Source organism: Takifugu rubripes, chromosome 6 (genome assembly GCF_901000725.2).
Source record: "Takifugu rubripes chromosome 6, fTakRub1.2, whole genome shotgun sequence".
NCBI classification, from domain to species: Eukaryota; Metazoa; Chordata; class Actinopteri; order Tetraodontiformes; family Tetraodontidae; genus Takifugu; species Takifugu rubripes.
In genome coordinates this window covers 7,442,043-7,582,342 of record NC_042290.1, presented here as the reverse complement: position 1 = coordinate 7,582,342, position 140,300 = coordinate 7,442,043, and the positions used below count along the sequence as shown (strand labels likewise).

Below are 140,300 nucleotides of genomic sequence, written 5' to 3'. Positions count from 1 at the left end.
ATGGGGTGTCTCCTGTGATAAACAGGCGCGTGTTTACACAAACGTTTGTCTCTGCAGGACGTTTTGGGTTGAGCGTGCGGCATCTCAAGCAGGGCTGATCTGTGCTGGGAGGACCACGTGTCGGCCACATGCATGCGGAGGCCCCCCACCCAGCCTGGGTGCTTTTGATGCATGCTTAATTAACCCACCTCCAGCCCCTGACTGGTAATTTTCATTAACGTGGCGAGGATCTCATCTTCGCCGGCTCTTGACAGCAGGCGCAAGGCCACCCTCTCCCTTATCAGGCTTTTTTGTGTTGTTTTTAACTTAATTTCTGCATTACCACGGCCCCCGGGGGCTTCTATTTTTCATCAGCTAATGTATTTTATAAGAAGGGAGAGTTATTTTGTATTCAGCGCTTTAAAGATTCAGCTGAGGACATTTAATATGTCTTTGAATTGCTCTGACAACTGTGCGTCTACACTAATTGCGTATAGGAATCTATTTTTTATACCAAATGCTCACTCGGTTTGACGTTCCCATTACTGTTTTACTGGCTGCGCGGTTGAATCTATACAGTGAATAATAGTGTGCTTGTTCAAATTTCATAGATGAAGATGCAACGACTAACAATAGCTGCGTCGTAATCACCCCAAACAAAAATATAAATGAGACATGGCTCTCCTCTATACGTGAGAAGCAGCCGGCAGGCGTGCAGGTCGTCAATATGTCTGGAAGTTGCTCCATATCTCCACAACAACCACCTAACCACTTAGCCGCTGCATTTCGAAACACGACGCTCTGACTTCCGAAGTCCTATCTCGGATTCTCTTTCAAATTACAGACGCGCACGTGTCCTGATTTCCACGTCCTTTCTTCTAAAAGGCTGCGCGTGTCCGCACCCACTGGTGGGCCGAGAGCGCCGTGTTTTGATAGGAGAGCGGGATAACGTTGATGTTAGCCATCAATAAAAAATGGCACCATCTGCTCTCCTCGCTGTGCCAGTGCTGAATATGTTTACCTCGGCGCTCCCGTGATGGACAGCTTTTCAATATTCCGCCTTAGAATAACCGAACTGGGGGGGGGGGCGCCGGGAGGGTAATTCTCCAGGAGCAGTGACACAACGCGATAGCTGACCCTCGCACGATCGATAGCATCACGGGAGCGGGCCTCTAACATCCACCTCTGGTCTGCTTGGTTTAACTTAAAATTCGATTAATCAACACAGCGGTTAATTGATTTGGGGGGGGGCTAAGGAGACCACCGCTACTGGAATAAGAAGGGTTTTGGGGGTGTGCAGATCAGTTTCTACTGGTCTGCTTTACAGATGACGGAAAGAGTCGGAAAGTCATTAGCTGCTACAAATTTAGTCATGCTCGCAGACATAAATAAGGTGCTAATTAAACAAGTCTGAGGTGATTAAATGTGCGTTTTTCTTCTCAAGGAAGCGAGTTTGTCGCTTCTTTTATTCATAGTGTTTGTGCTAAAGAGTGTGGAGAGCACAGACTAACGGCAGCAGCGCCATAAATATTTGTCATATTCTTCCCGTGGTGGGTGAACGTGCCGCAGAGCTCGTGGGCATTTCAGTGTTTTGGGTGGTTTTAATGAACAGATTCATGAGGTTTTGGAGGGAAGCGAAGGCCAGCCTGTTAGCGAGCAGCAAGCGTTCCTCCTGGAATTACGCCGGCTACCTTCTTAATCAATAATAATTATTCAACAACGAAGATGATTCCAGCGGCGTGCGCGTCTTTCGATTGAGAGCCGGCTGTCAACACAAACTCCACTCGCTGTGTCACACCCGATTAGCATTAGCGCACATTCTGCCGTCTGCTCGGTGCCAAGTTTGTTTCAGCCGACACCGACGACTCTGTGAGCCGCAGATTCTACGTATTAGCTGTTTGTAGGTGCGACCCATTGTTGCCTCAAGTTTTAAATTCAAACACACCCAATGATGATGATGATGATGATGATGATGATGATGATGATGATGATGATGATGATGGGAGACTGGAGTGTGTTTACAGCCACTTTAAATTTAACCCATTTAAATAATGTCTCTATATTTCCGTTTCTTTTATTTCCATTTCTTCTATTTAGACAGGGCTGATTTGATTTTATAGAAAATCCCACGACGGACCCCAACCCCTGCTGCAATAAGTGCGTCTGATTTTCCACTTCTGAATGGTGGAATAATGGAGGTGTGATTCATCACGGATGTAAAAAGGCTCCACAATTTAGGCCAAGGAGCAGAAAATGTATACATAATGTGGGGAAAATGGAGGGCCACGTGCTACATGGAGCCCACAGAGAGGACATCAGAACCGTGTTTTAAGGCTTCTGGTACCAGCAGACATCACCAGAACCTCCCTTCAGATGATGGGCTGCTAGTGTGCAAAGATATGAACCAGTAGTTTATTCTATATGTGCAGTAGAAGAGTATGTTTAATCTACTCTCTCTATAGGTTTTAATAATTGATATGAGCATGTATGTAGCATGATGGGGGGACTGGATTCAACCCTGCAGGCTAATACACACATACACAGCAGTACTGCTTTGAAACAAACACAAACACTTTTGAAAATCTTAAATTCTATATTTGCACAAGGTTCCCAAAGTTAGCGCTGATGCTTAATTCTTCGCCGGCCAAGGTGACCACACCTGTATGGAGCTATCATACAGCAGGTATCGAGTCACCAAACGTATCTATATCAGCCTCTCCTGTCCCTCCCCCGGTCTTTATTTGAGGCTAATGGCACATTGAGGTAAAGGACCATTAGCCGGCTCCCTGGACTATAGCCGCGCCTATTATAGCACTTGGGTATAGCTTTCTCCAGTAGGCTAACCTTACTTTATCACTGCTTACCCAAGACCTTTCCCAGAAGGTCAGGCTTTTCTAATGACTCGTGACTTGAGTCATGAGGAGGAGAGAAATAGTGAATGGAGAAAAGAGCCTTTAGAGGGAGACGGGATAGACGGGCCAAGAATGAAAAGCGAGGAAGGGGGAAATGAAGAGGGCGCGGTAAAGGTTAATGCCGGTGGAAAGGACTGTATCACAGGGACAATAACGGCTCTGATGCAGACACGCCGCGTAATTGGCCTGTTTAGCACTCGCAGGATCCCTGATTTAATCAGGGGAGGAATTCAGGAGGCCAGCTAAAGATGTTAAAGTGGAATCCTGTCGCACACTTGAAGTTGCGATTGTGTGATTATGCAATCGGCGAGCTGATTTTTGGCGCGACCACGAGGGTCTTGGGGGACAGGGACGAAGCGTAATGGCGTGTTTCAGGTCTTGACCGCCACTTGGGGGGTAACAACTCATAGACTGTGCAATTTAGAGTCTTCAGGACACTAGGGTTGAATTGAAACCGCTCCTTTCGGAATGAGGTAAAGATCTTCCCCAGCGCTCCGACGACCCGCTCCCTCCACCGCCGCCGTTTCAAAATGGCAGCGTTTAAACAACATCTAGAGTTTTCTGAGCAATATTTGTGCAGCTCCAGCCCCCTGCTGAGGGCCTCTCCCCCCGCAGCCTCTCCGACCGGCCGTTTCCACGGGAGACCTGGGCTGCAGCTGCGTCCAGGCTCCTTTCAAAGGCGGGTGAAGCGATTTCTCGGCGGCTGCTCCTCCTATAAAAGCAGCAGGTTTTATTTCTAATTGTCAACAACTTTGCAGGAATCAGCAGCATGATTTGGGTTTTAAATGGGGGGGTTAAACCGCCGCCCTGACGGCTTCTCTGGGAGGAAGGAGGAAGAGCGAGGAATTCCTGCACCTCTCTGGTCTCGATCCTGCATTGGTGTTATTTCCGGAACCCAAAAGGGGGGTGGGCTCTCCTCGCCGCCACCTCTCAACTATATTACGTGAACCTGGACCAAACCCTCGGTTCTGCCCGCCTCGGTCGGCACCAGGATGTCACAGATCGGTTATTTCCGTGTCTTTGCGTCGCTCTGAAAATGGAAATGCAGATAAATGCGGCCCAACCAGAACGGAAGCTCCTCAGCGCCTCAGTTGCAGCAGCAGACGAATTCTCCCACTATTAACTTAACGACGCCGCGCGAGGGGGGGGGGGGGGGGGGACCTCAGATATAAAGATGAATCACTTCATCGGCTAATGTCCCGTCAGGAGGCTTCCTCGTCCTCCTGCGTCTAGTTATTCCACACACGGCCGCCCGGAAGACACCTCTGGCGCACGCGCAAAGCCGGGGGGGGGGCGTCATAACTCATTGGGGCCGGGACACCGGGGGGACGGCGGGGCCCAGGCACGAGACATCTGTGCAGAAGACACAGCAGAGGACTGTGTTCCGGGAAATGTGAGAGCCATCAGTGCGTTTACAGGGGGGGGCTTATCAGCCGGGGGGCAGCGTGTCACAGCTCCCTCGGTCCGGCACAGGGGGCCCCAATTATTGACTAAATGGAAAAGCGATAAGCTGAGGAAAGGTGTATTGGAAATGTGAAAAGGAATATTTTCTTACACGGGACGAGGCGGGTTGATGGCGTCATTGACGGGAAATAGTTGCATTCTAATCAGAGGAAGGCGCGGCGCGTCCGGCGTGAACAAACCCCCGGCTCTGCTGATGCTTCCTGTGTCCTCCCCGAGTTCCGGAGACCAGCAGAGGGAGAGGATTATCTTTAAATGGAAGGGGAAAGTGGCAGAATTCATAATATTGCATTAGGTGTGTGTGTGTGTGTGTGTGTGTGTGTGTGTGTGTGTGTGTGTGTGTGTGTGTGTGTGTGTGTGTAAAGCTGCTTCATGGTTGAAGCAACATGTTGGAAAAGACTGTTTGTGCACGAGAACTCTGTCAGCTTTTGGAAGCTGCGTCGTTCTAAATCTCCCTTTCGGCTCCAACATCCGCATTAGATGCGTTAAATGAACAAATCTAAAATAAATAATAAATGTGCCGCCTCCAGGCGCAGGTGAAGCAGCAGATTTCCATCGCAGACCTCACGGAGCGCTGGTGCCATCACTCTGTCCTGCAGGGCTGCGGGAGAGCTGAGCCTCGCAGGGACGCGGCGGCGCTGCAGAACTGGTGATTTCATTTCCCTCCCCACATCCAGGGGGGCAATGAAATAAACCCGACGCCCCATATCTGGAAAACAATGAGAAAACAGCAGCGCAGAGGCGGTACATGCACGGGGCACCGGTGCCTTCAACTACAAAATCAAACCGCGACCCACGAAGGCTTCAAATTGGCATATGAAGCCCAGCGGGGGGGTTGGACGGGAGGGGGGGCAGAAGCAATATCAGCGCAGGAATGTTGACGACGCATCAGAGGGCACTGATGGAAACCTGAGTGACATTTTTGTAGTGAGGCAAAAGGAAGCCGTGACACGTTTGACAAGCAAACACCGGCCCCCGAGGAGACGGTCCGGGGGCGCGCGCGCGGGGGAGGACGGCGTGTACGGGCGTGGTCACGGCCGTCCCCCTCTGCCGAGCGCGATGGTGGGTGCAAGATTTAAATGTGAGAGCGGCTCAGGCCCCCATCCATCACGTCACACCTTCCTCTGCCAACAGCTCCTCTCACCTGCAGCATCCATCACGCGCCGCTGCCTGATAGCTGAGCGCGCATCCGTTTCTCTGTATCACAGCAGCTGACATCTGTCATATATTCACACTATAGGAATAAAGACGTACCCTTGAGCAAGGCACCGAACCCCCAGCTGCTCACGTGGGGCCCCGCGGCTCCTGTCTGGGATAGGCTCCTCCCCTTGACCCCCAAACCTTAAATATTGTGTCTGCTGCCGCTATTTAAGCTAACGCTAACGCCTCTCTTGGTGGGGTCATTACTATAGAATGGAAATGCACGTACAGCTGGGATCCATATAGAGGCGTCCTGCTTCTTGTGATTGGTCCAAAAAGGAGCAGGTTTGGGGGCCCGTTTGGCCCCTTTTCTACCTTTTTGCTCCCGTTTTTGCTCTTGCAGATGTGACAGCTGCTGTGGCAAATTGAAATTGATTGGAGCCTCGGCTAAAATGTCTCAGGTTGTGACCCCCGGAGCTCTAACCTGCTTCCCGTGTTGGTATTCTGCTCCCGTCTGCCAGCGGAGGCTCCCGCAGCCTGAATCGAATCAGGTTTACTCAGCTCCGCGTTTTTTTCTGGGAGCAGTTTTTGAAACCTCTTTCCTCTTCTTCGCCACCGTCATCGCAATGTTACGTAGCCTTCGGTAATTTCTCCAGAGTTGACCGACGCCCCTCGAGCTGGAAGGGCGTCGCCTCCGCAGGAGCCTCGCGACCCCAGAGCTTCACCACCATTTTATCCCAGCTTATTTTTATCTGTTCGCTCTCTTTTCTCTCCTGGAACGTCACACCTGAGGCCCCCGCAATGGTCCGGAAGCAAGTCGGCGGCTTGCTTATTCCCAGGCGGCGATAAGGGCGGGGATAAGCGACGTGACGTTTCCAGGCGTGAAATTTTCTCCACCCTTTGAACTGATACGGCCGCTTCCTCCTCATCCCTCTCTGCTCTTGCCCCAACATTTGGATTCTCCTCCCTTTGCGTGTGATGTGAATGTGACCCGCATTTTTTTTCCGGTTAGCATTTAGCTCGTCTCTCTCGCTCCAGGCGGGTCAATATTGCTCACATAGTCAATACTTTCCCATGTCACACCACTAGGGGGCAGCATGTCACGACAGAAGACGTCGCTGCCGCTGCAAGGCACGTGTGCAGGTGCCTCCCGATACGGAAATCAATCAAATCAATCATAGAAACGGAGGTTGGGATGTTTCTGGGAATATCCATCTTCTGGTTCTCCCTAGAGGGGTTGAGGAGGGCCGGACAACGTGCACCCTCCACACAGGAATACCCCGGAATACCCTGGGAATGGAACTTCTGTGTAGGGGCCACAGGTTAACCGTCGTCCCCCTGAAAACCCTCTCGTGACCAGATTTGACCCGACGGGTGGATCTGCTGGAACAGGCGCACGCGTTGGTGGCCAGAGCGGAGGAGGCGATGGAGGCGACGCACGAACACCTTTTTCCTCACAGCTTCCCTGCAGATTCCCACGCCAGCACAGACGACACAGCCAGCGGCGACGGCGTGCGCAAACATCCAGTGACGCCGCTCCCAGTGCTGCTGTTTCGGTTGTTCGTGGAGCCCCCGGGGCCACGAGGCGCCGTTCATAAAACATCTGGGGCGACTTTGGGGGGGAAGACGGGGGGGCAGAGGCAGGCGAAGCAATTTAAAAGCTGAAATGAGAAACACAGTTACTGGGGGGAGGAAGTGATGATGTGCATGAGTGGGGGCGTTTGACCCGTGTGCAGGTGGAGGCCGGGCTGCAGAGGAACCTTTTAGACAGCAGACGTTGACGATCAGTGTTAAATCTGCTTTAACGGGGGGGGGGGGGGGATCCTTGAGCCGCTGTGCCATCTGACACCCCCCCACCACCACCCCACCCCTCCACGGCAAACACGCAAATACTGAAAGCGTATAACTGCCGCAGGAGTTTAGATTTTAATGCGTTTGTGCCAACACAACAGCGGCGAGCCCGGTGATATTTTACTCTGCCAACAGGTGTGTGTGTGTGTGTGTGTGTGTGTGTGTGTGTGTGTGTATGTGTGTGTGTGTGAGGAAACGTCACACATGTACAGCAATGATGGATGGGAGCTGCCCCTGCATACTAATGAGTGAGGTGAACTTATTAATATTTATCCTCCCTCCATCCCTTTCCGTTCACTGCTTATTCCTAATTAGCATCACGGCTAACCCGTAACTGGGGACACACCCCGGACTGGTCTCCAGGCCATCACACTGCCCCCTAAAGGGTTAGCGGCACCAGTACACATAACTGGAAATTACTCACATTATTTTATTAATTTTGTGTTTACATTTCTATCAAAGTTGGACTTTAAGCCGCTCGTCAATCGTGTGCCAGCCCAGCGAACCCCCCCCCCCCCGTAGCATTAATTAAAGATGGAATCTCTCCGGCGGCCTTTGTGGGCGCCGAGACCAGGTGTCATTCATCCCTGTCGACATTTTGCGCAGCGGACTTTGGGAGAGGTAATTGGAATCAGGGAGGGTTCAAAAGGCAGAAGGCCGTGAGATCAGCGTCCGTAGCGGCGGTGTTAGCTTTGCTGGCGTGCGCTTGATTTTTACAGAACAAGTGTCGTCATGTTCAGATATTTGGGATTTATGCTGTTTTATGCTGGAAACTTGCTCTCTTTCCTATCTAAAGTACTCAAATTCACTTCAGATGGTTCTTAGTTTATTTTAATTGATGCTTTTTTTTAATCCCGAACATTGAATCGATGGTAGTTTAGACTGCTATTATTGGAACGCAGCTCTTGCTAGCATAAATAAAACATGTAAACAGCCTTCCTTCTGGCCTGAAAACTAGGCGTTGTAAATTAATTACAAATGGGGAGTTGAATTTAGAGTTCTTACTGCAAAATGTCAAAGGTAATAGTTTAGCGCTCGCTAACATTAGCATTCACATCGGAGTCACAAAAGGAACTTTCTCTCGAGCACTAAAACACTAAACAAAAAAGCAAAAAAACAACTTTATGGGGGAAAATGGAAATTGTAGCATCTTGCTGACGCACTCCTCCTCGCCGCGGATCCAGCCAGCAGTCACACGCATGGTCGATGATGTCTGAGCGTTAATATCCTGTTTCGTGACTGAAAACCTCCTCGACAGTTTGCACACACCTGCCTCCTGACGGGCCGTTTGTTTGTTATGCTAATCTAGCCAAGAATTAACATATCTGAAACCCCATCGCCAAAAAACAAGGAAGAGCAAAAGTAGATTTAGCCGCCACGTTTCTAGGTTTACCTTGATTATCATCGCCACCAGGCTTTCCATCTCTGGAGTGGAACATCTGCTGGCTCTTTTTTTTTGTTGCTCCACTGACAATTATCGAGGCAAAGACGCTGTGTTGGTGCCACTAATCGCCACCTCATCGTCACACATTCATCATTCCCACGAATCTGCCGCCGCCATATTTCAGAACGGCGCCGAACATGATATAACGCCGGACGTTTATTTGATTTTGCGCTGAACGCTTTGGCCCCCTTCCGCTCTTCTGACGCTTAGCGTGACTTTTATTTTAATTGCGGCTGCCGTTATGATTTGCAGCCAACTTTAACGGCCCGAATGCTACATAACAGTAAAGCAAAGGACAGACCAGCGATTAGCGTCGCTTTATGTGACTCGGGGAGTGAAAAAGAGGAACAACTGCGGCGCCGTTTTTGTTTAAGTCTGCACAAGCTAGTGAATTTATGACAGCGATGTGCCGCGTGGCGGCAACCGCTAGCGCCGCATACAAAGTGTCTGCTCATCAAGACACGTGAAATCATTCGGCTTGGGAGGACGCCGAAGGACGGCCGTCCACCGGACTGTTGATGGAAGCCAGTCATTACAGTCCTTTAGTCCGTGTCTCTGCTACTTTGACATGTTTTGATGAGCAGTCTGTTACCTCAGAACAGCGGGGTAACTCTGGGCAGGTTTTTTTTTTAATCTCCGCGGAGGAGCTGTCAGTAACGCCAGCGTGATTAACAGCAGAGCATCTGCCAGCTGGACGTCCGTCCTTTGGACTTCAAATTCAAAGCATCGATTAAACCATGTAAATTAACGTTAAACTTGCTTACTTTGATTCTTTTATTCTTAAAAATAATCCAAATGAAGGTATAGAATGGATTCCAGCATGTATGTCAGCAAGGTCACACCAGTAAAGGTGGACAAGGACACTAGCAGAGTGCTGCAGCGCCCCCTGTTTGTGGATAACCAGCATAGCAACAGTGTTAAGTGGTTAACTCTGCCCGTGAATGCGCTAAGCTAACCAAAGTGGGGGTCTGCACACTAGTGCCCCTAGTGGGTAATTGTAGGGTTCAGGTTCGCAGCTCTATTTCATCCACCAACAGCGAGCCCCCCCCCCCCCCCCCCCTTAACACTCCTCCAATACAAAGTTCAAGGCTCAGGTTCTGTTCAGCTGTTACTTTTGTGAACACAAGCTAGCTCATACGCACCCGCCAGACAGGACGGGCTTCGTCCAATGGGGCTCTGATGGTGCGTTTGCTGTCCAGCAGCTCCTTATTATCATAAATTCTGTACATTTGAAGCATCAGCATCTGGATGGAAACGTCGCCTTTCTGTGGAAGCGTAATCTGTAAAAACGTCCCTCACGTCCCCGATTGTCCCATTATTACGGCTCTGGGCTTCAGCAGCTTCTCCTCCGGCCTCAAATTCAGGTCATTCCATTGACTTTTATGAACCGCCGCGACCTCTAATTACAACGTTTGGCGTTTTCCCCACAATAAAAACAGCGGGGCGTAGAGCGAGGCAGGAAGGGGGGTGGGGGGGGGCTCACAATGACAATACCAATGATGAAGAGCAATTTCGGGGAAAATGGTTTCAGAGCCGAGAGGGAAAGTTTTGGGAGGCCCCCGTGGCTTCGGCAACGTTCCCCCGCTTGGACCTCGATCCTCTCAGGGTTGTTTGGACGGCGAGATTGATTTGTTCGACGTTTCCATCACGTCTCGACAGCTGTTGTGACGGGGATGATTGACAGAGCGGGCGTTGATATCAGTCCACCGAGTGACGCGTCACTTCCTGCTCTCTACAGTAACCCTACGCAGCGGCGCGATCACTCGCCTGATGTCATTTAGAGCTACGAGGGAGCTTCTTATTCGCGAGGGTCCTTCAGGAGGGAGATTTTTACTCAGCTAAAGTAAGAAATGACTTCTCGTAAGAGGGAGATCAATAAAAATCCCAGGAACACAGAAAATTTCTGGAACTTTTTCATTTTCAACAGAGAGTTGTTGTTTTGGGGGGGGGGGGGTATATGTGTTTAAGGCTCCTGGCTGCAAGACGAAACCAGCAGAAAACAAAAGCAGATTCTCCAACATCCAAATCTCCCACAGAGGAAACGAAAACCAATCTTTTAAGGGAAGAACCGGCAGGTATTTCGAGACGCCTGCCGAGCGGCAGCGCTAACGCTCCACGGCGAGATGCTCGGGCGAGCGCCACGATGACAAGGAGCGCGGTAAACATCCACACATTATCATATAGGCGGCGCAGCGGCGTGGATCTACAGAATGCTGATGTGGAATTCTGCAGTTTATTCAGGAAGAACGCTTTAAAGTAAAAATGAGGATGAGAGATGTTCAACAACAAGATGTTTAGCTCAGCACCACTGTGGCCCACGGCTGCTTCACCTCCGTGTTGGTGGGGAGTCCACTCATTGCCTGAACACCCAGATATAAATATATATATATGTGTGTGTGTGTGTGTGTGTGTGTCGAGCTCGTCTTTGTCTCACTTAAATCCGTGTTCATTAGATGTTTCCTTTTAAATGATTTACTCAGATTATCTCCAATCTGCTTGCTAATGTGGGAAACTTCAGCTCTTAGCTAACAATATTTAACACTCTTCGTACAGAACAGCGGAGTAACCGGGCGTGTGTTGAACAACACGAAACACTGAAATCTGCAGTTTAGGCCAGAATATTAAATACAAACAGGCCTTTTGTCAGAAAAACCTGTTGTCTATTCCTCCAATATGGGTTCAAGCCCATTCTTGGGTTCATAAAAACAGGAAGTGTGGTTCTAAACACCGAAACACGCCAGTAGAAGCATGTGAGATGGAACCAAAGGGATCGTTGAAGGTTCCCTGTGGGAGGAACTTCCAATGGTTCCTGTCTGAGACCCAACTGTGGCTAATTCCGGAGAGAAATCACATCCGGAGCCGACGACCTTCACCAGACCTCCCTGCAAAACAGACGGAATAAAAACTTGCGGCAACGACGCCACCGCCATGCATCAGGCCATCGCCATAAAGGCAGCCGCTCGGCACGTCAGAGGATCTGGATCCGAGAGCCGACGGGTTCCTAGCTTGTTTAACCTTTCCCGCTGTGGCCCCGCATGCTGATGCGCCATATTTTTCCCTGTTCTGGCCTGTTCCTGAATAGTAATGGACTAATATCAGCATGTTCCGTTAAAAGGTCAGCATGCTCTTTCATTCAGCAGTTGAACTTCCACAAAAAAAAAAAAAAAATCCCGACCGGTGAGGCGAACGCGCCCGCTGCTGCGTAATGACGGGGAACGATGCCGTCGTGACCAACGCTAGCTCCTGAAAACATCGGCCGATCACTCCTTCATCTTTTTTTTAAAAAAAAAAACCCTCATTTGAAAGTCCAATTGAGCGGCCAGCGCCGACCAGGGAACGCACACGTTTGTTCTGCTTCTCGCGCCACGACGGACAAACACGGCGGAGCAGTTTAAAGCTTCATTATGTCGTACGTACAGGAAACGGGCCTGCAGCCGTGCACGCCGTCTCCTAAAGAGTACACACCGTGGACGGAGCTCCAGTGGTCTCATTAGTCGGCGCTGGAAGCTCAAACAGACATTATAGGCCTGTATATGCATGAGATACGTCTCCGAACGTGTGGGCCGGAATACCGAATCAGCCGGAGGAGCTTCGACTCTGATATTTTAACACTTTTTCTTCAGTTAAGTGTGGATTTTTATTAGTGTCTTACACCACTTTTCTTCTGCTGCATTTAGTGTGATTTGATATTATTGAGCGGAAAGTTGGAAGTCTAAAGAAACATGGAGGGTTCCAGGACCTAGAATCCATTTTTCTATACCAAGAAGGGTGGTGGAGGGTGGAGCGTAAACAAGCATATGGCGGCTATAGAACCCTCCAGGAGCCCTCAGACTGTTTTCCATTTCAAAGCGCACATGTGTTGTCTGCAGATGTTCTTCTCCAGTTTCCAACTTTACTGAAGGTAATTTCAGCTTTGCTAAAATCCCACTTTTGCCGAATTTGTCTTGATGTCGGCGAGCCCGATTACCTGACTGAAATAATCCGATCGTGACCCGATTTCTGATCAATCAGATTGTTCACGTTGTTAATAACCAGTAGAGAACAGAACACAAAAGAGAGTCGGACTACATACATACGGAATCACCTAAACCCTGTTTTTCTTTTATTCCACTTCCTGACTAAGTGTGACAGATGTAATTATTAGTAATTACACAGTTACGAGCAGTTATCAGAGTTTTAAGGGTCTTTAATTACCTCTAAAATCAGCAGCAGAAGCATCAAAGTTGTGCCGTGTTTCCAGAGTTAGTGAGAACCAAGCGGTGGTCCTACTGACCCAAACAGGAATAATATGGACCCCCTCCAGCCTTTGTTCATTTATAATTTAGCTCTGCAGGCAGCAAAGTTGCATTTGCATTCAAGGGCGTCAGCAGCGATTCCAACATGTCTGATTGGTGATATTAGCAGACTTATTTAGTTTAGATTCTCAGGATCGCACCAAATTGACAGTCGGAATACTTATTATCCCTTCTCGGGGATTTGAGCTGGACATTGATGCTATGCTAATGCGGCTGCGCTTTCCTGACCGTGTCCACACTTGCCGAGCACCTCCTGGCATTAGCAGTGAAATTTTATACAGCCCGCAGATAATAAAAAGCCATTTTTATTCAGAGGAAGAGGCCAGCGTAAATAATGAGCTTATACCCGTTCACCTGTGCTACCGATGCTCCCTTCCCACCGGCCGCATCTAAATCCTAAAGTCTTTTTAAGGGGAACAAAATAAGAAACGCGACCGTTTAATATGAGTCAGATCAGCCGCTGCTCCAGTCTTTAAACCTAAAGACAAAGGAACACTCGTATGGATGGAAAGTTCACCCACAGATGTGAAGACGAGTCCAAACTCAACCGAGGAGACAAACTGGGCTAAATACTGGGCTGATACACCAGCCATTGATCAGGCGCCCTCCTTTATTCGCCCTCACTGTCACGACCTGTACATCGCGCCCCAAAAGTGCAAGTCGGGGCGATTTAAGCTAACCTGAGATAAACCCCCAGCCTTCATCTGGCCGTTCCCATTGCTCTCATTTGCTGAGCGAGGCAGGAGAGGAGCTTAATTATAGTGCACTCTGAGATAATGATAACACAAATAGTCTCCTAACCCCCAAACACACACACACACACTTACACACGCACACACACACACACACGCGGTTGAACAAGTAAACAAGGTGAAAGCATCTTTAAACAAGCAGCAAAGTTGGCGCATTATTTCCTGCTTCCTTTATCCGGATTAACAGCGGCATGATACTTTCTGACTTGAGAGATTAGTCAGGACTTCAGAGTCACCACCACTACACTCCTTTCTCCAGCGTGCACGGCTGGATTAACTGTTGTGGGGATCCAGATCTCTCCACCACCTTAAACCCTCAACCAGAACACAACTGGATGTCTCGAGCAGGTCGCTGTTTAAGTTAAAGCTGAAGAATCCTGAAGAGATTTGCTACACTGAAGACCAACTGTGGTTCTCTCCACTGTCTATGGTGTGTGTGTGTGTGTGTGTGTGTGGGGGGGGGGGGGGGGGGGGGGGGGGGGGGGTTCTGGAGGGTATCCCAGTTTTGGTCCAGAGGTGAGGAACACTCTGGACTGGTGGCCAACTCATGCAGGACCTATAGAAACACAAACCCTCCCAGCCTTTGGGCTGTGGGAGGTAGCTGGAGTTACCAGGACTCAGAGGACCCAAGTGGACACGAGGACAACATTTAACCTCCACGTGGACCAGCCTCATTCTCCCTCAAAGATTCGCCCGCCAACCCCAGCGAGACTTCTGCCCAGTAAAATACTGGCAAGTGGAAGTGGAGAGGGAACGTCTGACATCCTGACTCGGCCTACAGCCATTTACAGCCCACATTTGTACGCATCCATTACCAGCACGACGGCATTTAAATTGAATCTGAAGTGATGCCTGAGGGGTCCCATTGCGCCCTATTGCGTGAAGGAGGTGGCACCCAATCAGGGATCACTTGATGAGCGGCACCATCCGTTTCTACCTTCGTTTCTTCAGAACCTCCATCTTCGTAAGAGGGAGGCATTTTTATTGAAAACAGGCGTGTTTCTTCCCGAGCTCGGCTGGTCAGGAGCAACATGCGTGCCTCGGCGCGGCTCCTCCTCCGGTAGGATGTGGTCTTTAATTGAAAGGAGAACGAGTTGATCCTCCATCTCAGTAACTTCTGTCAAAGGCAGCAGCACTACTAAGCCGTACTCGGTTCACTCTGGCTCTATTGCCTTAATAATGAGGCTGTCCCTACGCCAACACACACCGGCGGTGAAAACTAAGCTGTTATAATGAGATAACTCCAGCCCTGACATGATTAAGGTGTGATACAAGTGAGACTACCACGAGTGTGGCATCAGAGCAGTTTCCCTCTCTCTTCAAAGAACTTGGGGGGGAAAAAGGGACTGAATCTTTTCATCCCTCCAATTTAATTTGTGTCAGAGCTGATATCCTAACAGGACTTTACTGAGACCACAATTACTGGCTGCACAGCTCGCCTGGAACTGTTTCGCTCCGGGAAAAGGCTGCCGTGCTGCTTGTGCAATAACAAAGTAGCCTCGCTGTGGCTGCCTTCTGATAGACTGACCTGAGATATGTGCATTCAGGCATGTCATACTCATATTTTCGCCATCTTTCCAGGGCCAATAGAAGCCAATCCACCTTCTCTGGCTTCTTATCTCCAAAAACCGCTCTTTGTAAGATTCACTGATCAATTGAAATAGTCGTTGAGAGATAATTGAGCTGTGTTTTTCTTTTAAAGAAAATAACCAAGCATCAGCTAATTTGCTCAATGTGTTTCCATTAAATGACAGTTTGGATCCATAGAACAAAGATAAAAGCAGGCTAATAACGTTGCTTGACCCCCACGGATCCTCTCACGGAGGATTTTTGACCCTTGCTCACATAAATGAACATTTGCATTACAACATGCAATGACACGGTGACAGGAAGTCATGGTGGAGAACATTTTGTGTTGCTATTTTTACCTCTCATGAGCTTAAAGGACCTGGATAGAACTGGAGTGTACCCAAAATAGACCCATGTGGAACCCCATACAGAGAGCTCACAGTTTACAGGGATCCCAGATTACTTCTCCCTGCTAATCAGCTCTTCCAGTTTAGCATTCAAGTGGAGCCGGTTGTCAACTCTTTCTACATCCTCTCTTTTCTCCCGCTGGCTCAAAGCCTGACCTCTGAGTTGACCTGGCGGGTCAACCTCTTTCATCTAAAGTCCTGAGGGTGGCTGCCAACGAGGATCGCACCACTGGAGATTCTGCTGCACTCGCCATTCGTCCAGGTGTGACATTGGCTTGGTTAGCATCTGCACCTCCCCCTGGCTGCAGGAGTCTGCCTCTTTCTCTCTGGGTGTGTGGAAGAACTGGACAGAATAAACAGCACATCTGGGCCAATGTGGTCGAGCTAAGCCGTCAACTGTAAAGCATCTGCCACAAATGGTTCCAGAGTACACGTCTGTACCACATAACTGCTCCAAAACACCTACGAAGACGTTCTATAAGTCAGAGTGGAACCCTCGGAAACAGAGTGACAAATAAATACAGAATAAAACTGAATTCCCCTTAACTGGAAATACAGGAAAGGGAGTTTTTGATGTGAATTCTAAACCTATTTTGTTGCATGGAATATATTATTTATTAGCAGGAAAATAAAAGGTGCGAGACAAACATGGCAAGGACGTATCTGTCCTGTAGAAAGCTGTTAGCTGAGTGCTGCTATTGAGGGAGACGGTCCAGTAATTGCCTGGCAGCCAATCAGCATTCACCGTTCCCGTCTTTTCCCTTTAACCTTTGAGGAGCAGCAGGCAGCATAATGAGCAGGCTGGAGCAGCCACTCATCTGACCCAATTTTCTAAACTGAAAACTCACGTGAAACCAATGGTGAGTGTGCGGGAAAATTAAAGACGCTTCCACACCGACGTTTCCTGCGATTACAGGAGGGTAAAAATGTCTTTTGCCACGAAACGGCGCGCGCGGTAAAAGTATCTAACGCGGCAAACATCCTTTCAGCTTCCTGCCGGAACATTTTATGCATTTGCAGGCAGAAGTGCCTCCCTGAATCAGAAACACTGCTAACTACGTCCCCCTTTTCAGGACGCCATGTGCTACTTAAAAATACTCCGAGGGCGAGCGACTGTTCCCGAGTGCTACGTGCAGTCACGCCAGAATTCTTCCGTTTGTGTCCTCTATCCTCCTGTTGACAGTTAGCCCCTGACAGATGGATGATATCTATTGTTCCCAAAGTAGAATTTTCTTTGGGAACAATAGATATCTGGAATTTTCACAGAGGCACGATTGTCTCCATTTCTGCTGAATCAGAAGTTCGCACAGATGACACGTGGTGTGACTGTAGCGTTAGCTAATGCACCAATTATGGGGGGAGGGGGTTTAAAGGAAAGAAAGCTCTTCCAGGGTGATGACATCATAGAATGGAGACATTTTCAGTTTACTCACTATTGTCACCGTGGCCCTTTTTGAGGGCCTGGGCTGTTCGTCACTGCTGGGAATTCAGTTACACTCTGAAAGGACATTCAGCGGGACAAAAGGTCAGGGGATGTTTGCGCCACCGTCGCACAACAAACACGCTGGTCTTATCGCTGACGTGGAGCTCCATTAATGCTCAATTAGGACCAGAAATTTCGCCTGGAGATGTCAGCAATGACATTTTTCCCCCGCTTTTGAATCAAGGAAATCCATCCATCAAATCCTACAAAGGTTTAAACTTTAGAGACGGCTGTTTGACATTTGGAGTTCCACTTTGGTGTGACCTTTGCAGCAGTTCCCCAAATATACCCAGAGTCAGTGTGACCATTTCTCTCCTCAACTCTCAACTGCCTCGCAGTTGTCATGGCGAAGACAAAAGGGGAAAGCGTAGACAGTAATAATCACTCGTAGGTGAGCTGCAGGTTGGTGTGCAGCGTGAATTTGCACCATCTTCGGACTGAACTTGTTCGACGACCCGCTGAAGTCGGGTGGAGACGGTTGACCAACAGTGCCACCGTGCGGCGAAATACTATAACAGCGCAAGGCGCCGCGGCACGTTTAGACAAGAGTTCTTTTACTTGCAAGTTTTTAAAATAGTTTTTGTGAGTGAAGCATGACCAAATAACGAGAAGGGAGCATCGAAAAATGTGATTTCAGACCCAAGTCGGGGCTTCTTTTCAACTTCGATGCTCCCTTCTCGTTCTCCAGAGTAAATATGAAAGTTTTCAAAAGGCAGCAAAGATTTTCTGACTTTGGCCTCTGGAACCTGTCAAATTTTAGCTCCTAAGCTCTGTCTATTTTACACAATCGTCTTGCCTCTCGCCTTCTTCAAGGCCACGCAGCTGCACTATGAGGACTCACTCCCACTCGTCTTTTTAGTCTCATTTTTGAACATTTCTTTACTGAAAAAAATCACCTTTCTGAATCTTATTGGGAATTGATATTGGTAATCATTTGTTCATGTGACTAAGTAGGTTTCTGTCCTCACATTCTCATACCATAGCCAGATTTTATCAGTGCAACTCTTTTCTGCATTAGGTTCTTCTCATTCCATCACTGCGCACAACAATTTGTGCTACAGCAAGAGAGGAAAGCACGCAAGTATGGAAAGGTAGAGGAGTGATAAGGATGGAATGAACACAGACCGCATTTAGAGGAAGAGAGCTCACGCCCAAAACACACACACACACACACACACCCTCACACACACACACACACACACACACAGATATATACACTCAAATGCATACACACATGTAGATAGATAGATAGATAGATAGATAGATAGATAGATAGATAGATAGATAGATAGATAGATAGATAGATAGATAGATAGATAGATAGATAGATAGATAGATAGATAGATAGATAGATAGATAGATGACAGATAGATGACAGATAGACAGATAGACAGATAGATAGATAGATGACAGATAGATAGACAGATAGATAGATAGATAGATAGATAGATAGATAGATAGATAGATAGATAGATAGATAGATAGATAGATAGATAGATAGATAGATAGATAGATAGATAGATAGATAGATAGATAGATAGATAGATGGATGACAGATAGATAGACAGATAGACAGATAGATAGATAGATAGATAGATAGATAGATAGATAGATAGATAGATAGATAGATAGATAGATAGATAGATAGATAGATAGATAGATAGATAGATAGATAGATAGATAGATAGATAGATAGATAGATAGATAGATAGATAGATAGATAGATAGATAGATAGATAGATAGATAGATAGATAGATAGATAGATAGAGAGGTGCGTGCGTGCCACTCAGAATGGGGCTTTTGTGGAGGTGTTTTTGAAACTTCCTCATGAGATTGAGCTGTTTAAAAGGTTGTTTGTCTTTCTTTTCCTGGAGGAGCTGCGTGTGAGCCACAACACGGAGCTGCAACGTTGCATTTTTTCATGACACTTTTGATATTCAAATTAAGTTGTGTGTTGCTCTAACGTGCGCGGGTGTGAAAGGTGCATCCAACCCACCCAGATGTGCAGTGATAATGGTGAGAGGGCCGACGGCCCGGGGGATCTGGTGGCGCTGCGCTCTCCAACCTCTGACATCTTGCTGGTCTCTGGAGGACGCCTCAATAACAGACACAGGAGGATCCTGAAAGCGTTGCTAACCACACGTGTTGACGCCTGCAAGCCTAATGATTTCACAGTGAAAGACCCAGCTTTACTCTCCTCTTGTTCGAGTTGTCATGAAGGGTTTTGTTTGGAATTTATCACAAAGAAAATGATATTCCTACTCTCTTGTTTATAATGGCTTTTTGTTGTCCTGAAACTCTCAGAATGCTACCCAACGTCACGATTGTTCTGCATTCCACGTATGTTATGATAGAGAAGGAAGTGTTCTGCCTAATCACACACCAGATAAAGAGATAGTGATGTGGATGTGGTCCGACCTGTCCTACCTGAGGGTATGAGGGTGTGCAGCTCTAAGGTTGTGTCAGGGCTCTCCTGACTATAGTTGTTTGGTTTTCAGTTTTTCCTGGAGTTAAAATGTTTCATCAGACTGCATCGTACATGGCAACACAACGGATCCCGAACGAGTCTTTCCACTCGAGCCGCTCCACCAGACATGTCTGAGCCTGGCCCGGCTCAGACGTGAAGCTAGCAAAAGATTCACTGCAACTTTCTGTATCTTTCTGTTGGAACTGTGAGCTGGGAGAAGCAACTGATGCCAGAGGCCTTGACAAACGAGGCCTTCGTCATACTGATTTAACTTTCAAAGTGTGAAAGAAGCACTAACAGGGCTATGAGCTGTGAACCGGACCTCCCAGCACCTGCAGAATGGGTTATGCTTGACTCAGCATATTATCCACACGCAGGATTGAAAATAAACTGGGATCCTTCAGGGAGCTTGGTCAGTCTAACAGCTAAAGACAGCTAATAGGAAAGTTGTTGCTGCTCCTGCAGGAGCCTCAAGAACGGGATCAATAGTTTCTTCTGCATTCCGCGTATGTTATCATACAGAAGGAAGTGTTCTGCCTGATCATAGTTCAGAGTCCACCCGACTGTTTGTGCATGCAGTCAATACGCAACAATACCGGAATCTTCCACCAAATACCAACAAACAACGCACCCTTGCATTCCTAACTTTCATTTGTTTCTCACTATTTGGCTCATTGTCCGCACCGCCCATTGTTTCCTGGCGACAACAGGCCACCGTGTAGTGCAGCTATTTGGACTTCAGGTGACAAAACAAGGATGTTGGGCCAAAGAATGCCGACCTGTCTGCATAGCCGAACTGCCGGAAGGCTGAGCAGTAAATTGTGGGAGGAACATATGAAAAATGCTGAATTTGTAGCATCGGGTTGAAATATCTGCATAATTAGGGCCAACAGGAACGCCATTGTCTGCTGGCGGCCCCACTGGCTGCTGGATTTATCATTGCTTTATTATTGAATCGTGCGTTGGGAAACATGGCCCAGCTGATATCTGGTTTATTCCAACGGTCAGAACGCAACTTCCTGTTAGCAGGCATCCAGAATAGCATAATACCAGTTGTCACTCTGCCAATTTGCAGTGATTATTCCTGCAAATGCCACAGGAGCAGGTCGGACTGGTCCGGCCGCCGACACCTAAGCAGGAATACGCCTCCAACATCAACACACTGATTTCGGAGCCCCGCGGAGGAAGAGCAGCCTGGACGGCAGCGTGGTGATATGATGTGAAAATCTTCCCAATGGACTCACAGGTGAGCTCCAGTACCGATGATTTGATGCCTTATTCAGTTACTGTTGCTTATAGACGGTATGTTGACCCAACAAGCAAAAACGTCTGATGTGTTTGTCAATCAACGGTCCCAACAGCGTCAGGTGTGTGTGGGCTATTTCAGGTACGGACCTATAGGCTTTCATCTGTGGGTAAATGTAGATATCCCCTTCATTTAGGGTCATATAGGGATGGTGTACAGTGCCGTTAAGGACTGGGAGGCCAGCGAGCCGTTGTCAGAGACCGCAGAGACAGAGAAACTGTTCCTCAGAGAGCTCTACAGCTACATGAAGAAGAGGGATTCGCCCATCGAGAGGATCCCAAATCTGGGCTTCAAGCAAAGTAATGACACGTGTTTTACACGTCTTGTTGCAACTTTCAAATATTTTAGGCGAAGAAGTGCCACAGCTCTTGTGATTCCAGCTTCTAACTGCTTTAATAACATTAAAAGTCTCCCCGATGAAGGGCTGAAAATGTATCTGAAGTGTTCTTCTGCTTGTAGTTGACCTGTTTTTGATGTTCACCACTGTCAGAGATTTGGGAGGATATCAGCAGGTAATTGACTATTTATTCCTATTTCTACTCCTATCAAAAATAACAACTTATTATATCAAAAATTGGGCATTTTGTTCAACGTAAAGGGTTAAAATGACTAAAGTAAAGCATCCTCCGCTCTTGCAGGTGACGGCGCAGCAGCTGTGGAAGCAGGTGTACAACACGCTGGGAGGGAACCCGCGCAGCACCAGCGCGGCCACCTGCACCCGCCGCCACTACGAGAGGTAACGCCGGCGGCGCCTCCTCAGGACCACGCTGGCTGGATTATTCCTCAGTATTCCTAATCCAGTCCTTGTTTGTTGGATTTGGTGCAGGCTGCTCCTGCCGTACGAGTTCCACCTGAAGGGCTTGTCGCTGAGCATGCTGCCTCACCATCAGCACAAACACTGCCACTCCTCAGACTATGGTTGCTATGGCTACGACGGCCCACCTGCCAAATGCAAGATCATCTCAGTGCCTCAGCATCAGGTTGGTCCCCCCCCCCTCCCCCCAGCGATTTGTTTAGATAAACCGCAGACTTGAAAAAGGTGTGTCCCAAATTTACTACAACAGTCCCTTCAGCCTCTAACGGATATACTTTTTTCCCAGCAAAACCCACCTCCCTTCCACGGAGACCAGCATGGGAGCGCCTTCCGCATGCCGCTCCAGTGCCCCCCCTACTACCACTCCCCGGTGTTACCTCCTGTGTTACCTCCTGAGCTGCCCATGGCTCAGCTGCCACAGCCAGCCGTTGAACCCTATAGCCAAGCGGCACCAGCTCAGGAGCCCCTGGATAACCTACGTTACCTGGCCGAGTGCTACAAGAACTCTTCCGGGCTGACCGAGCCGCTCAACCTCAGCATGAAGGGGCCAAGACGGGACCCCGACACCAAGCCCGCGTCTTCGTTTTCCGCGCCCCTGTCCAGCAAGAACCCTAAGTTTCTGAACAAGCCCTTCTCTCTGTACAGTTCCCAGTGCACGCAGGTGGTGAGCGGAAGGCGAGAGGCCCAGAGTAATGAGGCCGGTTCTGGAGGCTCGATACATTCATTTCCCGTGAATGGCCAAGAGGCCTACGCTGGCGCCGCAGACTCGAGCAGCATGGCGTACGCAGCCGCTGCTCGGGGTCAAACGGACATAGGTGCTGACTTTACAGCGCCAAAGCCAAGTTCTCCAAAAACAGACCTCGTTGTAGAGGTAAAACAAAGTAAAAGCTCAAGTCCAGACGTTAGCAAGCTCCCCCTGAGCCACTTCCTGCCCGGCCCGCCTCGCCGGAACAAGGAGGGGGAGGTGGAAATCGAGGTGCCGCTGTCGGCGCTTTACAACTGGCTCAAGCAGTGCAGGTCTCCGGCCGCAGAGCCAGAGCAGAAGCCGGAGGAGCCCTCCAGGCAGAGGAGATGTTTTGAAGCAGAAGACCAGCCCACCACCCTGACGCTTCCCCCGAACCTCCAAAATCCCCCCCAGATCAGCAAGGATCCGAGGCCGAGGCAGAGGACATCGCCCGTCATCCACCCTGGTTATAGGCATCCACACATGAGCCAGTCAGCTTTCACCGCCTCCTTACATTTACCTCCGGGTTGCCACCTAAAAAATGCCACCGGCCAGGATCTGTATGGTGAGCAGGATGCTAATATGTCACGCAGCTCCCAACGCCCCAACAGTTGGGATTCCGATGACCCAGAGATCACAGGTCCGGCGGTCCACAGGGGGAGCAGGACGTGGGCGCCGGGCCCCTCGTCCGTGCACCTGCTGGACTCCAGCTCCACGCCCGTGTTGCAGCTCTCCTCTGAGGAGGTGATGAAGCTGAAGAGAATCATCTCCAGCTCCCTGTGATCTGTTCATGTCTGTGGTGATTGGAAGCCAATTTACAATGATTGTAAATGGACTTTAAGATCTTTGTGAGTTTTTTAATTTTATGAAACTACTTATTTACCTCCAGTAAAACTTTAACAACACTCTTTCCTGCTTTATGTGTGTTTTCACACTAGTTGCCAACTGACCTTCCCCAACAGGATGAGCTTTTCCTATTTAAGATTCGGTTCATTATTCAGTTTTTAGACTGTAACGCACTGTAATTGTTTTAAATGTGATCATATAAATATATATAAGATTTTTCAATAAATTTTGCAAGTATGGGGCAACTTCTGATTGAGATGGAACGCTTTGGGGCTCTATGTGCAAAAAACCCCCACAATTTGTTAAGCTTTCGTAAAGCTGGAGTTAATTTATTAGTCCAGAATACCTATACATAGTATATATAAATATATCATCACACACCATCATGTCCATGTGTGCTGAGGCGAGTTATTTAGGTCCTGGCAGGTCCAGTGAAAGCTCAACAACTGCAAAGTTAAGAGGAACAAAGTGAATGTTAAATCTGCTGGACACACACACACACACACACACACACACACACACAATTAGCTGACAGAAAGATAAGGCCCTTTATTAGGCCTATTACTCTGAAGCGAAGTGTGAAGTGTTACTACTGTTGTGCCAACGGCTAAGCAGGGCTGGAACCTTCGCAGGCGGAGGCTGAATTCTTTAAAATGTTCCTATTACACCATGCCCTCTCTGTGGAGAACAAAGAGACAATGCCCAATAGGTGATCACAACAACATTCTTGAAAGCAATTGAGAGATGATTTCAGGCCGTGCTGCCGGTTACCTTCAAACAAATAAATCTGTGGATGGAAAAAGACCTCACAAGTGACAGTTGTGAGCCAAGCAGAACAGTCCCATTCAGAGTGTTCCAAGTTTACAAAGCCCACATTGTACGGAGCCAATCACTGGTTGTTTCACACGGATCCGATGTGAGACTCGTCCCCCAGGTCATCATTTCCACTGATCTCTGGCATTATTCTGTCAAACCGCAACACCCTTGAACAACATCTGTAGCATTCAACACCGGCGTGCTTTGTCTGACTGTTTGCCGTTCACAGAAGTCAAATTAGGTGCCAAAAAGACAACATAGGTTTCTCTGTGGTGATCGATTCAGAAGGCATGGGAGGCCCATTGAGGCGAGTCATTGTGCCTGTTTGTCTGCCTCTGCAGTGATTCAACTCCTGACCTCATCAAAGGCAAATAGACAATTCATCAAGCTTCCGATTGTTAACGTTTGTATTGTCACGAGCGGACCGACCCAGCAAGTAGTCCCAGCCAATTATGGCTGAGCCTGATCCTTCGCACGGGTCTTATAGGAGACGGAAATCTGAAGAAACGGCCACTGCAGAAAGAGATTTAAACGCAGCATTGTTTGCCAGTTGTCAGCATTCAGGAATTTTGCTGGACTGTGTCATTATTTCAGAGGTAGCTGGTTGCGAAATGTGTACATTTCTATTCATAGACGCCGGGGGCAGATGCCGTTCATGCCCCCCCCCCGTGCTGCTGTGCTACAATCAGGTGCATCTACATTGATGTCAACAGCAGCTGAAACATGCCATCCACCTTTCTTAGAATAAGAATGCAGAAAAGCGCGGCCGGTAAATCCTGATACGAGCCCTCCTCTGGGGCACGGCGGAGGCGCTAAAACACAAGACATCAAAAGTCCGTTTCAGATAAGAACTGCATGTCGCGTGCGTCACAATGGCAGCCGCGATATTGCTTCACTGCTGCCGCGGTTTATCGGAAACATTCGACGTATAATGTGCTCACTCATGGTGGTGACGTCTGTGCAGAGACTGATATTTATCCTCACTCACATCCTGCTATTAATGCCAACTCGTTTGTTGGGTTTACTGTCTGCAGGTGATGAAAGGAATGTGATGCAATAACCCTTGTGATATTTAAAGTCGCTCTGTGGAACAGCAGCTACTCTATACCATAGTTCCATAGAACTCTAAATTGCAGGGTGAGCAACACCCTGTTTTTCTAGGTTTTCTTGGTCTGTCATCCCGCAGCGGACGCCTCTTGAAGATGGTGGCTTTATGGGACCCGGCGGTGTCGACCTTCACGAGGAGGTCGCAGCACTGTTTCCACTGACCTGACAAATGATAATAAGAATGTCCATTTAATCTAAATGTGATATGAAGTGGTGAAGATCAGTATATGCCTGAGGTGGCTGCAGCTACAGTACATACATACTGCTACCCGATAGCTTAAAGTCTGCAGACACGTACAGAACATATAGGAATGATAATTAAGTACATACATCTGCAGTATATCACATGTCAGAGCCTAATAGCACGCTGCAATTATCTTGATTTGTTGTCTGCTGCAGAAAGATTTCAGCATGAATGTGGACTGTGAAGAGCACTCGGGCTGTGATGAGGCGGCGGCGTGCCAAAAGATCGGGTCGGGCTTTGAACACACCTTCGTGCTCTCCTATAGATGATCTGTAAGACGACGATTTGGATGGAAACTCTTGACAACAGAGCGCACATCTGTGGATCCTAATTAGAAAATCTCATTCAAGTATTTGTGAGACTTTTCCCGTTTAATCGTTTGGGGGTTATTGACATTAGTTTCTGTCACTCAACAAAACACTCTCTTGCTTGGCCACAGGCCAACATGGACCCATGGGACTCTTGACGGCTTCCCCTACTCCCAGTGTCCACCAGCAGGTTCGGGGGTCACCGCCCCGGCACCAGAGTCCTCGTGGCCGTTACAAACGTGGTCCACTACAAACCCCCACGTATTGCAAGGGTCTGCCAGGTCCAACTTGTTCCCCTGCCAGTGGATCCGACTCAGTACCAGTGATGAGGTGACAGCTCAGCCCGTCCCTTTATCAACACTGATGAACGGCCTTATGCTCGACATGGTGTTCCTTATGAACAAGCTGTGACCAGCACAGAATGGTCTCTTTTTTAAACCGTCCTCTCATGAGGGGCCGGTGCAGTGTGGTTTGGGTGGCAGTCTTGGCCAGGACGACCCAGACCTCGGACCAAAACTCTGACTACAGGGACGTGGAATGTCACCATGCTGGGGGGGAAGGAGCCCGAGCTTGTGTGGGCGGTAGAAAGGCACCAGCTAGAGCTGGTCAGGCTCACCTCCACGCACCTTCTGGAGCCCGACTCCTTGAGAGGGGATCCAGATCCACACCCGTGCTGTGTTCTGATTTTGAATGTGTGATTTTCCTTTACAGTAGAATAGTTTCAACACTAACAACAGGAAACCAAAGACCTTTTTAAAACACCCCGCTGCATCATCATGTCTGCTCAACGAAGACTTTATTAGTTTTAATTGTGCAGGCCGTTTTTGTACACATTTACAATTTGTATTGTTTTTAAGACAGCATTCTATATGTCCATAATTAAAGATAAACCTTTGAAAAGATGTATCCCGATGTGTCATTGAAGAATGTCAATTGATTGATATCAGTTTTCTTTTGATGAGCAGGTGAAACTAATGAACACGTTTGGCTTAGGGGCTAATTTCACCTCTCAGCAGAAGGAATCTTTGGTATACAGGTGCATTCAAACATTTCTTTTGACAGCAGCTAATGAAAAAAATATCTGTCTGGATTTTGACAGCAGAGGTAAATGTGTCTGTCAGCAGCCTTGATTGAAACCTTACCGCAACGTTGTGTGTGCTGTAATGAAACATATTATCGTGTGTGTGTGTGTCATCCATCCCCGCCTCATAGTGCAACAGTTCAACATTTGACAGGTTTCTGCATTTACACAACATTGAGTTTGACTGTGACTCAGCTCTCAGCGTTATTGGGGTTATTAAGTGCTTCCAGCGTAGGCCACAAAGTGACAGAAGCAGACGCGCCAAGAACAGCATTTCACATTCAAAGAGACAAGGTCTCATTCTCCGAGCAGCATGCTGGCGTCATGGTTTGTGCAATGGGTCCCAGCCTGAGCCCCCGGGGGCCCACTTGACCTTATCTGGGAAGTATGAGGCTACTTTTGCTTAATTGAAAATGGTTTAGATGTTCTTGTTTTCCTTTTCTTGCGTTATCCCTTTCAAAGTCACAGGGAGGGTGCTGGAGCCTCTCCCAGCTGCATACGGGCAAAGGCAGGACAACCCCCCAGGCGGCTCCGTCTCCTGGATCCTGAAGTCCGCGTGGACGGGTTGTTTGCCACAGAGCTGCTGTAGAGCTGAACACAAAGCAGAAAGCCTGGACCTACGTTGCTGCTACACACACACAAACACACACACGCACGCACACACACACACACACACACACACACACGTAGTTGAGGTGCCCATAAAGTGGACGTTCATCAAATGCAGACGTAGAACCAAACCGCCTTACTAAATGATTGGGTCTTCAAAACAGATGTTGGTGAGCGTCTTGTCCACCATCACCAGATCAGTGTCCTGGATCTCTGTTCCACACAGAAGCACGCAGAACACGACACAGCAGTGTTTTTCTGCAGAAAATATAAATAGAAACTTCCTCATCTGTGTTCAGGAATCAAGCACATTCAAGGAAGTCAGTGAAATGCCATGGGTTTGCCAGCCAGGCTTCAAATTCCTTAAACTATTGTTGATGGCTTAATTACATGTTTCCGTCATCACACAAACACCACCTGCCTCAACTGTTTCTGAAGTAGTCTTTCCACATCAGTGGGATTCTCAGATCTGTCGAAATTACATCGCCAGTGTGAAATATAACACTGACATTAGTTTGTTTAAATTCCATTTAATTGTGCATCGGCTGACCTGAAACTGCAATTGTCCCCAAACAGGGTGTTCGTTCTTCAGGGGGCCTGCAGGAGAAAAGCCTTTTTAAATGACGTTAGGGTGGGAGAGAAAACGAGCTCATCTGCCCTCTAGTGGCTGACAGGAGACACATCACCTTTTTTGAATTTACTGGTTTTGAGCCTTTGCCAGAATTCCCAGTCCAACCGAGTTGCGTCGCATCTCCTCCGAGACTCGATCCGTCCTCATCTGCTGCAGGTGGCTAAGCAGGGCCAGAAGGTGGGTGTTGGAGGTCAGGGGGCTCTTGGAAGCCTCCAGGGCCTGATCCACCCTGGAACAAGCCGCCAGCAGCTTCGCGGCCCCTCTCGCATCTGCACCTCCCTCTCCATCTTCATCACTTCACCATCCCACCAGCTTTCAAGAATCTATTTAAATGGGGGGGCAAGAGACGCTCTAGGTTGTATTTTTCATCATGTTTGCTGAAACAATAGCTATATAAATATATACAATTATTAATGCATAACACTATGAGCAGCAAGATGAGGTTCTTGGACTTGCTTTTTTGCAGAGCATGGGGAGATTTTCCCGTCACTTTAAGACAATTGTAATCTGAAAAAAGGATCAGAGGCTCTTACATACCGGCGAGGCTCACTCTGCCTTAACCACCCACATCAGGGTCCAGTTCTCGGGGTCAGCCGCCTGTTGCGTAACTCATATTGCCTTGACTCAGCCTGTTATTGGGCGGATTCCTAGAGCCTGCTGTCTGTTCAGCTAGTGTGACTGAATCAAGCATGTGGCCGTGGGGTCAAAGGTCGCTAAGATGCCTACAAGAGTGACGTTATTTCAAGCTCCCTCTCTCTCAAACATTATCCAAAGAGACAAAGCATTCCTGGGGGTCAAAGTTTGAAAATGCTGCAACCTTTTCAAGCGGTCTGTTGAACCTTTGAACTTTTAACTGGCTCTTGTTGCTGAGTCAAGGTCAACCTCGCACGAGCTGCAGACTGATGTCCAGAAATAAGAGCTGGGCCCCCCCCCCATCCCTTTTTAAAGGCTGCTGTCTCGTTTCCATCACTCTCTTCAGTATGATGATTTGAACAGATTATAATCCTTTCCTGTCAGGTATTGCAAACATTTAAAATAGCTCAGTCTAAATCTCCAAACCCATAAAATAACACTGCATTTAACTGACCGTGCCGTTTCCACTCATGTCCACCCCTGTGGTGGCTGAGGTCCGCTCCCGTCTCCAGGAAATGACCTGCACGATCTCTACAGTTGAACCAAAGCGAGAGGCGGACCTAGTTACCCAACACCGAGATCCCTCAGTTTCAGTCCCGACTGTGGGAGCGTGCTCAGGATTAGCGTCGCTTAGTAACAGAAACAGGAGCTACATTGTAATAAAATAACCAGGAAAATGCTAATATTCAAGGATTTTTAGGGTCAGTTTAAGTCGCAGAGGGCTGGATTTTGGGCCCGGTGTTCCAGCCCGGTTTTCTGTCCTACCAGGTAAACGCCGCCTTCGGCTGGAATCCCACTTTGGAGAAAGCAGTTTGTGCTTCTGGTTGGACAGAAAACCCGAGTGGACTCTTGCCCTTGAGGACTGGATTAATTGGCCCTGATTGAAGGCTTCATTGAAGTCTGCATAATAAATTCAACACAATTATTGAGAGTTAAAAACATTTATTTACAACAATGATGTTCAGGAGATAAACCTTTCCTGAGTCCAATGATGCGGGTGGACATCTTTTATCAGTCTATATTTGACTTTAGCAAACCAATAATTGAGCTGTACAAGGACATTTTAATGTTTAACATATCTACACTATATACACGACAGTTGTGCTGCGCATCAGGCAGCACAGGTGAAGGATTAGTAGGGAGGTATTCGCGAAACAATAATGGGACAAGAACTCTCACTATAAATACTAACTATAAATTAAGCGTTCCTTGAAGTCAACATGAAAAAAGGCACCTGCTGCCACTCATCCATCTCTACGGCCGTCACTCATCCTCCACTTCTGTAAAAATGTCACTTAGGAAGTACTGAGACACGCCTGTGGGCGGCTGCTCCGTCCCGTCGTTCTCCTGTGGAACAGAAAGACACAAACGCTGATGAAATCGGCCAAATTACACACGGCTAATGCTTCATTTAAAGTGGTCCTGGATCCACCTCTGTGTCTGAGATCAGCTCCGCGTCCTCTTCGGCTGGTGGTGGCGGAGCGGGAGGGGGAGCCGAGGCCGTGTCCTGCTGCGCCGCCGCCGTTTTAGCGATGCTGTGTGGTGGGGAGACTGCGGAGTGTTTGTGTTCATCACACGGAGAACCATGTGAAGAAGCACGGAGACGCGTTGTCCTTGTGAGTGTGGTTCCTGCTGCTGAGCGGGCGTCTTTGGCGTCCGTCCCACCTCCCGGAGTCACGTTTCGAAGGTGTCCTTCTGGCTCTGGCAGAGGTCCAGGAAGCTCCGAGGCGCCCCTGCCGCGTTTCTTTCTTTGATGCTGTTTGGCTGCTTTGGAGATAAAGGAGGACGTGATCAAAGGTGTGCGCTGGCTCTGTTAGAGCAGGTTTCATGGCTGAACTCATGTACCCGCTGTGCTCTGACCGTGCCTCCGTCTCGGTCTGGGAGGCCGACGTTCAGCTGCTGGTGATGTGGACGCTTCCACGGCTACGCTCTCTGTTTCAGAGACATAACACAGTTACCATTTCTGAGCGGACGGCGTGACCAGGTTAAAGAAAACAGAACATTTCATCACTCTACCGTGTGGATCCACTGGGTTGTCAAGGTCAGAACCCTAATGAAGGTGAGACAAGTAAGAAATGAGAAAAACTGTTGCTGAGTGACAGCTCTGTAAGTTCCTACTTTATTTACTTTATGAGCTGCAGGGTCTGGAGGGACACCCCCCACCGTGACCAGGCCGCCCTCTTTAATGGACACAACGACCTGGGCGGGCGGCTCGCCCAGAGATTCCTCTGAAACACTGAAGGGGATGAAGAAATGTACTGAATCGAAGGCCAAACTGAATCCAGGAGTGTGCAGAGTGGGGCACAAACCTCTGCTGCTGTTGGGACAGCTCGGCTACAGGAAGAAGGGGCTCTGAGGTGCTGTCCCCCATCTCTCGCAGCGAGCACAGCGGAATCTCAGTCAGGGACAGGATGAAAAATGTCTCATCTGGGTCTGCGGGGACTTGACCTGACAGCACTGAAGAGGGAGAAGGGTTTAAGCTACTATCACCGTCAGGATAAAGGAAGGTGATCTCATGACTTACTCTCCGAAAGCATGAAATCTGCCGGAATTTGGTGGCCAGCTGCACTGGATGTGGTTAAATCCTAGGACAGAGGTTAAAAAAAACCCTGAAACCAGCTGAAACAGCCTTGAACACATGGCTGCTGCTCTGAAGCTCACCTGAGTATAACTCACTTCGTCTAAACTGCCCAGAGGTGGTCCAGCGACAGCGTGTGGCTGATCCACATGATCAAGAACCTCTGATGACGCGCCAGCAGCAGGATTTTCTTGTTCAACGGCGCCCCCTATCGGTCGCTGTGTGGAAACCTGCGCATCGCTGGAGCTACAATCTGTGGATTTACAGAAGACAGCAGGAGTAAAAATACTGTTCCTGGGCAGCAAAGAAAAGTCAAACCTTTATGGCCCTCAAACCTCCTTCTCTCTGTGTTAAAATCTGGCTCTGTTTGGATCTGCTGCTGGGTCCCAGGTTGGGTTTTGGCCTAACGAGCCGGCCTCTTCGAGCCAGAACTGCTAAGGCTTTTGCAAAAGCCACAGGCTCTGACTGATCACCCCGCCTGCTTCAAATGGAAACAATGCCTGTCATCTTTAATAAATCACAGCAACAAAAGTTACTCGTTAAACTGCGTCACCTTTGGGTCACTGAAGTGGCTTTAGCTGTTCCAGAAGTGTGTGGATCTCCACTTTTCCGCTCTGAACAGGCCTGCTGGGGGCTTTCTTTCACACCAGGCGACGGTTCCACGCGGACAGATTTCATTTCTGTCCCAGCTGAGACATTTTCTGGATGCCGGACCTGAGAAACGTCAGCTGCATCGTCTGATGGAGTGTCTGAGTCTGTCCTTGCCGACCGGTTGTGGGCGACCCCGTGGATTGCCGTGGCAACGCGATGAGAGGCCATGACTTCATCATTTTGGCTGTCTCCAGACTTTCCTGTTGACATGGAATGCTCACCGTCTCGTTCTGTGGGTGGCAGGAGTATCTGTGTGTCCTCATGATGCTGTTCTGAGGCTTTACTGGTGTCACTGGGAGGTAGTTTTGCTGGTACATTTCTAGCAGATGACCCAAAATTGGGCTTTGCTTTGGCAAAACGTCGCCTTCTTTGCGGTTCGTGTTTTGCAGGGCACTCTGAACTTCCAACGTTCTTCCCCTGGTCCTCAGCTAAGGTCAAATCCATCACGGGACATAGTTGAGAGGTCGCTGAGGGGGCTGCCATGTCTGGCGTTCCAGCAGGACCTGCGCTTGAAATCTGGTCATTCTGTGATGCTGAGACATCACAGGAGAGAGGTTTCTCCACAAGCGTGGCTGCGACAGGTTCTTCTGCGCTCTGAGGTTTACACCGGGCCCTTCTCGACGTCTGCGGCAGGTTGGGTTTGAGCCTCTGACCTTTTCTCGTCGGGCAGGTAGTAGCCGTCCCTTCCTGAGTGACAGGCAGGTCTTTGTTTAGCGAGGTGCTCGGATCAACACTCGATTCCGCTTGGCCCTCGACACCCACACCTGTCTGTTCTGCCTCAGTCATAATAGGATCCTGGGGCGCCGTGACACTTGAGCTGGTGTCAGGTGTTGGTAACAGACCCGACCCAGAAGCAGCACCGTCAATGATCCTAACAGGAGAGGTGATCGCAGGTGGCCCTGTAGCCTGGCCCCCTGTTGCCTCGTAGCTCCGTGGGGTCGAGGGTGGGTTCGAGGTTGTTGGATTGGACCGCACGCTTCTGGCTATTGACACTAGGTTTGGTTTGGGCCTGACTTTCTGGAATCGACCCTTCCTGACAGGATTAGTGGATGAAGATTCCATTGCTCCCCTCTGACAGACAGCTGGGTCTTCCCTGTTGATAGGACATGAAGCAGAAGGGTCACTGGATGTAACTGCTGCAGGTTCTGGTAACGGTTCCTTTTCACCCATGTGGGAATGTATTTGTTCTCCTACAGCCTCAGTTGAGCCGAGTTCTGTCGTGGCCTCTTGTGTACGTACAGTAATCTGATCCGAGGCTGCTACACTTGAGAGCAACTGACGCACACGTTCTGGCTCAGTTTTCTTCTCTGCTGTCAGGCCCGTCTCTGATGGGAGCGAGTCAGAGCCCAGGTCCTGTCTGCTGCCAGGGGATGAGATGTCCGTCTCAGCCGACTTCAGCTCAGGGTCCGGAGTTGATGCGGAGCCTTGTGTGGTTTGAAATCTTGAACGTGCCGCTCTTGGTGTCGTCGGTAAGTTGGGTTTGGCTTTCTGGAAGCGCCTCTTCCTGGTGTGAAGGGCATTTCTGCCCTCTTCCTTTTGACTGGCAGCTGAGTCGTCTCCCATGTTTGGATCTGAAACAGAAGCATCGGTGGCTGGCTTGTCTGAAGCTAAACCTGCACTCTCAGATGTCCCCGGCGTCACAATTTCATCTGTGGTCATCGGCTCCAAACTTGTTTCCATTCCAGTCGATGCGTCCTTCTCCAGACTGCCAGCTGCTGCTTCAGGGACTTTTCCCTCACAAATTTCATTGGATGATGAATTTTGACTCATTTCTGTCTTGTTTACTTCAGTGGCTGATGGAATCTCAGTGGTTTCAGAGCTGCTGGGAGCAGCCGCGTTGCTCTCCACACTTCCTGGAGGTGTGTCTGCTTGGGTTTTTGACCGAACAGCCCTCGAGGTTCGGAGGACAGGATTTGGTTTTATCTTAGACGTGCGTCTTGGTTTGGCCTGTGAAGAGATTTGTTCTGAGTTCTCTGCACTTGGTGGCAGCTGAGGAGTCTCAGTCTTCTGATCACCAGCTGAAGCTGCATGGCCATTATCATTTAGACTGCTTTGTGGTTCCGTATTGCCGACAGACTCTGATGAACCTGCGACTCCATGAGTAGCCATTTCCCTATTGTCGGACATTGATGCAGTACCTTGATCCGTCTCTAGGGTTCTTTCACCCTCACTGACTGCCTCTGCAAGTGAAAACATCATCAAATTTCAGTCCTTTAACACGTGATCTGAATGACGTGACACGGGTGACTCACCTGCTTTTAAAGCAGAATGATTTTCTGCAGACGTTGCACCTGGAGCGAGGTTGCCGATGGCCAACAGAGTCTGAGCAGCCTCATTGTAGCTCTCCTCCTCAGACACTAAAAAAGTATTTCAGCAAGCATTAAATGGAAGGAGGAAAAGAACTCCATATCAAGGTTGTTTGTGAATGACCAACGTGCTCACCTGTGTACTCAGAAGGGAGGCAGTCTATAACATCCTTCAGGAGAGAATGAATGACAGTGAGAGGCGAGCTAAATCTATTATTAGAACCTTTATTTATCTAGGTTTGTTCCAATGAGACCAAAATCATTTTCTGATATTTTAACAGAAAATGGTTCAGTCCTGTCTGCGCTGGGGGGGTATATAGAAGAAAAATAAAATACAGACTAATAAAGGCCATTTAACAGACTGAGAACATCCCTCACGTTTTTCCTGCACTACTGTGTCTGAAACCATGCAAACAGGTCTACTTCAAGATATGAGAGACATTATTTAGGCTGAGGATTTAAACTAGGGGTAAACATCTGTTCCATTGGCATCTTCTTCACTTACAACTAGCAGGTCCAACTGATGTTCACGTGGTTCTGCTGAGCATGTCTCATTTTCAACCGTCTTGACATCAGAGCACAAAGCATCTTGGGAGATGCCAAACACATCGGGCATACTGGCCAAAATATCCAGCTAGGTTTGGGGTGAAGGATTTGAAAATGGAACGTGAAACCATGCACAAAAAATGAAAACTAAACAAAAAAGATGGTATTTTCTAGAAATAAAATGAATGGATGGCGTGCGTCTGAGTAGTTTTAAATGGCAGGACTCATCATACCTCCTCCATCGTCTCCTCCACTTCTACACTCAAGGGGTGGAGGGAACACAGGCTCGCGGGCACAAAAGCTGCAGCGCTGTCCCCGCTGGACGCACAGCCCAGCTGCTGCTGTGGTCCCGCCCACTCCTGATTCTCCTCACCATCATCATCACTGTACTCTGACTGGGAGGCCCTGAGGGTGATTAGTTTGGGCCTCTTGGGCTCCTGGACCGAAGCTTTTCCTTTCTTCTTTGCTGGACATTTGCTTTTAGGCCGCGGAGCAGACGGCGCTGTGGGTGAGGCAGGAGGGGCCTCTGAGGGGGACGAAAGTGCGTCTTCTTTGGTGGGGTAAGTCAAGGGTTTGGTAGGTTTCGGCATTCTCCCATACCTACAAAAAGACACAATGGCGTAATTGTTGGCTGGAGGTCTGACGTTATATATGTCGTCTGGTACCTGGTAGGTTTTAGAGGTTGACACTTGGTCGCTTCTTCATCAGAGGAAACATCATCTGCCTTCCGTTTCTTGCACTGCTGTACAGATGGCTCATTATTTGCCTAGAAGGATGGTTTAAATTTTGCCTAAGTCACGTCCAAACCGGTGGAAGGTCGGCAGTGAAAGCTATATAATAACCCACCTCGTCTGTGGCTGCGTCGTTCCCAGTCACGTCTGCTTCCCCACTTGTATTGTTTTTGCTGGTGGTGGACGGCGCTGGAGGCTTTTTCACACATTTCCGGTCCAAACGCGGCAGTGGTCGTGCTGCTCTGCCCGGTGAGGGTTTGTCCGGCTTGACTGCGGCATCTTCGGACGCAGTCGGATCAGCAACGGGCCTTGAATTTCAGGAGAAAACAGTGAATTTGACGGTAGCGAAACATAAGTCAACATAAACGTTTAAAACATTAAACAGTGCCTTCACCTGTCTGTGCTGGCATCATCATCGTGGGGGGAAGCCTCAGCGGCTTCAGGGATGCAAACCTTGTCTGATGAAGCAGAGGGACGTAGTGAAGTCACAGACAAAGACAACCTAAAGGAAAACATGTGGCTGCTGCTCTACCTTGCTCACCGTTGTCTCTCGAGTGCCTTCCCCTCTCATCAGTTGTGGCTTCCTGTCCGTGGCTCATTTTACGCTGCTTTTTCGGTGGGGAAACTGCAGCTTGGCTCTCACTGCAGAGATCCTCATCCTCATCGTCCTCCTCTTCCTCCAAGTCAGGAATTTCATCCTCCTCTTCCTCCTCAACATCGCTCAGCTTCTTCTGAGCTTTCTTGCCTGTGGAAGGAATAACAGCAAATGAATTGATATTGAATGGATTAATGGACCCTGAGTCATGGAAGGAAACATGGACAGATACCCTTTCCCTTTCTCTTCTTGGTGCCGTTTCTCTGGGCGAGTGATCTGTGCTTTTTTCTGTTTTTCTGAACTTCCAAAATCATCTCGAGCAGCTTGGAAAAATACTCAATGTCCAGCTTGCGCCTCTCTCCTGCAGACAAAAGCAGAGAAAGCACTCAGGGTCTGCAGATGATCACAGAGTCCCTACAAGTTTATTTGCTTCTCCTCACTGAAAGCTTTGTCAACCCTCCAGGAATTCTGTCGTTCCTCTTTTTTAAATTTGTTCTGAAACACAAATATAAGTATAAGTATTGACCCTCGTGTTCTGTTAAAACTCTGCTGTCTTTACTGACCTTAATCTCTGAGCGCGCTCTGTGAGGAAACAGCTGACAGATCATTGTGAAGTCTGTGCCCACCATGCTAACCGCTAGGAAGAACATGTCTGTCTCTGAGGGATAAAAAAAACAAACAGCATGAGAAAACCAATCCAAAGACACATCTGAGGAACTATTTTAGACGAGTTCATTCGGGTAATTGAACGTGGGTTGGACCTTCATTAGACCAGGGCTTTGAATAGCTCCCTTTCCTGAAGCTGGAATACGTGGTGGTGGATCCGCGCTCAAATATGGGGTCACGGTCCTGAATAAGGTTGGGTCCTTTGGCTCGCTGGACTTCCACCGTTAAGCTGAGAATCACAGTGAAAGGATCATTTAGCTCTGGCAACTCCAGCATCACAATATTATCGCTACTGCGAGTTACCTCTACAGTTTCAGTGAGGGTGCACTAACCTTGACTCATCGATTATCAGAGACCCGTCTTCTGCTACTTTGACCTGAGGAACAAGGAGTGCCTCATCCTGATCTCCATCAGCTGCCTCCTCGTCCTCGTCCTCGCCCTCGTCCCTTTGACTTCCTGCAGGCTCCTGAGCTCTCTCTGGAGGACTATGGGAAGGACAGAGGGCACGTGGTGCCAAAAGGGCAACACTGATTCTATATGTTTCATCATGCACAATATAAAATAAAGAGCATTTATTTTATGTGGATGTGACAGTGACAAAGATTTTCAAAAAAGCTGAGGGGATTAACTGACTCCTCTCCTTCTGGAAAAGGTGAAACCACACTCTCGTCTTCTGGAGCCGCAACTTCTAAACAGGAACTGGAAAAAAATAATGGAATTGCAGTCACAAAACTAAGGCAGAATCAATCACGTGTGTTACGCAAGCTTCCTTGAGTCACAGAGGAGACACTTGCTTCATGGGGTTAGACTCTGGGAGGTAGTGAATCAGGTCCCTCATGGTCATTTTGGCAGGATCTAGAGTAAATTCCTTTGACTGCCACTTTGACCTCTTGAGTCTCTGCAGCACAAAATATGAGAACTGGGTTAAAATCACACATTCAGGTAAATGTTACACATATTGAATTACAGCCTCTGAACTCACCTTTTCTTTGTGGGCCTCCTCCTTGAGCAGCTCTCTGAGTTTGCGAGCCTTCGCCAGCCGGTGTAAATCTGATGGATCGTTCAGGAGTCTGCTCAGGGAAAACGACGCTGCCGACGTCGAACGGCCGATCTTGGACGACACCAACATCTTGGCTCTCTCTGATATTTCACTTACGTCTTTTCTGGGTAGAGAGGGGGGAACCTTTTCTGGAACCTTGAAGGGACTTTCTTTAACCTGACAGTCTGAGGTGGTTTCCAGGCGTTCGCCAGCATCTGCTGGTTGATGGGATCGGTTTCGCAAGTCCTCAGTTGCAGCAGCTGAACTGTCAGAAGGGACCGGCTGAGGTTTAGGCTGGATTTTGGACTGCTGGCTGTCTTCTGATGGCCTCCGTCTCCTTGTAGACGGGAGTTCACGAGGAGCTGCCGCCGCCGAACTTTGGCTGGCATTTTCTGTCCCGTCCTCGGCTTTTCCAGGAACGTTCAATGGAGTTTCACGGTCAGCCTTTACAGGGGACTTTGCTGTCCGAGCGAGGACAGAGGGGCGGCCGGGAACCACTTTGGGTTTGACAGAAAAACGTTTCCTTCGCTGGACGGCTGCTGAAGAGGTGTCTGCAATTTGGTCGCTGCCATCCCTACAAGCAAGAGCACTTTATTTAGATGAGTAGCATATGTGGGACATTTATTAGCTCCTACTCACCCTTGGGCTGAAGGATTTTCTGACGGTGTTGTAGCAGATTTCTCTGCCACAGCTGTATCTGTGTCGCTAGGTGCCGTGATTTTAGAGGTATCTTCATTGTTCTGGTTTACTGGGGGGGCTTCTTGAGGTGCAGCTGCCGTCCTTCCTGCCGCGCCAACATTGGGCCGAACACTGAATCTGGATCGACGGAACATCGTAACCTGAAAATCCAAAGGAAATCACCAGGCACCATCTTCAATTAGATTATGTCAGAATCTATAGCTAAATAAGGTCAAAGGTCACTTCGATAGGCACTGCTTCAGTATGTCTCAGGTCTTACAGGGGCTGAACTACCAAAGAGGGCACCAAATAGAGGGAAATGATTACAACACACATATGTTCCATAGGAAATACATGTTCCATAGAAAATCTAGATATTAAATGTAGCGTTTTAGCTAATTGCTAAAAATATTGCTAGCTGGATTTTTGGGGTAAACTATATTGACGTACACGTGTTTATTTTTCAAAGGTAAATATTACCGCACTTATAATTCAACTACAAAAGAACATATAATATACGTTCAAATTAACTTGCAGATATTAAGAGAGATATCTGAACCATAACCTGACAATCCGTTATCTCGGTCCACAAAGACAATAACTAAATAAGATAGCTGCGAAGGTTAAGGGGGTATTGGTGTGGGGTTGGAGCAAACAAAAGACAATAAAACCCCAAATTATAGTCAAATTCAGCCAAAAAACAAAATCGCCGAACGCTGAAAGTCGCATGTCAACACTGGTAGTAACATGCTGCACGCGACTTTACGAGTAGCACACGTTGAAAAGCTTATTTCTATAACTCGGTTACATTAAAACATTTTAGTTTTCTCGCATAAAACCCACCTGTTGAAAACGTTTCTCCAGCTGAGAGAAATGTTATTGGTTAGCGTTGGTATGTTTTAAGAGGGTCCCCGTGCACACAACAATCCGCCATGTTTTTTTTTTTAACGTACTTGAGCTGAGCGAAAGGATTTATGGGAAATGTAGTCGCATCGGTTCAAATGGCTGTATGAGGCAAGACTATGCAAGAAGCTTTAGCTGTTACCGAGTTTATACAGCAATTAAGAAGATTCCCCGATCAAAGGAAAAGATAAAAATATTATTTTTTCCATTTGATTTATTACACCAGACTGCAGGTTTTTACTATTTATTCCTGCATCAGTAAAATGCTTACACACGTTTTTGTTTTTTTGTAATCTACACAAAAATCAAATGTAATGAATAAATAATGCTGTTTTGGGTAAAGTCTAGTAAAATTCACAGTGAACTGATGGTGTCAAATGGTGCAGTGATGTGATGTGATAGGTGTGTTAAAGCAGCAGTGTCAGTGCCTAATGGTTCGAGTTAGGAAACTGCATTCAGCTATCATATCAAAACAATAGAGGTTGAAGGACAATACATTTAATCAGAAGCATAGCCAGTGCCCTGAAACCAAGGTCTTCAAGAGATGAGTGTTTGTAAAAAAAAAAAAAAAAAAAAAGCATACAGAACAACACGTGGTTGTAAGAGAGGTCAGCAACATTTGTTTAATACAGTATATTTGCTGTTTCACAGTTTGTTATTCACAGTAAATGTAGGTTGAATGGCTAAGGCCAAAATTATTGTCACATACACATTCAAAACCAGTGCAATGTACATTTATTTTAATACAGCTAACTCATATCCCATATAAATGATCCCAGATCCTTCTTGCCTTGCAAAGTCTTTCAGAAATAATTGACTCAGTATGTTTGTATCCTGTGAACCTATTTACAAAAAAACCCCTGCAGTTAAAAGAAGATGTATGGATGGACTGACAATATCAACATGTTTTCAAGAATACTGAGTGTTGGAGATTTTCTTCCATAGCAATGTTTTAAGGTTGTTCAGCACCAGCGAATGATGCACCTCCATCTGGCTCGCCAGACCACTGAGCGTCACACAGGTGCGCAGCTGCTTCTCCAAATCCCCCCGGAGATCCGACGGCGCCCCAAAAAGCAGGAAGTCCTGCAGCAGCACGCACACCTTTGCGAGGTTGGGCTGCACCACCTCGGTGTTACACTGCTTCACCAGTCGATCGCAGGTGGCCGTGCAGTCCCGCCCGTACGTGCAGTCTACATTGGTCTCACACCGCCGCCCCCTCAGAAACCCTCGCACGACCGCCTCTGATGTCACACTGTGCAGATTGGCCATCTTGCAGTCATACTTTGAATTGTAGCCAACGTGACGTGAGCTGGCATCGCATATTAGGAAACTCCCGTAGGACCCGTGGAAGACCTCTTCCACAAATTCCAGCAGACCGATTGTGATGCGCGCCCTGCGGGGCCAGGCGGGGGCGAGCCAGTGGTTCAAACTGGAGAGCAAGGTCTCCGGGACCAGAGGCTGCAGGTAATGAGGCACCTCTAGCCTGTAGAGGGAGCTGTGGCTCACACGTTCTGTCACATACAGGTCGCCGCAGAAGCCCAGCATCTTGGGGGTGTGCTCCTTGGCCTGCAGGGCCACCATCAGAAGGAACTCATTGATCTGAAGAAGAGCCCAGATAGACTTGGCCTCCGCGAGAGACACTTTACCATCCTGGTTGATGTCACCCAGACTGATGATCCTGTCCACCAGGGTAGTCAGAGAAGACTGCTCCCCAAGTTTGTCCTGCAGGAAAAGATGCTACCACTCAGATATGTGGTGAAAATCAACCATGAACTTATGAAACACATTCAATTTCTGCTTTCTACTATGGTGTTGTGTTATTCCTTATATTACGAAAGGAAAGTGGACCTTGAGGAAACGGTGCACCATCTCTTTAAATTCATCCATGGAGGTTCCACGAGTGGGTTTGTCGTACAAGCTCATCTCCTGTCGCGGGACAGAGTGCGGACCCCCATTGCTCCGCACGGGATCCTCAACACCACACTTGATCACGACCGGCCTCTCCTTCCACACCCCACTGTACACCTGCAGTGACGGGACAGCACAAAACCTTCAGTACGAGCCCCCCCCCCCGATTGAAAGGCAACCAAAGTGAGACAGGATGCATTGTTTTGCCTGATGTGTGGAGGAGGTGGACATGCAGTGCTGCAGCCGCAGAGTCCTCTGATCGCACAGTGCTTTGCAACTTGAGCCTGATATGATGCCCCTTCTGTAGTGGTCACACTGCCAAGGACAACCGGAGATGCAGTGAGGTAAACATCAACATAAACAGATATATAAGCTTTTGTATGAGCAGAGTTTTCATCACTAAACAAAATTCCCACTAAAGGAGTTACACAGACGCTCCAATCCCTCTTTGTGTGCTTTGTCCTGCACATTATTGCACTGTTGTTGTTTTTTTTAATGTATTTAAAATTTTGGAAAGCACACTCACAATAACCATTTGGCAAACGTGCCCGCGGCAGAGTTCAGAGTAGGATGCATACTGCATGTAGAGGACCCAGCTGGTGATGAGGATGCCCAGCCATGCCAGGAGGAGGTACTTGACCTTGATGGCTGGGAGACGACTCTTGGGTGGGCGTGAGGATAAAAACCATAAACATTAATACCTCAGCAACACAGAAACAGTGGTCAGCATGTCAGGATAAACCTTGTCAGGGTATAAAAGAGAAATATTTGGATATAACTGCCATACTGGATAGAATATGGTCATCAGAGTTTGGGCGGGTGGGTTATCCAACCTCTGGTGTGGACCAAACAGGGGACCCAGAGAGACCCAGGTCTTCACTCCACTTGCAAGTGAACCCTGTGATTCAACTTACAGTGCAAATGCAAACGGACCACCCAGGGAACCAAAGAGAGGGATTTACATGTCTGACTACAAACTAAGAATGACTGGCAGAAGTGTAAAAAGTAGTTCTCCCATCAGGTAGGAGCGGAGCGTTGAGGAGTTACAGGCAGTGGTTGGCGGAGCTCGTCTCAGAAAATCTGCTCTGAAAGGCGCAACTGTTGCAACAGCCTGAAACGAAGGTGTGATTTTCCTTTTCTTTGTTCTACAGCCCCCAGCCAATCCCACCGAATCCACCTGGAGTATCCTGGTGTGTCATCACCCTCCAGGCTTCCCTGAATGACCTACAGTGTTCTCTACTGACAGACGCGTGCAGAGCCGTGTGGCGAAACTCTGCGATTCATTTCTTGTTAGATCATTCTCCTCTTTCCCCAACAAGGCCCAGGCAGCAGTTCATGAAGAGACGAGCTAGGGTGCTCATCTGGCTCTTGCTTACCACGCCTATTAATTAATTAGCCTGATAAATGTTCATCCTGCCAGAGCAACAAAGGACATCACGGTGTCTGTTGTCCTACCTGCAGACCTTTGGACAGAGGGCAGAACAGCACCAGATGAAGCAGCCTCCGCAGTCCTCTTGGCATCGTGGGCGACTGTTGGAGGGCAGCGAGAGGAGCGAGGAGGCATGCAGGGATTCCTGTTTGATCACATTTTCAGAGCAAACCACCAGCGCGCGTCGCAAATGTCCAAATAACCCCCTTTGCGTTTAGCATATGGCACCATTCTCCCTCTGCATCCTCAGGAAATTGGCGATTTCTCAGGGCAAATCTTTCATCCTGTGGAAAGAGAAACGATGGAGAGCGCGTCCTTGAAATAGGATAATCTCGGGTTTGGTCTCCATAACGCGTCAGAAAAACAGTCGCGCAGACGCGACCTTCAGCAGCAAAAACTCACAACAAACTGAAACACTCGTGTCCACGTGTCTGTAATTTGGTGAAATATTATGAGTATAAAGGCAGGTTTCGTGTGGCTGATGAACGGAACCTCTGTTGTGCGACTCCTCTCTGCTGCGCGCATTAAAGGGACAGACGCGGAGGCATGTTTTTGTTCCTCCGACAAAAATACCGCTTGAGTGCGCTTCCTTTAAAAGAAAACGCCACCGTCAGAAAATAGACAATTGAGAGAGGATACATGCTAATTGGCATTATTTAAGGAAATAAACATAACGGCTATTTAAAGAATAATGAATAAATCAGGGTCAAATGTCATTTGTGGAATTATTACTGAGTTAACTAGCCATTAAATAAGGAAAGCACCATTGTTCTATAGCTCCATCTAGTGTCTGAGGTAAAAACTGTACAGCTCATCTCACATGTGCTCTTCGTGGACCATTTCGTCCATCCACAACTGTCTTGGGTCCCTCTGGAGTTCGGGCAGGTGAAGGCGGACGACTTCACGGGAAACTGAGGGAGTGTGTTTAAATCCTCTCATCCAAACACCTGGATGGTTGATTATCACACGTCGATGCTGTAGGTTTGACTAATTTTAGAATTTCGTTACCTCTTGATGAGACGGTTAAAGCTGCGCCTCAGCATCGGGCTAAAGTATGTCTCCACGCCCCTGGAAATAAATAAATAAATAAATGGGGAAGAGACTTTATATCGTCAGTGGTGATTTGACTGTCAGGTAAACTGTGACAACATGGTGGTTTGGGGACATGAAATAAGTCACCTTTTTCTAAAAAGCTCATCGTTTCATCCCCACATCATCATCGTCTTCCTCTTACAATGTGGACCAATTTTAGGTCAATATTGATTTAAAACATACAATATCGTGTAACCCCCCCAAAACCATATGCACAGGTGTTTTTGACTGATGAATATCGCAACACTTGAAGAGGTAAAACCTACAGTATATTACAACACAGTCCACAATAATGCTGAAGGGAATTTTGCGAGCGCCTCTCAGTTTAAAAGTGAAACCCCGTGAACGCCACACCGCGCGGCCTGGAACGGAAGCCGGAATTCGGACGCTCTGGGAGGAACCCAAAGGCATCAGCAGCCTGCTCGGCTCTCGGCGCAGATGCGGCTTCCAGACTGGCCGACCGGCTGTTCCTGAGACACCGCACAGGACATATGGCTGCGGACAGCCCTGCGGCGCTGCCAGCCGCTCACTGGACATGTAGATAACGGTAACCCTGATGCATATATTGCCGCAGGGTGAGATTTTAAAGTCTGGATTATTTTAGCTTTAAATCAGGTGCGGACCGACCAGTGCCGTTAGCAGCTAGCGCAGGCTAATTCGGCTAGGCGGAGCCCTTCGCTTCCATCATAGGAATTATTTTTACCAGCTGGCTGCTAGCTAGCGTTCGCCATCAGGTTTTCAGCTGTATGCCACCGATTGCTTCCATCGGTATTTACTTACAGACTCTGGGAATTAACCCAAGACAAACATAATGGATGCTAGTTTGGTAATTAACGCGTAAAAGAGCGATGTGTGCGCTGTGCCACGGTAACAGTAGCTCGCCGGATTATTGCGCTGTGGTACATCTGTGCCCCGTCCAGCACCGTGGCCTCTAAAGTCCTGCATGATGTGTGATCATCATGCACAAGCCAGAGTTCAGCTTGAGCAGGAGAAAGCGTTTGGAAACGATGCGGAGAAAGAGGACGCGCACCCGGAGGCGCGGGTACCGGCACCTCCGGTGTCCCCGGAACCTCCAGGGGTCACCACAGCTGGCAACGACGCAGCCAACATCTCCAATCATACCCGGAAAAACCGCCCTAAGCAGAGAAAAGACGAAAAGGACTCCTGCGGCAACTTGGACAAACCATTTTACGCGTCTGAAGTCAGCGATCACGCTGCGAAGAACCTGAGTAATCTCACAGGGGGTGTAAAGACCCAGAAGGGCAAGTCGGAAACTAACGGCAACTACGTCCAGGGACCCAGAAACCCCCAGGAAGCCTGCAGCGAGGAGGCGGTGAAACCCGCCAAGAGGAGGAGGCCGGTGACGGTGGACAGCGCCAAAGCCAAAACCTCCCTGGAGGCGCTGAAGTTGAGCATCAAGCAGCTGAAGTGGAAGGAGGTGCGCTAAAGGCCTTTTCAATCTGCAGCATTCTGCTGCTCTCCTGCATGCTTTGTGCACGGTTTGATCCCTCTGAACGTTTCATCTGCTCGGCGTCCACCCGAGATTGCTGCTAAATCCCCCAAATGCGCAAAAAGCTGCAGTTTATTGATCGGTGCACGAGTGACGGGCAGTTAAGAACGACACTGGCTGCATTTGCATCCCAATATTTGAGCCTTAAACTCACGGCAGCAGCTATAAATGATTCATGAGCGCGCTCATCGACCCGCTCCTCCGCCAGGGCAGCTTGGATCCAGTGCAGTTAATCCCATCATCAGCCATTATTCATGGGCTCTGCATTATGCACGGCCAGTAAAGCAGAGCGGTGTGATGAGAGCGTGGAGGTAAAGACTTAACTTCTCACCCATGACCCTGCAGGGAAACCTGAGCTGCCCCCGTCTACTGTTTCTAACACCAGACGGGGGGCCCACACGTTTTGTTCTCACGCTCCTCGTCTAATGTGCCATTTTGAAAGTCTAACTGGACGCCGGGTTCCTGCCGACTGTGCGGCTCCGCTTTGGCCTGACGGACAGACGTCAACTGACTTTCAGCATATGGCATTCTCTTAAACGGTGGGAAATGATTAGCCTTAAGCTTCCATAATCCAATAACCTCTTAAATCCCCTCTTATGCAGCCAGAGGAGGGAAGCCTGGAGGGGGACAGCATATTTCACATCTATTTTTCAGGAATTTCCCTGGAAACATCAGATCTGTCCTGCGTTTTGACAGCGGCTGATTTATTTGGGGGAATTGATGCGTCACCCCTTGGAAACTGCTGGTTTTTTTTGTGTTAGTTTTGATTCTGATAATTTTTGCCGTTGTGCGTGTGATGGGAACAGTTGTCATCATCCTGGCAGTATTTATAGCAGCGCTTGGCTCTCCAACAAGGTTTCCTTGTTTCAAGCGCTTGCGTGCAAACCCAGTAATGAGCTGGAGATGTCGGAGTCCCTTCCCGGAGCTGAGACTTGGTGACCTGAGAGGAGGAGTGGCCCCCCCCGTTGTAATAAAGTTGTAACAGAGTGTTAGTTAAAAGCCCCGTCAGTTCAGAGAGGGGTGTCTTCCAATGAGGCGTAGAACTAAAGAGATGGCTGCTGCTGTGTGGGGATCGAGGCCAGATCGTTTCCTGTCAGGATTATCTCCATGGTAACGGATAAATGGCCCCATGTCCTGAGTCATGCAGCCTCCTTCCTTCCCTCAGATGTGTCCTTCCTCCTCTCTTCAGTTTCCTCTGGGCAGACGGGCAGCGTGTGACATCTACTGGCACGGCGTCTCCTTCCACGACAACGACAACGTCAGCTCAGGGCAGGTGAACAAGTTCCCAGGTCAGCCCCACCCCCACGCCGCTTTCCCGCCTCACGCCAACCACCCGCCGCCCCACCAGTAAGGCCTCTTTTTCCCCCTTCAGGCATGATCGAAATGCTCCGCAAAATCAACACGAGCCGGGCGGTGCGGACCATGCAGGAGCTGTTCCCAGAGGAGTACGACTTCTACCCTCGCTCCTGGATCCTGCCGGAGGAGTTCCAGCTGTTCTGCGCACAGGCAGGTTCACAACAGCGCTGGTGCACGTGAAACCCTGAGCTGAGGGAGCCAGCAGAACCCAACTGGAAACCTTTTTCAACCCTAGCGGTGGTTCACTCAAATAAGCCCTTAATTAACTCGTTGTGCTAATGACATTAAGCGCGTCTAAATTGAATTAGGTGCCTTGGAATAACGGTGCCAGAGGCTTCTTCCATGCAAACATGGCTGCGAAGCACGGCATCGGGTGTTGGAGAGGGTCTTATCCTGCGGGCCGGTCCACTGCGATGCCCAACAACAGATGACTGATGTCTATAAGGAGCAGACCACACCTCTGTGACCGTGGGCATTAAGGCCGGCGGTATTTTTAACCAGATAAGGAGAAAGTGAGACGCTGAGCCGCCGTTAGCGGCAGCTCGGCTAATCTAAGATAATCGATCATGTCACATCAAGTTAATCTGCCTCATCGGCTGTTACGTTTGTGGCTATTTCAGTATGAATAGTGGCACTGTTGTGGGATCCACGCAGGCTTGTGTCCGGTTAGTCTCAAGTCTCAAGCTGTCAGAAGCCGAAAACATTTTGAAACATGTGTTTTTACATATTTGGGCATGTTGGCAGCTAATGGTTTGAAGGTTTAAAGCCCATTTTGCTCAATATCTTCAGCTAAATAACCCCTGAGCCTGGCGTGCTTTGCAGTAATGCAGATGATCCACCAGGGGGCACCATTGGTCCGTTCATCATCATTCGGCAAACAAACAATATTGAAACTTTGTTTCCATTCATTCTCCAACAGATGTAAAAGGTTTAAGTATGACCTTGTTACGTTCCCCCCTTAGATCCGTATGGTGAAAGAGAAGGACGCCACGCTCAGCCCGACCTTCATCGTGAAGCCGGACGGCGGTTCTCAGGGGGACGGCATCTACCTTATCCGTGATCCCAGCGAGCTGAAGGCCACGGTGGGCTCCCAGGCCAGGCAGGGTGTCGTCCAAGAGTACATCCACAAGCCATTACTCATCGACAAGCTCAAGTTTGATATCCGCCTGTACGTCCTGATGAAGTCTCTGGAACCACTGGAGATCTACATCGCAAAAGAAGGCCTGACGCGCTTCTGCACCGAGCCATATCAGGTAGGTGGCCGAGGCCTTTGGCTGCCTCGGCAGGATGCTCCAGTAATAACGAAGGTGTCTCTTTCTTTTGTTACTATAGGAACCGAGCCAGAAGAATCTGAGCCACGTGTTCATGCACCTGACCAATTATTCTCTGAATGTCCACAGTGGCAACTTTGTCCACTCAGAAAGCCAGAGCACTGGGAGCAAGCGCACGCTCTCCAGTGTGCTGTACAGGCTGGCAGCTAAAGGTGTGGACATTAAGAAGGTGTGGTCCGACATCATCGCCCTCGTCATCAAAACCCTCATCGCTGTGGTGCCTGAGCTCAAAGTGTACTATCATGCTGAAATACCGCCTGGTAAACCAGGACCTACCTGCTTCCAGGTCAGCAGCGTCCGCCCCCGTCCCAGATCAGGACTTTCCATCAATAATGGAGCAACTTTCCTTTATTTTTGAAGGTGTGTGTTGCGCTGTTTGTCAGATTTTAGGGTTTGACATCCTGCTGATGAAGAACCTGAAGCCTGTGCTACTCGAGGTCAATTCCAACCCCAGTATGAGAATCGAGCACGAGCAGGAGGTGAGCGCGGCGTCCTCGCTTGGCGCGTTTAGCGGGATTGTCAGCGTTGCCGTGACGAGCGTCTCTGTTTTTAAGGTGGCACCAGGAGTTTTTAAATACGTCCCCAGTCCTGTTGACAAAGAGGTCAAAGTGGGCGTGATCAGGGACACTCTGCGCCTTATGGACCCTGGCCACAAGAAACCCTCCATGTAAACACACACACGTGCACATCTATCTTTGTGAAGACATAACACATTTTCAAACCCTGAACTTTAACCCAATTAATACAATTAAGCCAAGTCTTAACCCTCGAAGAACCCTTTGGAGTTGTCTACCAAAAATGTCCTCAGGTTGCAGGTCAAATTCCTGTCTTTGGTCCTCACTACGTAATGTGCACCAGAACACACACACACACTCTCTCAATAATGTGGTCGGTCAACAGCATAATAACATTCTGCTCTATTCGCCTGGTACAAATCCACCATCAAAGAACCTCTACCCATCATGCATCGAGTGTAGAGTGTAGAGCCGCTCCCCCATCAATTGTTCAGCAGTTCTGTCCCGGTGCCATTCACACCGTTTGCTCATTCATGGCAGAAGAATCCGCCTCATAAAAGTCGGCGCTAATGTTTCCCCTCGATACCAGCGTCCCTGCCCGTGTGGGGACGCGCACGTGTTACCCACAGGCGTCGTCATGCCTCACAGCGTCTCACACACGTTCCCATCAGTCATTTATCTGATTCAATCACAAATAAGAGAATGCAGAGATTAGCACAGATGCTAAGTGATGCTAACATCACTTCCTGTCTGCTCTGCCGTGGTCAAACGGAAGGGTCGACGAGTGGGGTTTGAATTGGTATCGTCTCCTTGTTGCCGCAGTTACCAGCTGAGGCCCGGCGGTCTGGAACACAGCGAGGAGATTCCCATGGAGTCGGAGACGCCGGAGAGGAGCCCAGACGAGGGCGCGCTGCCGTCGCTGTGCCTGAAGCAGGTTTACCCCAAATACGCCAAACAGTTCAACCACCTGCGGCTGGTGGAGCGCATCGCGGGGCTCTTCATCCGCTTCCTGGGGGTCAAGGGCAACATGAGGCTGGGTCCAACAGCCTTCAGGACCTTCATCAGGTACAGGCTCATGGCCGCCGGGGCGCCGCGTTAGCCTTCTTTACAAGGCGCGACTGACGTTAGCCTTCACGCCTGAATACAGGAGCTGTAAGCTGAGCAACAGCAACTTCACCATGGCTGCTGTGGACATCCTCTACATAGACATCACCCGGCGCTGGTCCGGCGCCGACGCCAGAGAAGCAGGTGACGCACAGACACACCCCCCTCCCCCCCAGCAGGCTGACAGCCTAACGAGACGTAGACGACGGACGCCGGCGTCCTTCAGCAGGACAGATAATTACGCTTCGTTCTCTGTCAGAGTCGCCCGCCGACGCCCGCTCAGATCACATTGTGACAGGGAAGCGCGTGTCGGACATGAATAATTCAGCACCTTGAGATTTCCGGGCCGGGCCGGGTCATCCGTATTCAGGAAGTGCTCTCCTTTCTTTCAGGAATGGGCCTGCAGGCGTTCCTGGAGGCCTTTTTCTTCCTGGCGGCCCGCAGGTTCAAGGCTGCGGCGCCGCGGGAGCAGGCGGCGGCGCTGTTGGAGCTGTGCGAGGCCCAGCTGGAGGCCCAGACCGGGAGCGAGGACAGACGCTCGTTGAGCTGCAGCAGAGCGCAGCCGAGGGCCAACAAGAACCAGACCTCCGGCGCCGCCAACCCCCAGCAGCTGGAGTCTCCCGCGCCCCTGAGGAGGGCGGCAAGCCAGGACTACCGCCTGCACCAGAGGCTTAAGCCCCGCCCACTCAGGGCCAACGTGGAAAACTGACCTGAGTGCGAGCAGGATCCCCCCCCCCCCAACACACACACACACACACACACACACACACCAAGAGCAGCTTTGTTTCAGGGATTCCATTGGATGCTTCAGCTACATGCAGTAAACCAGTGCGAGGAGTCTTTTTAGTCTATTTTATTCTGGATTTGCACAATAAACGTCTGAATTTGATTTGCACAGATCGGTGTGAGGGTGACTGAGCACTTTGTGAGCACGTGCGTGCCTGCGTGCGCTCGACTGTATTCTGTTTGTGTTCGGCTCACCGTTGAAAGCCTATTTATAGCCGGCGGCTCAGCTGCGCATTAGCGAGGAGCGAAGTGAACCTGTGTGTTTTTGAGGGAAAAGGGCAGCTAGCAGCCAGTTGTGCACAGAATGCGCACGTCATATAGTTTCACCATTCTGGGCCAGAAAATGTGGCCGCTTGGCTGTCGTCACTGCTGATTTATGGCAAATCACGAGTGCTAAATTTTAGCCCTGTTTTTAACTGCTCTGAACTTGCACGCAGCTGAGAGCTGTAAGACTGACTGTGTAGCTAATACCTTTATTCTTGATGTGTGAATGAATTAGCACTGCAAAAAATAAAGCAAATGTGGAGCCTTTGTGTTGGTTACCGATGAAACTTTCCCCCAACGGTCTCATTATTGTGTGTTTGTTAGCTGCTAAATCAGGAGGGGATTACCAGCCACTTGACAGCTATTATAATTCCCAGTTGCTAACGCTAGCGTTCTTCCTCACGGTTTGGTTTGTGCCACAAGCGTGTGGATGACCAACATCATGTGCACACACCCAAACGGCCGCTGTGCTGTCTGACGTGTGGGTGGTCCCTCCGCCTCCAAATACACCATCATCATTGTTAATTAGTCTCAGTGGAACGTTCAACTTTAGCAACTCAGGTCAACCCTGTACTGTCACAGCTCCACGTTCCAACTTGTCAAAGCTAAAATGCTCACATTAGCTCATTAGCTGTAATTTGCTTTTCAGCCGCCCGCAGAGGCAGAACGGACGCTGTGTGGTGGGCTGGAAGCCCCATTTAGCACCTGTACCCCACTATTACCAGTCCAGTCGGCCCACTAAGCTCTTGCTGCTCAGCTTTAGCCCCATCTGAACAGAGCTGGTGGTGCACTGGTGATCCAGCATAGCCTGGCTGTGTGAATGCAGCCATTTTAGCTGCTGCTGCTCAAGGCTAAGCTAACCCTCCTCTTACCTGTGCAGGTTTAGCCTTTGTGGCTTGTTTCAAACAGCCAGTCCCGAACACACGTGTTTGCCCCTGGGGGAGTCTGTTCTATTTTGCCGATGGGGGTTTTGGGGGCGGGGTAGCCTCATAGGGAGCAATTAAAACCAGCAGAGCCCTTCCATGTTTAAAGGAAAAAACAAACGTTGAGGATCTGCTGCTAACGAGCTCCTCTCCGTGCTGTTTACTGCAGGGTTTTGGCTGCAGGACCGTGCGCGGCGCACAAACCACACCAGCTGAGTTGCTTCTTTCTTTCTTTCTTTTTTTTTTAAAAATAGCTAAATAAAACTTTAATGGGTCTAGTTGCAAATGTACATCGATTGCACAGCCACGTTTTGTCAACCACAAGATTCTTCTGTACATTATTGTTTTTATTTCTTTTTTCTGTCGCCTGTCATCAAGAGAAGCAGAAATCAGCAAATACTTTATACTTTCAACATACTTACAAAAGTATTTTCTACAATAGAAAACATACAACATCTTTCACTTTATAGCTTTTATATTTCAGCTGATCTTTTCTCGGCGCGTAACGAGAGAGATGATGGTTTTTTCCCACTTTAAAACAAAAAAAGGTGTAAAGTCAAATTAGACATTGAACATTAGTGTGTCTAATGTATTTCTTCTTTTTCTTTTACGTTTTTACACATTTTACGATCTGACGTCACTGTTGAAAGCAAGACAGCTAATTTTAGCTAAACCGCCCTTATGCTAAACTATTAGCTAAATGGTAAACAACAGGATTTGGTTTAGCTAAGCAATATTTGAACATTTTTGCTAAAATGCTACTGTCAGTAACAAACAAAGAAACAAACATGTAAACTGATCAGAAACTGATCAACAGAACACGGACGGTGGAAACGTCAGATTTACAACCAGTTGATAATGTTGTTTTTGTTGCATAACAATGTAAAATTAGCTACAAAAGTGATTTTTAATTTCCCCCAAAGAAAATATTCCCACGTTTTGCCTCATCGCTAAACCAGGTCATCCACACCGGCTTTGATTTATATATATGTTTAAAAAAAAAAAACGACTTTTAGTTGTAGACAATCACTTAAAAAGTATATTTTTAAAATCCCTTTATTGGCCAATTTTCTGTGCTATCATTTAGAAAAGAAAAGCTAATAATTTTAAACCCCAACTGAACTTAAAAGTGCATTAAGTTGGAGACAAACAGGACTGTGCTTGGGCATCACGTGGCCTCCCCCCCCCCCAACTCAATAACCGTTAGTGACACCATCCTCTAAATAAAATAAAACTAAAGACAGGGAGAACACTGAGGGGTTAATTTAACTGTACAGATCTACCCGGTGAGGATAGGTGACGGGGATATTCTGTATTTACATGATCCATAATGATACAGCAGAATCTGAGGGGACATTTACAAAAAAGTTCTTACTATCAGGTAAAAATAGTGTTTTATTTACACCTTCTTGGGCTGAAATCTCTCACATCTGTCATATATTCACTCTAGAACCTGCAGCACGCCGCCACCACCTTCCAAGCTAATTTAAAACGATGCTACCGTCGGCTCCGGGAGCCTCGCGCCGAGACCTCAAAGAAAATATACAATAAAATATGTATATATATATATTTAAAAAAAAAAAAAAAAAAAAGGAGCAGGAGCGACGAGGGACAGGTGCTGAGAGCGAGCGCCGGGGGGCGTCTTCACATTCAGGAGAAGAGACCAAAGAGCGTGGCTGCGGACAGAAACCACCTATAGGGAAGAGTCCCTCCGGTCCAGTGTACACTGTGTGTGTGTGTGTGTGCGTTGTGGTGCCATCAGGGGGAGGAGACCCCCCCCCCGACCGTCCAACGCTGTCGTCCTTCGTGGTGAGTGAAGACGGAACCATGAAATAAAGGGCTCAAATATAGATCTACGTGTGTGTGTATGTGTGTGTGTGTGTCCGCTCCATAAATGCAGACATCCATGTCCCACCTCTAGTCGCACGGATGCTCTCGCTAGTCCACAGTTTGGGGGGGTCGGGGGGGGTCAAGGTGTGTTCCAACATTAAGGCATTTTTATGTACCAATAGCTTTTCACAAAGTGCACTAAGCGGGGGAGGGGTGAGGGCTGGGGTGAGTTGGGGTGTGTGTGTGTGGGGGGGGGTGTGTGTGTGGGGGAGGCTTTTGGAGATAGCATTTTTTGTGAGATCATATTTGGTTCTTTGGACGTGGATCTGAGATAAATTCACTTTTAATGGGTCTCTGTGAGGGGGCGGGGCCAGAGAAGGGCGTGTCCAGGTGGCTGCGGGGGAGGGGTTAGTGGTTCGTCCCGGTTTTGGTAATGTCCCAGCGCTCGTCATCTCTCGGCATTCACCTCCGTTTGGTCAGTTCTCGCCCGCGTCAGCCAGTCTGGAAGACCCTCCGCTCGCTCCCCGCGGGGGTGTGTCCCCCCCCCCCAGGGCGCGGGACGGGGGCAGGGCCTAGCAGTTGCTGCTGTTCCTGAACTCCCCGTTCTCGGTGATCTGCAGCTTGGTGGGGTTGGTGGGGGAGATGCCGTTGCGGGTCTGCAGGCTGTAGCGCTCCTTCAGCTGCGACAGGGCGCTCATCAGGCGGGCGTTGGCCGCGTCCAGCGAGGCGATGCGCTTCTCCTGCACGCACACGAGCACAAACATCAGCACTTACACGCGGGTGGGGCGGAGCAACAGGTGGCGCTGCAGACCAGACACCAGAGAAGAACGTTGGCAGCCCGGCGGGCTGGAGGCTAACCTGCGCGTCGATGATCTTCTGCTTGGAGTCCACCACCGCCTGCATGTCCGAGTGGTCCTTCTTCAGCTCCTCCTCCACCGACATCAACCTGCAACCACAGCGGGGGGGTCAGAAAGGCAGCAGGGGCCCGAGGGCGCTCCAGGGCGGGGGCGCCGACACGCTAACCTGCTAATGATGCTCTTCATCTGGAGGTCTTTGTCGTCCTGCTGTCTGCGCAGGCGCTCCTCGGACTCCTCCAGCCGGGCCTGGTACTCCATCAGCACCTTCTGGGCCTGCTCGTCCTGCCCCTTCAGCCGGGACTCGTACTCCTCCAGCTTCTGCACCGACGCCCGCAGCTTCTCCTGCAGCACGGCGATCTCCTGCTGGTACTGGACACAGGAGAAGATGCCTCAACGCCGGAGCTACCGTTCGCCCGCTACGCTGCGGGACGTTAGCTTCTTAAATCGGAACGTGCGCGGATTCCACGGAGATCACAACCGGATGGACCGGAATGACCTGCAAGTTCCCAACGGGTTTGACTGCGTGACGATAAAAGTCCGATAAATAAATATCCGATTTCCGCAGGTTAAAGCGATAAGTTGGATCGGCTAACGGCAGGTCCGATTAGGGGAAATCTCATTAAAGCACCTGGAATTCCTTCCAGTACTCTGATGTCATGCACGTTTCCCATTAATCCGAATAACATCTTGGTCTTTTCCATCTGTACATGTTAAAAAAAAACATCGTAGAAATTAGGTAGCAGGCTAGCCGAGGAATGTTGAGAATGAATAATATTTCCTCCGGACGAAATCCGATGAGCGGCCTGACAGAGGCGGATATTTGGGATCTGATGACGACACTTACAGAAGGTGAGAGCTTTTGAGTTCGATTAAAGGGTTTTAAACCCGCCATCAGAAATTTCGCCTGGCTCCGAACAAACCGAAGCAAAAACTCGTTAAGAGTTTAAACCGACAGGAGATAAAGAAATTGAAGTGTGTCTTGATGGATCGGAAGAGGCGAGATGTGGGAAAACCGGCCTGGAAAATCTCTCCCTGACCTCCCAGAGGCTTTTAGAAGAGATTAATAGAGGTATCAGATCTCCTCTCTCTTTTTCGCTGCCTAGCGTGATCGCATGCGCAGAAACATCAGCCGTTAGCTCGGGGCCTGTTAGCATTGTGGCGAATTGGCATGAAATTCTTGTAAAATCTCCTTCCACAAATCACTCCTCCGCCAACTACCGGGGCATTTTTTCCCATCATCCCCTTCTCTGGAGGAATGACCCCAAATTGATGAAGACGTTTTTCCCTGAATCCCCCGAGAGTGAGCGACATCAGCTGAATCGGTCGTGCACGATACCTGTGCACGACATCAAGTCTGTGGCAGCAATGAGCCAGACTGTTGCCAAGCAACCAGCAGAAACCTTTCTAACAAAAGCTTTCCAGTTTGTCATTATTAATAATATGTTTTTGAACTTCTGACCATTGACTCTGCCCACTGCGGGCTACAGGCTAACAGCGGAACATTTAGCAGTAAATTGGAGGCGAATTCTGCCTTTTTAATTGTAATTTCTAATTAAAACGATCAGAAATATTCTGAATTCTCACTCGATATTACTGGATTATTACTGAAAGAACCTGCTGCCATCAGCACAGCGTCTGACTACACTGAGTGGGTGCATTTTTATGTGCTACTGTTGGGGTCCAGGGTTCCGGGTGGTGTGTGTGTGTGTGTTCCTGCGTGTTTCCTCCTGCAGGGGGCGCAGAGGAGCCGATATTGGCTACAGCTGGTGCTGCAGGCAGGCGCACCTGTCCACAATCTACATCAGCACCTATGTAAGGACGGAGCACCTGTCTACCAGCTGACTCTTATCTTATTCAAGGGCTCCGAAATGAGTTATGAAATTCTAACTGTTGGGTTTGGGTTTGTTTCATAACTCAGGAGCCCTTGAATGTTGCCTTTTTAAAATAATTTCAAATCTAACAGCGATTTCAATGTGACTCCCCATAAAATCACATTCAAACATAAAAATGTATCTAAGTCCAAACATACCTAGAAATATACAGTCTGCTCTGAATTAGCTCCATTTTAAGGGTAATCAGCCCTCGGAGTCGTTAGCGAGAGACTAAAGTTGATGGACACCATCACACCCCCCAGTAACCCCAGTAATTCAGCATCACTGGGACACAGACAGATGGCCTCTCTGACTGGACCCTATAAATTCCTGCGTTGGGGGGCGGTTCTGACTGACCTGCCTGATCCGGTCTGTGGCCTGGTGATGCCCCCGATGCTCTTTATTACCCAACGTGTGACTCAGGGAGGGGCATTAGTTCATGGCCAGCCAGGTTCCAGAACCATGTTTGGGTGGGGTTTACGGGTCAAATAACATCCAAATTAAATCTCAGATTGATCAATATGCTCACTGATGAGCGTTATTATGATTTTCTCTCTCTCGGAGCCTCGAACTGCCACCAGAAAGAGCGCCCGGGGCATCGACTGCGAGCCCCCGCTGCCGCTTCGGGGCGGCATCAGCGTCTTTGTTAAGACTGAAGTTGTTGCCTCCTCCTGAGAGTGTGAGTGTGTGTTGTATGTGTGTGTGTGTAAAAAAAAAAGCAGAAAACAGGAAGGTGACAGTCAAAGCATGAGTGGAGAAGCAGGGAAGGTGGACGGAGAGAGCAGGAATCTTCCCCACACACATGCAAGTGTGTGAAAAAACACTGCAACCAAACACACACATACCTGCTTTGGCTGCTATACAGAGACAGAAGTGGCGGTGGGGGTGGGGTGGTGTGTGTGTGTGTGTGTGTGTGTGTGTGGGGGGGGGGGGGTTAGCTTATATTTTCAGTTTTTCAAGCACTCTGGTGGAAATGTGTTGTTTTTACACTGTGTGAAGGATGTGAAGGAACATGCTTTGTGTTGGTAAAATAACATCTTTTCCACCAACATTCCCAGGAAATTTTGTTTCCAGGAATTTATTACCTAACAAGGTTGGGGGGGTACGGAGGTGAGGGAAGTCTACTTCCAGGATACTGGGAACTCTTTTCAGGGAAAGTTGGGGTGTTTTGCCTCAAGGTTTTTCAAAACCCTGGAAAAAACTGATCAGTTCCTGGGGTGGAAAAGGGGCTTCATGCACCTCACACGTCAAAGCGTTCGGAATTCCTGTCCAAAACGAGCAGGAGCGCTGGGAACTGTATCATTCACTTTACCACTAGGAGGGAGCTAATCTGCTGAAAGCATCCGAGACGAGAGAGGAAAGATGCAAAGGAAGGAATAAATGGACAGGAGGCCATTGGGATGGGGGGGGGGAGGGAGTGGATGAGAGGCAAAGAAAGAGAGGGAAAATCAGGGCTGAGGGTCGAGGTGTTTCTGTGAAAAAGTGGGGTTGCTTAAGGTCAGAGTTACCTTCTCCACCTGAGTTAGATCCTCTCTGTTTCTCAGTGTGTCCGACTCCAGCCCCTCATGGTCTAAATACTGCATATTCATATTCAATAGCCAGGCTGCTGTGCGGTCCAACGCACTGGGGTTCACTGGGGAGGGGGCCTAGTGAAACCAACACACAACACACACACACACACACACACACGAGCTGAGTGCAAGTGGACAGGCGGGGGAAGGGGAGGCTGGTTGAAATAACAGCACAGACACAACAGAAACAAACAAAAAAAGCTTGAAATGCACCAACTGGCCCGTCTGAAAGCAGCGTGTGGGATGGAGGACGTGCTCACACACACCTCAGAGTGGCTTTAAACACGCAGGAGTGTGTGAACCTGCAGTGAGGCGCTGAATCCACCACTGGCATGGAGATTAATGAGACCTCACATTTGCTTCCGTGAGGAAAATGGGACAATATTGCTTTTTTGTTGGGGGCATCTCAGCGTTCCCCTTGAAGATATTTAACGACTGTAATTATCAATTTTAAAATAAAACAGTTGTCAAATGGAATTATAGACCAGTTGCTTCAGTGTCAGCCTCCGGTCGGGGCCAGATTTTAGGGAATTAAGTGGAAAACAGCAGATGTGACCCCAGCAAAACACCAGCATGGATGTTAGCATTGTGTTAGCTGACCAAACTACACACATCCAGGATGTGCCCAAGCCACACTGTCATGTGCGTTAATCCGAGTTAGCCTACAGCTACGATTAGTGCAGGGTGCAAACGCTTGGGTTGCAGTTTCCCCGAGTGTGGATGAAGCTGTCTGTGTCGCTCCGCACCTGTTTGTGGTGAGCCCTCTGCTTGGTCTCTGGACTGTCCCCTTTGGACGAGGAGGACTGTTGTCGTAAACGCGCCCCGCTGCCGGGCCAGTCCGGCGATGACGTCATCATGTTGCCGGAAGAGGGCCGTGGATAAGGTCCCCCGCTCAGATTGGGCGGCGTGCGGCCCCGGGTGATGCTCTGAGGTGGGGGCTGGTCTATCCTGCGCTGCGGGCCGGCGCTGTTCTGCCTCGGGACGGCGGGCTGGTGGTGCATTTCCGTGAGGGACAGCTGTCGGCGGTTGAACTCTCCTGAACGCCTCGCGTACTCGTCGCCGCTGCTCCCTCCCCCCCCTCCGCCGTGGTTCAGGAAGGCGTGCTTGCCCCCGGCCGGGCCGTCCTCGTTGTTGCTGTGGGAACTGACGGAGCTGTGGCACTCCGAGCCGGAGTCGGTCATCCCGCGGGGGGACACGGGCAGGCAGGCTGCCATCTGGTAGACCGGGTTCTGGAAGGAGAGGGGGGCTAAGAGTTGGGCGGGTCTGCCCGGGGTGCCCTCTGTGCCCATGGCGGTGGGGGTCTGACCCGGTCTCCTCGCTGCAGGGATGCTGGGCTGGGGGATTCTCGCTGACCAGCCTCCCATTGATGCCGGGACCTCGCCTAAGTTGTCCGAGGAGCTGGGACCTGGGCCCCCTTCCAGATTGTGAGTGTCCTGTAGGTCCACCATGGACAGGCTTTTGCTGCCGTTGGACATGCCCAGGTCGGGTTCATTGGTCTCGGAGTAGCTGGAGCTGCGTGCTGGCGAGGGCTGGATTCCTGAGCTCCGTGTCACAAAGAAGAGGTCCTTGTTTTCCGGAGTAGGGGAGGGTAACCTGGTGAAGTCCACCAACCTGTGAGGATCAGACCCAAAAAGGCTTCAGATTTTAGACCAAAGATTTTCCCTGTCCTCTCATTGTCCCTTCAGCCCGCAGGTGGAGGCTTCACTGCCAGGAGATGAAGACCTGGACGGGGGTCTATAGTGTCTCATCCCCCACCCCTCCATCTCCCCTAACGCTACCCTGTCCCTCCCTTTTCACCTCTGTCTTACTCCCACTTTTCATCCCACCGATCCGGACGGGGATCGATACGGTGAGAACTGCTGGCTCATCTGGATGCTTCTCAGGCTCGCCGACGAGCGCACGGACGGGCGCAGATAATTGGAACGCGTCCTTCAGCAGACGAGCAAACATTAATTGCGATAAAGTAAAGGGGGCAGGCTTGACGTCGGCCCATACAGGGATTTTACTTAATTAGTTTCATTGATTGGGGGCCTCTGTTTTCTATAACGATGCTATCGGTCCAACTTCCTGTTTTTCTCGGCTCATCTCGTCTTCCCGCTGTGTACAGTAGGAGCTCATTTGCCTGCTGATGTTCTGGCGGTGTTTATGAGACAGCCGCCGTCAAGCTGTTAATCATTTATCTTCCCTCCTGCCTCCGTTTTCATCTCACACGCTCTCGCTTTGGCGCCTTTTCCACGTGGGCAGGAGGAGATAAGCGGTGCCAGCGTGCAGTCATCTACACGCGGCTACCGAGGGCAAACCCAGTCCCCTGCGTCCAGGGCAATTACTGCATCTCTCCATGGAATCAGATTTATTATTATTTTATTATTATTTCTCACACTATTTGTGAGGAGGCGTAGCTTTCAGAGCCGAGGGGGGCCTAGCCTAGCGAAATTAGCAGATGAATTAGCTTCCCAAAATAATTCTAGTCGCTCCTGCTAAAGGAATCTAGTTCAGGTTCATTTCTGTGACTACTCTCCCACAAACATGATAACTGAAGAGAACTTTTCTGAGCATGGGTGCGTCGTACCCTGCGAGGTCGTTGTCTATCACCATCTTCTGCAGGCCTGAGGAGATGCCGCAGCCGGCCTCCATGGGGGGTGAAGCCATGGGCTCCGAGGAAAGGCCCGGCACCATCATCGGCACGCTGGACGGGTTGGACAGAGCCGCGTTCACCTCCCGCAGGATTCTGGGTAGTGGACCGAGCTTGGAGGAAGCGCTCTGGAAACGGAGCGAAAACGATGAGGGACGTGAACGTCGACTGTGGTTGGATTGTTGAGTCTGCGCATCATCACAATGGTACCTGGTCCATTTGAGACACCACTTCAGACAGGAGGGAGTGCAAGGTGGAAAGCTCCCTGCCCAGGTCGATGTAGCCCTCAAAGCCCGCCGTGTTGGAGATGGTCTCCGGGTTTGAGATCTCCAGCAGGAAGCGCTGCATGTTGGTCCATTCGTGCTCCAGGAACTGGTTCATGAAGGACATGTACTCCTCCTTGTTACCAAACCTGACAGCAAAAAAGGAGGGAGACCTGTTAGCAAAGACCGCCCCCCCCTAATTCCCAGATCGCGGTCACAGAGATCCCGACTCACTTGGTGAAGTTGGCCAGGTTTTGCGTGACCTTGGCGATGAGCGTGAGCGTGCGCGCCGTGCGGTCGTCGGGATACTCCTGCATCAGGTTGAAGAGCGAGGGCGACATGATGGCGGGGCAGAGGAAGCGCAGGAACAAGGAGGCGCTGATCAGACGCTCGCTGATATCCAGGTGACCCCGGTTGCTGCATTCCTGCCGCCAGGACGCGAAGACCTCCTTCAGCTCCCGTGGGAAGACGCTTTTGAGGAGAAAAAGCCAGATTAGCTGAAGCCATGGAGATACTTCTGGAGTCATTGGCTCCGTTCTGACGTGTTCAAAATGTGTTTAATCTTCTCTTTTGATAACTTTAACTTTCACAGCCACTGCATCAGTGTCTGGCGATAATTACCGCTTTTCACATCGACTTCGCTTTCAAGAAAAGAAAAGACCACGACTGACAGATGGCTTTTAGAAAAAGTGATCTTCTGCCAACTGGCATGAAACCTAATTAGAAGCTGCTATGATTGTGCTGCGTTCTGAGAGATAATAAAATAAAGATAAAAAACAGCCGTGGCTACGATTTCCCTCCTTCTCGGCCGTATTGCATCACGCGTGGCCGGGCGCGTCGGCGGCGCCGCCTCACCAGTATGAGTTGATGATTTTGCAGAAGGCCAGCTCGCAGCACATCTTCAGGTTGCTCTGGTGTTCCAGCAGGTCGCCCGAGGAACATTTGGAGGGGTCCACCTCGCAGTTCTCATCCGACTCGTACAGAGCCTTGATGAACTCACCTGAGGACAGCAGAGGACGGAACACGGCTCAGGACGGTTTAGTTGGAAAGGGAAAAAAAAGCCATTCTATATTTAACGCTGCCAAGGACGAGCTCTGACTACTGATGAAAAAAAGACTGTCAGGCTTTGAAGGCTCGTGAGAGCTGAAGGAGATCAAACGTGTCCAAGAAATGTAACTTGGCCCTCGATGTTTTTGTGCAAGTACAATGAGACTGACAACATGTGGCGAGTCTAGTCGCAAAGACAAGAGGGACTTTGACAGACATGCCGCATTCTCCCCCTCCCCAAACCATCACAACTAACCCCTAATCCTCAAACGGCCCTATAGAGTTGTGAGGACCAGCCAAAAGTCCTTACTTCAATAGAGAAATGCAGATTTTGCAGCTCACTATGTAGCATGTACAAGAACACAAACACGCAACCTTGTAATTCTATCTTTGTGAGGACTTTCACAGACACAATAGGATCCCTAACAGTAACTTCACAGAAAAATGTCCTCGCTTTGCTAGTAGAATGAGTATTTCGGTACTCAATATATATAAAAACACACACACACATAATGAAACACACATCAAGCGAGAGGAAGCAGAAAAGCTCCATTCCCGGAACCGTTCCCTCAGCCTCTTGTTAGGACTGCAGAGGGTCACACACACTTGATCTGCCCTTCACCAGCCTCTACGTGCACAGATCTACACCCTGATTTACCGAGGGCATCCTGCAGGTACTTCTGTCCCACCAGCTTCAGGTACTCCTCTATGGCCTTCGTCGCCAGCGTGTTCTCTCGGAAAATCAGGTGGTCGTTCTCCCCGCAGCGGTCCACCTCAGACATCATCAGGTCTGTCAGGAAGTCCTACAAAAACAGGAACGCGTGTCAGCTTTGTACGAGTCTTACGTATGAAATGTTCCCTACGTGGTGGAAAACAACAAAACAGGGACAGCTGGAACGAGCGGCCGCGCTTTATCTCCTCTTTATGGCTGCGCGCTGCCGCCATCAGAAGCCGTAAATCGATGCATAAACAGAAAGGAGGCGTTGGGCGCCTCTTCCTGTCGGACGGACCGCCGACGAACAAGCGTAGACGACTGAGCGGCGACTCAGGTGAGCCGGGCTGTCACCCACGCTGCGTAGAATCCAAGTCGGATTTCTCAATTTGCTGCACCGTCAAACACAACAGCTCTTTTCATACCAGGCTTTGGACGTGAGATGTGCCAGAGCTGCAGCAGCAGCGCTGAAAAGACACCAGGAAAGTGACAGGACAGATTTTTCTTTGTCTTCTCCGAACGGCAGTAAACAGATCCTTCGCTTTCATGCGGAAGCTCAAAGACGGATTCTGACATCCGTCATGTTTCAGTCCGAGCGAACAGGAGGGGGAAGAAAAAGGAAAGAAAACAAACGGGGACTTTGTTTCCCACATCTGAACGCTCGCTCCGCTCCTATATCGATCCAGCGCGAACGTTTCTTCTGGAAAATTAACTCATCTTGTCATTTATTTTCCAGAGTCCTCTCCGCGCGGGTTATAAAGAATTCATCAGATGAGGGAAAATAACCGATGGAGACATTGAAGCTCCCCAAACTCAAAGTGTGGAAGGAGGGAAAGGAAAAGAGAAGCAGCGGAGGATGAAGCAGCCCTTGTTCAGACCCCTTCCACAAATGTCTGGGTGCGCTCTTATGTAACTCCCCCGGCTGCTTGTTAAACTGGGGGAGCCGGCGGGAGAGAGACCAGTGACAGAAGCAGAGTGGGAAATGGAGGAGAGGAGGGCGAAGGCGAGCAGCAGCCTTTAAAGAAGAGAGCATGAAGGTGGGGTGGGGGGGGCACCAAGGGCCTCATATGGATTCTGTGGCTGCGTGTTTTCTAGCTAATCAAAGATACACCACAGGGAGCCAATCACCCACTGATGGGGGGGCGGAGAGCCTTTTTCTGAACACATTTTCACTCTGCACACATGCACTTGTCCCTGAATGCACCACTCGATCCTGGAGAGGGCAGCAGGCGGACCTGGAGTCTGAAGAATATGCGTGTGGATTAAAAATAAAAATGAGAGTGTGGAAGGTGCGTGTGAGTCTACAAGTGGCCATAGGTGACAAAAAAGTGGAATAAGGCCATTAAAGCTGGTGGAAGAATCTGCTTCCCTGCAAGGAAAGGACCCCTAGCGATGGCAGAGCGGCGTCAGCGTGGCTCCTTATTATTAATGCGCACATTAAAAATGCATGGTGCCGTACATTTGCCTTATAGACGGTAACAAACTGACCCTGGCATTAGGCACAGGAAGCAGAATGAACACGGAACATTATTTTCCAACATGTCCTGATTGGTTCTGATGATTAAAGAATGGTTATAAATAAAGCGCATAACTGATCCGGGCCGGATGAAGGATGACCTTAGCTGCCCTTAGGGACGGACACCCACCTCGTTATTAGACCGGGGGTCTTTTTTTCTACTGGAAGAAAATGTCATCGTGTTTACGACCTTTCCTAACCCCTAATTCCCAATGGGGCTGCCCCTCCCCCGTTCCGTACTCCGCATTTGGGTGCTGAATCGAGACAAATCCAGGGCTGATTGGAGACGACGGGTGGAGAGACAGAGAGACGGAGGGACGGAGAGACGGAGGGATGGAGAGACAGAGAGACAGAGGGACGGAGGGACAGAGAGACAGAGGGACGGAGGGACAGAGCATCGGCAGAGAGGCTTTCTGCTGCCATCCTTCTGATGATCTCTTTGGGTACTGTTGCACAGAAGGCTGGAATCTGACCTGCATTACATCCGTTTAGCAGCATATGTGAGCATAGCTCTAGATGCCCCCTTGAAGACAAAGTTCACATGCACATCAACTTCTACAACGATTCTAGTTACACACGTGCGCTCCGCTCTGTCCTGGCTTGTATTTGTCCTGTGTGCAGCTCTTTAGGCACGTGGCCACGCTAAGCGTGCCAGGAGGAGCGCTAACATGCCAGAGTTCAGGCCTTTTTCTGGCCCCGATTATTGACTTCCTCTCTGTCAACCTGAGAACAAGAACAAAGTCTGTTTCTGCTGCCTCACAGATAAGAGAAAGGCCGAGCGGAGGGTTTGGAGACGTCACAGAGCTGATAAAATCTAATAAATAGCAGGGAGCAAAGTTCCGTCCAAAAAGAGGAGCAGGTCCCTGCAGATGTTTATCTGCCAATAAAAACTCATAAAGCCCAGTTGTGTGCCTGTGCCTCCCATCGCAGCTGCAGGAATATGAATCCTGCTTAGCATCGCGCTCCCATAACCCCCCCAAACTGTGATGAAATGAGCACTTGTGATTATTCCTGAGTGGCGGTGCAGCCTGTTAGATGGGATTTGGGGACACGCCCTGGACAAGTCACAGTCTGTTACAGGTCGGCTCAACCTCGAGGCGCTGACGGACACCTGATCTGTGGTGGTCCGCCCCCCACAGCAGCCCGGCCTACGTTATTAGACTGTAATTCAAGGACCAGAGGAGCATTAATACAGTCTCAATTCTCCATAATTGATGAGGAGGTGAAGTGTTTACACAAACAGGAAGACACAAACAGGAAGTGCGAGGCTGGCTCTCAGAATCCGTCCAATCAGCTGTGATTGCCGTTTTTGCCGGAGGCGGTTGGCGTCATTAAACGCCTGACATCTCTCCTGATGATGATGATGATGATGATTTGGGGGGGGTGTTCGGGGCTTGTTCTGTCCCAAAAAGACTCTTAAACAGTTTGTCCTTGTCCAGGCAGCTGCACCGACTTCTCAGGAAGAACGGCGTGAATTGAAAACGTCACCTGATGATGGTGGGGGGGCATAAAATTACACCTGCAAAATCAGCAGACTTCAGGCCCTGGAGGGACAGTTAAAAATGGTGCCGCAGATATGAAACCGACGCTTTATCTAATCAACATTTGTCAAAAAGAAATATGTGGAACGTGCACGAGGAAAAAAGATCTGAAACGCTGATCGGGGGGAGACGGAGGAAGAGAAGGAGTTCATTTCTTCTGGAAGTTGGCCGAGACATCGAGAGGCCTCCAGATCAATATGCTGAGCATCAGCGGCCCCTCTTCATCACTGACGGGCAGTGAGGAGCCTCAGGTGTCGTCTCTGTGATTAAACCTGCGACTGTGATGGTCCAGTGCTTATTTACTGAGCCGACTGTTCAGTGGAGCCTGTCTAAGCATTAAAACCCCTCAGGATTGTGGCAAACACGTCGTTTCACTCAGTGTTGTAAAGTGGGGAAACTCATTTGATCCTCTGCAGCCACCGTAGCTGAAATAGCAGCTCCTCACCTCCTGTCATCTGGACTGTTTGCTGCCCTCTCCCAGGACACATTTCTGACTCTAATTTCAACACAGCTGCCTGCTAAATTTCACCGAGGCCGTTTGCCAAACTGAGGACTAGTTTATGGCAGCGTATTTCACATATTTGTCAGCAGGTTATCAATAAGTGCGCAGAAACAGGAGGGCGTGACAGCCGGCCTTCCCCAGGCCACTGTCACGGGCATAAATGGAGCAAAGGCAACATCAGGACATAATATTCAGGAACGAGGTGACGAGACCAGATCAATACTGCACTTGATTTGTGCTGCAGTGGGGGGGCTTTGACACACCAAACAGCGGAGGCAAACATTCCATCTTTCCGGGTCACTTTGGCCTGGAGTAGCGAAGGAACGTATGGAAAGTGTAACGGCGAGGAAGCCAGAGGAGCTGTGAAATCAGGATGTCATTATCGAGCGGTAAAAATGAGGCGCGTGAGAAAAAGGGCTGCCTACTGATGCACTCTTCCACAAGTCTGCGCCCGACTGGCAGAACCGGATCCGGCAACATCAGCTATTGTCGACCGGATGGCTGAACATGATGGAGAGCAACAGCAAAACCCAGCTGATGGGGATGTCCAGGATCCAAACCCACTCAGTTCCAAAGCTACAGCGAGCACATATATTGAAAACATCACTGTTGTGTTGGATTATATCAAGCTTGGCCGAGATGGGCGTCAAATCAGCCGCCAAGCAGCAGAGAATCTCCTAATTAGGCCTTTATTTTAGCTTCCCTGGGACGGCCCCTGTTCTGGCGTGTGATGACAGTGCCGTCCATCCCGCCTTGCTCCATTTAAGGATAACATATAATCAAGCGTGCGTCTGCAGCCACCGGCCAGATGACGGGCTTTTAAGGGGGGGGGGGCACCAGAGCCAGTCCATTCGACGGCATCGGTCATCGTTTAGTTTGATCGCGTCTCCAAACTCCAGCGGCTGCTTTTTTCTGCAGCAACACAACTCCGAAAAATTCAATTTCCGTGATGAAAGCAGCTGTCACGAGGAAATGACTTAATCGTGTAATGGTGATGTAATTACGAGCGACCTTGAAACCACCCCACACATAAAAAAAAGAAGCAGACGCTGGAAACGCAGACGCAAAGTTAAGAACAAACTTTTAAATCTCCACTGTGAAAGTGGAATAATGGAAAATAAAAGAAGAGAGAGTTTCAAAGTGGTGCTAATGAGATGCTGTCAGAGGGAGGGGAAAATAACTGGAGACGAGTGAAGAGGCAGAGAAGTGGGAGAAAATGACAAAAGGAGACGGGAACGTAAAAAACGATGGTTATTTCAGGCATTTCAAGGTGTCTCTTTTGCCTTTTGATTCCATAACAGACGTTTCACTTTGGAATATCAAACCCGCTTAAATCTGCTCGTACTTGTGCAGATGTTGCTGCTCTTAACGACCTCTGTTGGGCTGATGTGCGTTTATTTAGACCCTAATTAAAAACAACTTCACATTTTCACTAATATAGCCTCGGGGGCAGAAAAGAGGAGCGACGCATGCTAAAGTGAGCTTGTACTAAGAGTCCTGGTTTGATTCTAATGACCTTTGACTTTATTACTTTGTTATAAAAAGATATTTGTGCAATAATCAAATGATAGGGCAATAATACTGATGAGCTTCCTGCAGCTAATTAACAATTAGCTCTGGTTATCTTCCAAGCATCTCTGCTCACTGGCGAGTTAGCATCAAAGCTGTGGATCGCGACAGGAAAATTATTTTAGTTAAAGAACCAGCCCTGCTTCTCTAAATCCTCTCGACAAACTTCTGCGGCTCTGAGTCCGTCAGCGCTGCCGTAATAAAACTCGTCTGTGCGCCGCGAGAGCAGCGCCGGCGCCCGCGGTGCTGCAGACAGCGGCGCTGCTCTGCTCGTCTGTACGCTGCGATACACGGGAGGGATTAGCTTGAGTTAAAAATGGAACAAAAAGGAACAGCCGTCTGTTCTCTGTCTGCGATGCAGAGCAGCTTTTGGGGGGGGGGTCAGGAGTTCGGGAGCCGAACAGGCGTCGGAGGGAAAAAATCTGACAGCTTCTCCGAACCTCAGCGCGAGAAAACAACAGTTCTAACATTCTGGGTTATTTCTCGGCGGGGAGGGCAAAATGCGGCGTAATTCCATCGGCGGTACTGACCTTGGCCTTGCCGGTGCTCTGGAGAATGTGCACGAGCGCGCACGCCATCTCCTCCTTGTTCTTGACGCTAATCCCGGGCTCCAGCACCGAGCACAGCAGCATGTAGTTGTTGGTGGTGTACTCTGCAAACTCCTTGTACATCTCCATGGGCAGGATGCTCATGCTCTGGTAGCGCGCCTTGATCCTGATCATGGGCCCCGATGTCTTGCCCTTGGGGGGGTTCGGGGTGCTCACCGGGTACCACTTCTCCACAAACTGCCGGCCCGTTACGGCTGCGATGGGGATGTTGACCAGTCCGATGTAATTGTTCTTATCCTTCTTCTTCTTCTTGTCCGTGTCTTTGTAGAGGTGGGCCGTGATGCTCTTGACGGGGGGCAGGTTGTTGAACTCGAAGTGCTCCCCCCAGAACACGTTATCGGTCTTCAGCTTGCAGGTGGTGCGGGCGTAGAGCGAGTCGTCCAGGCAGAGCTCGCAGAAGTATTTCTTTTTGGCGGGCAGGTCCTTCGCCTCGATGATCCACAGCTTCAGCATGTTCTCCACCCGCCGGCTGTTGTCCTGGAGACCAGAAGAACTCTGCTCAGAGCCGCGCAAACAGGAAGTAAAAACAGGGAACGAAAAAGAGTCTAATGAAGCACAGCGAAGGGGTCGGTTGAGAGGCACCTGCTCTCCGGTCGTCAGCATTAAGACCGAGAGCTTAGAAGGCTTTTTATCCTTGTCTTTATTTTTAAGGCTCATTCTCACGCCGCCATGGACCGATTTCCCCAAGAGTGCCTCAAATTACCGGCCCATTACTCAGACGTCCTCAGAAGCACCTCTAAAGATGAGGGAGGGAGCCAATGATGATGCCAACAGGCAGACTTGGACATTTGTGTGAAGCTGCTTTTCAGTGTTTCGTGATATTTTCGTCTTTAATATTCTTCCAAATTCTCTTTTCGGGGTACAAAACAGAATTATTCCCTATTATCATCAAAGCTGCTTGATCCTCTAACGGAATTTTCCCCACCAGGAAGCAGATTGAAGGGTGAGGGCGGCTTGTGTCCTTGTAAACATGAGTAAGAAACAGCGATAACCCTGATTCTCATCCGTATTTTCATGTGGCTGCAGGTTTACCTTGTTCGGCTGCACCGCCCGCCTCAGATTCTCCATCCATTTGTCCCTCTCGGCTGATGAACGGCAGGAAAAACATTTGCTTCCCGAGGAAGTGGTGACCTACGGTGGAGAGACAAGGCGTTACAGCGTCACCCATCCCATAAATTATGCAACTGTCCTTCATTTGGCGGTTCGAAGTTCCATTTTTTTCACCAATTTTTCCATAAACGTCCAATTCACAGGTCTGTCACACACATCAAGAACAAGCAATTTTAATGGTGAGGGAATGTGGCGGCTGGGGCTGCCCCTGCCTCTGCCTGTCAGGAATGAGCTTCTCAATGACCAATGAGACGCCAAGATGTTGCTGTGTCACTGTTGCTATGAGAATGTTACATATACTCTACACGACCCCCGTTTCAGAAAGCTGGCAAACCTAGTTTTAGACAATTTATATATTTTATAGACTATTTATTAAAGGTCCAAACTTAGACTAAAGGTCCGCTGTTCTGAGTAATGCCTTCAGAACACGGCAGGCTTGGACACATACTTGAATATGGGATCAGGTGAGACAATGTTGCCAGGTTTCATTTAAAGAACTCACGGAATTAACGAGATGTGGATGTAATCACCTGTTCTGAGGCTTCAGCCAGCCTTAATTCCGTGAGTTCTTTAAGCTAGAAAATAAAGCTGAGTGGAGTACAGCCGTTAGCATGGCTTCATCCTGGTCTGTTTTAGCTTACGTCTCTTGCTCTTACTACCAGCTTATTAACATCTGGTGCCTGGTTCTGCCGTGGAAATGTTCCAAAAATCAGTGCGGCCAAATATTTTGAAACGACGATATTGGAAAACGCAAATAACAGCCCATCAAAGGGAAATAATTCAAGTCTAATTACGTCATGTGAGGGGAAGGCTCACCTCAAAGCAGTAGTCCTGGCCGAGGATGCTGCTGTGAACGGGCTTGATGATGACTTCGTCCTCCATGCTTAAGTCCAGGGCTTCCACGGCGCTGCTGGGGCTGAGCAATGACTCATGGGAGCGAGACTCCTTCAGCCTGGGCATCAGATGAGATCTGCCAGTGGAGGAAAGCGGAGCGTTAAAGGAGCCCGCGAGGAATCGGGATCACATGCCGAAGGTGCCCGCGGTGGGCGTGAGGGACGGCCCGGGGTGCTGGCGCGCCTCGACAACACGTGCTCGCTCAGCCGCCGCGTCAGGGACCGGCGTGAACTAACAGTTACGCTGGAAACAGAAGTTGTGCAATTATTTCCACTGCTGTTGCCAAGAAACCAGCAGGAAGATTCAGATGAGCTCCCATCTTCTGGAAGCTACTTGCTGACCGATTCACGAGCGCCTCGTCACAGTGGAAGCTCTATACTTGCAGGGACCGTAGGCAGCAGCGCACATGCTACAGGTCAAATGCTGCTGTAATGAGCCTGAACGCTCTGATAGTTCAGCCCTCTGACGCCGGCTTACACCCTAATCCCGTGTACAGTATGTGCATCTTTCCTGAATACCAGCATTCCAGGAAAAAAACCAGCGCACCCATGATGGCAGATTAGCTCCGAGCGGGCAGCGGGCTTTGTTAGCAAATCCTCCCTCCAGCAATCTGCTCTCCCTCCTCTGGTAAAACGATCTGGAATTAGGGAACAGTCGTATGGAAACACCTAAAGGAGCTGCCGAGAGAGGTGTTCCGTAGCTGCTTCCTGATTGGCTGGCTGGGTACCAGGCAAAAGAGTAAGTAAGCAGAGGGGAGGGGGGGGATCTTTTAGCGACAGATTAATATCAGAATCACAGTCCGCAATCTGAGAGCTCACACAGCAGCCGTCGGCGTGGCGACCGTGTCCAACGCGCTGCAGAAATATGCACGTTGATGCGGGGCGAAGTCGCGAATGACGCCCGTCATCATCGCGACGACACGTTAAAGTGGACGGTGTTGTTAACGGGGCACTTTGGGGGGGGGGCTGACGGCGCGCAAAGCTCCGCCGCCCTCCCTCTAGCGTCGCCTCCTCGCTCTAAAAATAATTATTACCCTTTCCTGTCTCCACATTCCGCCGCTTCATCAGCTCTGCCACATCTGCGGCGAGTCTCCGTTTGCACGATTCATCGCCGTTTTCATTTATTCGCTGTGGAAACCGAAATATTTCAGAAAGAGCGGAAACTTCCTTCATCTTCTAAATGTATTCAGGAAAGCAGAAATGGCTTTAAGACACAAAGCACATCTTTATTGTTGATATTCGGATCTCCTGGTTCTCGTTTCCTGTTTTGTGCTTGTACATGATAGAAAAGAGCTCGTTTTTGTGGGTCTTTTGCACAAACGCGATTAAAAAGACGGATCTGTGATCAGTAAAGACTCGGATCAGTTCCAGGCTTCCGTTCAATAGGAACTCACTTAGCAGCGAGTGCCAGTGAGAGCAGAGCGGACTAATGGATTCTTAGACGCTGCGCTTTATCGGGATCCTGCAAAAAGAGTTCATCTGATAGCCCGTCTGCCATCTGATAGAGTCGGAAACCTTCAAGCCACGAAGGCGTCGAGGCACTCAGACTTCCAAGGCGCTGATTTCAGGCATCGTATATATCTATACCGACAGCGCCGGATAAGCCAAATTAAAGTGATTCAACTTAAATGACGTCAACCTCAAACTCCAAAAAAGCAGCAATGCAAACCACAAAACACGTGAAGGGAGCTAATCCTCGCTATGTTGGGCATCAGACCCTCTTTGTGTAGCGCTACAGGTTACCCCCACCAAAGAGGGTCGTTCATGTTAATACTAAAGCTGGTGATGTAACCTAAAAAGACCAATATTGAGGCCTCCAGTTTCTCGCCGCTCTTGAGAGGCGCGATTAAGTCCTTAGCGCCCCGCGTAGTGTTTGGCGCTGCAGCCAGATCCGCTTTTATGACAATCGATGTGTCTCCAAGCGAAGACGGCCAAAGCAATTTGCTCTAATGCTCTTGTCCACATAAACACGGAAGCCTGAGCGTGTGCCAGCAGGCAGAGCTGCGGGTAGAGCGAGGTGGGGACACCCAGGGTGGCAAATTAGCAAGCTGGCGTCCCAGCGACACCTGCTTCTCCCATCGACAAAAGATTAGATGGACTTAATGTGAGTCAGCGCGAGGGAAACGTCAGCTGCATGGAGGCTGGAGACGGCACAAACGCCTGGACCACAGAGGAAGAGGAGGACGAGGGGGGGGCTGCTGTCAGACGCCGCTGGTGCAGAACGGCGGGATGTTTTGAGCCGAACAACTGACGTGTGGCTGCGGGCCACGGAGCTTCAGTCGGGTCAACGAGAAAAAAAAGACAAAACTATTTTCTGTCAAGGCTGCAGGAAGGGGGGGGGGGGTCTACGATGGAGGGAGGGGTCCAGGACATGGAGCTAATGCACCCCTTTTAATTCACACCGCGAATAGAAGACTTTTTGACACACGGGTGAAAACAACATTTCAGCTCACTTATCGGGTTCCCACCGCCTGGATCTTAACTGGTGATGAAAACAAAAACAAGCAGGGCGAAAGGTAGCAGGCGCAAACGTGCATCTAAGCAGATGGGCCGCGCAGACAAGTGGGCCCCGGCCGAGTCTGTGTGGGTTCATGTGCGGTGCATTAGCGACACCTGTGCTAGTTGATGACATTGGCCCTTTTAGCTGCAGCGCCCGCCGGCGCTCTAATGCACAGGCAAGACAAAGGAGAGATTACGCCACTAAGAGGGTTGACCCGAGATGCTGCCCCGGGCGTAGACGCAGGATAAAGCGTGGAACCGTGGTGTGGCTGCCTTTGTGGAGCAAAATCTCTTTAGCAGAGCCCACATCATCGTAAAGTCCCGGAGGGGAGGAGCGAACAAAGGTGGCCTTTGAGTAGAGACGAGGACGGACACTTTTAAGGGGAAGAATGAGAGCGAGCAAACATACCAACGCTGTTGCAACTAAACACACACGGGAGCGAAGGGAGCCAGCGTCGGCGTTTAGCACTGCCTTCAGGAATTCTCACAACTCTTGATGGTGCGAACGCTCGACAATTGCTTCAACCAATCATTGGGATCTGGTATCTTATTGCTACCACGGTATCGCCATGGCTATCGTAGAGAAAAACGAGCATCAAACCGCCAGAAATGTATCATATACTGTACATGTGCACAGCATATTAATGCACTTGGCCAGTCACAGGGGATACTAGCGCCCTGCAGGCAATAATGTAAATGTGACGGCCTGATTAAGGTCAAGCTAATGGAGGCAGAGCTTGGAACAGAGAGCAGAGCAGAATATCTGCAGTGCCGGTACGTTGTTGAGGGACAACCGATGAAATCAGAGAAACAGGGAGAAAACTTAGCATCTGCTAAAAACATTAGCTCACACAGGAACGATTTCAGCAGGTGCCCACATGACTCACGGTCCGGCCGGCTGGCGGGGGCCCCGCTCGCTCCCATGCGCGGTGGGATTCCAGGGAGAGTCCGGGCTCCCCGCCGCGCCGGGAGGAAATCCAGCGTAGCATCTGCTGGGACGCTCGCTGCGGGGAACTGGCGAGGGGGAGAAGGAGGAGGAGCCGCGCTGGTGCGGGCAGGCTGGAAAGGAGGGGTGAACAGCTGGGCGAAGAAAACCACAACCTCTGGGGAGGGTAGATCACATTAGCAGATGCAGGCCTCCACATGCGATTAACCATGATGAGCTAATAGGATTTATTGAGTTTAGATGTTTGGTATATAAATGCATGCGGGGCTCGGTTGTATGTGATGTATGGACCTAGTTCTATAGATTTTATCCCCCATCGGCCTGTTCAAGGTGAACAAACATTATCATGAGCGACAGCTCAGGACACACACTGCCCGGACGACCTCCAGGAATGTCCTCACAATGCATGATGGGTACTCTGGAGACAGAGGAAAGATCCACATGACTATAAGAATAATCCTCGACCCAAAGCTCCAGCTTCAGCACACGTATGTGGCATCCTGACAACACGCGGGCTTTAGCCCACATCACAAGGCTGCTTTTAGAGCAGTGAGCATCCAAAAGTGGCGGCCTCGTCTCGTCCTCCCGCCCCTCCTGCTCAGACTGTAACTACATCCGCTGCCGTCTCAGGGGGGGCGACAAATTTGACTCCCATTAAGCCTCCAGAAATTTCAGACAGATGTGCAACAGAAGCACACGGCAACAGGCAGACGCTGACTAATATTTGGGATGTGCCGTCGCGCCTACATCGATCGTCCTCTCGGTGACCTTTAAAGGTCGCGTTAAAATTGAGAAATCCCAGCTGACTGTGAAGATACGCCCGCGTACCTTTCCCTCTGTAATTAAAGGTTCCTCTAGCCGCTATCTCCATTTAGCATGCTCATAGATTTGCCACTAAAATGTGCTAGATTAATGAAGCAAAGACAGCATATAATTATTTAGCCGCGGGCTATCAGAGTGGTTTGAGGGAGTTTCATCACAATCTGAATTTTCTCTAAAAGTAATTGAGTCACTGAGAGACTCTTACTGGTGGAAAAATTGTTTCCTGTTTGTTGTTGCCCCTGTTAGCCATTACTGATGCGCTAATGAGTATGTTTAACCACAAAGCTCCTCGATTAGAGCCGTGACAGACACATGACTCAAGCCTTAAGTCACACCAACTTGGAAATAAGCGGCCGAGACAAAAGGCCCTTCTAAAGGTTCACTCAGTGCGTATGTTGGCGGTTACTCTCGCCCAGCATTTCAGCGCCTATGGAAATGTCTTCCTTCTTTCCCTCTCATATATGAGGTGTGGAGCGCTTGAGGAAATAGTAGCACCACATGCAGGAGAACAGAGGAAGCCGCAGCGCACTTCTTGACCTGAATATTCAAACATCCCTGTGGCACTGGACAAAGAAACGGGCGAACGCTCGGGTTCGCCGGCAGGAAAACGGAGCCCAGACTTTCCTCCCACGCAACAAGACGGCGCTCGGGTAGCGGGAGCCACATCTGGCTGCTGGGTTTTTATCAATACCACATTTCCACAGGTAGCGCTTTAACTTTAAAACCTCGGTTTGCCTCTGGCGGCAAATACTTTTGATGTTCGTGCCTGAACTTGTCCCCCCCCCCCCCCCGCCACACACAAACCTTGCCTCTCCAACTACTTTTCACAAGCGCATTCCTGACCTTTTCCTGCTTCTATAATTAATTCAGACAGTAAAAGTTAGAAATTAGGGGGGAAAAAGCCAATGGATCTTATTCCCTCGATGTGATGCCAGAAGGAGGCTTCCGCGGCGTGCAGCTGTGCTATAATCGTCCATGGCAACGCGCACACCCGCGAAACCGAGCAATAAAGCAGAAACACTCACGATCGACTGAATAAGTGAAACATTGTCCAGCGGGCGCGTCTCCGGACTGGATCCTCAGCGTGCGGGGCTTCAGTTTGGGTCGCATTCCTCACTGGGAGACTCTCTCCGTGTTTTCCAGACTATTTTTGAGGATCTGGGAACGTGGCTGCAGCCTCTGCCCTCTGAATTACAACAAACCGCTCCCAGAGGATGTCTGCTGCTACTCACACACCCCTCTCCACATCCCATTTAAAAAGACAGTGCCCCTATTCATGGCTACCATACTGCTGCAACTGCTAAGGCACCTGCGTTTGGCTGCTATCGCACCTTTTTAGCTTTGTGTGGGCTAATGCTAGCTCTTCTCTGAGTCACCCACCCCCCACAACCGGGCCAACCTGTGTGAATGTGCCGTTCAACCTTTCAGCCGTATTTTTTTTAACTATACCACAAACGGTGACGTGTTGAGCGGCCCCAGATTTATATTGTTGCAGCTTGGATCCAGGTGTTCCCGCGGTCATTTCCATCTTTTCCTCACACTAAGGTAGACCCTGAGCTGGCAGCCAGGAAGTCAGCGCCCACCCCCCCCCCCTCGCAGTAAACAATGGGTTGGCCTTCAGCGGTCCGCTGTGGGAAAATGCTGGCTCACTGGTGCAAATGGAGGGACTTTGGGAAATGGGGCAGAATAAACCGCAGCAGAAGAAGGAAATGGGAAAGAAGGCTGGCCTGGAGGAGGGAGGAGAAATATCGCCTTGTTGCGAGGGAAGGCTGATGTCACGGCTGAGACTCGCTGTGGAACAAGTGTCCAGATTCCTATTTAGAATCCTTCTGCTTCATTCTATATGTTAGCTAGGAAACAGAAGTTGCAGGTTCTATAGGCACGCTTTTCTATGACCACCTGATTCAACTCCATTATGGCAGCAGCTCCATTCTTCTTCAAGTGTCATCAGGGAAGGTGAAACCGGAGCAGGTTTAATGTTCTCGTTCCTCCTGATGCGGTGGGTCAGAACTGCTCGCTCTTATCGCGCGTAAACAGAGCAGAATGCCTGGCTGGTTTACCGGGTAAAGGTCAACTACAAAGCCAAGGCGAAGCCAGGAGACGGAGCACTCGGGGGGGATTTCCCCATCCTTCTGCTCCGAGTTGTGATAAAATCATTCTTCACAGAGCTGCTTAGAGCCTGAGTGGTTTCAGAGCCGTAACGACGATCGTTCTGACAGAAATGAGAGAAAACTACCTTCAAATCTTTGAGTAAAACGGTGTTTCTGCGTACAAGAGTCGCCTGTGTTCAGTGATCGATGGGTGGAGATAAGATTAGTGGGAATGTGCCAAGTGCACGAATACACAATTGACGCTTTTACACCGCAGGACCTCTGAGCATCTAGTCGGGAATTTGGAAAGCGTGTTTCCACCTAAATGACCCAGCGGAAAAATACTCTCACAAGCCTAAACTTTGGCTGATCGCGGTACACAGTTGAGGTCCTGAGAGGTCCTGGATCCCTGAAGGGCGAAACACACTCGTGGCTTTGATTTTATTTAGAAAAAAACCTCACTTCCTGTTTCGAGGAAACTGGTGGATCTAAACAGGACAATAAAGAACAGCAAGATTCTCAAAAGGACCACAACAAGCGTAGTGGGTCAGACCACCGGACCACACCCCACACGTCATCGGCCTGATTTGAAAAGTTGTTCCCGGAACTTTGAGATGCGGTGGAAACACAAACCACGCAGATTACCAGAAATATGTTTATCGAGGTGAATAAAGTCCCTGCCAATATGAGTTCCTGGAACTGTTGTTGTAAAAGGGCTGTTTATGAACGGCGTGTATGGGTGTGGACAGCAGGACGCACCCAGCATTTGTCTGCAGTCCCTCTGAGCAGTTCCCCCTCTGACCGCTAACTTGTTTACAAGAGCAACACCTGCATCTCCAGGGAGGCGCGTGGGGACGGAAGAAAATACGTTAAGTAATCAGTGCGTTCCAGACAAGCTCCCACACGTCAGCATCTGGCTGACGTGGCTGCAGGACAAACAACCACAGACGGCCGGGAGGAAGGACGAGAGCTCCGCTTCATGTTCCCGCCCTAACAACAATGCTGAGATTAAGGTTTAAAAAGATACTACGATGGCTCTCTGGCTGCGAGTCCCGGTAAAACTACGCGGAACCAGATGAAGCACCAAAAATATCGCATAATTTTAAAAGCTGCTTAGGGAACCTGCTGACAGACAATGCTGATCTACCCCCGGCCTGCGCTTCAGAACTCACCTGCTCTGTCAAAGCCCATTTTAAACCAACGTTGGCCAGATTTTAAAAAAACAAAACCTGATTAATTCAAACAGGAATTTGCAAGGTTGCCAAAAAACCCTCCTCCGACTCCAGATGACCTTAATCCTGAAGGTTTTCCACATGTGGGAGACCTGTCTGCTTTAGCTAACCGTCTCTTTAACACAACTGACAACATTACGCCATAGCTGGCAATGCTATGCTAATGCTGTTCCGAACGGAGGGCCTCTCTTTCTTCTCTAGGACCAAACCAGGAAAGCAAGCAAAGGAGACCCTGAGGTCTACAGCCCACCCTCTTTCCATTCTTACTAAGCAGCTTACTGTACGGAGACGAATGGACCACGGGCGTTTATTCGACGGTTCCAAAGCCGAGGCCGAGGAGACGGAGGACAGAAAGAGTGTCGTTCCCATTGGCTCGGCACCGCAGCCCCCGGGGCAGGAGGGACAAGCGACGATTCAATTATTGACGGCCCCGTGATGAACATATGCTCCTCTCTCAATCTATTCTGCATGACCTGCTTTAAGTGGTTCAGAGGCTGAGGACAGCTTGACCGGTCTGATTCTGAAGTCTGAAGCAGGTGAAACACGTGTACTTGCAGCGGGAATCTTTATTAAGGGCTCTACTACGGCTATCACATGCAAATACCCCAGTGCATTTTGGGTAAAAACAAGACGCCACTCATGCTCTGTTTAGTTCTTCTGCACCACATCCAGAAATCTCCTCTTTGTCCTCCAGCTAAGTCAACCACCACTTTTCTGCCGCGAAACACACTCAGAGGGAGGCGGGAACGCCAGCGAAATCGCCGCAACGCGTCCCGCCGCATCCACATGCGAGACAGACACCGCTGGCGTCCTCCAACAACATTCCAGCGAGCGCAGGTGTCATTTAGACAAGCTGCAGCGGAAATGTCTGGCAGAGCCTAGAGAGGTCCGAAAACGGAGGGGGGGGGGGATGTTTTCTCGGCTTTGTGAAAGAGAGAAAAGCGCCGTCGTTCTTCCGAGGATAACAGGCAACAAACCGGAGCGCCGTGGCTGTGGACGTCGATTCTCTTTGTCTTTCCTGTGGCAGCTCTTCTCCGTCCCCCAGACCTGTTGACCCCTATTTGAATGGCCCCTGGGTGCAACGCTGACCCACTCAACCCCTTACACCCCCCCACCCCCCCACACACACTGACACACTCTCTGCCAATGTGTCTGATCACTCTGCTCCACTTCATCAGCTCCCAGTAAATCAATAACCATCACAGAGATGATCTATGACACAGTAATTACACACAGACGGAACACACAAAGAGGGAGGGGGGCGGAGCAGGAAGAGAGCGCCACCGCTGTTGTTTACCCAGGATACCAGGAAGATGACGGCCCTCAACTGTGTCTCTTCATACCCCAAATTAGCATTTGGTGGAGTGACATGGATTGGAACAACAAATAAACAAATAACAGTATCTTATTGTCTTCCTCTCTCCTCATCGCCTCCCCCATGGGGGCCCTTCATGCCTGCAGAAGTGACGGAAAGCTGGAATCCTCTGATTCCTGGCTCGGCCATTTAAAGACTGCTGTAGAAACATGCAAACATTTGTCCGTGCATGGGGGCGGCGGCAGAACGGCGGTAAACATGAGCACGCTGACGCTTGGGGCCGCACGCTGCATCGCTCTGGACCACCAGCGGAGCACCCACGTCACAGTAGGACAGACAAAAGGACGTCGCTGTTGTCCCCGCTCATCATGTCATCTGCGCACTAACTTGATTTAATAACAATAATTACAATAATCAGCGTTTACATCACGTGTTTGAGGGATAAACAGCGCCTGTGCCGTCGTAATGAGGCGTAATTAAAACGGGAGACTCCTCTGCCTGGACCAATTAATAACATTTAATTAGAATTAATGTGCGGTTGTTGGCTAAATCCGTGCGTGTAATTTGCGCGTCCCGTCTCTCGCCCGTGCGCTTCCTGTTGCAGCTGAGCCACCGAGGCTGGGACGAGGCGCTCATCCTCATGCAGCCTCTCCTCAACACGCACGCGCCCGAGATTATGCTCGATCCCCGACGCCAGATGACACGCACGCTCCTAAACTTTCCGCCCACCCCCCGACTCCAACACGGCCTGAGATATCAGCCAAGATTTAAATCGTTTTGGGCCGGTTCCGGGAATGATAACGGGGTGTGTGTGTGTGTGTGTGTGTGGGGGGGGGGGGGTTACGGAGCGCAGCGCAGCCCGGCATCGCGGCACCAAACCGGCCTGTTTGCGGCGGCGCAGCCCGCTGACGCGGATCGGATGACCGTAGAGGTCAAACGCCGTTTTTAGCCGCGCGTTCTCAGACCAGGTCATGCGCTGGAGGAAATTAGCTGATTGACGAGTGCGCGTGTGCACGGGAAACAGCCGCCCTCCTCGCACCGGCCACAGCTGGAGAATGAGCATGTCAAAATCCGCTGAATCTGTGCGCCCGTTTCCATCCCCGCACGCCAAAAACGACCCCCCCACCCCCACCCCCCCATCCCAAACGGAGGCTGGTGTGACATGTGAATGGACGGCAGGAGCGGACTCACCAGGCATTGTCAGAATCCCACGGAACAATCGCAGGCGGTGCGGGGAGGCAACCGGGGCTGGAATAATAACGATGGAGGCGACACAGCAAAACAAAACAATAGAAGAAGAAAAGAGAGAGAGGGAGAGAGAGAGAGAGAGTGGGGGGAGGCGATGGATGAGGTCAGCAGCCGTTTCAGAGCTCCATGTTTGTCCCCCTCCCTCAACACTGCTGCCGCGGCTCTGTGCGTCCTGGCTCCTCTCCGCTGCTGCTTTAAGACGAGGGGTGGGGAATCAGCGCTCCTGCTCCCTCCCCCCCCCCTCCCTTCCTCCCCCCTTTCACCGCCCTACTTCCTGTGCCGTCTCTGAAATAGGACGCGCTCTCTTCTGCCTTTCCCTTCTTGCCAGGCAGATTAAATTTAAAGTGCGGGGACGCAAAGCTCCCGGTCTGGGGCTGATGACGCCTCCTCTCTCCCCCCTCTCTCTTTTCCTCCCCCGTTCCTCTCTCTTTTCCCCCTTTTGGGGCTTGACTGCAACTGCTGTTGGGGAGGGAGGAGCCTGAATATGGTGGTGGTGCTGCTGTCACATGCATGGATGTGTGGTGCAGCTCGGCTTAGTCCTGGCCCCTCCTCGCTGCTTGTTTGGCTCCAGTGGGAGTGTGTGTTTGCTTGTGTGTGTTCGTGTGTGTGTGTGTGTGTGTGTGTGTGTGTGTGTGTGTGTGTGGGAGAGAGAGTGCTCTTTGTCCTGTCCTGTAAGCTGCTGTTAAAGCTGTGACCAGGACTTTGAGTGGTGCCCTGAGGCTGGGCTCCATGCTGGGGCAGGACAGGAAGTAGTTGAAACCATCAAAAAGGTTTGGTGGAAGGTTATTTGGTGGAGGATGATTGGGGGGGGGGGGGCAGGACAGCTGTGGAGAGCTGCTTCAAAAGAGCTGCTAATCTGCACTCCCTGCACATGGACGATGATGTCATCAAACATGACATCACCCTCAGCCCTTATTTCACCCAGGAAGTCGAACCTGCTGATGGGACCACACGCAACAAGACCACTTCAGAAAGGGGGCGTGGAGGAAGACACTCCCAGAAGCTCAGAGAACCCCCCACCCCTGAAACCATTGGGTTTGAGATAAAGAGCAGGGAGAGCCATCTGAGAGGCTTCTCAGAATGAGATGTTGAACATGTGACCCAGACGTAATCAGCCCACAAAGGCAGCACTCAGGGCTGGGGGGGGTCCTGAGATCCATGCGTTATTTTCACCTCACCCTGCTTCAACTTTGACCTCTGTGGAGGATTTTCCATCCGTGAGAAAAGACTTTAATGTCTCCACAGCTGCATTAAAACGTTCTGAGTGGTTACTTTTAATCAGGCAATTATGATCAACGCCTATTTGGTAAATGCCACCACATAAAGCTTTAAAAATGAATGAAAACAGCCAACGAAGAGAGTAAAGAGACCTGTAGGTGAAGCCTGCAGTCATTGCCATGGTGATGAAGTGGCCCCACAGTCAATGACATCAGCTGGTGCGTTGATCAAACCTTTAAACTGGTTAAAATCAGAAACTGGTGGACAAAAGCTCTCTATTGTCTAAAAGGCAACACCTGTATAATCAAGACATTTGAAGCGGAGCAAAGCAGAAACTGGCCAACCGGAGAAAAGCTTCTATTTGAACTGGCTAAACTTTATTTAATTTGGGCCGCAAAAATGACGGCGAGCGCTGCTGGGCGACTGGAAAACTGACATTTCTGTGAGAGGAACGAGTGAGTAAACGAGAGCGTTCTGTGTACCGAGCAATCCTGCGCTGAGGGGAAGCGCGGGGCGCCGCTTTGATGGGCCTCTCAGTATTCTGGTCACGTCCCCGGCCCGATCCATTACAGCTCATTACCCAGGCGGGGGATAAAAGGGAGAGGACCCTCGGCCACGCACCCCTCGGCCGAGCGAGTCTCCGCATCATCCCATAAACACCACGAAACATGCTAACTTCACATAAGATAACGGTAAAAGCTGGCTTTGCCCTTCGTTTTAATGTAATTACAGCGTAAATGGAGATGCTCCCGGACGTCATCTTGATGGGCGACCAGCTCAGGACCTCGTGGCCTCACAGCTGTGGGGGGGCGTGAGGCAAAACAGGTGGCATATGGACAATTTGTAAACTCAAAGCAACGCCTCAGGGGTCGGCTAGCCGCTCCCACGGTTGTTTTTTTCCTTCTTGATTTGTAGCTTTATATAATCTGCTGTGATACAGCCGCCGCGGCCTGGCGGGGTCTGGGGTCGCGCTGATGCATTACAACCGAGGCGACGTGGGGGGGTGGGGGGAGGAACATTTGTGGGGAGGAGACAGCCCCCCTGTGTATGTCAGGAGACACAGGAGGGTCAGGAAAGAAGACGGGGATGCTAATGCTGCTAGCATTATAGCAGCGGGGAAGATCTAACATGAAGAGATGCTTAAAAATAGAATTTTCACTCAGTAAATGGCTGATGCGTGGAAGGAAAAAGTAGAAAGGGAGCAATTAGAAAAAGCTTGGATACTAGCATCACCCCACCGGGGGATGGGGGGGGGGGGTTACAGAATTTAATAAGTTTAAATGGTTTATTGGATTTATGAACGACACCAGCGGTTTAATCCCTTTGTTGCTCTCTCTACCTCCCCCTCTCTCTCAACAATTACCGCTTATTGCCACCTTGGATCCTGTAACAGGCAAATATTTTGGAATTAAAGCCTCCTGCTGTTGCATAACTGCAGAAAAGTGGTGGTGATGGCGTTCATCCTGCACCTCCCCCACCGACCAGCAGGGGGGGCGCTGGAGTCATTACAAACAGACACAATATTGACCTGCTGTGCAGAAGGTGACAGGTCCAGTCACACACACACACGCACACGCACACACACACACACACACATACACACACACACACACACGAATCCTTCATCTGTGCACGTCCAGCTGCCCCTCGGACGCAGGACGCTCGCCAGAGATCAGCGGCGGCCGTGAGGTCGGATGATGTTGGATGGTGTGTGTGTGTGTGCGTGTGTTTATGAATTGTTGTGGGGACGGCGCTCATTTGGATTAAGGTAAAATGGGGTTGAGATTTCAAAATGAATCAGCTCCGCCTGCTCCCAGCCTGAGGGAATGTCACTATTTTCCCACAGGTTCACCATTCCCAGATTTTTTTTAAGGATTAAATTAGCCAGTGATGATGCCGGAGTGGAGGGAGAGAAGAAGAAGAGAATGAGGAGAGACAGCGGGACAAAGAGGAGAAGGCTCCAGCTCAATTCGTCTGAGTGCATCGGGGGGGAAGAACAGCGCGTTCCCTGTGGAAAAACGGGCGCCGGCGCCCTCGAGGCGGACTGACAGCGACGCTGACGCCTCATTAAAAGTAGAAGCTCCAGTTTTGGGGCCGAGTGAGGGAACGCGCGGAATCTCGAGCAGTTCAAGGTCGTCCTGGAGGTCGACGAGCTCCACCCACCTGTCGTTGTCCATGCTCCTGAAGCCCGGCAGGATGTGCCTGAAGCTGGAGTTGCGGTCCAGTTTGGGCTGGCTCTTGGTCCGCTTTATGGAGCCCTTCAGCCGCCGGCTGAGGAAGCCCTGGGGGGGGGGGGCAGTGGTTAAACAGCATCACAGAAAGTTGAGTAGAAAATCCCCATTTCACCATAAAAATCCATAAATAATAATAATAAATAAATAATGTCACTATGTGCCGACTGAACTCCTCATCTTTCGCTGCTACCGAACACACTTCCCCTCGACGGCTGCCCGTCTCCATGGCAACTGGCTGCATTAGGAGATCTGAGGAGCCTCAGAAGTTCTGTGGAGTTTCGAGAGAGGACTCGGAGCGTCCGGAAGGCGCTCGCCGGCGTGTTTCACCTTGGCTTCCGCACAGGCCTGTTGCAAACACGGCGGCGTCCTCGTGCTCATCCGAACATCCCAGAATACCTCCAAACGTCAGAGGTGCAAGAAACACCTGCTCATCACCGTCGCCTGTCGCCCTCCATCAGCCTCTAAACTCAAATACGACGCATGAGGCTGAACGTGGCAGCAGGGCGGGTCGCCGGGGCCCGGATGGCGTCCGTTTGGGGACCCGAGAACGTGCACGTTCGCCGCCGACCGATTAAAATTCCTCTCCGCTCTGCCCCCGTCTGCAGGAATCAGTCGGTAAATAGAAGCTCGCCCCTGCGGGGCCGCCGCATCGATCAGAGCTGCCGGAGAGGAGAAAATCCGAGTTTTCGGCCGGACTTTTAAATCCAAATTCTTGAAAAAGTCGCCAAACGTCAACGCGCAGACGTTCGTGTGATTACGGCAGCACCGGGATCGCTACGGCAGATGCTAACGCGGCTGGATTATGGGACCAGACGTCCTCTTTGCTCTTCTCACGTTGCTCTTTGGCGCCACGGAGGTGAACGAGCGGCGGCTACAGCTAACGTCCGTCCCCGTATCCCCAAATATTTAGTTACACCAATCATTTACTGCTCTGGGGGGGGGGGGGCGTCTGCTGAGAGCGTGAGAGGAGAACATGCCGACAGTTTCAGCTCGGGCTCCAGCGCCGCGTCTCCGGGTGAGGAGACGTGAGGGCAGAACTGCTGCCCGGCTGCATTCTCGCTGGTGGCCAGCAGGGGGCAACAGAGCCAGGGGATTGAGGAGGCGGATGAAGAGGTCATGTGACAGAGAGGATGAGGCTGCAGCAGCACGTGAGCGACGCCTCATCAACACACGACCCCTTAATTTGACCTTTCTGGACATTCGCTGCTCCTCTTTTTTTTAAAAAAAACAACTTTTAAATCATTAAAAATTTAATTTGGACCATGTTTTCATGAGCGATCCAGATGGTTAACCTGCTCATGAAGCAGGTAAAAGTGCTTCAAACGGTGATAAACACGACAGATGAAAGTGAGAAGCTAATGCAAGGTCAGCGTAAACGCGCTCCCTGCTAGCTTAACCGCTATGTTTATCCACCGAACATCAAAGAAGAGAGCGAACTCACAGTACTCACGGTGACGCGGAAAGGCGTGGCAGCAGCCGACGTGGCCTCCATGGCAGGTGTGGCTTTGTCCGCGGGGCTGCCCGGCATGCTCCGGCGGCGCCCTGTCCTCTCTGGAGGAGACTCTGTGGACGCACAGGTGACTTTCAGTCAAGTTTGTCCCCAAACACATTCAGCATCAGAGTCTCGGCCCATCGTGATGGAGCAGCACGGCTAGCATCGATAGCTTTAGCCTAGCGAAACATCAAGTTTAGCGGTGGCAGTGTCCGTTATTTATACATTATATTTACCTTCTTTTACTGTTTCTTTACTTCCTGTCAAAGTTATTTGATTATTTATCCTCTGAACTCTCTTCAAATTACACAATTCTTTAGTTTAATTACTTTTAATAGATGTTTTTAACTCCGGCGTCACCATGAACCCGAAACTTTGCTGCTAACGTTTTAAACTTGAGGAGAGCCCGAACCTTTGGATACTGGGTTTTCCGGGTTTTTCCCACCTTTTCCTCTCATCCTTTCTTTAAAACAGACAGAAACTTCTAATCTGAGAGACGAAGGAGCCGAAGCGGCAGATCCGGGCATGTCCGACAGGAATGTGACGCTGGCTCGAACGTGCACGACTGCACAAAGTGAAGCGGAGCAACAAACACTGGCAGCGATGAGTTTAACCTGTTGGGGTCTAATCCCAGATCCTTACAGCTCCCTGAGGATGATTATTTAAATCACCTCTAGTTATGAAAATTAAAGTAATCATGAATTTTCGGGGGGGGACGAGTGTATTTTTCTGTCTCACTCCAAATTCCAGGCCTAAAAGCAGCAGCATGACACGCTAACGTGTAATTAACATCTTAAATTACAGCCGTCTGGGCTAAATTAGCACGCTCTGTAATTAAAGGAGGCTTCACACACCCCGCTGGGCAGAGAAAAGGCCCCTTCCTGAGCCGCGCGGCTCTCTGACAGCTCTGGTGTCGCATCCAAGCATTCATGCTAACAATAAATAAGTTTACCTCTGTTCTCTGCGACAGTGCGCGCCTCCATAAAGCCTTTTAAACTTGAACTAATGGGGGTAAACCAAACCGCATGCGGCGCTTTAGCCTCTGCTGTTGCCGCTGGGTCCACGCGCTACATCGATTAGCATCACACAGCTATCAGAGGATGTCTGGGCCCAATAACAGGAGAAACTCCTGACTCGACTCCTCCAGCACTGTTGTAAATGTGTCTGTTCAACTTGTCTGATGTGGCCGTGACGCCTCCTTTGTACCTAATTAAACGTATTGCCTTGATGCTAACGGCCTTGGAACAAAGTGATAAAAATGTTAACAATTAACTCAAACCTAGCAGCTTAAAACAATTAAGCCTCAAGTCAGGAAAAACAAATGTCCCTTTTTCATGTTGTATGCTTCTCAGGGATTTATGGCATTCACAGCGTTAGCATTAGCGCTAGCTGCCACAGTAGGAGCCTCATATTGTGTTCTGGCTTCAGCTGCCATAGCACATCACTCCTGCACGCTCTACATTTCTGTGTTTCTCAGAGATCATTCACCTCTTTGCAGTAGCCCTGAGCTAAAAACACGACTCCTTCACAATTTTCCAGGGTAGCAACCAGCTCTGTGACAGAAATGCTGTTTACTAAAGAAAAGAAGCATGTCTGAGATCTTAAACATGGATAAATATTCCTGCTGGTCTCTCCGGCAGCACATTTCTCACCTGTCCTAACCTGACTGCACATCCTCTGAATCCAGGATTCCTGTCAGGTGAGTAACACAACATCCTCTTTAGCGCACAAGCTAATCTGGCAAACATGAATGAGGGGAATATGCTCTAAAAGGTCTCAGAACCATTAGCGCTTAGTCCCAGGAAGCTAACCAGTGTCCAAAACTTTCCTTTCCTCCCCCGACGCCGCAGGATGTTCTGGTTTGTACGAGAGACGACAGAGAAAGGAAACGCCGCGTGTTGAATCCAGCACGACTAAACCGCTGGGAAACATCAGGTTTCAATAGGTTTACAACAACAGTTGTCAACGAAAACAAACCGGGAACCGAATTAATCAATGAGCAGCAACTGACATGAGGCATTTTCTGGTTTGACGTTGTAAGAGGACGTTTTTATTAGCCTGGAGCGACGCGGTTTATTGCTAGAGGAGCTAAGTGGAAACAGCAACGAAAACAGGAAATTCACAACGGCAGCCTGTTGCTGCGAACGTTTGTTTTCCGTCTGCTCGGAATTCTGTCCTGCCTGTTTGACACTTGTGTCTAGAAATGAAAAAAAAGAATTTGACGGAGATTAAATAGCTCACGGAATTAAATATGCTTAAGAACAAGTGAAAACACCTGTATCCGGGTTTGCTTATTATAACAGGTGAAACATGATTCCATAATCATGTTTTAACTGTAAGGGTAAATACACAGCGTTTCGCCACAGTAGCATGAGAGAAGCTCCAGCAGCACCAAATAGAGTTGGTAGCTAGCTAATACAGAGGCAATATCCAAGTTTCTGTTATGGGCTGAAGCTTTTGTGTTTCAGGACATGTGAAACACCCAGAATTCTGATGAAAAAAGAGAATTCATCCGCGCTGCAAGCTAGCAAAAAACTCCCAAACACAAGCTGTCAAGCTGTGTTTACTGCGGTTTCGCTACCTGGGTAGCTTTTTCACGCAGTCGAACTCTCACCTTCCCTTTTCTCAAAAACAAAATGGAAAAAGAACATTTCCTCTTTTAGCCTGCTAAAGATGACAGCTGTATTTCCTGCACGCAACAGTCAGATACATTAATTTAGCATCAGATTAGCGAGGATGTTTTATTTTTTATCCAAATAACTGGGCTTCTTCTGATATTCCAAGACATCGGAATAACATATTTTTTTCTTGGAACATCTTGTTATTCAGTGAGCCAGAGCAGAGAGCGTCTCTATGCTACCATACGTTAGCGCCGACCTGTGAACCCACAACTGGACTTTTGACCTCTGTGAAGGTTTATTTACGCAGCGCACGGACGAGGGCCTGATGAAGAGGCGCTGCTGCGTCTCCGTGGCTACAGCGGAATGAAAAGAACCGGTCGACAGTAGCGATCAGCTAGCAACGTTGCTACCAAGGGGGATCAGGAAAGAGGAGCCTCGTGTTTACTTTGGCACATGCTAGCCTTTGTCCGCGGGAATGCAGAGGAGGAGAAGAGCCGTGTTGGAGAAGGAAGTTTGTGTTTATGAAGAGGGCGACGCGGCAGTGACATTCCTCCCACTGCGGACAGAGAAACGACTTCAACACTTTGCAGACTGGTGCAAGTGTGGCGTCATTTCACTCTCAAATAAGGCGAAGGTTAGCCAAACTGGCTGCAGTGGAACTGAAGCTAGCATGTTTTTTCAGTTGCAGTTGTGAATAAAGTCTAGATAAATGTATAACAAATGCAGGACTAAAGCAGCAAAAGCTCATCTGATGCTAAATTTATGGCTGCACGTGGTGAGGATGCTAACGTGATACCACGCGTGGCTTATTTTTCTTTTCTTACACTTGCTCCGTGTTGACAGCATGAGCGGTGGGAAAACTCGTTATCATTCACAGACTAATTCTGTAAAATCTGGTTGGAATTCTGAGTTTATATCTGCAGATCAGGCAGGATCAGCCTGCACCTGTCGCCCTGTCATGTGACTCCGGGGGTGGGGGGGGGGGGACTTGGAAGCACTACAACACTCCATCAGTTTCATGACTGACAAACAATTAAGACTGCAGGAATGACTGGGAAAAAGGCATTAGCATCACTCGCTGTAGACATTTTAGCTAAAGGCCTTGGTTGATCTTAGAGGAAAACTGATTTAAAGTACAAAAAAAAGACCAAAAGAAGATGAAAATCCAGGCTCCAACTGTAATTCCAGACTTTTTATGTAATCTCTCGGCCTGTTGGCTACTTTTACACTGAAAACGAGGTCAGAAATGATCAAAGGTTGAGGCCGCCCAAGTTGATTAGCAAAGCCTTTCTTTAGCTAAGATACAGCGCTTATTTTTGGGAGGATCTCACTACCTCAGACAGGCTCCTGCAGGCAGCTCGGGGCGGCTCTTTCTTAACCGCTGTGATGTTTTCACAGCTCGTGTGAAGTCGTTCCGTTTCTGCCACATTTACAACAATTACTGCGTATCTTCATTGTGTAACAGTTCCAGATTTGGTTCCCACTGCTGCCGAGCTTCCACGTCAGACGTTCCTTCCTGCAATTTTCTGTTTCTCTTTTGTTTTGTTTGAATTGTTCTGTGAGACTGGAAACAGATCTGCAATGCTAACGGCGAACATCGCTATTAGTATCGCGGCTGAAGTCGTCATGAAAAATGAATCGCGGATCACCTGTTTGAAGGAAACAGATCGAATCAAATGTAACTTTTTGCTCATTGGGAGTTTTGTCCCGATTTTCTTGCACTAAATTGGATTTTTCCTCACTTTTCTTTATGCTATGCTAGCAAAAACTGACAGCCTGTTGGGGATAGATGCTCAAATAAAAGATAAATGCTGCATCCAAAATGTTCTATTATTATATTACTTTGATAGAAAATAGAAGTTTCAGGATAGAAAATTACTTTACTTTTGGTTAGCTCGGTTCAGCTCTAAATGTGTGTGTGTGTGTGTGTGTGTGTGAGTGTGTTTATTGCGTATTGCTGCTGTTTACGTGTTGCTTCTGCCGACTTTCGAGTTTGGCTCAGCAGAAATAGAGAGAGATTAATGGAAACAAAGGAGGGCTGGAAGCCTCCTGCACAGGTGCCACAGGTGAATCACTGCAGGCAAGAAAATTACATTTACACCAGAGCTGCTGAAGAAGGAGAACGTATCTTTAAGCCCAGTCAGAGGCTCAGTGGTACGAGGTGTCCTGTGCAGGGAAGCAGTTCCAGTAAAACGAACTGGACAAGCTAAGATCACGTATCTCCGGTCCAGAATCACAGTCCAGATCCTGGGGAAATCCTGTCCTGCGTGTTTTCTCCTCCAACACGCCTGATTTCGAGCCAGATGCTCTCGTTTAAATGAGGCCAGGGCACCAAAACAGGCTACAGGTTGTACAGGACAAAACACTAGCTTTAGGACCCGATAACAGCACAAAAACCAACCAACCAACACACACACACACACACACAGGAATAACACATGAGCTCATGCGAGCGTCAACTTCAAACAAGATAACACAATAAAGCAAACAGCAAACATCTGCCTCCTAAAGTTTGCTTCTGTGTTGATTCGGCAAACACAACCAGTTTGACGGCGACCTCTGCTTCCCTCTAAACCAAAAACACCGTCCAGTCACCCAATTTCACGGGTTCTTACAGAAAAACACGGCTGCCACATTTTTTAATTCCGACGGCAACTTTGTTGGGGGGAAAAGCAGCGTCCTTAAAGCCACAAGTGGCCTTTTGCTGCACGAAGTTGTAAAGAGAATTGGGTGCATATAACCAGGAAGATCAAGGCAGAGAGTGTGTGTGTGTGTGTGTGTGTTTGTGTGTGTGTGTGTGTGTGTGTGTGCCTCGTTCCACATCCAAAGCAGCAAAGTGAAGACATACGTTGTACCTCTGGCTCAGGGACGTTAGTGTCACGTGCAGCGACACACTAGAACCTCGCTCACTTCCTTCAGCATCAAATATGGGGTCCAGAGAAGATCGGCGCCGGACGCCATCGGCCAGGGTTCAGCGAGCGAACCGGCATAAACTCGGTCGCTCAGTCGAGCCATTTTGTTACCGAGATGTTAAAAGTTTGCGGCAAAACCTAGCGTATAGCATCTAGCGTGGCAGCGCTAAGAGTGGCACCAAACTGTGAGTTCTCCCCTCTGGGCCGGCGCAAACAGACCTGCACCTTCGGAATTCAACCACAAACAGCCGAGAGGGATTTTTTTTTTTTTGCTGACGATGTCCCGGAAATGAGGCGAACGCGGCCGTTTTTTCCTCCCTTATCAAAGCGCATCGCGTACGATTCGGCCGTCCTCAAAGGCAACGCACAAAAGGCTAAAAACAGAACGCCGCGCGACAAAGACGACGACGTTATCAGATTCTTCGGAACGCCGACGGAGAAAAACGCGAAAGAACAGATTGGCCGCGTGCGCGAACTGGTTAAGTCGGAATGCTGCTCGTTATCCAGTCGGTGGGAATATTGTGACGGCCGTGTGATGCGCATGCAAGCGGAGCTGGCTAGTTTATGAGCTACGTGAGGCTAACCAGAGTCATGTGCTGATACAAAGGCAGGAGTGGGGTTTACCCCTGTTGGCGGCCGGCCTGGTGCGGCTGCGGGACCGGCTCCGCTGCCGCTGCAGCCGGGACTTGCCCAGGAATCTGTAGTAGTAGGAGGGTCTCCCCGAGCCCTTCCTGGCAACCCCGGCCATGGCAACTGCCCCTGCTGATCAGCCCTCGGTCCGGTTTAAGGGCAGATAAACTCCAGAGGGGGTCGTACTCATCAGCCTCCGCCCGCTCTCACACCCGCTCCGGTCCACCTGGATTGGGATGAACACTCCGTTCTTGTCCTCCTCTCAACACCTCTGCGCCGCCACCACAGAGGCTCCGGCTTCTGCTGCACCTTTAAACAAAACTCCCAGAGGCATGATGCCTGGAATGCTGAGTATATCCTGAACGACAGGAAAGCTGGTCCTGCTGTTCAACTACCCGAAATTCCAAAGCTGCCCTCGGAAAAGTCAGCCCGACTCCTTATCGCCAACCCCGAGTGTCTGCGTGTGAAAGGGAAAGAGGGTCCGCTTTGTGGCTGAGACAACAGAAAAGTTTGGGCGGTTTGGAAAACACACACGGAGCTCCAGCGGACCGGAGTCGACCAGGCAGCTGTCACATGACCAGGACCCACTTCCTGTCGCATACCTCAGCCACAGTCGCAGATAACGTGACATCTGATATGGTTAGTGAGTTTTTTTTAACCTCTAGAGTGCACGGAGACTCGAGGTAGACACTGTTGGAGTGTTGCACACTCCTGATCCGCAGGTGTGTTCCGGGTTTTACAACAGAGCCAAGTGAACTCGCTTCACATGGCAAGAAAGGCCTGGCAGGGAGTGACAGCCAATCACAGCTGTGCTCCCAAGGAAGGGGTCAGGCAGATGGACAACCTCCCACACACGCACGCACACACACACGCACACACACTCTCCTGCTCCTTACCTATAACTTTCCTAACTACCCAAACCCTGACTTGCACCAGTTCTAACCTTAAACCAAGTTTACCCCCCCCCCCCCCCCCATATAAGTTTGAGCAATTTCTAAACAATTTTCGAAGATCGCGTCCTCACTTTGCAGAATGTCCTCATATTGTGATTAATTCATTAAGGTCCTCACTACGTGATGTATACCAGAACACAGTGCACACATACTTGTGTAATACAAAAATATAAGTCAGAACTTCAACAAAGGCCAACTCAACAAAACCAAACCAGATAAAAATCATATTAATCTTCTCCATCTTGTCAAGTCCGCCCACTCAGCAATGACCACTGATGCTCCACTAAAGTTTCCTCGGAAGACTCCGGGTTTTCAATCCTCCTCACAAGCCTGAAAATGAGGTTTTCCAACCTTCTCGCCACAGGTGCCTTCCTGGACAGACTTCTGTTGAAAAAGTTATTTTAAGGGGTGTTTCTGGTCCTCAGAACCCTGATTGGTGGACCTCCCCCACAGCCTTTATTTAAGTTCTAATAACAAAATGAAGAAACGGGAGATTTTGAGAATGACGTTGTAACATTACAAGAAAAACATGGACTAAATGCCCCAAAAGGCGAAAAATATAAAAGAGTATAAAAATGTCTGTGTAAATTCTCAGTCATCCAGGTCATTGTATAAAAATGGTATTTCTTGCCAAAAATAAACTCGTTAACATTAAAGTGAGTGGAATGTTTTATTGTACAGTAACTGGCTTTAAAAACAAAATCTCATAGAAATGATTCCTTTAACTCGAACTATGTCACAATATTGGAAGTTTATTCTTGAAATCATTTGATGTATATCAGGGGTGGGCAAATCCAGTCCTCGAGGGCTGGATCCAAGCCAGACTTTGTGTCCTACAGGTAAACACTTTCACCTGGGGTTCCATTTACCTGGTGAAGGCGGTTTCTCCCTGGTAGGATGCAAAACCTGACTGGATTCCAGCCTTCATGCCCATCAGAGGTCAAATCCATTCCCCGATGGTTGAATTCAAGCCAGGATTTGCATCTTACCAGGCAGGAAATGCTTTCAGCAGGTAAATGGAACCCCAGGTGAAAGTGTTTACCTGTAGGACAGAAAGTCTGGCTTGGATCCGGCCCTCCATGCCCACCCCTGATGTATATGTTTATGCATTTAGTTGCTTCACTATGGCCCAGCTAGCCCGGCGATGGGAACTGGACACGATGCTCAGAATCGTTTTTAGCGGTCAAATCCTGGATTTTCCTGGATATGTTGGTGGAAAAGGGCGCCATGGACTCACTTCCCAACCTGCACAAACAGCTAAACCAGCTGCGACTCGGGGTTATAAATATTTAGAACTCCAGGAGCAGCTGAGTTTACTTAATTTCATGTTCATCCTCTACAGACCTCAGCCGCATTACGGCCAAATCAGGCATTTCCAGCAGGTATTTAAGGACAGCTTCAGCACCCTAAACTGTCTGTTCACTGGGAGACGGCAGCACTTGGGGCTGAGTGATTCTCTATCACATCAAAAATTCTATAAAAGCATTTAAAAGGGTTCAAATGCAAAAAAGAAATGCACAGATTAATGAATTAGTTACACAAATGAACTCATCTGTTCATTTCCTGTGCAGCCAAGGCTGTCTGAGCTGCTCCAGAGAGGCCCTGAAGAGGTCTGATTTAAGGATGTTTTTCATCTGAGCGTTCTGAGGAGAGATGGTTCCGTCATCACACTTCGCTTTTGCCCAGATATCCGTTTTCAGAGGAAAGCTTTTGCTCCGCTGTGCATGTTCACTCACAGCTCCCACTGGTGTGTTTTGAGGTTGCAAAAGTTGCACACTCGAGGTCTGAATTTGATCAATATGTGTTCATTCACCCAGCTTTGATTAACGGCTGTTTATTCCTGCTGTAATCAGGCAGCAATATTAGATTTACAATCACTAGTGAGCTGAACCAGAGGACGGCTAATGCTAACACAAATGCTGGAAGGTCCTCTGACGGCACCAGAACCCTCACACAATGCCAGTAAATGGCCTCGGTGCAACGTTCTGTCGTGATTGACGTGATTAAAAGTAATCAGGACATTTTCAACAGTCCCAGCTGACCTTCGACTCTTCCTGCTGCGTAAGGAGCAGCAGCTCAACAGTCGCATAAATAAACCTCGGGAAAACCAAGCAAAACCTGCAGCAATGCTGCCCCCTGCTGGATGAAGGCAATGACGCAACACACCAAATTACTCAGCCTTCTCACACAAAATGCATCATCATCATCATCATGAAACCCAGTCCCACTGCACCATTCAATTAGCAATTGTGATACCATGATTGTTACCATAGTAGCAATTACCATTAGTACAAAGTGCATTTTAGAGTCTGTGTTTACGTGCTGCCGTGTTTGTTATTCAGTGTTTATTTCCTCATTTTCTCCATATTGTTTTTCATCCATGCTGCTGTAATGTTGCCATTTTCTGCGGTGTGATATGAATAAAGCTTCATCTCATCTCAGCTTGTTTACTTCAACAGCTTCAGCTTGTTTTTCTATCAGTTTTAGATTATGGCAACGCTCTCTTCCTTCCATCAAATCAGCCTCTGACTTATTTATTCAAGTACAAACAAAATATCCACGCCTGATTTGATCATGTTGACGTGTTTGACTCAGTTCAGTTTTGACTCTTCTTAATAGACAGTGACTGATAAAAATGCACACGTGGAATCTTCTTCTTTAAAAAAATAATCCATAAAAATAGAACAGTTGTGAAAATAATGTTCCATTGATATTTTCAGAAGGAGCCCTTGTTGATGCTACAACGCTAGTAGCTAACAGGAATTTGCCGGCTTTTATTTTGACACTCTTGATAGGGAGGGAGGGAGGTTACAAAGAAAATAAAACAATAATAGAAGTGAAATCAAGAAAAGAAAGCTTCCATTCATTGTTCAGAACAAATGTCCCTGCACGTTGAGTTATGGTGAAGTAATTATGCAGTAAATTCATTAAACATGAATTCCCATCACAACAGAATCCAGCCTGCCCAGTATGTCCAGTGAGACCATCACTCCTACACAGAGAGAACCTGTCACGCAGGTCCGCTGGCAGAAAACACGTCTTTGTAAACACAGGTGGAACAATCTCCCGCTGCCACGGTGACAGAGCGCTGCCATCCATCCCAGCCACATTTTCAATGTCATGTCCCTGGTGCCGTCTACGCCCTGCTTGGCTCCAGATTGAAAAATGCCAAACTGGAGAATGAAAAGTTCCATTCCGATCAGAGTAGCAGACAGGTGGAGGACAGAGGAGCCAGCGAGACGCTGCTGGGATGATTAAAGAGCAAAAATGTGGCAGAGATGAGCGAGAGTGGAAAACACGATGAAAGATAAAACTGAGGAATTATCAAGTTTGAAGATGGGGCAGAGCAGCATGAGCGCCGTGTCACACAACAAACGCATCCAGTCACTTTGGAAAAATTCCACCATTTTCTACCTAAAATAGGCAGCAAAATCCGACAAAAGGCCCTTGAGGAATGATAATACCGGAACATCTACTGTCATTAATTCACCGTGACTTACTGAGCTTGTTTGTATTCCCCTCACCCAAGCTCATCTGTTTAGCTTCAGATGTGTCGCTAACTCAGCGCAAGTCCAGCAAACAGCAACAGGTCGACTGCAACCAACACATGCAGCAAAACGCATCATAAAAAGCAGATTAGCCATTAAACGCACAACCATGACTGAAAAAAGAGGCCGTTCCCGCCCGCGTTAAACCCTTTACGAGCTGAGTCTGTTTGTTTTTTCAAAGTTGGGGTATTATTGTCAAATGTGCTTACTGGCTGTCTGCTGGGTGGATTTAACCTCAGCTGCAGCGCTGGGCTCCAGGTCCGACCCCGGCTCTGTCGGCATCGCCCACCAGCTGCTCTAGTTTACAGTAAAATACAAAGAAACCCTCATTGTGTCTGATCGGGGAGTCCTGATGTGTTTGGATCTCACACACACACACACACACACACACACACACACACACACACACACATACAAGCAGAGCGAAGCTGCGGGCAGCAATCATCGAACAATGGCGGGATTACGCCGCGAATCGTGAACATTCTGCCGCTGAGGCGCTAACGAGGTCGACGCTGATCAATTACAAGAGCAGACAAAAGGCCGGATCTCCTTTTCAGTCAGGTTTCACTGATGCACGTGTGAATATGCTCCCGTCACCAGTTCAGTAATCCCACATTTTTCTCAAATCCGCACTTTCGATGTCGGGAGCGACGGTCAGATCTTCTCAGCGGCCCTCCAGGCTTGTTTTGGTGTTTCATGACAGGCCTGTACAAGCTGTCTTCTCAATATGTTAAAAACCCACCGTTGGCTCTGTTCTGGTGGTAAGAGGCTGGAAACAAACAGGACAGGAAGGAGGAGAGAGCCAAGAGTCTGTGTTTATAGCAAACAGACATGTTATTACACAAGTGGAACCACAGTGTTTAAGTACCCCGGCTCTCGTTTCACTCCAGCTTTTAGCTAACGCTAGTTAAAGTGCCCAGCCTAGATCTGGACCACTCCGGCCGCTGCTCCTGAACTTTGCATACTGTTAAAGAACCGAATGTTACTCGTGCTGGAATGCGTGGAATCCAGTGCAGACACATCAACGCCGCGCCTCCCGCTCAGCCACAGAGGTTCCATTGTCCCGGTAACGACCATGTGAAACTCAAGCGGCCCGATGGCTAACAACAAGAAGGGGATTTGGCGGCCGTGCACGGGCTAATCTGAATTACCCTGACTCTGAAATGTCTCCATCCATTAAGCGCGGCCCTTTGATATTTGCAGACGTGCTGGTTACCTTTCCATCCCTTCAGCTAATTGCGCCCGCTAAAGTGCCAGAACGAGGGCAGGAATCATTATGCGTGAATGCGCACGTGAAATGCCAGAGTGGTATAGACGAGGTCTTCTGGAACAACGCAAACATGCAGTGACAATGACTCCACAAATTAGACCGCAGCATTTACGGGCAGGGCGAGGTTTGGTCCAATTAGGGTCGACTATTTCTGGAAGATTTCTGGGCGTTTCGCTGAACCTTGAACTCTATTAACTATAACTGCAGCAAATAACTTCAACACAACTTATTGTTTAGCCATAATCAGTCATTTGTGTGTGTGTGTTTGTTAATGTGACAGGACGTTAGCGGGAGGAGGAACCTGGCAGCCGGCCTCATTCTCCCCTCTTTCCTGTTTTCTGTTTCTGTGCATCAAGCCACCTTCTTACATCATCGGCCCAATTTACTTCACTCCCATGGAAGGACTGTGTGTGTGTGTGTGTGTGTGTGTGTGTTTGCACAGAGGGGACGAGCCACCAGAGAGGTTACAAACGAAGGTTACAGACGTTCAAAAATGCATCAGAGAAGTTTGGCAGGAAAAATAGCGCCCATTGTTCAGACAGAGAAGGTGGAGTGTGTCTTTTTACTGGACTAAACGTCCTGTCATGTGTTCAGTCTGCTTATTAATCCGTCTCCATGGAAGCGGCGTGTGTGCTTTGCTTGGATTGAGTACTGAGGCTGTGGTGCATGAAATGCTAGCCTCGCTCGCTATTAAAAACCCTGTGATATACGGAAAGAGGACAGATGGAAATGGAGCTTTAAAAATGACGTCCAGACTCCTGCCACTACTTCACACCACAACGGAGGGATTTACATCAAATTTGCTTCCCCCCCCCCCCAGTTGGACAACAAAGTGAAGCAATTCCCAGTTTAACTTAACTTTTGATTATTTAAAAAACACATTATACAACATGACCGAAATAATCCAATCGCAATATAATTTGAGTTCATAATCTGATCATAATCCAATTTCTGGAGCCACCAGGTTGATTAAGTGATCACATAAACAGCAAAATGTGATATGTGGATGAAGAGAAATTGCATGAGGACACCTGGATTCCCCCCAAATCCCAGATGTCTGTGTGTATATTTAGTTCATCAGATGCATTTCGATTGTTTTGATTGTCTTGACGTGAGCAGAAGACAAAAGACAGCAGCAGAAAGTCAGTGAAGGTCTTTGGAGTCACATCTCTCAGTGCGTAGCAAAGGAACCTGCTAAATGCACCGAGGCGTGTAACTTTGTGCATGTACACCGTTGATCCAATTTATGTCGCTCTTTTACGTAAAAGAAATCACATCTCTGCAAAAAAGATTGAAAGTTTTCTAACTGTAGTATTCCTGAAGAGCACGTAAATGCACGAATTTGGATTATTCCCATTATCTGATTACTCCCAGTTGTCCGTTCTTCATGGGCATGTAAACAGATGGCGAGATAAGAACTAACTATAATATATTTGTACACTAATTTACTTCCTGGGGATCAGGTTCACATTAACCCCCCACCAATGATTTCCACCATAAAGCGCCTGAGAGACACGACAAGTTCAGGGTGTGTGAAGCCAACAGGAAACACGACCACGGTCCCGTCTGGCCGCCGTGACCTTTCACGGTCGCAGGTCAGCGGGAGAACGACTGCACGCAAACAGCAGGTTTCCTGCATCACTTTGCTGTGGCAGGCAGGAGGATCGGGGGGGGGGGGGGCTCCTGGGATGAATCTCTGCATCAACGTCAGGGCAGATTTAATAAGGAGACAAATATGAGAGAGCAACAGCCCCTATAGCGAACATTTATCATTAGCTTTCCGATTTCCTTTGGGAATATGCGCAAGTTTGCACTATTGAGCAGTAAGAAAGATTTATTACACGATTTCCCTTTTTCTAGCAGACTGGTGAACATTTGGAATTCACTCACAGGCTCCATTTATCTGCCCAGCTCCTGTGTTTCCCCCTCTGAGTGTTCTTTTATGACCACATTCAGCCATAAAAACCTATACTTTGGATAATTCTCTCAGATCGAGTCCTCACACAAACTCAGACGGGCTGCTGCCGTCCCATGGTGCATTGCTCTCAGCTGCAGCAGACCTGCTGCTATCTCCTGGCTCATTGAGAGCTCAGTGGGTGGTCCTCACGTAGCATTAGTAAACATAGGCAACATGTATGCAAATATGTGTCAAAGAGTGTGAATCACTGTTGTCAGAGCCTCTGAGGAGGGTTGTGTGTGTGTGTGTGTGGGGGGGGGGGGCATCTTCAAAGCTAGCTACGCTACTGGGTCATCTTCAGCAAACACCTGCCATCATTGGACAGCAAGTATCCCGACCGTTCCGTCTCTTTCCCATCAACCATCAGCCCGAGTTCCATCCTGTCCTCTGCTGAACCGGCTAATTCCGACCCGATGATCTACTGATTTGTGGACAACAGCTGGATGGAGAGACTCTGACACCAGCCAAAAGCTTCTCAGCGGAACGGACGCAAAACATCGCAGACCCGAATCTTAATCAGAGCTCCGACCTTTTCCCAGACACGTCAACGAGAGGCAACGAGAAGCATCTCCTGGAGCACATCTGGATGCAGAAGCGGCTGAGGGAGTGGGCGACAGATGCCCACATGATCTCAGAGACACGAAGAGCCCAATCGAAGTTTCAGGGCTTCCAGAATTCAGTTCTTAACAGTTGTAATAACACTGATGAGTCAGTCAGTTCTGTCCCATCATGACTAAGCTAAAATAACAGGTCACACATTTACAGCCACAATAGAACATGTGCCACCATTTCCTCATTTTCTAATTTCCAAGACGTGATGATGCCATCGTAGGTGGGCGCCTTCCCAAGTCATGCAACCACCTTTTTAAATTAAGTCACACTGAACAGGAAAAACAAGCATCAGCATGCTTTAAGATCTTAATAAATGCCATTATCATGGGTAAAGCGAGAGGTGCCTTTTTACCCCCCTAAATCACAATCATGACGCGATAATCCCACCAAAGCTTTCATTTGACACCAAAGCTGAATCGCCCGCCATTTTTGTTCTCTGCTGTCATTTTTATCTAAAATCACCAGTCAGAGTTTGTCACCATTATCTCAAACTGTGGCAGCGGTTTATCACAGCAGTCCATCAACAAGAAGCTTATCAGTGTCTGTGAAGATCTTCACTTTCACTGAGAGCTCATCTTCAGTGGCCACAGATAAGCAGGTGGGAAGACACCAGAGATGTCGCTGCCTGTTATTACAAAGAGAGTGGATATAACCGTACACTGCATTTCTGCCGTCGCCTGGCGTCATAGCAACAAGTGTCAGCGTGTCTACTTTAGCGCTGTTAACCTTTGACCTCCGGTCTCTGAGGCACGTATTTCCTCAGTGCTGACGCTGATCCAGAGTCTGCTGTCCGGCCATACGCCGTCTTCCCCCTCCAGCCGCTCTCACGCTGCAGGAATGCCGTCTGTAATTCCCAGCCAGTGTTCCCAGTAATCCCTCTTCTGCTGTTCAGAGCCTACTTCCTTCCCCACAGCTGCTGTGGAGCCCAGCTTGCTCTAATAATAGGACAACAACGCCCTCCCCACGCCTGTAGTGAACACACTATTAGGGGGAAAAAAACCTGAACATCCATGAAAGTTGTTCATGAGTTCAGACTGATCCTGACAGGTTTGGAAGTGATAAACGTAAGATCGGCCTCCTGCCGCCTCCATGTGTGGCCGAGAGCCCGCAAACATGTAAACACACGTTCCGGTAGGGCTGATGATGAGGTGGCGCACGCTCGGGTGAGAGGAGACGCTGTAATCACACCTGGGATTATTAATGATGGCAGGAGGAGCAGTTCATCGCCAACTCCAGTCGGCAGGTTATCGGCACACACCGGATGAACAATGGAGGCACCAGCCAGAAAAATGAGCCGGTAGTTTTCCAATCACAGACTTTAGATCCCCCCTCCTCATTCATGTGCGTGACAGAGGCCACTTTTCACCGATTCTTTGCTTTTTCTCTGACAGATCTGATCGAGTTGCTTCCCTGGCACGTGAAAAGAAAAGTTGCTCCCACTCTCTCTCCACCCCACACCCCCCTCCGCCATTCCAGAGAGCTCAATCCCGACACTAACCCCCTCAAAAGGGGACCCCCTTCCCTTTTTAGCCTTCTTTTTAACTTTAAAAAAAAAGTCTAACCACACAACAACAGATGCGTAAAAAGGAGCGAGACGCCGCTGCTCACCTCAGGAGTGCGCTGCCGCAGAGAGAGCGCAGAGAAAACCATCCGCGAAGTAGACCGGGAGCAACAAGTCGGACCTCCGGAGAGCTCTCCTCCCCACTCTCGCACTCCAGCTTCCTCCGTCTGCTTCAACTGCTGCGCTCATTCAGGCTTTGGTGAATGTGTGTATGCGTGTGTGGTTACGCGTCAGCGGTGCGAGCGTGTCCGGTCCCGCGGACTCCCGCAGGGATATTTACTGAATGCTCCCAATTCCTTCCCTTTCTCAAGCTCCGAGAGAGAGGAAACGCGCTCCTCTGCGCAAACAGAGCAGGGGGGGTGGCCGCTTTCTTTGTCTCCCGACTCTCGCTCCCTTCGGCTCCGTCTTCCGCGGCCCCTGCGGTGATTACGCGCGTGTGTTTGCGCGCAGCGAAACTTCAGCAGCGGCCGCGGAGGGAAGAGGAGGAGGGTGGGGGCGGGGAGAGAAGCGAATTCCTGCCTCACTTCCAGCCAATCAGAGGCCTGGCTGTGGTTGACCAAAACCGCGGGTCCAGGACGGGCCCCACCACCGCACTCCAGCTTTGAAGCATTAGTGGAAATGTGCAGGCTTCTCTGCCTCCATTCCGCAGCGGGGTGCAGATGGTCACGGGTGTTATTTTTAATCACAAATCTAAGACTTTTTGTTGACCTTCATCCACTGGATCTGCCCCAGTCAGCGTGGAGCTGCTCCCTTTCCCCAGTTTGGCTGGTTTTTAGCGTCCCGTTGTTGAAGGTGATCCACTCAGATAAAACAAAAGAAGTGGGACAATAATTCATGGTTGTGTTTTACAAATTGAGTTTCATTTCACTGGCAACATTCCAAAACTTCGGTTTGCGGTGTCACCAAACAGCTCGAGCAGTCCCGCCTCCCCGCCAAGGAACAGAACTCTCAGGTTTCGGGTTCTGGTGTCCTCGACCAGACATTTGTCAAAGTGAGGCATCTGTCCAGAGAAGTGACAGCAGATCCCCCCTCATCTCCCTCGTGTTCAGACACCCCCTCCGGCCACTATTCACACCAGTTTTCTCCTGGCTACATTCCCCTTTGCTTGTCTGGTCTGTACAGTCTTGGGGCTGGAAAATATCATGTGATAGTCTGGCCTTGTGTTACACTGCTCACTCGTGTCCTCTAGGCTTGCATTTGAACCCGGTCCTCTGTTTTTCCAACAAAAAAACGTAACTGAAGGCAACATACGTTGAGTAATATGACATTTGAAACCCTGAAACATTAAAAAAACTTTTAGTTTATCACCAGAACAGCTGATTACTAAATGTTTTTCTCATTACAAAAGGACTAAGATGTATTTTTATTGAACTGATCAAGTTTCAAAAGCTACAACAAAGGACAAAAACAACAAAATCACAAGCACAAATGTGTGTTCCCTCATACGCCCACAGGCAAAGGAAGACAATGTGCATGTCTGTACCCATACCACAGCTATCAGGAAGTTGTAGTAATATTGTAATATAAAGGGAACAAAAACATCAACTTTACGACACAGAAAACAGAGAACACTGTTCTGGAGACTGATTCAAAAAGACTTTTTTCTACAATTCTGTGTTTGTTTGTGAGAAATCCGAAACAATTTGTTTGGCTTTATTTTTGTGCAAATCCTAATGTGATTCGAAGTGTCCTGGTGGGTCTGTGATGACAAAATAGTTGATAAACCTGCTGCGTCTGGACCAACGTTGAGATTAGCTTTGTTGCTGCGCTAAAATAAAAGAGGTGGACTACATCAGATGCATCTGAGAAGGCTCGATTGCTTCCAAATGTTAAGAAAAATAGTGAATGTTGACAATTCACGAGCAATTTTTGCTTTGGAGAAAAACAACTTTCACCCCAGTTTAAAGGAAAAGTGAAAACAAATGAATGAAAAGTCAAAATGGCCTCACAAAGATCGTCAACAGCCCCTCTTCCATGTAAGAAACTTTTATCATTTACCCAAGATTTCAGAAAACCTTGGGGTTTTCCTGGGGTAAAGAATTCCCCTTGGCCCCAAACTTTCCCTGAAAAAAGTACCTAATAGGAGTACTTTATATATAGTAAGACTTCAAATTCCCCTTTAATTCTTGAGGGGCGGGGCTTAATGCTAAGGATCCCTGATTGGTAGAACAAACTCGCAGCCCCTATTTATTTCTACAAACTTCACTTCATTTGAAACATGTAGCAGAAGAAGAGAAACTGTGAGGAGTAGGAAGGTGATGAGGTCTGGGCTCTTTTTAGAGTACTGTACGATGGGGAAATTCAGCCAGACTTTCAGCTGCTGGCTTAAAAACGACTGAGTCTATGGATGAATAGCCAACAAGCTAGCGGTGCTAAATCTAGGACACATGGCAAAGCAAATTCAGCTGAAACATGTTCTGGATCTCTGATGTGCGGTGGAAACGCGAACCAGAGAAAATACCAGGAACGTTTCGACCCAGCAAATGAAATTCCTGGTTATATAGATTCTGAAAAAGTTGGAGGCAAAGGAGCTATTAACTGCAATTAACATTTACTGTAATTAGTGCCAGACAATGTGGATTTCATGACACTGCAATTTAATTTAATCACGCTCACCGTTTCTTTGTTCTCTAGAAACATGCTTGGTGTCGAGGGAAGCATGCGTTCCTTTGATTCTTCCTTGTTTTCATTTCGTTTCCTTGATTTTTGTACTTTTAGAGTTCAAGGTGTTACACTTTATAGCAGGAAGCTCCTGTGCAAAACAGAAACTAATTCCCCATTAATTTCATTCACTCACATGTGCCTTGTCATGTCTTTCCCTTGTTATCGGCCGAGATTAGGCCGAGGTTTATCTTTGGGGATTGTTTCTTGTTTTTATCGCTGTGCCTCTGTGACACATCACAGCTCTTAGTCACGCTGTCATTGGCTGTTTACATTCTTCTGAGCTGCACCGGCTCACCGGCTGAGGTTAAACCAGTAAGACTGCAACGTCTGTATTCGTCCTTCAGCACACAAGGCTGAAAAGGAAAATAAGCAAAGACAGAAACTCCGAGGCTGAAGTGACGGAGAGAGAGAGAGAGAGAGAGAGAGAGAGAGAGAGAGAGAGAGAGAGAGAGAGAGAGAGAGCGTCTCTGGTATGCAGCCTCTAGAGTTACACAAAGACCAAAAGCAAAGTGGCAACGTCTCCTACTATACACAGCTCCGACACACCTCTTTTTCAATCTGTTTGTGTCAATGTCAACGTCGCAAATCTTCCAACCCCCCCAGCCTGGGTTTGTTTATGTGACCGTGCCAGGCGAAACCTTTGAGACCTGAGACAAAGACCTAAAAAGCTCTGGAGACAGGTGCCTTAAGAGCACAGATAATGCTTTACTTCTCTTGAAAATGTACATTTTCTTTTCTTTTCTTTTTGCAACGGCATGTTGTCTAAATTATTGCAACTAGCAACGACAAGCTAGCACAGCTCAGTTGGCAAAGTTTAGGCAGTGCTAAATATTTGAACAGGCAATGACTTATAATTCCGTATGTTGTGAAAGAGTTGACTAGCTGTAATCACATTGTTCACATCACGTCACAAACATCACAGCGTGCTTGTGCGTGCTCTTTGAGTGCAGGCCGCCACCTGCCGCAACGTTAAATGTGCTGCAGGGACGCATAAAGCTTAAAGTATTTCATCTTTAGGGTACTCAAATATCATCCCCTGGCTGCTTCTCTCTTGATACAGGCGTCAAATTTCTTCCTTTTCCCACCAGTTTCACCCGAAACCGTCCCAGATCAGGATCCACGTAAGCCACACCCTCTGCTAGGAAAGGTAAACGAATCTTGATTAAGATCAGTTTACCTTTGCTGCTCGAGCCATCCTCAATTCCCTGAGATCGATGTTCCCTGGCTCGACACATTTGCCCAAGTTCAACTAAGGAACGAAAAGGGTTTAGACCACTTGTGGCTCATATGCAAATTCTTAGCATCCACTTCACATACAGGCGGGGCGCATTTTGTTTATTTATAGCCCACATATTTCAATTTTCTAGCTGGATTATGTCATATGGCCGCCCCTCTCCGGGCCGTCCCTCCTCGGCTGTCCCCCTGTTGACTGAGGGAATCTCACCAGGGAGTCTTCCTGACAAATGGGGCCAAATGGAGCCGTGCCATCGCCAGCGCCGCTCACCGCAGTTACTGCTGAGCTCTGCTCTCTGTGCCGTTATTTATATCTGACATCAGCTGACTGGTTTGATGAACTTTTCATGTGGGCATCTGCTGCGAAGGATCTCTCGGGGTTTATAATCTGATGGACTTTAGCAGATAAGATGTTTTCCATTAAGGCAGGGAGGAGAAGCAGTTTCTGCAACCACTAGAACCCTTCTACTCGTTCAAGAATTTCACCAAATCTCAATTTTACCTAACACATCAGCTTCTTCCTCAAATCACGCACTTGTACTCTAAGATCAGCTCGCAGCACATTAATAAGTTATATTCCTCTATTTTTATTGAATCTTCACCTAAAGAAATTGCATGAAAGTCTGATACTGAGACTTTAACCCCCCCGACACCCCCTTACCCTACACAAGTCTTCAATGCACCATAGCTACAGCCGATGCAGTTTGGGTTCAAGGAAACTTTGAACAAAGAGTATAGAAGTCCTTGACCTCCTTGAAGGACCTCCCAGTGAAGTGTGAAGTAAATATATATTCCAACAAAGGGTGCAGCCCCTGTTGCCTCCCACCAACCTGCAATTTCAGGTTCTATTTGCATCCGGCCTTTTTCGCTCTAATTTGGACTATTTTCCTCCTGTGTGCTGCCATTCTTATGCAAATGGAAATCCTCTTGTGTGGGCGCATGACTAAGCCTCCTGTGTGATTTTTTTTTTGTCGGCCTCAGTATTTGATTTTCTTTCTGTCCTCACAAACCTCCACAGTTTCCCCTACAGATTCCACGATGGAAGTGAAATCTCACCACAAGCCAGAGACGCTGGTGAGCATTTCAAGCTCACTCTGATGTTTGTTGTGCGAACAAATCAATTAACTAATAAACTCAAAAATAACCCCCTTGTCACTCCTACAACCCTCGTGCTGGCTGCTATTTCCTGCCACAACTGATGTTCTCCAGCAGGCAAACTAATCCAGTGGCCTTGACCTGTGCATACTGCGGGTTCTCTTCCTTATATACTCTGTCAGAAATGCCAAAGTTACATAATGCAGATTAGCAGCTGCAAGGAAGTGAGTAATGGAGATAGAGGAAATAAATATAAACCAAACAACACGAGGACTTAATGTGTCAACCAAAATAACATTTAAGGCATCCAGCTAATCTGCTGAGACCATTTGCTGTTAAAAAATGGTAACATCCCAAAAGAAAACTCTCTTGCAACACCAGACAATTTTGGAATAAAGTGACTGTATGTTGCTTAAGGATAATGCGTAAACTGCGAGGCTGCTGCTTCATTAAATCAAAAATGTCTAAGGCTTCCTGACTCAAATGGGATTAGGGTGACAATCGCGTTGCTCAATTTGAACGCTCCCCGCCGCCCCTCTCAGAGGCTGGGTTAGCACCCACAACACAAACAAGAACAATTATTTCAGTTACAGAGGAGGATTCTTTAAGACAAAGCCCTGCAGCTCTTCCACAAGACCGCGTGCTCATCTGGAGGAAATCTCACCATTGAAGTTAAGTCAAATGCCAATTCACCTCAAAATAGAAAACAGGACAAAAGCCCCTTGAAAAATGCCAAAACAGAGTTAAAAATATTCAGTCGTCCTTTCTCTTAAACAGAGACCCTCAACCTTTTGCATCAAGGACAAAAAGACGCAGACCTATTTTCAGGCCGCGGATGAGGACGTTTCTTTACCCACTTCTCCTTGCACGTTCCTATGAGTAGTTGAGTCCATTGTGATGCTTAGCTCAAGGAGTCATACAGTGTTTTTCCATAGATTTGAGTATCCCGGGAATGGTCATATCAGGGATACTTGCTTACATAAATACAGAAAAACCTGGTGGTTCATATTTATGTCTACATGATAACAGCTCTGCATCTTATTTGTCGAGGTGCTAATGATGTTTAAAATTTAAAAAAACAAGCCACAATCCCCTTTTCTTGCAGAGTTCTCCAGATTTTCTCACTAGCGGCGTGGTGGATTCACCTGGGTACCTTTCACTGGTACCTTTCACTGGTGACTGGTGATTGTTTAGTCGGCTTTGTGGCAAACGTGGGTCAATGGCATCTTCTCGTGTTCTGTCCTGTCAAGTAACTTTCCCCATTTTTCTCACGTCTCTTCCTAGGTCGCCATGCGCCCCTCATTCCGAGGAACGATCTGCATGCCGTGCACCTTTTCAACATCTGGTGCAGCGGCCTGAGTTCATTAAAATCTCGTGTTCACGCCCTCAGCTGTTGTTTGTCTGCTGACGGGTCCTGGTCCTGCCTGAATCGCACCCTAACAGCAATGTTACCCGGCTCACTTGAAAGTCATCAAATGAACTTTTAAGCATCTCTAAATGACCCATCGGGCTTTTCCAAACCACGTTATACCATGTTGCGTAATTCCAGAATCAGATTACCGCAGCTATTCCAGAACGGAAGATATTTACCACGCAAACAAACACGCAAGACAGTTTGTCTGGCAACAATACCACTTCAGGCTGTTATTGTTCGGCAACGATGTCACGCATCAGCCAGCGTTGATACCCCGCAGCAGCCGAGTGGACGTCAGAAAATGGACACAGATATGCAGTAATTTGAGGTTATATTTCATAGAGCTTTAGCTTGGAGGTTGATATCGCGTTATATAAACATCTACGTGTGACAGAGAGAGCAAATGGAGGCCTGCTTGCTGTGGGAAGCGCTTCCTAAAGGAGAGTTTGATGACGTTAGGTTGTAATTGGATGATACCAGATTACTGCCTTTTCCAGCCTCACTGTTCTATTTATACTCTCCGGTACCTCGTTGAAGGTTGAGGAGGAAGTGCTGGAGAAAATAAGTTTGCCTTTAGTGTTTCTCTTCAGGGGACAATTGTCTGGAAGTAAGTGCCGTTAGCGCTTAGCCGCAGAGAATCATCTCTCTGAAATATTGTCGCCTTTTGTCAACCCCATTCCTCATCAGCGGCACAGCAGATTTCCTCCTTCCCAAACGCTCCAAACAATGTTTGTAAGGCCTAGCTCAACACATCAGTTTTTTCCCTTCTGCCTTTTAACTATGTAGCTAAATCTCAGCAGCTCCAAAGTGATATTTGGATGGAGGGAAAGAAAAAGCAGGTCAGTGGAAAATGAGAGGGATGAGACAGTGAGCACTCTCGCTCGCCTACAGTGGCGTCCACATCCCACCGGATTTATATGTCTACAGAACTTTTTTTTCTCTCCCCCCCCCAACGACTCCCGCTCTCATTCCTGCCGCTCGCCTTGAACACAAACACCCACGTTCTGCAGCCGCCGCAGCCGAGGCACGCACGCTTCGCCAAATTATCCGCCTGCTTCTGGAGAGAAAAACGGGACACCCACGCCCTTCACATGTGTCACCCTTGGTTATTCCGTTCCAGGGGACTCAGCCCTCCACGATGCTCACATCACATGCTGGGCGAGATCACATTTAGCTTTTACACACTGCTGTACTTACTGTAATCACTTTAAGTGGTGACACAAAGGTCTTCAGAGCGAGAGCGGGCTGTTGATGTCACCACGCCACCGCCCCCGTAACCCACCGACCCAGAGACTGAAGTTCTATTCATCTGACCACAGAGGCTCTAGTCAACAACCTAAGAGCCAAGTGGAGTCGAGTCATACACTGGAAAATCATGTGACCTGACTCCCTCGTTCTTCCTGCATATCACTTCGACTTCATCCTCCATTTCTATGAATCTGACACACACTCACCATGTGGTGGATCTGTGGGGTCCATGTTAAAGTCAGAGGGCAGGGAACTCCAAGAACAATGCGCCCATATCCTGGAGCAAAACTTCCTGCAGCTTTCGCTACAACTAATAAAACAAAGCCGCTGCTAGACTCACAGCCGCTCCGCTCGCCTGTTCTGTCCAGTCAGAGGTGCTGGCTCAGGTCTGGCCCCCACAGCCTGCCAGCTCAGTCCTCTACCGCTGTGTTACATCTGTTTGAATGAGTGCCTCTGAGTGAGAGAGCACAGCAGAGGAGGGAGGGAGGGAGGGAGGAGGGAGGAGAGAGAGGAACTGTTTCCATATTAAGAGATAGATGGGTGGTGGGGGTGGGGGTGAAGCAGTGCTGTATGCCTCCACTTTGATCAGTTTTCCACCCAGAACATGATTTCATCACCACCACCATCATCAATATTAAAGAAAAAAAGAACTAGTTTTTTGGTAAAGCTCAAAAGAGAACTTTTGATTCCAAACCAAAAAAAAGTTCAGGAACTTCAAGCTGGTCTACATGGAGTTGCAGTAGATGTGGACTTAAAAACTGTTCACAAAGTCCATATATAAATAACATTTGATAAATAGACTCAGATGCCACTAAAAAATACTGGTGATGGAGGATAGTTTTTAACCAATCATATTAAGCCCTGTTGTCAGGAAGAAACAGGAAGTAAATTCCCCAATTCCCAGATGAAACAATTCAAAATGTACTTGCTTGAAGGACCGGAGTTACTTTATACACGGAACTCCTTCCTCTCAAGTGTCAGAACCAGATGAAGAACATTTTTAATCCCAGCTGTCTGAGGTTCTGACATATCTGAGGCTAGTTGAGTTCATCTGTGAAACTGCAAGACAGTGGCAAAAACAATTCAATAATTTAGAGCTGTGCTGCCAAGTTGGACTAGTGAGAGACGCAGGGACAAGCGAAGACGCCTGTCTTGTGAATTGTGCGAGAGGAGAGATGGCCTTTCATAAATTAGGCATCACAGGGAATATTTAAACTCTTAACATCCACACGAGATGCTATTTTGGCTACTAGGCATGGTAATTACTCTTCCACAGCCTCTGGCCACTTAACATTTAATCCTGTTGCAAGTGTTACGGCTCGAGTGAGAATAGAGAAAGCCAAAGCTGGAAAATAGGGCAGAACATGCCCCAAACTGCCCAAAGTTAATATATATATATAAAAATCACCTCTGTGCAAATGAAGCGTGGCTGTTTGGGCGGGAGCGAGCGGCCCTCTCTGTGCTCGCGCTCCTGCCAAACTCTCATCGAGTTCAAAAGCGACGGCTCACAATCCAGTCAAAAGATGAAACGGGATGAGAGAGCTCCCTGATTCGCTCCCGATTCCCATTCATCCGTGTGTAGCTTTGATTCATCGGGCTCCTTGTTTGAGCTTCGCACAAGGACAAGAGCAGGCGCGGCACGCTAACGCCGCGTTTGGTGCAGAGCAGCGAAGTGAGGTGCATAAAAACGCCGCTGCAAAAAGCTTAAACCCAAAAAGGGACAGTGCATCGGCAGATGTGCCTCAGTGGACCTCCACTGGTATGTGCTTGAGCTAACTTGGAAGGGATGGGGGGGGGGGGGGGGGGGATGGAGCCCAGCGATGGAAACACGAATCAGCAAATCATAAATCATCTTCCGTCGGCAGCGTGGAAAAGTTTCAGACGCTGCTGGCAGGGTTGCAAAGGTACCCTGCAATTAGCGAAGCAGCTAGCAGACTGTTGTTATTTTTTTCTCTCTCTCTCGCCCTTCTCTTTTCACCTCAGAAAAACAAACCTAATCACAGAGCCGGTATAATGATGGTGCTCTTTCACATCAGCGGGTATGAATAACAAAACTCTCTCTCTGCCTTCTCATGGATTGGGTTTGTGGTTGGGCCATCAAAATGCTTTCAATGACCGGGCAAGTTGCAAGTGTTCACTGTTAACTAATGATATTTAAGTGGGCAGTGGTCACCCAAACCCGAACCTGATCCGAACCATCACGTTACTTTAACAAGAACAGCTGCACGCAACGATGTAAAGCTGGGTCATATTGCATTCAAGCTGAAAACCTAGCAACAGTAACCGTGGGTTACAAACACTTGAATGTCAACCCTCAAAGCCACCTTCTTCGTTTTTTACCCCCCCACCCACACACACCCACACACACCCACACACACACACACACACACACACACACACACACACACACACACACACACACACACACACACACAAACCATTTAACCATGTTTTAACTCCGTGGTCTGTATCTGGTCCAAACCTGCAGACTCGGACTCGTTAAAGCTGTTTATTAAGGGATTCCAGAATTTCATTAAAATGGCAGCATGATAAACTGCCATTCAAATGTTGGTGGTTAGAATGAAGTCATCACAGCTTTAAAGTGACGAGCGCTCCACCTAGTGGACACAGGGTGGAATAGAAGAATGTTGCCAGGCTAAAGCCATGCTGAAAGTACAGGATATATATGTTGTATAGGACAAACATAGCTTGATATTTCACCAAAGCCACAAAGAAACAAATAAAAATGTGTCTTTGCATTCTCCAGCTTCCTAAAAATCTTGGATTTGTTGTTAATCATGCCTAATTAAGGAGGTCATTAAAGTATTTAGAAAGAGATCATTACATTAGTGGCTGAGGTTTAAATGTGAAATCCGAATTAAGATGAGGTGAGGATGGGAATTAGTTGCCTGTGGTAAGAACTGAAACAGGCGGTGTGAGTAAATGGACGTTAGGAAAAGTGAAAGTAGGACCCCCACAAAGAAGCGTTCCAGTGTGTGCACCACTGCAGAGTTATATCCTCGGGCTACTCACCGCTCTCGGTGGACAGCTGCTGGTGGAATTCTGGGAACTGCGCCTCCACCGGAACGCTGATGGTGCGCCGCAGAAGATGGGCCCTCCGCGACACGGCACGCCTCTCCTGCAAAAGCGGAAAGGCAATGAGGAGACAGGGCATGGAAGGAGAATGGGCGCTTACAGGGGGGAGAAAAAATGGTGGCGGCTTTGAATGCAGAGGTCACCAATAGCCCTTATCTCTGACCTGTGCTCATTCTGCTCGCCATGTTTAATGCTGCGCTGGCCCAATGGAGCACAACCACTGTAGCGCTGCTGATAAATGAGACAGCAACAGAACAGACATTAGCAATGCATCAGCCTGTGTCAGCCCATATCTCCCTGCAGTGTGCAAACATTTGGCTGCAGGACTGTGGGGGACGGGAAGAATCGGACAAGAAGACAAGAAGAAAGTGGAAGGGTCCGGGGGACCTCCGAGGAGGCGATAGCGACTTATCGAACATCCGCAGCGCTCGGTCGTCGTCCCTGGGATGTTCTGATTTCTCTCTGTCTGTTTATCCGGCCTGATCGTCCCCTCGAGCCTCTACAGCTGACACTACTCGCAGACCAATACTGCAGTAAATAAGAGGGTATCACTTCCCTACACCTGAACAAATGTCAGATATGTGTAACTGTCGTAGAACCGAGTCATTTATGCTACAACGGAGGTGTTTTGTCCATGTACTGGTGGCAGCAGTGACCTTGCAGGGTCCCACCGACCTGCCAGAAGAATCAGCCGTTAGCTGTCAGTCAACACAAGGTTGTCGCCCGTCTAGCATCACCTGGGGAAAATTTAGATGCCTCCAACAGCCTGAGCCTGACTGTCAAATCAAAACAGGCCACAACCCCAGACACACACATCACATGGTTTGGGAAACAACTGTGGAGCTAAACTCCGATGGCTCAGGGTGACAGATGGAGGACGGGAGGAGCAGAAGTTAGCAGGAGTCACGGCAGCGGATGTAGACAGGTGATATCGGGAGGACGCAGACGCACCAGGAGCTGCACTTGAGGCAGAGCAAGCTCACAGTCTACGGAGATGGAGGTGATCATGACTTGGTGCTCGGTGTGATGTGAGCTGTTGCTCCACCATCAAAGGTCTCCAGTCTTCCAGGCACACGAGAAATACTTGATTCCAAAAGACAAAACCAACTCCTCTCCTGCTGTTCTGAGTACATGAAAACAAAGGCTGGATAGATCAGCCCATCAAAGGCATCAAAGAGAAAGAGCTAACCTCGGAACCCCAATTCCACGCCCCCCTCCGTGAGCCTCTCTCAGGTGCTGAAGTCTGATTTCTGTTGTCTCAATCAACCGAGCAGTTACGCCTGCTTCTCCTTCAGCTTGTTTCGCTCGTCCTCTCCGAATTCATTTCCACATTCAACCAACATTTTTTTCCTCTCTAACACTCACAAAGCAGGAAAGACAGTTGAGCAGAAACGTCTTCCCACGGGGCGTCCTTTTAAGGACACGTTTAAAGCTCTGCCAGCGTGTCATTGGGCAAATCTTAGACCGGAAGCAATGACACCGTTGGACCGAAGGACAGACAGAGACATCACGCTCGGTTCTCACCGCCTCTTCCTCGTCGTTCAGGAGCCCCATCTGACTGTTGGCGAGCACGTAGTACTTGGGGTTCCAAGCGGCTTGCTCTTCGTACGAGTGGCCACGTGTCATCCAGTGTCTCGACGGACACCTCAGGTCTAAACAAACCACCAGAGCAGAGAAAACAGATGTCAGTCATAAAGGTCAGCAGCAAATCAGGCTCCGCAACGAGAGGCGCACAGAAAACAATCAGGGTAGAGCTTCAGGGTGGAACACAAACCCATGACATCATCTCCTCCATCATCCATTAGAGTTGATCAGAATCACCCGGGTGGTGGGGAATGCTAATGAGGGTCAAATAGGACATAAAATATGTCCCATGCGAAGGGCGTGAAGGATGTGATTGACTTCCCTGCCCGCCTGTTTCCAGGCTGCTGAGACCTTGTCAGATTCGTCCCTTTGATCCTTTTAGGTCCGTAACTTCCAGGTAGCGTCATCATTATCCCATAAGAAGTTTAGTACTAAACCAGCGGGTGCTGCTGCAGGAAAACATCTGCCTGATCAGCTTAACGCCGGGCCAGCAGGTTTCTTTTTTTTTCTTTCCTGATGAAATTAGCTCAGTCCTGGATCAGTTTCACTGAGAAAGTGGAAAAGGGAGGAGAGTGTGTCGACTGACACCGTAAATCCGCCTTTATACCCTTCAATAAAGCCGCAGCGGTGAGATCTGTCTGCTCTGCAGATGTGTTCTCAGTTGCTTCTTGGTGTAAAGCTGTCAAACAACGTAGCTCTTCAGCTGCGGTAATAATAGGAACTAAGCCATGTGTTATATTTCCCAGGCAGATATTTGTTGACAGGATTCATCGACTGTGGCTGGCAGAGCCAAGGACGACCCGCAGGAGTGATATGAATTTTATAGATTTTCCCCTCCATCCCAAGGCCTTACTGATTTATTAATCAGAGCTGTGGCAGGTACATATTCTGTTGTCAGTCTGGCAGACTCCCAGCTAGTAGATGAGCAGAAGAAATACACAAAGTCTACAGCATATTTAATTTACTGGGCCGGCAGCACCCTGAAGTCATTTCCCCACATGCCCAAAACAATTGACAAGTCTTGGAATGTTCACATCAGTCTGTAGGACCGACACGGTGGGGCGGTGGGCCCAGGAGCTTGCACGCCTGAGCCTGTCCCGTCTGAAGGTGGCGCACTGGCTTCTGGAACTGGATCTGGGTGTGTGCGATGACCTGCAGAGCCTGTGGGGACACGTCACAGGGACCAGTATAGGGTTTCCAGGACGAGGTCGGTCGGACTGGGTCTGCTGAGCCACTCCTGCAGTCGGAGGAACCCAAGATCCACAGCAAACACACAAGCTGGGCTGGGAGCAGAGGTCCCAGAGGGGGACACTCACCCCGGCTTCCCCGGAGCTGTTGCGGACTGGCCGGCCACAAAATGCCCGCTGGTCATGTTGTCGCGACCAGTCCGCTTACTGACCCTCTGGTCTTTCTCCATGCTCGTTAAACTACGAAGCTGACATGATCATGTAAACCAGACAGTTCCTGCCAGTTTATTTGTGGTTATAACTTGCATATTTTTTAAACTTGACAAAAGAATCAGGGAAAAAGTGTTCACACGCAGTAAACAATAGCAATGAGGTAGCGAGCCTCAACATAAATCTTTAACACAAGGTTTGAAGCTTTCTGGGACGCTCATCGATGCCAGTGTTATGATGCTGTTCTCATATTACAGAAGGGAATCAAATCCAACTCACGGAGTCGGATTTAAGCCATTGGATTGTTATTCAAATGACCTCAAATGACCTCTGCAGTTTATAAATTTCCTGAGCTCAGAAGCAACGAATCCTTCCTGGTTTGTCTCAAATTCGCTACAAATTTAAATATGAATAGTCTGAGTTTATGGTGCTAAATGAGTTGTATAATTGTACATTTGACTCAGTGACTCATCTTTACTCATATTTATGCCTCTCTTTCACAGAAAATGTCACAAATACTTGAACTACTTGAGTGGAAGTGATCTACTGAATATAAATGATGTGAAATCTCTAACTAATGGTCACTGAAACTGAGAGGAAGGTTATTTAAGACTCAGATGATCCACAAAGGTAACTCACTATAAGAAAAAGCATTCTTTATTAAAATGTGACTATTTATACAGTCGTGAGACAAACACGTCCGTCATCGCATTAAATTGTGTTATTTAATCTGCTCATTAAATGGCTCCATTCAATTATAGGACAGTTACATAATCAAGCAGATTGCACTAAAAACGAAGAAGAAACCTCAGTGCATGAATACGTTGTGGTAATTTCTGCATAAATAGCTGGTTATGCCTGCAAGTGCGTCACCGAGTGCCCACAAACTAGCTTCATGTGTCAAGGAAGACATAGTCATTGTGTTAATTCTCTTATCTAATTTTACATCGTCTCTGTGTTTGAAACATTTCAAGCTGCTCCCCGCTGCTTTTGTGCGTCTAAATGAAGGCAGTAATGGCAGCATTAGCATAGCATTAGCACTGCAGCCACAGCCTTTCACGATAGCGTCATTACCATCGCCTTTCATCAGAGCCCTGTTGACATTTTCGCTTCGGTAGCACAGATTCAACTCAAATCCAGCATTTTAGAGGGATGCACAAACAAAACCTTTAAAAACAGTATGTAGGTTGCCCCAGTGGCCAGGCCAGCATTAGCAAGGCTGTTCTGTATCTGACTTTTTCTTCTCAGGATATTTTAGTAGCTTCTCAAGGTGTTTCAAAAAGGCTGCTGTAAAAATATCGATGTGCCACCACAGAACAGCACGCAGACTCCCACAGAATATGGATTCTAACCTCTGCACAGGTTTGTGATGTTGACTGGAGATTTAATTATAGGCCCACACAACTGAAATAATGCTCCACGAATTTATGCTTTTAAAGATGTCAGAACTATGAGGTGAAACTGATGCAGTGGCCAACGGGGCATTTGAAATAAATGTATTCTAGTTCTAAATAAAGCATCACATAATCGAAGTAAAGCAAACACAATCATGCAATCATGGATTTGACGTTCCACACATTAACTGTGGATATATTCCCGTATTCCTTCATCTTTCCTTTCGCATTTGTCCTCTTAATTCTCTTAATTCCAAGTCTTACACGATTAACAAGTTTGTGGATTCATCATTATTATTATAGTTATTTTAGAACTTAACTGGTGCAGAACCCCAGGTGGACCTATGATGGCAGCAGTGAGGGAGTCAAAGACAGCATTTAAGCCACATCTTACACACACACACAGACACACACACACAAACACACACACACACACACACACATGCACGCACGTTCTCTCTCACACACACATATACACACATCCTTGCACTACTGTGGTCCTGAGGACTTTGACGGACATGGTGATTTGCCAGCACCCAAGCATGATAACTCAATGCCTAAATCTACCCTTAACTTTGAACTAAACAGTTCTAATCTGAAGATAAAGACCAAGTCTAAACCCTCAAACATACCCTTGGATTTTTGAGGACCAGATAGAATGTCCTCATTCTTCAGGTTAAATTTGTACTTCGGTCCCCACTATGTGGCATGCACAAGAACACACACACACACACAGACACACACAGACACACACACACACACACACACAGCAGTGTTGTCTTTCCAACACCCTCAATCCACTTTGCACAATCACTAAAAACAGCGTTCAGAGCTCACACACGTTACTGACAAGCGTGGCCGTTATCACTTCATCATTTCTGCCCCACAAGGATCTGATGCGGCTGCTCCAGCACGCGGCTACATGATGACAGATTGGAACGACTTCTGATGCCAGAGACGGGATGGGTGCCATGGCCTATTTCATTAGCTGTAAATTTCCTGCTGCGGTCCAAAATCTGCATCTCTCTCACGCGCTCTACTTTTCCGCGTGATGTGATGCAACCAGGACGGCGGAAGAGACTTTAAAAGTGACGGAGGCTGGGTCATGACAGCAACACTGGTTGCTTCATTGTAACCCAACGATGGTGGAACGGTCGCATCCTTGTGCATCGTCAAATATAAATCCCACTCGGGTGCGTGCTGTCGGCGGCTCTGATGAGGCTTTAACAGATTTAGTGGATTTGCTTTGGGGAACGCCATCTTGTTTTCTCCTCAGAAAGGGCAAAGGTCACAATAACTGAACCACCTCCAGAAGGATTTAGAGTTGTGCACGCCGATGCTGGCGCCTCATCCTTTCAGCCCAGCCTTTAGCAGGCGAGGAAGCGATCCGAAAGATAAGTGATCCACTTAGGAACACATTTAAAGTCGTGAATCACTTGGCGGCCACCCGGACACGACTGGGCGGCTTCAGGTATAATTGAATAAGAATAGATCGACACACTCTGACCTCCATTTCCTCAATGTAGCCTTCAGAGTGATGAAATAATTCCAGCTCTGAGCTCAACAACACAAAGGATTTTGTGTTGGTTACAGACAAATTAAAAAAAATGGACGATTTAGGAAATGCTGAAGCGTGTTTAAAAAGTAAAGAGCGAGGCTGCTGAAGGCATCATCACCATGTAGAGCAGCTGCTTTCATCGTTTTAAACTTTTGTTATTACATAAACCTGCTGTTGCCTTCAGCTCAACAGGATATTTACAGGAGGTGTGAATCAGATCTGATTAAGCTAGCTGGGCTTCAAGCTGTACCAATAAACAAAGTTGGATAAGTGCTTCAGGCAGTGAACTTACGGCAAAACTTGTTTTTTATATTGAATTCGTGTTATACAAAAAGCATGCATGGAAAATTGAATCATATTGTTTAGAATTTGTGGGGATTCCCAGCTGTTTTAGCACCAGCAGTGCTAGCGGAGGAGCTACACGATGCCATTTGGCTCGAGTCGTGTTGAAGTGGATGATCGTGAGCAGATGGACATGCTAACATCAAAGATGATCCGAGAGGATCCAGAGGATTTTAGCTCAAGAACAGATTTGAATTTTCCTTTAAAATCAAATTTTACTTAGATTTTTTTTTTTTTTAGAATATTTGAAGATATGCATTGTTATAATGCTTTAAAAGATAAAATAAATACCCAAATTGACAAACGAACTTTATGTTAGCGACACATTAAATATTGTTAAAGCAGTTGAAAGACTGGAAAAGTTGAAGAAGGCTCCTTAAAAACCTCGGAACATTCCTCAGGTTAGTTGGAAACAGGTGTTGTGATTGGAGAATCCTGGAATTCTCAGCTGGTCCCGAGCATCCAAGAACAGTCTGAGTCACAAATTGAAAAAATGTGAAAGGAATGTGGTGATTTTACCAAGGAGCTGGTGTTTGAAGCAACAACAGCAGCCACAACAACAACAGCAACAACAACAACAGCAACAGCAACAACACCAATGCTGCCCTGACTGTGAACACTCACAGCCCCACAGTAAAATGTCATCTTTAATTGCCTTAAAACTACCGGTTCCCTGGTGCGCTCAACGTTAGCCTAGCCGCCGCCTGCTAAAGGTCACATGTTGAACGAGATGAAGAAGCCGTGCAGAACATGATAATCTGAGAGTAATGTGATGCTAAACATGCTAATGTGGCCCGTCCATTTTAACCTCACTTTATACCACCTCCATTGGTGCTTTGTGCTCCACCGACGGATATTATCAAATCAATGGAACAAAGGTCCAGCAACTTCATTCAAAGGGTCAAAAGAGTCAACGCAAAGTTGTTTTCATGCTAGAAATGTAGCAGATAAGTGACTGCAGGATTGCTCTCAGCTCTCCCCTCAACTGTTGTGACTTGTTGGTGCTCAAAGCTTTGTGGAACCATCTTGAAGTTGCCTTTAAGTTGGTCTTTTAGTGGAAAAAAACACTCCAAACAAGTATGTTTGTCGCAAGTTTGTGTCACGGTCGATCCGATCGACCGAGTTACGTAATAAGCAGGGAAGAGAGCGCGGACAAAGGAGGATGGATTTCAGCATGTCACAGTCAGGAGATGAACTGCCGTCGCCATAGAAACCGCTGATAAACCAATAGTTTACGCGGTGACAGTCGGACTGGGTCTCGCTGCATTTCAGCGAGACCAGGAGCAGCACAGGCGTTGTCATTGTATCTAGGTCAGAAGAAAGCAATGTTCTCGCGCCCATATGCTCCGTCACTGATGCGTCGGTAACAGGAGCTGTTTCACCTTAATACCCCCCCCCCCCCCCCCCCCCACGACCCCCCAACAGCACCAGCATATGGAAAAGGTGCATCTGTCTAATCCACAATTATGGTCGTCAACACCTCAACAGTGTTGGAAGGAGAGAAGGACAGAATCCAGAGAGACAGAGAGAGACAGAGAGAAGGAGAGAGAGACACACACACAGAGGGAGAGAGAGAGAAAGCTGAGAAAGAAGAGAGGGAAGAGTGAGAAGAGTGAGAGGAACAGAGAAAGAGAAGAGAAATCAATCCGTAATCAGTCCACACGTGCGTTTACCTGACATGGGATCAGAGGACAGGAGGCTCTCTCGCTGCTGATACATCTCAGCTCCTGGAGGAGGACGTGTGTGTGTGTGTGTGTGTGTTGCTGTCTCCACTCTCTCGGTGGAGAGTGTGAGCGAGCGAGCGAGCACGCCTCGCCGTGTGTTTTGATGACGGAGTCAGCGTAGCAGGGAGGGGAGGGCAGGGGAGGGGAGGGGAGGGGAGGAGGGAGGCAGATCCAGGAGAAGGTGGAGAAGAAGAACAAGCTCATCATACAGCTGCTCTCCTTTCTGCTTTTCTTTTTTCTTTTCTCCACGTGAGTGCCGACACGTGTGATGCAGATGAGGGTGATGAGGCTCAGAGCCAAGGGGTGTGTTTGCGTTTCTCTGTGTGTGTGTGTGTGTGTGTGGGGGGGGGGGGGGGGGTGCTGGGGGGTACGGGGCAGGAGGAGGTGCTGAAAATCCAGAAGAAAGCAGAAAGCTAATGGCTTCAGGGTCGGCTGCAGGCTCTCTCAGGCGGAGCAGACATTACTGGTCCATCTGACCTTGTGATGCGGGTCCACTGACCCCCATAGAGGGCTGATAGAGCCCCTGGGGCCAGTCCCCCCCCCCCCCCAGGTCCATTTAAATTATATGGTAGCACATTTTAGAATGACGGGCTCATACTTCTAGTTTATTACTCATTAAATGTCTTGTATGAACCCTTGAATGGACACATCTAACACTTCCTTTCATGTCCCACTGTGAAATAATAGTAAATGTTTAGATCAAACACAGAAATGTGATGCTAAATGCATGCTAACAGCTAAAGTACTGTAGAACGCATCAATTATGACTGAGCTCATGTTCTCTCTGCTGCTGAAATCGGATGATTTTTTCCCATCTTATGTTTCATATGAGGTCGAGTTTCTGGCTGTTTTACCTGTTTGTAAATCGGCTAAAAGCACAAGAAAGATCAGTCTCGTCTGGGCTGGATCAGATTCCTGATAAAAGTCTTTATTATGGCCCCAGTAGCCTAGAGTGGATGAAACTATGCAGAAATGGACTCTAAAAATTGCTGTTAAAACACTGTGGATGTGAATGAAAAGAGGTTTTATAACAGCAGCGTGTCGAGTTTGAAGCTTTGGGGCAAAAACCAGAATAAAACATTCATGAAAATGACATTATCTGAGTTTACAACCTGCAGCTTGAGTAAAAGAATCCAAAGCAAAATGATATTCAGTGAATAGCACTAAACACAGAGTGTGGTGCTGCGGGAGTGTTGCTGTATGGAGGCATCAGCTCCGGTTTAGCAGAAATATTCACAGAGAAAAGTGATTAGTGATCGGTAACCAAGGCCTCCTGATTGACTCGTGCTTCACCGGTCCTGTTATTGGCCTGCTGGATCAGCTGCGCGTTTGTTTTTATCCTCTGTTTATTAAATTGCTCAGCGGGAGCATGTCATCAGTGCCTGTTTCTTGTGGATTATCGTTCATCATCCTGCTTATTGCCACAAAACCCCACAGAGACTCTAATGACAACCCGGAAGGAGAGGACTCAAACGTGCGTCTCTGTGTGCACAACACAATCATCTGCGGCATAAAAGTTAAAACATTTAGCACAAAAACAACCAGCTTAAGACTTTATTGACTGTCACAAATCTAGGTTTTGTAGAAACACTGCCACCTACTGCACGACCGCCGCAACTGCAGGCTTCGGTTGTTAATAGGGTTCATTCCCACTGAAGTTTTTAATTCTGAAAGGCACAAAGGTTCCTGCCCGTGGAAAATTGGCACCATTGTGCACATGAGGACTCAAAGCCACAGCGGGACTATGTCACCAAATGGGTCTCTATCTGGACCTGATGGGGAGGATTATTCCGGCTCCACAGACAACAACGCCCATCCGAACCACGTCTGCACTTTCTTTGTTGGGGTCTCAGCCCGGAAACGCTTTTTTTTTTTTGCAGACCGAGGCTGTGCGTGCTTTATTTTCTCCCTTTAATGAGGTATGCATGCATGGCTGATCTGTAAAATGACCGCACCACTGCACGCCATGTTTGCCCCAGTACTGGGACACGCAGCAACTGTACACTAGCGCGGCGTTTGCAGCAAGCTAATGTGGCACTGAGGGTTTTTTTTAATTTATTGGAGGCAGTAATTCATTAAACCTGGAGAGGTGTTAATTTTATATAACCACATTTAATTATCTTACAAATCAGAAGTTGCAGTGTGGCGTTAATCCAATTTTCTGTTGTATAACAAGCCAAAATTCACTGGTAAAATTTTTATCAGGCACCTGCCAACCAATCGGAGAACAGTGTTTCATGAAAAGCTCTAAAAAGGGCCGAAATCAAATATTCAACGCTACATCAGGGGGTTGAAACTACTGGACTCAGAGCATGGACGCAGTCTAAAGGGGCTCGTTCCTCCTGTTCTGATCCCCTCCGTCCTGCAGAACTCGCTGTGGCCCGGGCCGAGGTCGGCTCGCGTCAGTCGTCCGGGACGGCTTCATCCATCCACCTCATGTAGGAGAGGCTGCCGTCCTGCACCGCGAAGCTGAGCACCTCTGGGTTGGCGTACGGGTGGAAAGACCTCGAAGGGAAGCAGAATAAACAAGTCAGAGATCCTTGGCAGGGAAACTGTTTGTCCCATCTGTCACCAGCAGGCAGTTAAAGAGCACCAGAATAGTAGAAGATGAGACAAACACTAAAACACTAAAATAATAACGAGCCAAGATGAAAAAAATGTGATTCCCGGGCCTTGAATGTAGCATGTAATGCTAGGTTTAACAGGCACATCTCACAGCTGGAAATAAAGGCCAGATCTTGTTTTTCAGGGGATTAAAGATGGATAAATGCCTGCATAAAAACCATTTATTAATGTCTCCAACATCTTTTTGTGCCTGTAATCGCGGGCGTGACCTCCGGCTGCCTTTTACATCTGCCACCCTGAAGCTGAAGCCATAAACGCGGCTCTCTGCAGAAGGCCGGCATCATGGTCAGACCCCCCCCCCCCCGGCCGGTTGACTGTGAGTTTAACATCAAATCCTGCAAGAACTTGTGAAACGTGTGAAAACTTGTTACTTTTCTGTCCTGGGAAGGGAGACTTTGGTGCAGGGAACCTCTCACCTCACGTAATCGGTGACCTGCTGGATCCTGGAGGTCTTTGTTTTCACCAGCTGCAACAACAGTCACATCTCATGACACCGCGCCGCGTCCCTGACGCCCAACAACTGCTCTAGCTCACCATCAGGATTTCACTGGCGTCCTGGATTTCTCCCTTCCAGTAGTACCTGCGGAGACAGAGACGAGCATTCACGTGCGGTCAATCACGGCGGCGATGGCGTCGGGTGCAAAACGGGATCTTTGAACGTTATGTGTGGCAGAACGGAACGCCTCACGGCGTCACCTCTAGACTAATTCAGCCACATCTTCTATATTTAGACGGCCACGTTCTCTCCTCCCTCGGTGCTCGGGTGGTTATGCATTAACAGCAAAGGTAATCCAAGTGTGCAAACACGGCCGGGACGCCGCTCAATAGTGGCGGAAAAAACAGATGGAAACGTTTGAATGGCGGCGTAACGGATGACCTTGTGGCGGAGAGGGAGAGAGGCACGTTTGTGTGTTTAGGAGAAGCCCTGTGGATCGGGAGGGTGTGTGTGTGTGTGTGTGGGGGGAGGGGGGGGGGGTGGGGTGGTGGTGTTCATTTACATCGTGGAGGTCCGGGACAGAATATTCACACTGGCCGCCAGCCGCCTCTCCATGATGGCCCTGGGAAGGGAGGGAGAGGGGGGGACATTAAACACTAGAAAAGAGATAATTATGAACTTTTCAATGTGGCATTTTCCAGGAAATGAGTTTTAAATAATGTCGTATTAGCAGTAGAGAACATTGTGATGCTCAAACAACAGGACCAATATTGATATAATCACTTCCAACTAAGCACGTAAGGCTAAAATGTGATTAAATGACGTGGCAATAATAAACTAGCTGTAAATCAGTGATGCAATTAGCAACATTCTCAATGTTGTTCCTCTGATTTTGGCCGGACTGAACCAGGATTTTGAATTTCAAATCCTGAATCCCGAGTTTGAAGCCGAGATGCTGGTTAACAATGAGCGTTCGGATCAGGACTCAGACCACACGTGTTCAAATGGTGCGCATCTCCTCGCGACGTGCACGTTTGCTCTGCGGCTTCAGAGCGTTTCGCCTGCAGGGGCTGTTACAGAAGGAGCCGCAGTGTCTCAGACCCATCGGGGTCCCGCCGTGTACCTGCCGATGTCCTTGGCTGCCTGCTCGTTGGGGCTGTTGACCAGGAGGACAGAATGGTGTCCCGGTACGTAGCTGCCCGTGAAGACTGAATGAAGCTGGACCCCGATGGCCCACAGTCCAGGGTACAGGGACACGGACAGGACCAGGAGCTGTCAAGAGCAGCAAACTTGCATGTTTATGTTCTGCTGCTGACATGTCTGCAAATTATCGGTACATTTGCAGCTGGACTGATTCAATTTGATTACCAGCCGCCCCCCAGGAGATGATTGCCATGTTTGGACCGGATTCAGTGTTATCCTCTTATTATTTGGCGTCGTCGGCCGCCGAGGCCTCAGTTAGGACTTGGTGAGCAGCTTTAATCTGCCCTACTTTCGCGCTACATCGCTCTGCTGCCGCCACACCACCATCCACGGCGTCATTACACATTTAATTAGCGTTTTACAACTCAAACCACTGGAATAAAGCTTCGTCCTCCCCTACCAAACACGACAGGATCAGCACGGAGCGGAGCGCAGCCTCCTTCTGGCACCGCTGGGAGAGCCACTCCATCCTCCCGCTGACGCCAAATGTCATCCTCAGAGTTGGCGCAAACTGCTCAACTTTGCTCTGAAAACTCCGGCTTCCAGCGGCGGCAACGACTCTTCCGTCATCCCTTCACATCTGCAGCCCAGGGGGGGAATAAATCACGGCCGAAGCTCCGAATCTTCCTCTCAGACGCGCGTTGTTGACAGGTACCCACAGGTCGGACGGTCAAGCGCGCGCGCGCATACAGACACGCGCACACTGATTTCCGTCGCTTGATTGGTTGCCTTAGACTTCCTGATTGTCTAACGACCAATCGCAGCGTCGCGTCCCGTCCGGGCCCCGCCCACCACCGTGGGCCTCGGCCATAATCGGCTTTTGTTTTGGAGACAGAAACGAACTCCGATTCAGAGTAGAATTAGAAAAAGAGGCTCGACAGCATTCATGATAAATTGGGTTAGAAATGGAGGTTTAAAAAGAAGCTTCACTCATAGAATCGTCCCACACGTTTTAAATGACTTCCGTGCCATCCCAGAGTACATTCCTACAAACGCCATTTCCATCTAGGTTAGTTGTGTTTTATTTGATGACGTTCGAGCTCCTCCAAAGTAGCTACTTATTAGCACAACAGAAAGTGCACAACAGAAAGAAAACTAACAATTTAGTTGTCAGCAGATGCATTAGGTCTCTCTAAGAAAAGTTCTGCAGAACTACAGAGAAGAGGAACCCTGATGTTTTAAAACAAGTTCTTATCACATTTCTGGGGGTTTGGCTGCTTTCCTGAGGCCTGCATCTTCTGCTTCCAGATAAGCTAAAACAATAAATATATAAGAGAACGCAACATCTGAACGAAGTAGATAAAGGCAAAGAAATATGAATCATTCAAGGATGGATTTTTTGTGGGGAATAAAACTTAAACCGAACTAAGTATCTGTGTAGAGAAAAATGATAGGAGAAAGGAAGACCAAGTTCTAAAAAGATGTTATATGCAGTCTGTCCGCTCGGGGGCGCTGTGGGTCCGTGTCTCTCTTTCTCCCCACTCTCTTCAGTCCAAGTGTTCATTTTCCATTTAAATGTCTTTACTGAAATGACATGTAAATGTCGCATGACTCATCCCAGGACTTTTTTCTTCCCCTCTTCCTCACAAGTCTTGTTTATTTTGTAACCGTCTGCCCACCGCGCACCCTCCCCCGCCACTCCTCATCAACAGGGGGCGCTAAAGGATGTTTAAAATCTTGGCGCAGAACCGCCACACTTCCCAGACTGACTCTGGTTTCATTGGGAGGGCCCATCAGAGGGCTCCACTAGAGCCACTTAAGCCACCGTTCCTCATCATGAAAGGAGGCAGCAGAAATAGAGGCACGGAGAAAGGCAGAGACGCTAGAGGAGAAGGCGTTTGATCTGCCAGTTCTGGGGCAAAACTCAGAGGGGTTTTTCTTCCCTGGGGACCGCTGCTGTGCGTGTGTCCCTCAGAAGTCTAAAGTGAAAAACAGGATCATTTTTATTTCTGTCTGCGCTGCTTTCGTGTTTGTCTGTAATTGTGACACAAAGACGGGAGAGCAGAGAGGGAGAAACTGGAACTATTATCTATTATCTGGAACTTTTATCTGGCAAGAGGCACATTTGACCATCGCTCACTGGCATCATTAATGTGTGTGTGTGTGTGTGTGTGTGTGTGTGTGTGGGGGGGGGGGGGTTGCACATGTGCAGCATGGTTAAAATCACTGCGATCATGTGACCTCAGCTTTTCTCTTCAACCTTGCCTATCCATGACCTCCAGGAGATCAAAAATTAATAGATGACAATAGATTGAGCCAATGAAGGACCAGTCAACTAGTAGCATGGCTGGTTTAGTAGTTAACTAAAGACATGAACTAAACAGCTGCACCATTCCAGTGACCAAGAACTGATGATGCTGGTGGGTCAAACACATGCGGGATATGATCTAATCTGCAGTAAGGTGCCTACAAAAGAGTAGGAATGAGCTAACTATGAGTAAACAAAGGTTAACCAAGGTGGTGCTAGAGGATATCAGTAATCCTGCTGTACACCTACAGGTCAGATCAGGGCCTGATGATGGACTTTCCTGCTGTGATTACCTCTGAAGGCAGAGACCAGACCTTCCATGGAGGTTAATTAATAGAGTCACGGGGGCCGGGGCAGGGAAGTGTCTCCATCACTCCTCTGAACTACGGCGACTCCTCGTCCCGTATGACAGGCGCAAACATCCATCAGATATGATTTCCAGGCCCCTGAGTGACTGAAAACACCGAGGTTTATGTTCCAGAGCCCCAACTCTGACAAGCGGCAGCAAAACACACACACACACACACACACACACACACACACACACACACACACACACACACTACTGCTGAGATGCCCCCCCCGCTGAAGCCCCTCAGGTTATGGAACTTCTCCCCTCTCAAGGATCAGACCAGCACCGTATCCTGTCATCTTGCATCTTTTTCTCTTATTTCCTCACCCTCTAAGACACACAAGGCCATTTATCAGCGAGCCGCCACATCATTTATTTTGTCTGTGCTGCTCAGAAGTGCTCACAATCGGGGTTGTTTGTTTGGTGGAAAAAAGAGACCACAGCAACTGTTTATTCCCAAAAAACCACAGGTTAGCGTCTGAGCCCAACTCTTGCCGGGAGGAGAGAGCTAGCATGGCAGCCTTACCTTCCTCAAACACAACATGAAAGAATCAAATATCATCAGCGAAGAAAATCGCCCTGAGCAATCCCTGCTGCGACAGAGGCTTTGTCATCTTAAGATCTCCCAATTCTTGGAGGTAAAGACGGAGATGTGAAAGCATCCAAAAATGCGGCGACGAGGCCAGAGGGAGGGAGAGAGAATGAGAGGATTGACAAAGAGGCAGAATTGAGTATTTTGGTTGATTAGGTTTGAGAGAGCCTGGAGCAGTCTTCAGCCAGCGACGGGAGGCTCAAATCACGGCACGCTTGATAGCTTTGGAGTGGAGAAGTTGATCCAGGATGGAGGCGTGGGGGGAGTCACCTCCACCTTTGAAAAAAGAGCCCCGTGCTTTCTCATTACACCTTCTTCACGGAGCCGTCTGAGGTGGAACCATTTCGCATGCTGACGCAAGCAGAACCGACTCATTCCAAGTCCATTCACAGGCTAAGTGCGCCAAAATTCCGAGAAGGGAGACGCATAATAAGTTCAGGCTCCAAGTCAGAGTGCCTGCAGGCTATAAATTGGAGGATGAACAGTTGGGAGTTGATGTAGGAGGCGCGCGAGAGTGCACGAGTTTGGAAACTATTTGAAAACTGAGCAAATCTGCTCTTCTTCACCATTCCATTTTTTTATATAACAAATTACACAAAAGCCTCTCTAAAGTTTATTTTGCACAGTTGTTTTGATTGACAGCCCTGTGTTTGATAGCATGAATCCAAAAAAAGGCAGAACAAATCTGAGACAATCATGCAAAACCAGAAAAAACAGGTGCTTTTGTACCACAGGTGCTTTTGAATACCCTGGTTTCACTGGGGCAATTGACTATTAAATTGAAGAAATCTGTTGAAATCTCTATATTTACCTCTAATTACTAGTGAAAGTGGAATGCAGTGGAATGCAATAATTATCACTACAAACCAGCACTATAACTCAATCCGATATTTGTTTTCATATTAATGCCAAAACTCGACACTTTAAATAGACTTTGGGGGATTTAGTGATATAAATTTGTCAAAATTGTGGAGGCTGTGTGTGAGTTCAGGGTAGGGCTCAAAAAGGGCCGTGGACAGATTGCACTGCGGAGTTTGTGTACCGTTGTCAGTGACTCGGGCTGTCAATCATGACGTGGCGCGATCAGGACTAATAACGAGGCGTCACCTGATTTGATCATGTCCGCATTTGCATCTCTAATTCTCCAGCTGAGTCCCTCTCAGCTCGGCCAATTCATGGCTAAATCCATCACCTCGTTCAGATCCAGAAAGTGGAATCACTTTAGAACCGCGGGAGAGTCTCACCAGAGCCTTCTTATAACCATTCGAAAATAAATCGATGCTAACGCAGCAGCTGACTCGTGAGCCTGCGGTGATAAGGCAGCTACAAAAGGAAGAAGATGCTGTCCGGGTGCAGGTGTGTGACCACAAACTGATAAGGATGTTTGTCATCAATAAGGAGCGATCCCATCAGCCGCCCACAGCAAACACGGCTACTCCGAGCCATTAGGAGGCAGTCTAACCTAAAGACCTGGTCAATAGCTTGAGTGTTGTATTGATTGCTTAAGCTTGATTTGCCGCTCAATGACGCGGGTGGCAAATGATGTGTCTCGTGTTCCTATAATCAAAGGAAATCTCAGCAAAAGCATCGTCTCCATTATTGGGTGGCTGTTGAGGATCTTCGGAGTCTCAGTCATGAGTGTTTATGTGTGTGTGAGCGAGAGAGAGAGGGGGGGCTTTATTCCAGAACTGCTAATTAAAAAGGGAAGGTGTATCAAAATGCTACAAATTAGCGTCGCGTCTCTGGTGGAATCAGCTCCTTCCTCAGGTTGCACGAGCAAACATATTGTATTTGCGGTGCTTATTTGTCTCTGCGTATCTGCGGGCCCCCACAGCTTTCACATGGCTGGGAGAGGAGGTGGGTGCAGGTTTGTGGCAGATAACAATGGGAGCGGGAAGCGGCAGAGATCAAACGCTTTCTTTCAGTTGTAACTGGGAAAAGGGGGGCTCCTTCGGCATCCCACGTGGGACTGCCGCTCCAGATTCCGATATCCATTTTCCCTTTGTATTCCTCTCTTGGCCCTTTGATATTTAGTGGGAGTCCCAGACTAACAGTCCCTGCCTTACATATACATTGAGCACCGCCGTGTGTTTTCGAATTTGTGGCGGACAGTCTTTCCCACAGGACGGGAACAGTTCACATCGCTCAATTTTAGCATGCCGTGGGTCCAGAGGGATCTCATCTCTTGGCTCTGGCCTGGCCATGCATTGTGTTTTACCCCTGCAGGCTCCAAGCGTGAATCTCCCCCTCCCCGACATCTCCCTCATGTCTTTATTTTTCCATCCGTCTTCCCTTAGTCGGAACCGCAACTTCCCCAAGGGCTGAGCTCACTCTCTGTTCCTCTGGAGATGAAATGCGCAACTTTGCCTGTTAAAAAGGTTGATAAATGTACTGCGCGTTAACAAAGGTCGTACATGATCAATGCAATGTGCAGGTGAAGGGGTGTGTCCTCGGGCCCCAGCATGCAGGGTACGTTCAACAACACAATGAAGCACCGTTTCCCAGTGCTGCTTTCTCCTCGGCAGGACGGCAAGAACACAAAGCCGAGAGAGATTCTGCGCAAACAACAGCCCTTTTATTCTAAACACGCGTCTCGATGAGAGAGGGAATAGACCAGCAGATGGTCGGAGAAGGAGAGGCTCGCAGGAATATGAGCATCGCATGTCAAGAGAATCGCAGACACACAAACATGTCAGCAATCTCCAGTTCCAGCTGATCTGGAAATGAAGCCCGTTGTGTGTGAACGAGCCATGAAATAGTGGCTCTTTGTGAGACCCGTGTGAGTGGAGTACCCCTGTACTCAACCGCTGTCAACATGATGATGCTTTTTGGGACGCCAACCATATCAATTAGGTTATATATGGAAGGGGCCCCCTAGGGGACAATTAGCTGCAACCATGGAATGAGAACATGTTGGAAACTTTGCAGGACTGTGAGGAGAAATCTAATCTCTGCTCCTTCCACCAGTGGCATTAAGGAGGGTTAATAATGTGGTTGATACTGCAGATGTTACTGCTGAAAAAAAGAGTTTATGCACTTTAGTCTGCTTAACTGCATCAAACTCCACCGTATTTAATTAACTCCACACAGGCAGATTCAGTTTTCCTGACTCTGAGGAATTCCACGTTCAATTTCTGAGCATTTGTATTCTAATGGAAAGCAACCTCTAGGCTAATTAAGGCTATATAGTCGCAAATTGGACACGACCTGACAATTTACCTCAGAATAACAAGATATGGATTCAAACAAATCAGATTTTGATTAGATAATGCAAGAGAAAAGGGAGCGTGTTGTAAACATTAATAGACCTGTCTTGTGATTGTAAATAGAGATCCTAATATGCATTAAAGCACTTCTGCAACACTCACATCCAGTCTAAGACCTGTCCATCAGTGGGTTTGAAGACTGATAGAAATAAATTATTCACAAGACCTGTATAGGACATTAGGAAAGATACGCTCTTAACTGCAAAATAGATCCATTAGAGTGTAACTGCATGAGAAGCGGGGGGAGAAAGTGCCTTTAAAAGGTTTTCCAACTGCGTCTGCTGGCTTGCGTGTATCAGTAAGAGGAGTGGAGAGGAAGACGCAGCAACGTTAGCGACGAGCTCCTGATGACATCCACGGCAGGTGTGTGGATGTGGATTGTGTGATCTCTGTTTTGGGGTCCAGGGTTCCGGGTGGTGTGTTTGTGTGGTCCTGTGTGTTTCCTCCTGCAGGGGGCGCAGAGGAGCCGATATTGGCAACAGCTGGTGCTGCAGGCAGGCGCACCTGTCCATAATCTACATCACCACCTATGTAAGGACGGAGCACCTGTCTACCAGCTGACTCTTATCCTCATCATCGGTGTTGTTACAGCTCGTTGATACGCTTCTCCCTGCTTGTTTGAGGTCTCCACGCTGGACTGGAGAACAGCAGGACCTGACTCCTGTGTTGGAGCTCTCTGTGCACCCCGGAAGACTGGACGAGTGCTTCCCTGTGGTCCAGGAGGACTGTTGAAATGATCTTTGAATAAAGACTTGGTGTTTGGACTTTAATCACTGCATTTTTCCTGCCTTCAGGTTCTGGAAAAACCCAAACCTGAACACTCGGCTCCCCGTCTTTTTGCTTTCTATCTAGCGCAGGTTTTGTCTTGGTGGGCAAACACACCTGAAGTACGTCTAAACAGGCGTCGGGGTCTGAAGTTTTATCTGAGACAAACACGGATGCTCACCCACTCAGCCGGCAGGAGTGATCATGATGCTTATTTGGGCAGAATTTGTAACACTTACAGCCACCTTTGTCATTTTTGAGGTGCTCAACAAGGGGTTGGTGCCAGTCTTCCAGTTTCCATTACTCGGACTGACATAAACATGTCACATAAATTACTCACATTCCTCAATAAACACCACATGGACAAAATAATACAAAATCTGTGATACAAGCCTGTGACATGAACATGAATTCCTCTTACTATGCGCAGCCCGAGTGAATATTTTGGTTAATTAGGTTTTACTGGGGTGAAACTCCATTTGTTATGAATACGTCAGATAATCAACCTGTAATTTAGGCCACATAACAAATGCATCCAAGTCGTCAGCTCTGAGTAATGGACCCAGGATGTATTTCACAGCGCGAGGAAATAGCCGGGCACCAAGTACAGCGTTTGATTCATGTGTTTGGCCTACTCCGAGCCCACTGGGAGTGACTTTAGAGAACCATTAGTTTGGTTGTCATTGCTAACTGCATCACACAGGAGGCTTCGGAACATCCAGAGAATATTGCTTTTCCAATTCTGCCCTCTTTTAGATATATGGAGTTCTGATATACAATAAGTCTATAGATTTCCGTTTACCATAAAATCGTCCTGAAAACACTGCCGGCAAAGACAAAGAGTGTTTCAACACCCTTTTATTCGCTCCCGTCCGTCAGCGTTTCATTCCACCAGCTCTGTCTCATCGCTCCTCAGAAGCTTTTGCTGACTGCGGCACTCGCGTCAATAACGGCGGCGCCGAGTCGCCCTTAACAATATCAAGCAGGCTTGAGAATTGCTGCCAGCTGCTTATTGAAAATCAATGAGTGTGATTGTGGAAATCTGTTGCTACCTGGACTACGCACAGAGTACCGCACAAAAATCTGAGCTAGGTGCCAAACAAACCCATCATTCCTCACTGCCGGAGTGGATTGACAACCTATTTGTCACCCATTTGAATTGATTTAGCCTAAGTAAAAAAAAACCCAAACAAAAAAACACAAATTCATCTCGTTTGTCACTCGCAGAACACAATCTTGAATATAAGCGCGAGATGACATTGCAATAAAATCACCGTCCATGGGAAAATCAGGGACGACAGCAGTCCTTGACTGGCCTGCAATACCCTTTTTATGTGCAGGGGGTATAAATAGAAATGAAGTGATCTGTGAAGAAGTCCCAGAGAGAGCTGGCGTCCTTATTTTTAGATGAACGTGATACCCAGGAGCCAATAACCGTACTGTGTTTTGAGTTAATGCCAACATTTTACAGACCGACAACATGAGTTCCGCTGCAGGTTTGGCAAGTTTCAGGATGCAGTAGGAGGATAAAGTTTTCTTGCCTGCGTCTGTGTGAATCTATTCTTTTATATTTTACATGCAGGCAGAATAATAATAATAAAAAAGAGCACCTCCCACATACACATTCAGCGAAGGTAGATATTCCTCGAGTTTTCCAAAGGTTCTAGAGGCATTCAGATGTTTACAGTTCAAAAGACTGTGGTCTTAAAACACTGCACGGCATGAAAAGATGATTGAGGCTTGTGATAACTTGCCCGAAGATAAAAACATTCCTAAAATCTGCAGAGAGCTGATGCAACATCCTCTGCTGTACCTGGATCGGCGAAGAACGGGAGCCAAAACAGCCTGTGGGATGGTAAAAACAGGGAGGGGGGAGAAAAAATGTCAGGGTTAATGATGAACCGCTAGAATGAAACGAAAAAAAATGAACCCAGTGAGTCAAAGTGGAGCAAAAGTCATTGATTTTAATCAGGAGCAGCGGATCCACTGTAAGTATGTCGGAGAATCCATGTATTGAGCGGGATTGGCTTTGATGTGTCTTTGATGTGTCATCACAGAACACAAGCGCGTAGTGTTTTATCAAAGGTATCAGTGCATTAGCATTGATCTTAACTTCAGATAAACACGTTCATCATCGCAGGGCAGTCGTACTCTCGCAGCACAGCGGGGTGGGCGGGACTTGGTGTCGGCTGTCAGTCATTTTAACAATGAGGTTCCACATCCTGTGTTAAACATTAATGCTCTTGAAAGGTGTCAGGAAAGTATTGAGGATTAAACTAATAACACCTGCATCAAAGAAAAGACTGACCACTGATTTATATTTAAGTGCAAAATAAAAAAAATCATTTTATATCAATTTTACTTTGAATTATAGACAGGCGGGCATCAATTTATGTTTGCTTTGTTCCCCTGCCCTGTTGTTTCTGCTCGTTTCCCTCATCTGTGCAGGCTGATTTCTGTGACGCCTCCTCCAGAGTTTCTCACCTGCTGCTTGTCAGCTCCTCAGATTCGGTGGTATTTTACTCCAGCTCGGCCCGCGTGCTCTGGCTGTTTGTTGGTAAAACTTCAGGTGGTAATTGCGTATCGGCTCCTGTGTTTGTTCTTATAGAAAGAAGCTAGATCAATGGATTTTTGTTTTTCTGATTACCTTTTGCTTTTCTTTCCGGCCTCGCCTGCCACACTCAGCCTTGTTGGGGAATCCAGCCTGCCCTCGATAGGACTACACCTGCAAGATGTGCTTAGTGCTCTTTTCATTTGAAATAAACCTTCTCTTGGAGAAGTCTTTCGGTCGTGGTCTGCATTGTGGGTTCAGTGTCCTGTCTGGCATCCGCCATAACAGTGGGAAGATTAGACAACCCTCATTTTGTCCAGTTGTCCCAGTCCTGATTATTATTCTTACCGGAGAGACAGTGTAGTGAACTTGGGGAACCGTGACACTGATGAACTGGGTCACATGACACTGACCTGCATCAATTACAGCAGCATCAAGCTTGCGACGACCCCGTTGGCTCCATTTTTAGGAGAAATGTAGGTTTGGAATTGAAAACCTGACACGTGTCCCATCCTCATGATGCCGTTGATGTAACCCAAGTCTGATCCACTGATGCTGTTTGACTTCAAATGTTTCTGAGCAGTTAATCGCTTTCAAATCGAAGAAAAGGATGTTGGGTCCAGATGTGAATACCTCTAAAACCACAAGGCGTTACATGCAAATATATTTTTCAAAATAAACATGCTGGTTCTTCTGAGCTTCAAAACCTCTGCTTCCCTTGTGCTTTCTTAGATATTCCCAGGAAATGGATTATTTAGTGTTTCCAAAACGTGATGTTGGGATGGAAACACAACTACTCTCCACGCGAGCTGTTATTATTGGACCAAAGACATATAATTATGAATAGTGTTTCTCAAGAGGTTTGGCAGCTATCGCTAACTTTGTTTGCCGGCTTTGTGTGCCTGTGACTGATGAAAGGAACGAGACACCAACTGCCAAAGTCCCGACTCCGTTGTGGCTCCGTGGGGAATTGCGTTGCAAAAATGAGCGCGGCTCAAAATGAACGCTGTTCCTCATTCAGCCGGATAAACTCCACGCAGGCGTGGTGGCGCTGCTAAAAGTAGGAAAGGGGAGCAGATGAGGAGGGAGATGAAAAATTACAACCATGGGGGACATCCAGGATCCATTTCCCCATGCGTGATCTAGATCGACAAAACAATAGCCATAAATTGCACAGCGTTCCCTCAGTAACCAGTAACAGAGCCAGCTTGTAGCCAGTGTAAAGACTTGTATTCCGCAGCTTTTGTAGCCACACAGGGTTTTTTGAGCAGAATGTAAATAGAAGGTTTGTACCTTCTCACACCAATAATGCAGCCTTCAAGGCTGTTTTGGGTTCAGGATCTTTATCAAGGACATATCAGCATGTAGAACACAGGGGTCTGGGATCAAACTAACGGCCTTCCCATCAATGGGGCGACCCGTCCACCTCCTGAGGTGTGAAAGGGGACACTTGCAGGTCTTTCTACTCACTGACTTTGATGAAACGACGTGAATAAATCATCGGCATCAAAGCATCCTCGCCGGCTCGTGACTCCCCATTTACATCCAGCCTACAAGGTATCACAAAGAGGGAGGGAGGGGAGAAGTTGGAGCCCATAGAGCTAGATCTTCCTCTCAGAGCTATTTGACCTGCAAGAAAAGACAAAAATTACTTTTCTGCCTGAGATTTCTGACAATTTATACAGTGGAAACTGAAAAAAAAAAAAATCTATTTATTTGGCCAGGTTCCGGTAAGGCCATACAGGAATTCCAGCGCTTCTGTGTAGAATGAGATCAGATCACTCTAGTTTTTTAAAGGCATTCATGCAAACAGCTTCCATCAACGTTGTGGCTCTCTTTCACTGAATCTCTGCAGCTTGGAGTCATCCAGTTGTGTGACCATCACTTTATGCACCATCCACGTGTCCGCTAGCTGCTCTGCACACTGCTCCAAAGGCTCCGAAGGCTCTTCCGCTTCACCGCGGCTCGCGCGGATTTAAGACTGGGGATATAACTGGATAAAATCTGTGTCCACACAAAAAAATCTGCCTTGGTCTTCAGGAAACAGCAGCAGCTTTAGATAGGTCGGTCTCCATTTCCACTGAGCACAACAATTCAGTTCAGCGTTGCACTCGAGGCATTTCTCTCTGTTTTCGTTGTCAGATGTATTATTCTGTTTTCATTATCTCCTAACAACCGTTACGCTAAAGGTTTTCTGGGTAAATCGTAATAAAGTGAAATCATAAACAAATGAATAGGTGGTGTGCAAGTGATGTCATGCCCGAAGATGGGGGCAGGAAGTGGTTTGCATGGAAGAAAAAGCCGCGATCATGCTTAAGTTTTGTGTTGTACCAACCGATTAAAATCTTTTGCATCCCAAAACAAGTCACTCACAAAGGGGAGACATTAAAAAAACTTGGTGGACAATGCTTGTATATGCAGTGAAATTACTTACATAGCTAGCTAAAGCTGTCAACAGTGTGAAATGATATAAAGGGAAACAGAGCTAACTGTGATATCATTTTGTGGAGGTTGGTTTACAGCTTGTCTGGTGTGATCTATGTCTTTGTTTTTAGCAATGCTAGCTACATTAGCTATCACTGCTACTGGTTCTCAAATTAAGTTCCTTTTGCTCACCGGAGATGGGAAAAAAATCAATTTTCCTCAGTGTGTCCATATAAACATATCCAATATGTTTTATTATTTTTAAAGAGATATATTTCCAATTACTGCTCTCCGCTTCCTGTTCCTGTCTGTGTTTCACATGTGATTGGAATCATTCGACTGCAGACCTAAAATAAATTGTGCATAACAACCACTCGAACCCATCTTACCCGAAATTGCTACTTAAGGCGTTCCTCATGTCACTAAATAAACAGCCGCTGAGCTCGGCTACCTGGAATTGTTTCACAGGCTCCCTTTCACACATTTACCTCGAAACCAAAGCTGAATACAATATTGTCTGGCTCATCTGATGGAACCCTCAACCTCCTCAAATGCTGTGCCCCCTTCATCAGGCCACTTATTGGTTATGTCTGTTGACATTTGTCCCCCATCAGATGTGATTTACAGATTACCGCCCGGGGACAATATAGCTGTGTAAACTGGACAGATGAGAGGCTTCGGCAATCTTTTCCAAAGGCCAGCGAAACGCTATTGATTTCTCCTCGGCAGGTGGATTAAGAAACTCTCCTTTCAGGGGTGGGAGGTGTCTAAATGACTCTGACGTAAATATGAAAAACTTGTGAATACCCATCTCTCCATGTCTGTGTGAGTGAGGGAGGGCATGGGCGAGAGAGGATATAGCTGCTGCGGCTAATTCTATCATGGTGAGGGCGGTGAAAGACTTACAGTCTTGGACTATGTTAAAAAGATTCCGATCAAGAATTCCACATTCCACCACGGAGACACTTAAATTCAATTCGGAAACTGCAGCCAGAACTATCAAATCTGTTAAATTCAACTCAATTCAATTTTACTAAACTATAGTCTGGTGGAGTTAAGGTTATCTGGTAGTGGTTCATAGAAGCCCAGAGCCTGATACCTGAACAAGCAACATTGGTAAAAAAAATAAAATAAAAAAAATCTTTGAACAGGGAAAAACCTCCAGCAGGACCTGGCTGGGTAAAGGAGGAGGAAAAGAATGGGAGAACATAATCATAAGATGGTGGCGAAACCAGCAATGTGTGTGTAAAAGATAGCAGCAGACAGGAAGCAGAGATGAAGGTCAGAGAGATGTTTTTGTGGTGATGTGTATGGATAGAATCAGGAAGGTATACTTCAGAGTGACAGTGCATGCCAGGTGTTCTGTTGATAAAGTCAGAGAGGCCAGACTGAGATGATTTGGACATGTGCAGAGGAGGGACAGTGACTGTATCTGAGGAAGGATGCTGAGGATGGAAGAGCCAGGCAGGAGGCCCAGAAGACCAAAGAGGACATGAGGTCAGTTGGTGCAAGAAAAGGGGGCCACAGAATACAAGATGAGGGGAACAGTAGAAGAAGGAGGAAATTATTTTGATGATGATTTGGGAGGTCCAGTAGGACCGGAGGTCAGTCACCCTTGTAGGAAATGTACAGAGAAGGAGGTAAGCAAGGTCAAAGGTTGATGGGAGTTCAAATTTGGATCTATAGAGAATTGACAGCGTGGGATTAAGACCTGAAGTAGTCAGCAAGTCATTGGGATAATGCCTCATGGTGCTAATTGGCAATAGGGAATCACACGAACACACGCAGTAGATGGTTTCTGTAAATAGAGGATCTATAGATCCTTTGTTTTAAATCATGTTTGATTTTGCCTATATGACGTTTATTAATATGCAGACTCGGTTACCCCAGAATGTGATTGGCACTTCTTTACTATGTGAGTTACAGTCAGTGCAGATCAGTCTGGATGTTGCTCTGTAGTTTCCTGCCGTGATGCCACATTACCATAAACCCCCCACCCCCACCCCCACCCCCCTCCCAAGGGAAAATTCCTTCTGTACCTGTGATTTCACTCTGCTGACACTATCAGCTTGGGGTCTCTGCTGATGCCTGGCAAAATGACATCCCAGATTCCTCTGCTACACAGCCAGATAACAGCGCGCGGGCCTCATAAAGGAGAAAATACCAAATCGCATTCTGCTAATACCGTTAGCGGTGACGCCCGCCATCTTTTTTCCCCCGCGAGAGAAACGCTGCCGTCCAAATACCAGGGGTTGTCCAGAGAACTGCAAGGAAGAAAGAAACTGAAAAGTATTTCATATCTCCAGTGGAGTGAGCAAATGCCAAAGAAGCATCAAAGTTGAGCGCGTGCAGAAGCCATATGAGAGGGGCCCCCGTGTACGTGAACCGGCAGCTTTGGAACAGTTTTAGGGACAGCATTTTTTTCATATATATCATTCAGATTTCTGAGTGCTCCTCCTTTGGAAGTCCCTCAGATGGGGGGGAACAAAGAAATGAATACGCCCGGAGTGAAAGCAGTTGGAAGCGGGTGGGTGTTTAGAGACGGCTCAGACGATTGTTCTCACATTTGTTTGAGCGGATGATTTCCCATCTGCACACAATCAGAAAGACGCTGTGTTCTCTCTGGCCTGGCGTAATCAGCAGGGCTGATATACGGCGGCGGTGTTTGGTCTCGCTCATCAACAATAACAGCAGCTGTCTGGCGGTGGCCACTGGCCAGGACTGCTGGGGTGACTTTGATCAATCACTCTCGATGTCCTGAGAGGACATTGCCAGCGTGTGCACGTTGTTTTCTCTCTGACTATCTTTGCACATGGACTCTCTCTGGTTTGGGATGATGCGAGCAAGTGTTTCTACTCCCAAGTGGTAAAAAATAAAAATATCTCTGGTTTTGGCAGAAGAGGGAAAAGATGCAGTTTGAACCCGCCTTGTATGACTTTTTGGCACATGATCACTTACAAAAGTAACCTGTACAACCTGCAGTCAGGGTTAAGCATCGTCGCCAGGATTACAGGCTGCGCAGCAGTTTGTTGGGAAACACAACAAGCGGGCTCGCTGTGAATCACACGCTTTCACAAATGTCACGAGTGTGAAGCTTTACAAAATGGATGAGTGGTGCTTCAGCAGTGCCTCTTGGTTCCACTCTTACTCTGGCTTCTTTACTGCCATTGAGTCTGTTAAGTAAGCCGGGAATAAAATTTGGCAAATACAATGGATTATTAAATAGGGCTCAGTCCCTGATTGGCTGGTTTGTTGTCAAGGACAGTCTTGTCCCCCGAAGGAGCCCATTGCAGACTCCATACCAAAAACGGCTTCTTATTCCGATTCATTTCCCTGTTGGCAGCAACCAGCCAGATCAGTGGAACTTGAGGAGGACACATCTGCGGGACACAGCAGACCTGCATTTATCGACTTACTCTCCTCCCACACGCTGCTTTGCAGGAAGAAACGTTGGGGAGTAGAAATTTATTCAGACTGTCTGGTGTTATGCTCGGGTCTCACCAGATTCATGCCTGGAACTCAGAGGAGACCAGTGGGCGTGAGAGATTTACTGTGCAGGTGGCATACCGAGCTGATTTTTTATGATGCACATGTGTCGGCTGCCTGGTTGGCGAGT

General features: G+C 48.5%; 6 protein-coding genes across 22 annotated transcripts; 2 read left to right on the top strand and 4 right to left on the bottom strand.

The window, feature by feature from the left end:
• The first annotated feature begins 20,794 nt into the window (after window positions 1–20,794).
• Window positions 20,795–23,709, top strand: arid6 (AT-rich interaction domain 6). 2 transcript variants are annotated; one of them, XM_011619265.2, is made up of 7 exons: window positions 20,795–21,007; window positions 21,123–21,128; window positions 21,204–21,366; window positions 21,527–21,579; window positions 21,706–21,803; window positions 21,894–22,047; window positions 22,168–23,709. In XM_011619265.2, exons 1-7 carry the CDS (start codon window positions 20,996–20,998, stop codon window positions 23,386–23,388), a joined length of 1,707 nt encoding a protein of 568 aa, XP_011617567.2. In that variant the 5' UTR covers window positions 20,795–20,995; the 3' UTR covers window positions 23,389–23,709. The 2 variants fall into 2 exon arrangements, with proteins under 2 accessions (XP_011617567.2, XP_003978042.3); XM_003977993.3 differs by lacking the exon at window positions 21,123–21,128 and having other exon boundaries at window positions 20,807–21,007.
• A 6,096-nt stretch (window positions 23,710–29,805) lies between these two features.
• LOC101069937 (transcription factor TFIIIB component B'' homolog) lies at window positions 29,806–39,631 on the bottom strand. Of its 8 annotated transcripts, none has more exons than XM_011619266.2 (28): window positions 39,514–39,631; window positions 38,632–38,831; window positions 37,936–38,566; window positions 37,748–37,851; window positions 37,587–37,652; window positions 37,286–37,438; window positions 37,049–37,182; window positions 36,851–36,945; window positions 36,728–36,782; window positions 36,520–36,648; window positions 36,225–36,437; window positions 36,087–36,150; window positions 35,808–36,000; window positions 35,627–35,727; window positions 35,195–35,561; window positions 34,921–35,049; window positions 34,552–34,585; window positions 34,362–34,466; window positions 32,012–34,289; window positions 31,794–31,939; window positions 31,542–31,711; window positions 31,405–31,465; window positions 31,190–31,337; window positions 31,008–31,116; window positions 30,897–30,930; window positions 30,726–30,812; window positions 30,313–30,647; window positions 29,806–30,227 (listed from the first exon to the last, which is right to left on the bottom strand). In XM_011619266.2, the coding sequence occupies exons 2-28, from the start codon at window positions 38,823–38,825 to the stop codon at window positions 30,144–30,146; spliced, it is 6,219 nt and encodes a 2,072-aa protein (XP_011617568.2). In that variant the 5' UTR covers window positions 38,826–38,831; window positions 39,514–39,631; the 3' UTR covers window positions 29,806–30,143. The 8 variants fall into 8 exon arrangements, with proteins under 8 accessions (XP_011617568.2, XP_029693420.1, XP_029693421.1 ...); XM_029837560.1 differs by having other exon boundaries at window positions 30,313–30,644; XM_029837561.1 differs by having other exon boundaries at window positions 31,557–31,711.
• Window positions 39,632–40,172: 541 nt separating this feature from the next.
• On the bottom strand, window positions 40,173–43,460 carry dipk1b (divergent protein kinase domain 1B). 2 transcript variants are annotated; one of them, XM_003977986.2, is made up of 6 exons: window positions 43,313–43,460; window positions 42,937–43,194; window positions 42,008–42,142; window positions 41,689–41,796; window positions 41,422–41,598; window positions 40,173–41,295 (listed from the first exon to the last, which is right to left on the bottom strand). In XM_003977986.2, exons 2-6 carry the CDS (start codon window positions 43,000–43,002, stop codon window positions 40,483–40,485), a joined length of 1,299 nt encoding a protein of 432 aa, XP_003978035.1. In that variant the 5' UTR covers window positions 43,003–43,194; window positions 43,313–43,460; the 3' UTR covers window positions 40,173–40,482. The 2 variants fall into 2 exon arrangements, with proteins under 2 accessions (XP_003978035.1, XP_029693966.1); XM_029838106.1 differs by having other exon boundaries at window positions 43,403–43,421.
• A 946-nt stretch (window positions 43,461–44,406) lies between these two features.
• Window positions 44,407–51,135, top strand: ttll11 (tubulin tyrosine ligase-like family, member 11). The gene is made up of 10 exons (XM_029837147.1): window positions 44,407–45,440; window positions 46,702–46,801; window positions 46,885–47,018; window positions 47,831–48,121; window positions 48,201–48,485; window positions 48,583–48,678; window positions 48,754–48,866; window positions 49,537–49,779; window positions 49,862–49,962; window positions 50,211–51,135. Exons 1-10 carry the CDS (start codon window positions 44,946–44,948, stop codon window positions 50,525–50,527), a joined length of 2,175 nt encoding a protein of 724 aa, XP_029693007.1. The 5' UTR covers window positions 44,407–44,945; the 3' UTR covers window positions 50,528–51,135.
• A 982-nt stretch (window positions 51,136–52,117) lies between these two features.
• dab2ipb (DAB2 interacting protein b) lies at window positions 52,118–109,528 on the bottom strand. 8 transcript variants are annotated; one of them, XM_029837141.1, is made up of 16 exons: window positions 109,334–109,528; window positions 85,359–85,480; window positions 83,847–83,965; window positions 70,237–70,390; window positions 69,343–69,441; window positions 68,233–68,787; window positions 62,521–62,665; window positions 61,671–61,815; window positions 61,050–61,286; window positions 60,763–60,964; window positions 60,490–60,680; window positions 58,667–59,531; window positions 57,858–57,995; window positions 54,645–54,847; window positions 54,480–54,567; window positions 52,118–54,361 (listed from the first exon to the last, which is right to left on the bottom strand). In XM_029837141.1, exons 1-16 carry the CDS (start codon window positions 109,356–109,358, stop codon window positions 54,194–54,196), a joined length of 3,456 nt encoding a protein of 1,151 aa, XP_029693001.1. In that variant the 5' UTR covers window positions 109,359–109,528; the 3' UTR covers window positions 52,118–54,193. The 8 variants fall into 8 exon arrangements, with proteins under 8 accessions (XP_029693001.1, XP_029693003.1, XP_029693002.1 ...); XM_029837143.1 differs by lacking the exon at window positions 109,334–109,528 and adding an exon at window positions 109,077–109,182; XM_029837142.1 differs by lacking the exon at window positions 109,334–109,528 and adding an exon at window positions 101,521–101,914.
• Window positions 109,529–122,276: 12,748 nt separating this feature from the next.
• LOC101061858 (protein CutA homolog) lies at window positions 122,277–125,175 on the bottom strand. Its single transcript, XM_029838099.1, has 6 exons — window positions 124,887–125,175; window positions 124,407–124,555; window positions 123,846–123,905; window positions 123,382–123,427; window positions 123,264–123,313; window positions 122,277–122,727 (listed from the first exon to the last, which is right to left on the bottom strand). Exons 1-6 carry the CDS (start codon window positions 124,977–124,979, stop codon window positions 122,625–122,627), a joined length of 501 nt encoding a protein of 166 aa, XP_029693959.1. The 5' UTR covers window positions 124,980–125,175; the 3' UTR covers window positions 122,277–122,624.
• Window positions 125,176–140,300: the final 15,125 nt, after the last annotated feature.

Bases quoted from the DNA above. Each gene is read 5' to 3' on its own strand.
- arid6 (XM_011619265.2), top strand. The intron at 21,367-21,526 runs GTAATGACACGT...TTCTGCTTGTAG, and splicing joins AAATCTGGGCTTCAAGCAAA to TTGACCTGTTTTTGATGTTC. The intron at 21,804-21,893 runs GTAACGCCGGCG...GATTTGGTGCAG, and splicing joins ACCCGCCGCCACTACGAGAG to GCTGCTCCTGCCGTACGAGT.
- LOC101069937 (XM_011619266.2), bottom strand. From the start codon at position 38,825: ATGTTCCGTCGATCCAGATTCAGTGTTCGGCCCAATGTTGGCGCGGCA. The intron at 37,439-37,586 runs GTCAGTTAATCC...TCCTTCCCATAG, and splicing joins CCTTTTCCAGAAGGAGAGGA to TCCTCCAGAGAGAGCTCAGG. The intron at 35,728-35,807 runs GTGGGTTATTAT...CCATCCTTCTAG, and splicing joins ACGACGCAGCCACAGACGAG to GCAAATAATGAGCCATCTGT.
- dipk1b (XM_003977986.2), bottom strand. From the start codon at position 43,002: ATGCCAAGAGGACTGCGGAGGCTGCTTCATCTGGTGCTGTTCTGCCCT. The intron at 41,797-42,007 runs GTGAGTGTGCTT...TGTCCTTGGCAG, and splicing joins ACGTTTGCCAAATGGTTATT to TGTGACCACTACAGAAGGGG. The intron at 41,296-41,421 runs GTCCACTTTCCT...CTTTTCCTGCAG, and splicing joins TGGTGCACCGTTTCCTCAAG to GACAAACTTGGGGAGCAGTC.
- ttll11 (XM_029837147.1), top strand. From the start codon at position 44,946: ATGATGTGTGATCATCATGCACAAGCCAGAGTTCAGCTTGAGCAGGAG. The intron at 45,441-46,701 runs GTGCGCTAAAGG...TCCTCTCTTCAG, and splicing joins AGCAGCTGAAGTGGAAGGAG to TTTCCTCTGGGCAGACGGGC. The intron at 49,963-50,210 runs GTGACGCACAGA...CCTTTCTTTCAG, and splicing joins CGCCGACGCCAGAGAAGCAG to GAATGGGCCTGCAGGCGTTC.
- dab2ipb (XM_029837139.1), bottom strand. From the start codon at position 91,690: ATGGCCGGGGTTGCCAGGAAGGGCTCGGGGAGACCCTCCTACTACTAC. The intron at 83,966-85,358 runs GTGAGTTCGCTC...CCCCCCCCCCAG, and splicing joins TCCGCGTCACCGTGAGTACT to GGCTTCCTCAGCCGGCGGCT. The intron at 68,788-69,342 runs GTAAACCTGCAG...TCTGGTCTCCAG, and splicing joins GGGCGGTGCAGCCGAACAAG to GACAACAGCCGGCGGGTGGA.
- LOC101061858 (XM_029838099.1), bottom strand. From the start codon at position 124,979: ATGACATTTGGCGTCAGCGGGAGGATGGAGTGGCTCTCCCAGCGGTGC. The intron at 124,556-124,886 runs GTAGGGGAGGAC...TGCTCTTGACAG, and splicing joins TGCTGATCCTGTCGTGTTTG to CTCCTGGTCCTGTCCGTGTC. The intron at 123,906-124,406 runs GTACACGGCGGG...CTCCCTTCCCAG, and splicing joins GCAGCCAAGGACATCGGCAG to GGCCATCATGGAGAGGCGGC.